Here is a 124,423-nt window from a genome sequence, read left to right as displayed (position 1 = left end):
CACACTACCACTACTTCAATTTTTTTTAAAACAATAATAACGGTGTTTACTGTGTAGTTTAAGACAGCTTTACCTCCTCTTCCTCCAAGAATGCACATTAATGCATAGAAATAACAGAAGGTTCAAACAACACAGGCTAACAGGTAATACTCTACCTTTCCTTAATAACATAAAATACACAATAAGTAAGAAATGTAAAACAAGGATAAAATAGGTTTTATCTTTGAAGGATTTATTACAAGAAAGCAAGAGACAAAAAATATAAATCATTATATTTTTCTCTCATATATTCTTAACTTGTGCACATTAGATTTTTTGACGGGATTTGTATATGCAATAGCAAAGACCTATGTTACTAAAAGAATAGGGAAATTCGACAGCATGATTGTTTGATCATAGCTTACACAGATATCTTTGAAACTGAAACTCAACTTAGCAAAAAAGGAAAAGGAAAAGCAATTATAAATTGGATAAATAAGTAAATAGCAATTAACAAAATTTCATCATGATCCACAGAAAGAACAACGTATTTTAAACTATGAAAGGCTGATCACATGGTACGAACAAGTTTGCAATAAACTTACCTGCACCTTAATGAAGAGCAATGCGTCGATTTTTATGGCCAGCATCGAATGCGTTTACCACATCCTCTACAGCAATATTCATTACAAGATTACTTTCTACTGAGAGGAAACAAAGATCGCTTAGACGACCGTTTGCCAGTCGATTTCTTAGATATGTTTTAACCCGTCAAAGACACGAGAAAGAACGCTCACATGGTGAACTACATGCAGGAATGTGACAACAATTACGGATAATTTGTGAATTTCATGAAAGCAATTTTGAAATGATCCATTACTTTAGTAAACTGAGAAACGGAGGTAATTTTGCATTGCTTTTCCTCCTCATAACGTTTCAAAACTTTCGGGAGAAGTTTCATTTCCACCTCTACCCTATCGATATCACATCCATAATGACGTGCAAGTGGTTCAATTTTCTCAAATGAGAGGAAGTGTTCACTTTTAGGGTGAAGACTGTTTATCCCATATAGAATACCTGTATTTTCTGTAAAACACCTATTCATTTCTGCAAGTATTCTGTCAAGTACAGAAAGAAATGTCCTAAGCCTGTAGTCTTCTTGGGATTGGATATCTTTTTCCTCAACCGATATTTGCTCAGTCATAATATACTGACGGAAAAGATGGGGCAGTGATCATGTTCTGGATATTGGACCCGTGAGATTTACCGTTATTTTCAGCAAGACTCAAAGAGTCATTCCAAATTTTTTTCGAACTCCTCGACTGTGTTTCGAATTTCATTAAAATAATCCACTACACCCTTCGTAACTAAAACAGCATCAGCCAGTGTTCTCTCCTTATTTTGTAGATAATCTGACAATCTTTTCAACTTTCCAAGAAAAAGTGTGAACAAGTTGAGTTGGAACACAAACTGAAAATTCATTTCATTTAATAGACATCTTGCTTCAGAAGAGCGACTGCGATTTTCATTACTTATCTCGGCAAATGTTAGAATAACTGCCCTAAACGTTCTCTCATAGCCACACAAGCTGCAACCTAAGATAAACGGGTAAAAAATATTTCGTTAGTGGTTCAGAAGATACTTAATGCCATAAATAATACTATATCAAGGAATGGATTCCAAAAGAGCCTAAGTCAATTTTTGTCAATTTTAAGATATTGGTTTTATTAAGATCCATTTTAGCATCTCCGTATATTGAACTAGGTTTTATGCCAAAACTCCATAAATCAAATTAATTGTATGCAAAAGAAAACAGTGGTGTTTTCCAAAATGTTCTTAGTCAACAGTATTCGTTAGAGTTATTTTCTGCCTCATGCCTAAAAACGCTTATAAAATTCTTGCTATAGATGATAATTTCACCGTTATCTTACGAAAAGTAGACAATTACAATTTTCTTTTATACAGATTACTTTCCTTTCAGAAAGATTGAATGATGGAAAGACACACAAAAAAATCGTCTCCTGAAAAACTTACTTTTTTGACTTAGGTTCTTTTGAAATTGAGCCATTCATATATTGAATACCATAAGAAGATAGTTCATTAGAAACCGTCATTTTCTGTGTAGTATCACTGATGACACCTCAGCAATATACAAAGGGCGCGATGACCGATTAGTGGAAGGTTATTATGATGATGCATTGTCCTGCCCGAAGGTCCCTGGGCAAAGTGAACCCATGATGGCTTGCCATAGCCTTCCATGGAACGATAATAATGTCCTAAGAACGGGACCTAGAGTAGGATCCAAATCATTTATGTTCCCACTGGGAATCGAATCCGGAACACAGCGGGGCACTGGAAGGTCAATAGGAGTAACATTATTTCGCATCTGTCTATTTTCATGGTAACAGTGCGGACAAAATGTGGACCAGTAATAATCTTCGATAACTACAGCAGAAAGCGCGCGTTAATCCGAATAATTTGCTTGAGCTGTTAGGGTTATTAAATTATTTGGCGTAAAAAGGGAATGCTCAAAAGCCACAAATCCAGTTACAAACTAATATGTGTCAAGGTTTACTATTTGTAATCTAAAACATGTACAGTATCGTATATGTAGTTAAGCATTCAAAAGTCATTTGAAACAGTCTTGCATTCAAGAAAAGTGACCTGATCCAGTCCAATAATTAACAACAACTGTTTCTGTTTGAGCAACCAGTGTAAAAATATTAACCCCGCCGGCTAAATGTCATTCGGACAAGCGCAGGGTTCGAATTACGGTGGGTTTGGATTAACGCAAGCAGCCTGTACTGCTAATGGAGAAACAAAATACGGAAATATGTAATTAAATGAGCTCGAATAAAAGCAAGTCAACTATACTCATATCCAATAGAACAAGCTACCAATCCATGTTTACACCATGCAAGGGGAAACAATATTAACAATTCTAGCCATGCTAACTTTATTGGTCCACAGCAATTTGCGAATTATCTGGGAATGATGGGGAAATCCCCCTTTAAAACTAGATACACCATGTAAGTTTTATTTTTTCGTGTTATTTTCTCCTGGAGTAAAGAAAAAAAAATGAAATTAGAAAGGAAGGTTTACATGGATTGTGATGTCAAATAATGGACTTCAAAGAATAACAAACACATATTCCTCCTATATACATATAGTATATTTGAGGAGGGGTGGGGATGAAATTTTAGTTTTCTTTCCTAAAAAGAAATTTACAGTAACAATAAAACTAATAGGGCTAATGCAGAAAACAACAAAAGTCACGTATATGTCAGTGACTGAAATTCAAGTAGAGATATTAACTAATCAAGTTTTTTTTTTTTTTTTTTTTTTTTGTTTTGTTTTGTTTTGTTTCATGGATCAGCGGCAATTACAAGTGACTATTTTTACATTTTTTTCAACCCTACGAAATCGGTTTAAATCGCTTCGTAGTTCATGAGGTGCTGGAATTTAAAGCCCACGTAGTGTAAAGGTTAATCACGACTTTTGGCATTATATTACTACAAGTATCTGTCTTAAAATCATTGTTCATTGCAGAGTTAAACGAAGTCCTTGAACCTTTTACATTACAATCCAAAGTAATACCTATTGTTTTTGAAGTACAGGATATCACCTTCATTAGGCGGGCTACACACTACGAGATCAATCCTAGGAAATACAGCTAGCAGTTTTGCCGCCTCGGGCGGTACTTTCAAATGCCGCCTCTTTAATTCGCAAACCTTATTTTGACAGAGAACGTTCAGGTATTAAGAAAAAGTAAGATAGCATATTTAAAAACATGTTTGAAAAGGAAAAGTAAAGAAAAAATTGAACTACCTCTCTCGAATGCTTACGTAATATTTAAATGACTCCATACATGACACCACAATATTCAATATGATCGATTTCGCTGTACGTGATATACAGCAGGGCATACAGAAAATTAAAAAAATATATATATGCTTTAGTCCGACTAAGAATTTTAATTTTTAAGCTTAGTTTATATCAAAAGGTGTTTCCAATAATGTGGAGCATGAAGATAATATAGTGAATCAGATATTACGGCAAAAGTAAGTGATTAGCCTAAGCCTTACAGCGTACTAAAACACAATACACAAATTTTTACATACTTTAATTGAAAAAAGAACTTTTCTTGCTTTGATATGAGCAAATTCCTTTATCACATTTGCGTAGTCCAATGTTTCAGCCAATTCGTGATCCATTGATATCATTACTAGACCACCTAAGCGTGTTTCAGATATGGAAGAACGTAGACAGTTTTTAATAAGTTTACAGTAAGTTTCGAAAAACTTCTTTCTCTACTTGCCACTGTTACTGGTAAGGTATACAAAATCATAAGTGCAACACTGACATTGGAAGCGAAGTCATATTCCTTAATTAATTTCAGTCTCTTTTGTTGTACTTTTAGGCTTAATTATAGTCGATAATAGTTTTAGTTCGTCTTTCAAATCACTGATGTTAATATCTTTCGATTCTTCGCATATTAAAATGCAGGCACTTTTCAGACAAAAGTTCAGGTGGCATATCTTTAAGATTACTTATATCGTAAATAAAATCGAAATACTCGCTGTGATGTTTAAGTTGCCCAAACCTTTCTCTTAAAGCTAACACAATCACGCCTAGAAGTTTGTAATAAAAATCGATCTTGTATCTTATTTGTGGATCTTCAATAGCTTCATCCTCTGCCTCGTACTGACGCTGTGTCTTCTTTCGACTTCGAGCTTGCACTGTATTACCTATCCGTGGAACATCCATATCTGATGCTGATGCCAACTCCATCGCATCAACTAAGTTAGGTTGAAACTTTGCATAATTTCTGCTCCTCTCAAAGTATTTAGATATATTTTGAAGAAACCCGACTGCATCCGAAACATGAGAATCAATGCTTTGGAGACTTTTGCTTACTATGTTTATGTGGAGTGAAAAGTCATACCAGATAACGAGTGAGCAAAGAAAATAAACCCACGCAGCTGGTTTGCTATACATATAGAATCGCAGGCGACCATTCTATCTGTTCTAATGTCGCTACTTATTTGAAGTAAGGCATCATAAACCTCTCCTACCTAAGTGGAGTTAGGGCATCAATTCGGCTCTGCCACCGTGTGGTGCTGAATAGTTTTAAAGTGAGGCTGCTAATATGTTCCTTTAGTGTAGCCCAACGTTGAACTGACGCAGAAAAGAAGTTACAAACTTTTTTTACTATACAAAAATATGAAACGGTGGACTGAGATGTTCTGGTTGCATCGTTAACGACAAAGTTTAGTAAAGGAACATAAAAGGCTTGAGAATTTATTTCTCTGAATGTTTGTTTTTCATATTGGAACCAAGGTCATATCTTTGGCCCTTCTTGTCTTCGATAGGAAGTTCATTTCCTTTAGCTGTTTATTACTTCTGTCAGTCCTAGACCAGTGGTGTCTGTTACTAATACGAAACCAAGAAAGTGTTCGCAAATTTTTACAAGGCATTCTTCATTACTGTAAACGATTGTTGTCATTTGCTCTGTACCAGAAATATATCGTGTACAGTTTAGTATTATACTATAATATGTTGCAGCTCTCAACAAAGACAGTATTTTACTTTCAATTTACTCACTAAGAATTGGAATAATTTAATTTTGAACATCTCTTCCTTAGTAATGGTGGTATTTATTTTGTCCTCTCATGATTCTTTTAATGTGTTCGGCCATGACGCTGTCAAATTTATATTGCTTAAATAAATATAAAAACAATTATATGTAACGTGTTCTCTAAAATATAATTGTTGATAAGATATGAAGAATTTGTAAATTGGTTAAAAACTCGCTGCTAGAACCTAAATATCTCTAGATGTTGTAGGCTAGAATCGCTTGTCTCAATATAAATTGTACCTTTTGTATACTTGGAGTGGAGCGTTAGAACATTACTGAATAGAAAAAAATATATCAAAGACACTTGATAATCTTATCCGCTCTAGTTGAAAATCTTATCTACGCCGCTGCAAGGGAAATCTTGAACGAGATACCTGTGGCTAGTAGTTTGATCATTGAAAATGAGGGGGAATGATTTGAATGTCCTGAGTGAGTATTTTCCTGAATGTGAGTGAATTAAGTTTAATTACATTCTCAGGTGAACACAATTTTATTTTTTACGAACCATTATATTTTGATACTATTCTTTTCCTTTCCAAATTTTGCCGCCCACTAGACGTGCCGCCCTGGGCGGTAGCACGGCTCGACCCCCCTCGCGCCGGCCCTGGGAAATATCTTAGGATTTATCTTCGAAAAAATGTTATGACATATCTTGTAGGAAATCCTACTCTTTTTGTGCCACACACGTGAAGTTTTCCTGTCTGACCGAATGACGTTTATCAACATTGTGAAATAGTTCTATTTAATAAAAGTACAAAGTTGAAGAATTACTATGCTATAAATATACCACATTGACTTGATCTCTAGTCTTTCGTTGCAAGCGCTGCTATCGGCTGAAGGAATTCCACTCGCTTTCTCTCGCTTAGCAACAGCTGAACCCTTATTGGCTCAACGCGTGGGTGTGTGATGGTGTGAGCTTCAGTTCGCATTTTTGCCACGGCTCAAGACATTTTGGCAGCACAATAACCACACTGCACATCCCATTGATATTAATACCAGGCGCTATATTGTTAAATTGGATTCCTCTTAAAAAAAAAAAAAAAGCATAAAACTCAGAAGGGTGCTGGTATACTTTTGGCGCACCACATTTTAGAAGATTTACAAGTAAAATTTAATACTTTGCATGAAAAGGCATATTTATAAGGAACAAATATCTGCAAGCAACAGAATTAAATACAAAGTAATGCCCCTGTATTTTATGTTTACACCAGTGGCGTATTTAGGGGGGTGGCTTCCGGGCTTAAGCCCTCCCCCGAAATCTTACTTAGTATAGTAAAGTAAATGAAATATCTTGCAGAATTTTCATATTTCCAGGCAAAGCCCCCCCGAAAGATAGCAAAGCCCCTCCCGAAACAAAATCGTAAATACGCCACTGTTTACAACTATAGGGTTACTAGTGTAAAATCATTATAAATATATATACAGGATGATTCAATAAGAACGTACCAGGCCTATATCGCAGCTAATATTGCACGTAGAGCCTTCAAACAAACAATTGAACTACCAAATCGTATGTGTAGACGTCAATAAAAATAGTAGCGACACCAGTGGCGTATCGTGAATATCTCCAACGGGAGTCATCTGCAAAATTTGACATGGAAACAGGGGTTGGTTGTGCCTCCATTGAAACAAGCGCACAATGGGAGAAACGTCGAGAGGAAACACGTTGTCATATTTCTTCCTCTATGGCAGTAATACGATCGCATTACGAGGTCAAAGTCAGATGATGCGAGGGTTTCTGCATGCGGAACCAAAGCGAAGAGTAAATACTGGTCTCAGTAGCGTAGCTAGAATTTTTTCAGGGGGGACAATGAAGGTCCCAAGAAAATTATATATATATACATGTGTGTGTGTGTGTGTTCAAGATGATGAATGTTTTCATCTTTGTTGTTCATGGTTTTAATTTTTTACGGTGAAAATTTAATAATTTACTACTTCAAATAACTAGGATACTTTAATACAATTGGTTTCTAATATAAGTAGTAATTTAATCGCTGCCTTTAAAATATGTGTGGCTGGTTGATTTAAGTGGAAGCAGGGAAATACACTTTTACAGATCAAGAAAATAACTTTTAATTATAACTTTTAATTATAAGTCTTGCTCTTGAAGCTTAAGTTCATGCCTCTACTTTCTATTCTTGTGGGCAGCAGCAAACTTACCAACAACTTCTTCAAGATCTAACGATTTAGCAATTTTCTTCAATATAAAGTAATCCTAAGTTTTTCAACCTATCATCAGTCATTGAATTGCCTATATGTCTTCAATGTTTACAAGCATGAGAATGGCCTTTCACATGTAGCATTAGAAATTGATATAGTGACAGAGATAACATGTAGCTTGTAGGTTTCTAGGAATGTGTTTTTGTAGACCTCAAAGATCAACGAAATTCATCAAGAAATCAACTTTGGTTTTCTATTGTCTTCATATAACTTACTTGTGTTTGGGAGGATTTTGAGTTCACATTTGAATATTTACAGATCACTTCCATAATGCTGAGACATATGCTCCACACTGTTGTAATTTAGAAAGTTTTCACCTTTTGGATGTAGAGTGGTGATTGATCTAATGATTTTGCTACATGATCCAAAGCGTTTTTCCGTCTCAGTGATTGCCGTATCAATAGTAGGCAGAAAAATGACTCTTAGTATATTATCTTTAGAAAATTCGTTTTCTGCCTCCAATGAAAGAAGAGATTTTTCCAAAATGAATTTGTGATATTTCGATGGCGAATGTCTAGTTCGTTTCCAGGAGGAACCCGTATATTCTATCTGTTTCCGGCTCTGGAATTTAAAGGCCATTTTCTTTGCATATCCACAAATATTCTTGATAAATTTGTTCGAATGTTGTTTGTTGAGATGAGAGTCATATTCTCCAGACCTTATCTCCGACAGCGTTTGAACTAGTGAATCTACAAGAATCAAACTTTCCTACATGTCTGCATCTACCTGAGATAAGGCGAAGCTCAAAGTTACAGCCTGGCAGCAGTCATCTCAAATTTTACCAGCCCGAAAACATTCCCTCTCGTACAGATCACACTTATTTGCCGGATAGAATGATCGAAGTAAATAAATATCACAAGTTCCAAATTTGGTTTAATACCGCATAATAATATAAATAGTTGTTTGGTAGATAAACTGTATTAATAATAATAATAATAATAAAGTAAAAAGTGATGTACAAAGACAAACGTGCTTACGAGACAAACGTCGCACAGAAACAGGAACTGAACTCTTAACAGGAAACTGATTTGTCGTTCCAGCCCACTTTTAATTATAAGTCTTGCTCTTGAGGCTTAAGTTTCACTTAAGATACAGCCAATAATTATCATGTATTCTTAACATTTCAGACAAACGTCGCGATTTCATGCTGCAAAAATATGGTAGCCTTATCAGTGACGAATCTAGACATATGGTGCGCAGGGCAAACTTTGTAATTAGTATCCCTTTCATCTACATCTACACCAATAAACACACATATTGGTTTGCTGGCACCCGGGGCAACTGCCCGGTTGCAGCACCTTGTTTTGATCTGTCCGTAGTTCAATTATTTTTGGTTACTTTTACCCTTGATCTCTAAAACTGAGTAATATGTGTGCCTTTACTTTATTAAAATGATGAAGTGAGCACTCTTTGAAGCAAAAAGAGGAAATGTGTTTTTCTTTCCCTAATATCAAAGTGTTAGAACAGACATTTCAATCGGGACTCCTTACAACAAAAGAAGTAGACGTGGCCTTGGGCCTTTTTCTTTCGTTTGTTTGTTTACCTTCACTAGTTTTTAGAATTTGACATAAATTCAAATGCACAAACACTTCACACAAACACCGAATGGCCAAAGCTCAGCAGTAGGACATCAGCTTAAGATGATGTGATTGATCCCTCGTGGATAAATATTTCGACTGAAGAGATTTACCAAGAATCTTCCTCGGTATCACAAGGGAAATTTTTATGACCCTATTGACTTATTTCCTTTATTTCTATTCACTGAGTCTCGGGTGTTCCAAAGCCTTAAAATAAATTCAAATATAGTTGAAATAACGCTACTATCCTGTAGCCGATGCTAAATTAATATTGTAAGTTTTAAGATTAGATTTAAAGGAGGGGCATTAAATAGTATATCCTGTTGAAAATTCACGTCACCACTGATTTTACTGAAAATTCCTACAATGTAATTTTCTCAAAAATGCGTATTTTGACGAAGAACAAATATAAATTTGCGACAAAATTTGGTACTATTCACTGACTGAACTTACTGAATAGAATATCTGTGGGCCAGTCACACAAACTTCTGATATCTCTCTGATTACTGAACATCATGTAACAGGATTATACAACCTGGTCATGAGAATAACTACCACTTTTACTGCCGCGACCAAGTTGTATCATCTTGGTATCTTGCCTGATGGTTGTAATCAAGAGATTGTAGCACTGGCTCTGTGATAAATTTCGGAATTTCTCTAGTAGTAGCAGTTTTGGGATTAAGCTACAGTTAAAATCGTTTAAAAGAAAATACCTCTGAACGATTTATTTATAAAGAATCAGTGATTTTTGTTAGCCTCATTTCCCCAGGCTTTAGTTAGTAGTATAGGTTCACCAAGCGCTGACTTCGTTTTCCTTGGAGATCGCTAGTATCGCTTATTAACATCGCAGCAGAAGGTTTGTACTTAGTTGCCACGGCCAAGAGCGTTAGGAACATAGACGTACTGGAGACAAGACCAGAAGATAGTCGAAAAGGAGAACCAGTATCAGTAGCATATAGTAGGTGTTGATGGTATTTATTTTCTTAATTTTCTCGAACCGCAGAGAGAATGGCAGAAATAATAAAAACTTCTGCTCTCTTCTTTTACTGTAGATTAAACAAGACAGCTCGATATTATTTAATAATAATAATAATAATAATAATAATAATAATAATAATAATAATAATAATAATAATAATAATAATAATAATAATAATAATAATACCAAATTATTTAATGGATACTATGCATATGTTCTATGTTGAAAGAATCGATGGAAATTAATTACTTAGTGTACGAAGACTTCTTTTGTCCAACACGAGTGTAATGTTTTTCTGCAGTGCATGCTATTTGTAAGTAAGCATCTCTTATTTTAGTATGACTTTCAACATCGAAACGAATGAGAATGCCGACTGGTTTTGCCTGTTTTCTGGTTCTTTGTCGATAACAAAGAAGATAGCCAGATAAGGAGCAGAGGTTAAAAGAAACGTTCAGATGGTGAGGTCAATGCATGCACCTTACAGATTTCAAGGAATTAGATCTTGCTGTACTACAAACAAAAACGAGCCTGGAGATTTTTTCTGGGAACGAAAACTATTGCAACATACGGTATTCTGCAGTTGGTAACTCTTGTCGAGAGATGTTTTGCTAGTAGTTTCACTTGTTGCTACTATCAACTCACCGTTTATCGACCTATAGCAGTATCATCCTGTGTGTGGGGGGCCACAGGGGGCCAAGATTTTAAGGTGGATCACCACCCGGAAGTCAGTACATATTTTAGCTTATTTCCTTAACTACTGCGCGATGAAACGTTACATATTATAAATATTGTGCTATAAGATAGAGTTATGTTTCAGCTACAACACAGGATACTGACTTATTTGGTTGTGTCTTCTGATATCGAAAAAGATAACAAGTAAAAGAAAATATTAGACTCGTTTTACAATAAGCACACAAGATGGCACATGCTGTTAGATCTTACTAGAAGTGTTCATTTTTATGAAATGTTTATTTGTATATGTAAAGTATGTTAAAGTAACAATCTTATTATGAAATAGATATATTGTTTGACCGTTTCTCGTGTTATGTTTCACATTTTATTTAAATACTAATTTACATTTAAGGAAAGAGATTTTGAGGAGAAATTTGCGCAGAACGCCATAATGCGTTGTTGCCAAATTTGTACGTTTAATCCCTGGATTCTAGCGTTCTGGTTCGAGAAGCGACACTTAGCTGTGAATTCCGGTGAGGGTCTAAAATTAATCTATCCAGTAAGTATCCAAGCAGAATTCCATGATAACTTCCTTTATTATCTGGCATAAATAAACACTGGACACTATCTGGCAACGTCACACTATACAAGCAGCATTTAGTATAGCACCAAAAACATCTGGTGACCTACCTTAAGCAAGGGGGCCTGGCCCCCCAGGCCCTCCCTTGGCTCCGCCACTGACTGGTCTGGAACGAACGGAACGTACAATTGTACATACGCGGAATCACACCGTGTAAGTGGCGACAACAATGGCGTCGGCAAGAGACCACGACGGGAGGAGGGTACATACTGTAACAGTAAGTAGAGGTACATTTGCTGCTGTTGAATGAAGCTCTAAATGGGGAACCAATAACATACGCAATATTTGAAGAGAGTGGTTTCCTTATGGCTGCGACAGAAGCGCAGTGGATGGGGAGAACTATGATGAGGGACAATGTACGATGCTATAACAAAACGGAAGAAGAAACTATTGGTTGCAACGAAAAAAGACGAACTCAATGTGCTACTGCCAAAGCACGGAACAAAACATGGGGACAGGAAGCTGAGGCGTTGCAATCAAGCCATTGGAGAAAGATGAGTAAAGAGCTAAAGAATCAGCTTACCTTCTGCGGAGTATAGTCGATGCCCCCTGGCTTTCACAAATGTTCAAAGTGATGTCCCAGAACAGCAATACAGCGATTTATTCGCTGTACGTATTTGTGAGAAACAGCCTCCAACTCGGTCACGTTGATGGTCCGGAATGCGGTTGTAATGCGGTCTTGCATGTTGCAAATTGTAGTTGGTCGATTGACATACACAAGATCCTTAATTCGACCCCAGAAAAAATAGTCCATACCAGTAAGGTCGAGCGACCGCAGAGGAAACTGTGGATTGGAACCTCTTCCGATCGAGCGTTGCGGAAATAGAACATTTAGCTCTTCCCTACACATGGCAGCACTATGGGCTGGACAGCCATCTAATTGACACCACAGCGTCTGACGTATATGGAGCGGTACGTTTTCCAATAGCGGCTGTACATGGTGTCGCAAGAAATCACGAAACATTGCACTTGTTAAATGACCAGCAAAAAACCATGGCCCAATGACCTCAGTTCGGACAATGCCACCCCATACATTAATGCGCCATCGGTGTTGCCGATTGACTTCTCTCATCCAGTGAGGATTCTCCGCTGCCCAGTAATATGCATTGTGAGATTCACGTTGCCATCACTGCAGAATGTCGCTTCATCAGTTCATAAAATGAAGTGAATAAAATTCGGATGTTCTCTCACGCGATTGACCACCCAGTTGTAGAACAGAAGCCGTAAATTACAGTCCGCATCGCTTAGTTCTTGATGCAGAGAGAGGTGGTATGGGTGAAAATGTGATTTCCAGAAAATGCGAAAGACACTACCTTGACTGATACCATGATCTCGTGCGATCTGCCGCGAAGACACATGAGGATTTACTGCAATCGCGGCAAATATATCAATGGCAACGTGTTCATTTTGTACGACTCTTCTACGGACACCATAGCGTCCACGCATGTTGCCTGTCTGCCGCAATCATGCTGCTAATCCTCGATCATATTGTGGGAAATAGCTTGTCGCTGTGGATAGCGTTCAGCGTATAATCGAGCTGCAGCCCTATAATTTTCCCGGCATTCCCCTAAAATCATGAGTATTTGGAATGCCTCCAAATTCGTATACCGCATGAATGTTATTTACTACCGACACTTCCTACTACAATCTCTCAAACATCAACACAATCAAAGAAGTTTCACTGCTTGTGGAAGTTTCGTATTCGTCCCGTCACGAGCTTGTAATGCACAGGGGTAACTCAATGCACGACACCTTGTCCAGTACACGGAACACTTTAACTCACTGCAGAGGTTAATCACTCTCGGACTCTACACGCTTGTGTTACCTGTTTTGGCTACGGCATCGTTCCTTCTGCCCTCTGTCTGACATAGCAGCAATCGCCTGTTTGAGGGCGCATAGACTGTATCTTGAGCAAGGCCATGTACGTGTTAGCTACTGGATCTACAAGAGTACCACCACACAATCACTGGCAACGATAAATGAGTGTGCTGTTCGAAACAACGACAAACAATCCCACAACACATGCTCCCCGATTTGGGAGATATTTCATATTGTACGTACGCATACAAGATACATCGCGCGTCTACGTCATTGTGGGTCTGGGCTATCCTTGGCTTAGGCCCCGAGTTAATCCTGCAAAGGCGTCGGCGGTTGTTTGCCAGGGCATGGTTTGCATGTACCCTCCCGGCATTCGCCTGGTGTGATTGAGGACACCCTCGCACCATCTGACTTTCACTTAGTAATGCGACCGTGTTGCTGCCACAGCAGAGGAAGAAATATGACAACGTGTTTCCTCTCGATGTTTCTCCAAATGTGCGCTTGTTTCAATGGAGGCACAACCAACCCCTGTTTCCATGTCAAATTTTGCAGATGACCCCCATTGGAGATATTCACGATACGCCACTGGTGTCGCTACTATTTTTATTGACGTCTATACATACGATTTGGTAGTTCAATTGTTTGTTTGACGGCTCTATGTGCATTATTAGCTGAGAGAAAGACCTGCGCTACAGAGATGGAGTGGGTCAGTGGGTCAAGTTTTCTGAGTGGGTCAGTGGGTCGTGGGCCAACATCATGTGAGTCACTGTGACCCACCACCCACAGTGACCCACTGCAACCCACCGACTCAGTATGATCTACCGACCCTCTCTGCTCACTGCATTGTAGACAGTATCTTTTTAAGACTGGTAAATTTGTCTTCGTTTTACTTTCAAGACCATTTCCCTTGCTTTTCCATTTGTTTCTGTCTACCTGAGGTAAGTATTTCTAACAAAGTAAAAAAAATAAAATAAAATAAAATAAAATAAAATAAAATAAAATAAAATAAAATAAAAACTTCAGGCACTTTTGGATATTGATATGTGTAATTGTAATAATAGCAATAGAACTTACACTACTACTTGGCTTTCGAGGCCTGTGAATTTTCAGAGGAGCTAACTGCTGGAAAAAATACATTTTTGAATCACTGTAATATATAAATTATTATATAAAAAATTGAATGTAACTATGTGTGCCTGATTATCACGGTCAAATTGCAAAGTCAAATGAAATTACTTTTGATATATAGTTAGGCCTTAATCCAAACGGGGATGTTATATTGCGTTTATTATAATACATAATATTCTGAGGAGGTAGTGAGAATCCGAATTTTTGAAATTCAGTGTATTAACTCTTTATTGAAAATAAACGTAATGCGTTCTAGCATTTTTAAAAATTCTCCTTTATGTGGGAGGGGGGGCACTTTCTATATATGGAAAATTGGTAGTGAGTTCGTTTGTAAAAATGATCGAAAACGATCGATGTTATATAAGAAAAAAAATCAGAAACAAAAAAGACAGTGCTTGGCTTCATATATCCATTGCTTTCTACTATAATAATTCCTGAAGCTTATGTTTATTATATGGAGCGCTTACAGCACAGGGCAATCAACCCATAAAGTTGTGAGAAAAATAGACATAAAATTTGTACTGTAGGCTTAATTACACGGAAATTTTAAGTTTGGATTGTACGCATAATTATATGGAAGATTTTACACCTTTTTTCTCCTTTACGTTGATCTACTTACCTTGATTTGGAACTTTCAAATTTCATCCTTTTTTCCACTGAAAAGTATTGATAATTCAACAGGGAAATAATTATACTATGATAATTTAATTGCAATTCATCGTAATTTGGCACATGGCAAACAGCAGTGTGGTAATTGAAGTTGAAGAAGGAGGGAAATTCCCATTCACCTCTGAACACTTTCCAGGAACCTCGTTCCCTTTTGCTTTCTAGACGGGGGAGGGAACTTGGTAATGGCATCAAACCTTCATGTGTAATTACAAAAATTAAATTTATAAACAAATAAGAAATCATCAGTTCATCAGGCTTTAATTAATAATTTATTCACAAGATTCCCTATCGACGGCATGGTAGATGAAGTTTCTGTTCTCCATGAGTTGATATTGCCAATTGACATGGTAGATATGGAAAAGATGTTGTATGGTGATAGAGAGATGATACTTCTCGCTGAATATTTCAAAACTGGCCAAGAAAAATCGTTATCAGACTTAAGTCTAACAAGTTGATTGTCGATGAGAAGTTGCAGAAATCGGGTAGAAGTATTATCAATTTTCACGATAGAGTGCGAACGGGGATTTCCACTTATGAATTTACAGATGACTGATATTAGAAATAGACTAAGTGCTCAAACATTGTCTAACTTTTTGTTCATCAATGTTAATGGCCCACCGCTAGACAAGGTCAAAGTAGACGAGCTAGTTATTTCTTGGCTTAAGGATGGACATCATTCCGCTGCGGATGATTTACTACGAAAAAGTTACCAACAGCAAATAAACCCGATTTCAAATTTGTTTTAAGGTGGAAAATTACAAGTTACTAATGGCTTATTTATGTTATTCAACTTTGTACCTAATTTTTAGTAAGTCTCTTCTTTGCTTTAGGTAAACTACTTTGAATAAATATTCATAATAATTGTAATTATGCATATTTGTAACTTAAATTTAACGTGGTGTTTTAGTGATTACAAAATTACAATTATGAGCATACTTTGTGGAGATGCTCTCACTTAGGGTACCCGAGCACCTTTATACACTATGAAAAACTGATTTTTCAAGTCTTTTGTAAGAAAAATACAGTGAACTGAGAAACCATAACCTTTTCCATATTGTTCCGGGGTATTTTCCTGCGAATAGAAGTTTCTTTTGGAATGTGTTCAGAAATTAATACTTGCAAGAATACTCTCTTAGTACATTTTAGGCACACACTAATTTCCCCCCACCTCGAACTGTTTCAATTTCCTCACTGACAAACACTTTACCATTTTATATCGTAAAGGTCAGATCCACCGTTATTGTAACGGAGTGGTGCTTGAGCGATTGACTAGAAATTCAAACTCCGATTACTGACAATTTCACAATCTTGTTTTATTACAAGTGTAAACTCTTTAGTCACTACAGAAGAGGCCGTGGGTCGTGTTCAGAGTTGATGAGGATGGATTTTGGTGAGTCAGAATAGGTCATAGTTGATGAGAGTGGTTCATGGTGGGTGGTGGGTCACGGTGGGTGATGGTCAGAGTGGGTCATGGTGAGTGGTGGATCATGGTGGGTCGTGGGTCAGAGTGGATCACGGTGGGTCAGTGGGTCGTGGGTCAAGTTTTCATTGACCCACGCCAACTCTGCGCGCTACGGGTAGTCAGATACAAGTCTGCAACAACGCCTTTAGCGGCTAAATGGGAAAGGATATGACAAAGTTTGTCCTCTGAAAGTTGCATGACATTTAATGTCCTTTCGAACGATTCCAACAGTTATACCACTTTCCATTTCAAATTTTGAAGTTGGCCCCCGTTGGAGGTATCACGAGATGCCACTAGTCTCGCTAATATTTTTATTGCATTCTACACATACGATTTGGTAATGCAATTTTTTGTTTGAAGGCTCTACGTGCAATATTAGCTGCGATATAGGCCTGGTACGTTCTTATTGAATCACCCTATCTTTTATATATATATATATATATATATATATATATATATATATATATATATATATATATATATATATGCAGAAATTATTTGAGACATACGTATACGTATTTTCCGCTTAAAAAAACCTGTTTTGTTTAGCATTAATTGACCTATAATCGGAATGGGTTGTATTTTAAATGTTTAGCTTATATTTGACTAATATCGTAAAGTTGGACCTCGTCGTATATGCTTAGTTCAGTGTTCTAACAATAGGTAAAACATGAACGTGAATGACAAACATAGTGTAATCAAAACATCAACAAGCAGAAACCTATAGATATTAACCTGAACTCCGTAGATAGCCTACGAAGGGGTTTGGTTGGCCAGATGACGCACGTTCAAGTGGGTGATACATGGTCAGCGTATCGGGTCAGAAGCATCATTATTTTTTGCTTTCTAAACAAGAGTCTGCTGCGTTTTTATTCAGGTAGTTGCTTAATTAATTCATGATAATAGATAAATACAAGAAGTTGTGATTCCGCTGGAAATGGAACCAGTCTTGGGAAGTAACGTAACGCAAGTAACGCGTTACTTGTAACGCGTTACTTTTTAAGTAACGTTTCCTAGTAACGCGTTACATATTTTCCAAAGTAATTGTAACGGTAACGCGTTACAAATTTTTAAGTAACGTACCTAGTTTGCGTTACTTTTTTCGCGTTACATTTCGGATGAGTAACTATAATATGTGTATCTTTTTTCCGGAAACAAATGTTTCTTTCATGTAAGTGAATTTCTCAGAATGAAACAATAGAGCATGAACTACGTATGTCAGTGACCGACTGTCACCGACACACAGAGAAACAGATAAGTTCGTAGTGCCACTTGCTATATTTGGAAGATGTGGACACAGCCTCAGGGAAATCACGTGTACTGATTGCAAGCACCTGGAAGATTTTGTCGTAGACTTTGACAACACCAAATCAATGCATTCAGTGAATGAACTAGGAGTGAATGTTAACGGTAGTCTACGCGTATTTTACTTTGGTGTTGTTTTTATAAAGATGGGAATGAAAATATATTACCATTCGAACATACTTTTTTCTTAAGAGCTGATAATGATGGTGGACAGAATTTAAAGGTAAAGTGTCTGAAGTGCCCCGGCGGAAAATATTTATCAACTAGCGTGCCATAATCAACGATTTACTGTAAGGGGTTAATATGAATAAACTGTGTTCTGATGAGCAGGCCTACTTTATTACTAGAAAATAGTTTGTTGATGGTATGTAATATTGGAGTTCTTTCAGATCAGTTTGCTTATCCCGGAGTCCCGTTGATTATAGAGTTTGAAATTAGCTTTAAAAAGCATATATCGATTTTAGTTACTGGCAAGTTTTGATTCACCTCCAGTTCATGTGTTCTCACTTTATTAGTCGTAGTGTAATGTTTCTCTATATTCTGTATTTTTAATTTTACATAACAAAATTGTTATTATTATATAATTACTTCAGCAGAATAATAATAAGCAACGATTTTTCTAATGCATAGAGATGAGCACGAGTCAAGCTAAAACTCGACTCGACTCGAATTCAAGTCGAGTTTCGAGTCAAGTCAAAGGTAATATTCTCGAGTCGAGTTCCGAGCCGATTCAGTTTTTCGCGTCGAGTTTCGAGTCCAGTCGAGTTTGATAAATGGCTCGTTCGTTTTAACTCGTTTTGAAATCATGGCCTGATTACACTGGAAAGCGAAAGCCATGAAAAATGTAAGCTAAGCAGTAATATGGAATACTTTTAGTGTTGCTCACGAGAGGGAACACTGCTCGTATCTCGTCTCGTCTCGACAGCAAGACCACAAGAGATTTCTTATAACAAGCTCAGCTCGTCTCGGCTCAACTGAGAAAATGGCTCGAGCGAGCTTCGCTTGGGGTGAACTATCGGCTCGAGCTGGCTTGGTTGAGATGAGCGAACTGCTCGGTTGGGCTTAACTGAGCTGAGGGCTCTAACCGAGTCGGTTGGGTGAGCTGTTGGCTCAGCTCACTTCTCGGTTCGGGTCGATAGTGAATGAGCTGCGGGCCGAGCTGCTCGAGTCATTGGCAATTCTAAACCCGGGCCGAGCAGTTCTGAAGATGTTTGGCCAGTGCCTATAAGTTTTAACAGTATTTGGCTCGAACTCGAATACTCAACGTAGACCCTCAACCGAAATTCAGAAGCTCGGGAACGATGTCCTTGACTCCTAGACTTCACGACTATCGAGGTTGGCAATCAACTAGTTTTTTAGTATTGAAATACAAACCTCCTATCTTTCATGTTTATATGCAGTGTTGTTATAATAATAATAATAATAATAATAATAATAATAATAATAATAATAATAATAATAATAATAATAATAATAATAATAATAATAAAAGTTGTAGCAGTAGTAGTGTCATTGATAATAATTATATTGTCTATGTAATAAACTTGAAGAGAGTACTCGAAACTACACACCGGATTTGGCTCGACTCGACTCGAAACTCGACCCTAATTCGAGTCGAGTTAGAGGAATTTTTCGAGCCGAGTTCTCGGGTCAAACTCAAAGATGTCTGTTTCTAGTCGAATCGAGTTTCAAAGAAAACTCGCTTGAATTCGCTAGTGCCCATCCCTACGAATAACGCAGTATGGCATTTTATCAATGTTACAACATATGAAAATGTTCATATATCAAGTAACAATTTGTCCTTGCATTTATATAAAGTGATTCAGAACGTGCATTATTATTATTATTATTATTATTATTATTATTATTATTATTATTATTATTATTATTATTATTATTATTATTATTATTATTATTATTATTATTATTATAGCTGTAGTAATAGTTGTATGGAAAATTGAAGTAATATATTTTTCACATATTTAAAGTTTTGGAACTAAAAGTAAAGCAACAGTTACTTTTTGGGGGCAAGTAACGCGTTACTAACGCGTTACATTTTAAGAAAAAGTAAAGTAACTTGTAACGCGTTACATTTTTACAAGAAACTTACCCAACACTGAATGGAACCTAAACCCTAGAGTCCGAAATCACGGAGAAATAATTGGATTTCCCTTAAATAAACATATTGAGAAATAAATTCCCCTAATATCCGTAAGCATGGAAGATTGTTTAAAAAGTTCTAGTTTAATCTTCTGCAATTAAAAATGCATATAACTTCAGTTGGGGACTAGGAATTAAATAATGAATAGTTAAAAATTACAAATACGTTTAGTGTTGCCACGAGACGAGACGAGACTTCAGACTGTCTCGTCTCGTCTAGTGCAAAGCATGTCTTGTCTCGTGTCTCGTCTCGAGAGGTTCTCTCCCCTGTCGTCTCGTCTCGTTTGTCTCGTAAAAAATAGCTTCATACCATGGAATGAAAGTAAGACTGCACCATGCTAATCAAGATACAACTAAGTTATTACCCGGAACACACAAGATAGGGATGGTACCGAGACCGAGACGGACTTTTACATTCCGAGACAAGACCAAGACCGAGACGGACTTCTACATACCGAGACGAGACCGAAACAGACCTCTATAATTGTTGTCAAGTTTTAAATTAGAATGGAAAATAAGCTTAAACTAATGATTTACCACTGGGGAAAACCAGTGATCGAGTTTTCTTCTGTGTGAGGAGATCAGTAATCACAGAGAAAAAATACCACTGTATTTTATATTTACAAATAATAATAATAATATCTATATGAGTGTGCCGCAAGAATTCAAGTTACACCTGTAGTGTGCCGCAAGTTGAAAAAGGTTGAGAAACGCTGATGTAAGGTATTACCTATTTCTAACTTAGATATTAAATAAAACCACAATACCACATACATTATTCAGTGTAGCAAAGGGCAATACAGTATCACCAACATCAACATTTTGGTGATCTCTAATAATTCAAATGGCATAGACGGTGCAACGAGCATCATTTGTATCTTAGCGTTTCTACTATGATCAGGGTATAATGTATTTCGAATGAATGTTTAAAGTTAAAAGAAATGAAAAATTTTACTTTTTCTAAACACTTTACTTCGAAAACGTGCTGACATATCACGTCTCAACATGTAGATGCTTCCAAAAGACTTAAGTGAGCATAATGTCATTTACAACAATTGTTATTTAAAACCGTTTCAGAGATATCAAACACATGTTGTTATAGTGCTTAAAATAACGTATTTGTGTTAAATTTTTATAATGATTGTTGCTTTAGTTTGCTTCTATAATATTACAACAATAGCTTTTGGTGATTTTAATTACAAGTCGCAGTTCCGTTATTTTAAGTAGTGTTGCCAAATTAAATAAATTGCTAAATATTATTCTAAATATAGTGCAAATGTAACGTAGCTAAACTGCACAATATTTTAAAATTACTCGTAATTTGCTTTATGATGCAAGAATGTTTTCAAAAGGCGATGTTTTTCGTAGTCTTTATAATGTTAATGTTAATGTCAAAGTTTTGATTCAAGCAATATATGTAAATGCAAATTGTAACTGAAATTAAATGTAACTGATAACTTTTCAGTAACCTTAGTTGCTCCCTAAGCCTTAATCCTGATGTACACAAAATCATGGTCAATTAAAAGTTCTAATTACACCCTAGTTACATTTCACTTGTTTTAGTTTGACCACCGACCACCTCAAACTCGATCCATACAATATAACTGTATGCAATTATTCAAGGACTTACAGTTAGTAATACACATTGTGTTGATTTTTGGTTTGTTTTGTTTTAGTTTAGTGTCCCACAATTATGATAGGGTGTCTAAAGGGGACGTGCAGCTAATGATTATAATGGAATCCGAACCACTTCGGTCGTTCAACTGTACTCCTACCGGAAATCGAATTCGGAACCACGCGAACCGAAGTCAAGCGTGCTAGCCACTAGACCAAATGGATTCCTCACATTGTGTTGATTTAAATCATTGAGTCAGTGTTGTCAGATTCAAAGATCAAAAACTGGCGTGTCTGTGCTTAGTTGTAGAGGAGACTTGGAAAGACCTTCATCCAGCAGTGGGTTGATAATGATTGATTATGATTTTAAATCTGGACCTCAAAGATAAACTAAACCAAGTCATACTTTCGTAATTTTGCAGGAGAAGCGAATAACCGGTTCCTTAAGTAAGACCTATAGTGCTGTTTTTCAAACTATACTAAGTAGTTGCAAAGTAATTGTTAAGGTATTGATAAATCAATTTCGACCAAAAAGTGACTTGCATAGTCTACTTCTAAAGTTCATATATACAGTATATATATATATATATATATATATATATATATATATATATATATATATATATATATATAAACTTTTACTAGGTGAGGTAGGGTAAAAACGGATCCAAAATTTAACGAAATTCGTACGCGAAAAAAAATTGATTCTTCATATTGCAGCAAAACTACGAAAATTAATAGAAAAGAAAACCAGAAAGTTAAGAACCACTTGTGTTGCCGGGACAGAGAAAATAGATACATATAGTCCGAATTCCGAATTACCTATGCACTTATACGTATAATATGTATGTCCATGCTTCGCAAGTAATTTTCAATTAATATAAAATTTCAAAATAATGAACGCACGATTAGTTTTCTCGAATAAAGATCACATGCACCGCTTAGAGCTCAGGAATAAGTTTAATCTATGTTACGGCACAGTATGTTTATGTAATACATTACGACCTTATGAACTTGTATAAGAAACAGAATGTACTTAAAGTGAGACGCGAACTATACGACACATCGGACTTTGAATCTACTGTATCTTGTTTGGTGATCCAACTCGAGACCACAGATAGCAAAGATGAGTACCGTAGCTCCCACCACAAGGTTAAGGAAGTTCCTGTTTTAAAGTGTCAATTAAAGCCTGAGATGTGAAACGGTAATAAAGCATTTGATCAATTTGAAACAAAATATATTGTAGTAATAATTTACTCTATTCGTTAAGATAATGAAAATTATTTTCTGTTTTTAAAATGACAGACAAACAGAATGTATTGGATAATAACTGAGAAATTGTAAAATTTCAATTTCGTTACGATTAAATACATTCATGTTCCTATGTATTACGTTATCCGTCAGGAGGTATTAAACAATTCTGATTCTAAGGAAGGAAATATACTACTGTATAGTACTGGAGTTAATTTAATAGAGTTTGTGTAGGCAGTACTGAGGGTATGTGAGATAAAGTCTATTGCTGAAAGTGAAATATGGATTACTATTAGGGTTTTATTCCAGGTATGGTATACCCAATGTTGATTGAACATGGAACACAGCATTAGCGCTAGCAAATTAGCTACGAAGAGATACATCATACCATAATTCTAAGTCAAGAATGAAGGCACAAAATAAGAAGCGGAAACGACAGACTGTAAGATAATAATAATTTCACAATTTTAATTTCTCACTATTTATTTCTAGACTTTCGAGACGAGACCCGAGACGAGACTGAGACTTGGCCTTCGAGACCGAGACCGAGATCGAGACAAGTATCTGTTGACCGAGAAGAGACCGAGACGGCGATTTTTGACTCGATACGAGATCGAGACCGCTACTTCTCAACCGAGACGAGACCGAGACTGTATAAAGTCTCGTCTCGATACCATCCCTAACACAAGACAAGAAATGTCACGGTAGCTACACCGTGAAGCATTTACCTCTGGTGTGTGTGGTAGTCGGTTCGATCTCGATTAGTGCCATGTGAGCTTTGTGGTGGACAAACATCGAGTGTCAGTGTGTTTTCTCGAAGTTGTCTTGTATCCTATCACTTTCTTCATTCCACTAATTTTCCCATCATCATCTATTCGGAGTGGGCCAAAGTGAGACCCGAGACGAGACTGAGACTTGGCCTTTGAGTTCGAGACCGAGATCGAGACAAGTATCTGTTGACCGAGACGAGACCGAGACGGCGATTTTTTACTCGAGACGAGATCGAGACCGCTACTTCTCAACCGAGACGAGACCGAGACTGTATAAAGTCTCGTCTTGTCTCGTCTCGATACCATCCCTAACACAAGACAAGAAATGTCACGGTAGCTACATCGTGAAGCATTTACCTCTGGTGTGTGTGGTAGTCGGTTCCATCATCTTGATTAGTGTCATGTGAGCTTTGTGGTGGACAAACATCGAGTGTGTGTGTGTGTTTTCTCGAAGTTGTCTTGTATCCTATCACTTTCTTCATTCCACTAATTTTCCCATCATCATCTATTCGGAGTGGGCCAAAGTTGCCTTAGGGTCTTAAAAATAAGTTCAAATAAGCTCACAAGGTAAGGACAAATAGTTTACAATATAACATATCTCTGCTGTTAGTTGTCTGAGGCTTCTCGACCCTGGCCCTTTTTTTTTTTTTTTTTTTTTTTTTTTTTTACATTTTGAAATATTGAAATTTGTTTCACCAGTTTCAATACACGAATATATAGTAAATTGCTCATAGGTACTTGGAAGATGAAGACACTAATGTCAAATAATATTTTCACGACAAACAAAGTTCGATGTAAAGGTGTCACCATCCCCGACACTACCGTATACTATCAGCTCACTTGCTTTATAGTGTCCGTATATATATATATATATATATATATATATATATATATATATATATATATATATATATATATATATATATATTAGATAAATAGATAGATAGATGTGTGTGTACACTTTGATTTCATATGTTCCAGCCTTTAGGTTTCACAGTGTTAACCCATACCAATCCAAAAACTACTTTCTTTTTTAGCATGTTTAGATTTGTTGCAATTATTATATATTTTTTTTAAAAAAATAAAAGGCTTGGAACCAAATAATTTTATTGAGTAATGGGAAGTATTTCATTGAAATTTTATACGTTACTGCACAGTAAGCTCTACTTGACACATCGGAGGAAAGAATGCTTTGGGCCAGTCTACACAAATCTCTTCCCATACCCGCGGGGTGTGTGCCCCTATATGGTGGTTGTCCCGTTTGTGTAACAAACTCATGACAGTACACCCAGATTAGCTAGTGGTCTAAAAAATGATTTTTGGGTGGCCATTTTTAATTAAAGTTTCTTATATTGTCGTGATCTATTCGTAATCATACAACGTACACCTTCATACCAAACCGAGCGGTCTGCGGCGATAGACCATCGGCTTGAAGGCCCCGGGTTGAGTCCCGGAAGGGTCATGGTATGGATTTTAACAGCATTTGCTTTTCCGTATTGTGTCAGGGGGCGAAATCGTACGGAATAAAAGGATTTCAGTCTGAAAAATTTGGAGAGAATATCCTGGCCAGGTTACTTTCATGGGAGTAAGGAATTAGTAAAAATATAGGATATACATTTTATAGCAGGGTTAAAAATATGGTTTGGCTATCCTATTTCTTTTCTGTTAATTATGTTCTTCAATGTTCAAATTTTGATCATTCTCATGATATTTTCTGCTTTCAACGGAGTTCCATGAATATTATACCAAATGTTCTTTACATTTATTAAGTTCGAAAGGTTTTATGCGCCTGTAAGAAACCATTTTTGAAGATAATTCAGGTCCTAATGAATATTATTCACTAGGAAAGTGAAGTATTCCCCTCCTCTCAACATGGAGGCAGAGGGCAATTTCGCACTCTGGTCAGATCAAACATTTCCGCGTAACAAAAAGAAGCCCCCCCCCCCTTGTAAAACCTCTTTAGCTCCAGGGTTATTGTTACTATAGGAGTACCAGAAATTTGCTGAAAGCAAACAATTTGAAGGGTTCGTCGACAATATCTTTGCTTTCTTTGTCCTTCGCCCGCCTTCCAAACGAAGATGAGAATTTTTCAACATGACTGCTGTAAGCGGGTGATTGGTAAAACGGTAAAAGTGTGTTTTTATGTGTGTGTGTGTGTGTGTGAGTGAGGGAGAGAGAGAGAGAGAGAGAGAGAAGACAAAATTTTAGTTGCAAGATGATGTACTTCAATTACCCTTTTCGGTTCATTTAGTAAAAAAATACCGCCGCGCCACCAGAGAATAAAGACAAGTGTAGTCTGTTCTTCTTTGCCACCTCAGCCAGAACTTTCAACTACAGCCTGTGATGAGTCTAGACCTTACCCACTTTTCAAATTGAATAGCTGCTGGTGGTAGTTCGGTTTCTTGACCTTGTAAAAATCTTCCATGTCTTTGTTTTGTTTGTCATCATTCCAGCCAGAAAAAAATGAGAATTCCTCAGTTTACAGCAAGGGGAATTTGGGACAAGAGATTAAGGATGATATTCCTGGAAGCTCACGTATCACGATTGTTTCATTCAATAGACAGAGGACACTTTTCTATGAAGGCTTTTCAACATGTTTTCTCACAAAGGGGATTTTCCTTTTACAATCTATAGGACCACTAGCAATTTCAATCTTGGCCATTCCCGCCAGCGTTTTCATTTTCGAGACACGAGACGAGACGAGACATTTCACGAGACGTCTCGTCTCGTCTCGTGTTTCGTCTCGGTTTCGAGACGAGACAAGTAGCCTGTTTCGTCTCGTGTCTCGTCTAAAAGGGTTCTGTCTCGTCTCGTGGCAACACTAAATACGTTGTATTGCACCGGGAATGAACATGTGTTAGGTATTAGACCTAACTATTTAAAACTATTTAAAAAGGGAGATAATGTGTTTTGAAAACTGGTCTGCGATAATTGATTATGCAAAATGCCTGCATTTGTACCGAAAATGATTTTAATCTAACAAGCCGTTTTAGATAATAATGCTTTAAACTTTGCTTTCCCTCTGTCACACCTCTTTTATCCATTGCACAAAAATCATTATATAAAAACTTTCCCAGGAAGAAGGCGTACACTTGTGAAGAAAATGGTTTAAATTAATCAAACTGATGAATTCAAAACAAACGCCAATTCACTTGTTTTTTTAAATAAAGAAATTTTCAAAAATGATTTAAAAATGTCCAAAAATTATCGCACCCCCTTTCACAAGATTATTATAAAATTCAAATAGGCTCTATTTGTAGGTAGGTAACATTGATTTCTGGTAGCAACCAGTCTTCTCTCTGAAATCTTTTCTCTTCCGTACCCTATATTTCCCCTCTTTTTGGCTCAGCTGGACGAAGATGAAAGGAAAGTTACATATTTGTCAATATCTGCATTTATGTTGTATTTCTATATTTCTTTATCAAAATTAATATTAATGGCCTATGAAATCTAATTTTATTTTTTTTTAAAAAAGTGAATATGCTGTATTGAAACAGGTTAACATCTGGAGAAATTTTGAACTGCATTCGACAAATAGTTTTTGTAGTATTTCGCGTAGAAATTTATAATGTTATTGTATATGGAGAAATGATATCGGCTGGAAATGTTAAACATCGGCTTAACTTCCAACGATTATGCTGCGAGGCTAAAGGAGACGGAAATTGTGAAAATGAACAGAATTGTGGAATGAAGGAAGTGGAGAGACTTCCTCGTAACTAAGTGGTTAGCGTACTCGCCATTCGAAAGACCCGACTTCGATTAACGGCGGGAGCTCATATGCTTCGGATCCCACGTTAAAAATGAAATATTTGAGTTTTACGTCCCGCTTTTATGCCGGCTAGGCTAAAGGAGACGGTGATGATGACAAATGAATAAAATGGAATGAAGAAGGTGGTAGGAAACGTGAGAACCCCGAGGAAACCCACGCACACGGTGTTTGCATGGGTTCACATGGTGCGAGCTGGGATCGAACCAGGGACCCCTTGCACCAGAGGTGAACGCTCTACCATTGAACCACCGCGGCCCCTAGGATCCCACTTTAAGCTGTAGGTCCATGTCTCATATAGCCTCGCTGCTGAAAGGGACGCTAAATCCAAAATCAAGTCAAAAGTGGGAGAAACGGGAGTACCCCGAGAAAACCCATGTACCGGGTGTTTATCCACTACAAACTCACTTTTCGCGAACTTAGATTGAACCAGGGTTTCACACAGCAGAGGTGAGTGTTGTATCACGGAGAAACTACGATCCATACTATTGAATTGTATATAAAACTCAGGAACAATTGTCCCCTAAATGAAGCCTGTTCTCTTAACTTTCTTATTCTACTAGTCTCCATACATGTTACAGTAAAAACGGGAAATTCGTTAAAATTAGTTTTTACTGGGTGAAACCAGAAACTCGATTCGGCAGTGGAAATACTTGCATTTGGTAGTAAAAAATAGAAGATATTTCTTTTATCAGGAAGAACGAGATCACAAACTCACGACTTCTAGTATATACTGCATTCTTCTGTAAAACTAGCTATTTTGTTCTCTTGTTAGCTACCTACAGTTCTTGTAAAAAAAAAAAAAAAAAAAAGCAAGGGAGCAAGGTTGGTCGGTGGTAAAGTGCTTCCTCTGGTGCGCGTGTTCCCTTCTTCGATTCCCGGCCAAGTAAGCTTGTGGTGGACAACATCGCCCTCGTGGGTTTTCTTGGGGTGCTCCCGTTTCCTCCAACTTTCTGATTCCACCAATTCTTCCAATATCATTCACAGAAATTCGAAAATCAGAATATATTTTTCAACTTTAGTACTGAGAACAACCTGGCAGGCAAAAGCTATAGAGGCGATATTGTATAAAACTCGTTTACAGCACAAAAGTAGCACATTTCATTTTCCAATTTTAGGATTTAAATAAAACTTGACATCGTTTGATACTTGCAGAATTGAACGCTTCTGTGTAAATGTTGTCCAATGCTTCTATTCCGCTTGTTTTGCACGTTCCGATTTTGGAAAACACCCACTTTTCATCGCATATGACAATCCGTTTCAGGAAAAGTACATCTTGGTGACTTTGCAGCAGTTGTCGGGACAGGACCATTCTTCCCTGAGAACGAGCACATTGATGTGGCACAATGCAGCACCTTCTGACGTTTTTTTTTTTTTCAATCCGTGAAGATGACGCAATACAGTGGACTGGAATATGCAGAGTTGGTTTGATAATCGTCATGCGCTGGTGGATAAATTTTCCTCAATGGCGTGTCGTTGACCACAAAGTCTGTTACCCTGGGACAGCCGGATCTTGGCTGATCTTCGACATTTTACAAATTGCTCCGTTGTGGTTACTCTACCTTCCCCTTTTGCATGACAAATGTTTTGCTTGCTGCCGCAGCGTTATGCCAGAGTTCGAACTCATTACAGTTGAGCACTAATAATCAATGCCACTAAAACTAATTGGAGATACTGATGAGTGGCGGCTTCAGTGTTAAATAGTCCACTTGTCATATTACCTTTTTTGGACAGGTTGACAGTGTACTCATGGTCAATACACCCACCTGCTGTTTGGGTTGTGGAAATATTGGAAGACTTATGACTCCGCTTTGTATACATTGTCGCTAGCGCAACTAGAGACCTCTGTTAACATCGTCGCAAGTGATAGCACAGATAGCGACATCTATTAGTGTGACTTTATTACGGTGCTTCCCTGAAAATTAGATCAGGACTCATATTTGTTAATATCTAGCTCAAAAGACGGATCACGGTTCATTTTCAGGAGACATCGTGCCTGGCGATTCGGGAACAAACCATTACTAGTGTGCTCTTGGATGTTTACGAAAAACGCGCAAATTAAGATTTTGTTGAGAGGTTTGGAATAAGGCGTATTCTGAGTTGTCTTATTTTCAGGGAAGGATGGTATTACGAAATAGCATGACGCATAGGCTGTCTATTATTAGGATGGAATTAATATACATTTAGAGCTTTCAAATTTAATCATTCTCCAATATTTGTAGAGCGTACACCTTGGAAAATAGATCATTTATAACGATGAGCTCATGCTGTGTCATACTTACATCTGCTATTTTGTGATAGCTTTGAAAAAGGCACTTTAACGGTGATGCTCTTGTTATCTTTGAGTGCCATGGAATTCTTATCACACCATCTGTGAACTGATTAGCCACGTGTGGAAGATAATACATAAGAGCATTTCCTATTAAAATAGATCACATGTAGAGGCAATATTGACGAAGTCAGTTTTACCGTAATAGTACGTTGTTTGAGGCATTTTTCCACTTATTAAGATAAGTTTATTTTTGCATTTACATAGAGAAGTTCTTGTTCTTTATTTGCTTTCATGGAACAATGAAGGATTATTTTGCTTTGAACATATTTCGGTATATATTATGGAGGAGTGGAAGCTTCATCATAACATATGGCACAGAGAACTTTGTTAATTACCTTTCACAGATGGTGATTTAACGTATCTTCTGTGTTTAGCAAGTTGTAGACAAATACGTTGACTTACTGTAACATGTGATGTATGTTATCTTTCTCTGAAAAAGAATAAACTGGTCTTGGATCCCGTGACAGTTCCTTAGTGCAATGAGATAACCTCAAAAAAACAAGTGAGCAACGAACTATCAGGAACAAACGCTATGGCAGGTTTAGTGCATTTGGATCTGGATTCAATATTTGTGAAAGTCGTTCTAGTGATTTTAGCAGTGCATAGCTGTCAGGTATGTGTAATATACAATGAAATTCTTCACAATTCCCAATAACTTCGGTTGAAACAAATGGAAGTTGCGCAACAAAGGTCAATTATATGTTTTATAAGTACAATGTTGCGATGAAACATTCTTACCTGCTGAGAGATGCCAAACGAATTTATTACAGCATACAGAGGCTTGATAACGTACAAGTAGGTGAGAGAATTTAATTCAGCTTCTTTCCTAAAAATGGCCATCACAGTAAGAAATAAAATTCTTAGTGATTCATTTCTAATAATTCTTTAAAACAAATCAAAATTGTTAAAATTTATCAAAATTTGATTACAATTTCAGTCATTAGAAACAAGAGAGAGAGAGAGAGAGAAAAGAGAGAATAGTTTACTTTTAAATTGTATGCATAAAAAAAACATTCTTACCTAAAACGATTGAGAGTTTTTATTCTGTTTATGAAAAGCTATCTTATGAGAATCCTGATGGTTAAAATACTTAAGCTTAGTAAACGTGCTTTTGGAGTTCAATTATCAGTAGAAATGTAATGGTTGGGACGTGTACAGGAGTAGGCCCGTATCCACGGGGGTCTAGAGGGTCCGGACTCCTAAATTTTTACTGCCTGCCTAAAATATTCACGGTAGGCTTGCAAATGAACTATAATACGGTTCGATCGCACCCCCCCCCTTACATTTTTGGGTTGGCTACAGGCCTGTACCGTAGTAGGCCTATATGGTGAATACCCATCTAATATTTTTATAGTTTCACGTTTTCTCACCTTAAATTTACGGAAGAATGAGCTATAGGGGTGGGTTTACGCTATATGTTTAAAAACGATCTCGTGTACCCTCCAAAAGTTCTAGTATCATATTATTGATTACTAGGGCTCGGAAGTTGAAGACCAAAAAATTGCCTAAAAAGGACATAGAAAATATAAAAGACCTAAAAATATCTTTAAAAAAAGGACCTAAAATTGAAAAAATAAATGTAAAAATAAAACCCAATTTAATTAGAATTACATATTTAATGAATATAATGCTTAAGAAATACAAGCTTCTGATAGACTTAGGATCTGTTCTTCTTCCACAAACTGAAATGCAAACTCAAAAAAAAAAAAAAAAAAAAAACTTCCCCCATCACCCCCCTTGCTGGAGAACATTGTTACGCCTCCGTATCTGACTTGTGATTGTTGCAGATCTGGTCTTATTAGTCCTGTCGTTGAAGAATGTCTTATCATTGGAATTTTCTGTACTAAAGAAAAGATGTTTAAGAGGTGGTGATGATTCGAGTTAATGGCCAGTCCAGTAAGTAAATTTATTGTCGAAAGATGTACAAAAAAAGACGTTAAAACCTATGAAAAGCTTTTAAAAGAAAGACCAATAAGCAGAAAACGCCGAAAAAGAAAAAAAAGGACAAATAAATACCACCATTTTCTGGCCTACAATGACCCCAAATGAACATATATTATGTTAAGCCTTGTCTTCGAGCACTCGTAAAAAAGAGGATTTTTCTTCAACTTCCGGGCCTAATCCGTAATCAGGAAACATTAAACCAAACAATACATATTAATACTTAAGAAGCTTAGTTTACCCAATAATCCTTTATAGACTATATACTCTGTCTGTGCGGGCACCGGGGTACAAAAATTATGCGTCCTTCTGTCCGGGAGACAAAAATAAAAAAAGAATTACTTTATGGATCACGATAAATTTTGTCCCGGATGTGGAAAGTCAACAGTTAGGAATCGCGTTCATTCATGGGAGTAATAGTCAAACCCGAACTGGTAGAAAATATCCATTTCCGGTTTTAACGTTGATCAGTATGAAGAGCAACATATATATATATATATATATATATATATATATATATATATATATATATATATATATATATATATATATATATATATATATATAGAAAGAGAGAGAGAGAGAGAGAGAGAGAGAGAGAGAGAGAGAATTGATTTCCTGCATCTCAATCCATTAAGCATCCCAAAATACATTTAATCTCCGTCCTCAGCTCTCTATTAAATCGGAAGTAATAGAAATCCATTACAACTACCGGTTTCAATATTGATCTAGCCCTATATAGATAAAAGAGTGTAAGAGATAGCGATAAGTATATTTTTAAAAATCGATTTAGCATTCTAAGAATAGGTAATATCTTTTCTCTTAACTGCATATTCAAACCGAAAGTAACAGAAATCAAACACTTCCGGTTTTAACGTTGATTGTTGGCAGACTTGAACCTCAAGTTAGGGTGTGTTCACAATGCTAAAGAAAATATAGGCTAACTTTTGTCATAATAGAATTTATTTTACGTGGTTTATATTGAGATATTGCATTTCATGTACATTTGTAAACTTACAACATGGGGTTGATTTTTACCCCTTTGTACTTGATAGATTGCAATCCCAAATAACAGGGTTAATTCTGCAACTGGAAGAAAGGCACATACCGGTACCAAGTAACATCCAAATCGAATACGTTTTATGAGTGTTATCATGGAACTGACGGACAGACACACAAACGACCAAATCGAGTCGAATAGTAGAAACTTCGCTAACTCTTGCTTCAATTATTTCACAAAATTTTATATCCGTACAACCTAAATACGAACTCTTCAACGACAGCTTTCCATCCACAACAAATATGATCACAACGTATTAGTAATTGCTATATCGTGCAACATTTGCATGCAATGTGTGCTAACGATGTTTTGAGATGTTCCAATTTACCATGTTAATTATATGCAATGTAGCTCGAAAAACAGTAAAAATTATAAATTCTTTTAAAATAAACAATTGCATGCAATTTCAGAATTCCAAGTCCTTCAACTCAGAACTTAAGAATGTCAAATTTTAAATTAGGTCTACTCATACGAAGGTATATTACGACATAAGTACTTAAGATTGACCTTTTCTGTTTTATCGTTTGACCAGAGTGTGGCGAATAGAGATAACATTGAATAACATTTTTGAGTTCTTGTTAACAAGAATTACTGAAAGAAAAGATTATCTTATCTATAGTTATAGATTAGATGTAACGTTCTGACTATGAGAAGTGGACTTCCTTAAATTTTTACAATAGGAGAAAAGTTACGAGGATCAAGGGATTTTGATATTACAATCACACGCGAAAGACTTCCGATTGATGGATTTGAAGTTTAGCGTCTCGTTCAGCACCGAGGATATATAAGACGGGGATCTATACATTTACTTGAGGGATTATACAAATCTGCAAATTGCTTCCAAGCTAGCTTCATATATTAGGGTCAGATAGCGCAGTAGCGACAGTAGTAAAAACAGTGTGACTGTTCACTATTAGTATTAGCGTTACATACAAGCTGCAATGTTTTGATTTATAACCAGGACTATTATCATTATTATTAGTATGGGAAAGTTGCCATATATCGGGAAGTGGGATTTCTCAACAATAGGGAAAATTTGTCTGAAAGACATTCTATGAATGGACACTTTGTGTTTAGGTCTGAAAATACAGAAGGGTGTCATTTTTTCTGATTTAAAGTAGTGTGATCTGTGAGTTCTAGAGTGTTTTCAGTGCCTGTAAAAAAACTCACTGTAGGGTAAGGGTGGAACAGATGGAGCACTTTTTAAAACAAAGGGAGAAAAGTAAATATTTATGTTTTTATGTAGTTAAAAACAGATTACATGTAATTTCAATCATTAATAAACAATGGAAATGCACGTTAACTAGATTATCACTTAACATCATTATGCATCTAAAAAAAGTGAAGATTTTAGCCATCTGTCCCACCCAGGTGGGACGGCGGATGGCGCATCTAGATGGGTAAAATGGCGCTGAGAGAATGTCAAACAAAGAAAAAGTTTATTACTTTACATTTTTCCTGGTAAACCGTAGTTTGTTGTTTAGTATTCGTTCACAAGCAGAAAACTTATCTGAGTACACTGAGCATGTTTCTTGTAACGACTTTGCGCACATAGCACATTGTATCCAGTTTGCGGTGGATGTTGTTTCTGCATACAGTTCTAGGCACTCAAAACATTCATTTTCGTTGTCACAAATAAAACTGTCATTGTTATACATGACAAGCGAAGATGAGACGAAGGCAGATATTATTCGGCGTCTTGTGCTGGTCGTCTGCTTAGAACGTTGTAGATTCTTCTTCAGAGCATTATACTTCAACTTCTTCTTCGCAATGAAATCTTCTTGGGTGAGAACAATAGCTGTTTGTTTTCTTTTCTCTCTAGGAAAACTAGGTATTGGAGAAATTAATTTAATCACTTTGTTCGGAATCATGGGAGCGATGCTGTCTTACCCTGCGGTATCTTTGGAAGTGCCATGTTGTGTTGAAGGATCATTAGGAGCTTCGGTTGTAACACGAGATGTACTCGGTTGTGGTGTTGCAGAGTGACCTGTGGATTCTGTAGTAACTGGAGATGCGTTAGCATGTGATGTTGAAGCGTGGCTTGCATGTTGTATCTGTTGAGTCTCGACTTGTGATATGTCGGAATTTGAAAACGCATGGTCGGAAATAGTGGACCTATTTAGAGGAATATCCCAGTAGCTTTAAAACCGGCAAGTCCATTGGCTGTAGTTGATGCGCGTTCCCATTCAGAGCAAAGTAGTCCAACAAACTGGAGACGTGTGAACTTTACGGTTAGTATTCGTTAACAGGAACTCATGTGACTACTCTTTTTGACAGAAAATGTTATTTCTATAATAATATCTCTCTTACATTAGTTATCTTTTGAATGCATTTTTTCATTTATTTGTTTACTTCCCGCATGTATACTTCCCTCATTTTACAAAAGAAAGTGGCTACGGGTATTTCTTTTATTGATCAATATACATCAAGTACGAAAACAAACATTTACAAATAAACACCACCAGTCCAGAAATTCAATTTAAAACATTGCCAATGTTAGACAGTTCCAGAAAAACAGCAATGTTGGAACCGACTTTCAACCCAAACTGACCTGACCTGACCTTGTAAACTATTCATTATGATAGAAAAACAATTATTCGGCTTGTCATTGACACTTGAGACGCTTACCATATCTAGAGACAGAATATCGAATCCATATAGGAGGCACATGAAAACGCAGGAAGGAAATGGTCCAAGCAGTTCTTTAATCGCCATCCCTAGTTGTCGATTAAACCATTATAGGAACTTTCTCAAGCCTGAAACAAGACATTCTCTCTTGAAGCTTCAGAAACAGTTTTTCTTATTTATTTATTTATTTATTTATTTGAACCGAGTATAAGGAAAATCACCTAATTGCGATGTCTTCTTTTCTGTACCTAATGTGTCATGTTTATTACGAATGTTATTGTGGAATGAGAGGATCATATTTTAAAGCTTTAATCTTTGTTATCTTAAGATGCAAGATGCTAGTGTTGTATCTCCTTATTAGAAACTCCGGCACCCCAATATGGATAAAAGGGCGCCTTTATTTTAGTATTTCAACGTTATTGTTGTAGTTTTTATTTTGATGTTACGTTTCGAAGAACAAAGTTCCAATACATAATTTTTATTGCTCTAAATACCTGCTATGAACGGCTTTCAAACAAGATTTTAAAAAAATCCCCATATTTCCATCTTTCCCCTAGTTTGTAACTAGAAAGTTTATCTACAAGAAATGAAAGCCCACTGCTGGATCTTATTATGTTCCAGTTCAAGTTAAGATTCCTCTTACCCGCCTCCTTAATGCATTTTTTTGCCTATGCAATGAGCTGCCATAAAAACTATATGCACTTCATACCCACAACTCTATCCATTTTAGATTTAATTATTATCATCAACGTATTCAGTAGTGTTAGTAATCGAAGATGATGGTGGTATTTTCCTTCTTGTTATGAAAAAGTAGATAATGACGAGGACATTTCGTAATAATTGTATATTGACACACAATCATAGTCATACATCTTGCAAATAAAATCAGAAAAATAAACACACTGCCGAACAAGACTGCACTTATTTAATATAAAAACACATTTACACGTGACGTTTCGATCTTCTAGCCAAGATCCTCATCAGACGTACACTGATACAAAAAAACTATTTAAGTGTATATACACAATTTCTCTCCCTATCTGCTCTCTCATTGGCCCGTTCAAACAGCCAATCAGAAGCGTCGAAATCTATCTGAACTCACCAATGGGAAAACATAACATTCTACCAGATAGAAACAACAAGGAGCAACAGCCATTGAATCACATACATAGAATCACACACATAACATAACATTAATTCACATACATTTTTCTGTATTTATCAATAATATTTCTCCATTCTTTATTAATGCTGATACCTTTGGTCCAATTCATTAAGTTTACATCCCCTTCCTTTTCTATCCACCAGGCCTCTTTCCACTTTCTCGGCCACAACCTTTTTCCCTTTCCAGTACAATAACTTCTTCCCAGTTCACATCATGTCCTTTCTCTTTTACGTGTTTAAAGATTGCGTTAGTTTCTCTGCCATATTTCACATCACTTTTATGTTGTTTAATTCTTTCTTTCAATAATTTCCCCGTCTCCCCAATATATTTCGTATCACAATCTTTACAATTTATACAATAAATGACACCTTTCTGATCTCTTTTTTCTTTTTTCCTCCCTTTGCTTTTGACCATGTCCAACAACGTTCTGCTACCTTTTCTATACACTTTGACTTCTTGTTTTCTTAACATCTTTTTTAAAATCTCGGTATCTTCTCCTAGCCCTACAATGCCTTTCCATACCCCCTGGTTTTCCTCCTCACTTTTACCTTTCCCAGAGACCACAGATGCTTTAACGATATCCCTTTTACTATAACCATTCTCATACAGCTGTTCTTTAAAGATTTCTACATTCTCTTCTACATTCTTGTTACAAATGTTGGTAATTCTTTCTAACATATTTCTTATGAAGTTAACTTTTGTGCTTCTATCTACATTACTTTTCTTATTACAATAAATACCAGCATTACATTCTTTTTGATACCATTGAGTCTTAATACTCTTCCCTTCCTTACTCATTAAAATGTCAAGATAACATAAAACACCTCCCTGCTCTGTCTCCAGTTCTAATTCTATTCCCTTTTCCTTATCTTCAATACTACCAACAAACTCTATAAACTCTTCTTTTGATTCTTCCCATTTTCATTTGATTCTTCTATTGTTACATGATGAGAGATATGATCCCGGAAGTCCGTCGTTCGATTCTTGTGGATGTCACTTACAATTTTTTTTTCCTAAGAAGATTTGAACTCATGTAGCCTCAAGCTTCTTTGAAGCATTTGGTAAAACTTTTTTGGTTCATTAAAGTAGATGCAATGGCAGAAGTCCTTTACCCTGCACATGTCTACGTCTTATTCCTTGTCCTGCCTTTTTTCCCCTTACTTGCTACTTTTACTCATTACACATCCTGCCGTATGTCAGCTATACTTTGTTTCGTTACTTTCTTGAGTCAATATTTTGATATTGATTAACATGACAGATAATGCTCTTTCTACAGAGTGAAGTGATTTATATCCGCAAAACATAAACATTATTTTATTGTGGAAATATTTATTTTCTACTATATCAGCTATATTGGTAAGTTCACGTTGGACGATGTCACCTCCTGTGAGGTCGAGTGAGGGTAACGCTTGTGGTACTGAACTTTGGAGGTTTATGTCCTAAACCTTCTAGAATTTTCGATTTACGTCAAAACAACGTGATTGTGGGTATTTCCGAACCGCGAACACCGAGTTTGTCGAGGAGTGTGAATAAGATTATGACGGAGAAACTTCGTTGGATGACAGGTCATGGAGCTACCTCAATACTTGAAGGTATTGTAATCAGCTACATATTGAAGGGACTTTACATTACAAACCACTACACTTTTCAGACCTGAGATTTTATTTTACTACCAAATTCTGCTGCATCTTTTAATTATGTATTTTGTGTATTTAATTTATCATTGCAATACTAGCTCTGTTAAAGCTACATCCCAAATTTAGTATTCTTGCATCTTCATGAAAGAACTATACAATTTATTATTCATGTTTCCAGCTTTTCATAAAGCTGGTGGTGGAGACAACATCCCCAATTTGTTGGGCAACGATTTTCTTATATTTTTTAGGTTGCCTTCAGTGCTATGCCGACACTATTCTCTGTGACGGAACACTATGTTTCTTGGATATTAGTTGCAACGGCAAAGGATTTTGCACAGAGCAGTAACACACACTTGGCGTTTTGCACATGAGATAATGTTAATGTTCCAAATGTAAGGATATGAGTCGCAGCGAATTAAGCCTAACGTCGTTCGACAGCTCACAGTTGAAGGTAGTAGATATGTAAAAAGCGGTACAATTCTTATAATCAGAGGTAAAATGTTGCGCTATGAAGATGACTGAACTTTCCGGAAGCCTGCCTTATATTTTGTAATTTTATTTCGATAAAGGCGCAAATGTTGCTCAGGCCTGTGAAGAAAGTTTTGTTTCTTAGATACGTTATCAAAAGCAACTACCAAGAATGGTTCAATCGCCTTCGTTCTGGAAGTTTCGATGTCCAAGATGCTTCTCGCAGTGGGCGACCAATCAGAGAAAAAGTGGATGATATTCTGCCAAAAGTCGAACAAGACCAGCATGTATTGCCAATGTATTGCATCCATTATCAAACAGTGTTAAATCATTTGGAGAGAACTTGTTACAAAAACAGGTTCAACGATTGTGTACCACATAATCTGACTTGAAAATATGTATCCGATCGAATTCTCATCTGCAAATCTATACTGAAGTGGAACTAACTTTAACCATATCTAAAACAGTTGATCACAAGTGGGTAACCTACGTCAACAATGTGCGAAAAAATCGTGGTCGGAGCGACAAGCTTCTGGGAAACCACACATTGACGTTCAGGAAGATTATGTTATTCGTGTTGTGGGATTGGAAAGGCATCCTGCATCACGAACTGTTGCCGCCGAGCAGAACGATAGAATCGAATCTGTACTGTCGACAAATATCGCTAATGCGCCTAACGATTCAAAAGAAACGGTCAGGACTCGTCAACAGAAAGCGTATTGTATACCATGCTGACTACTGCAACATACATAGTTAACTGAGGACAATGCAATATATCTTCTCAAGGGAGCAATAAAACCAAAAGGATTTAAAGTTAACACAAAATTTAAAGGGGAAAATCCCTCTCAGAAACAGAGGTATTCCGTACTACATTGAAGTACTTTGGAAGCCGGTAAATGCAGCTTAGAATTTCTTCTGTGTAACTTTTATGTTGGTAAAATATTTTCAACGTAACAAATTACGAAATTCGAAATTTCAATACTAAAGACTTATTGCAAAAGTAACGAAGTACATATTTCAACAACAATGTGCAAAACTTGTAATACGAACAGATAATATAAGCAAAATTTTATTACCGTCAAACGGGGCAATGTTGATACACGTTTTGGGTAAAAAGATATGTAATTTCAAAATGATTACAGCTGGAATTACAAAGAAAATTATTTCATATACGTCCTTCCTAGATCTTCACATTAATACAAAATTCGGATTAATTCATGTTAACATATTACAGAAATAATACTTTGTATCAGCATTGCCCCGAGGTCGGGGCAATACTGATACAGTCAATTGAATTACCATTATCTTGACATAGGGGTAATGTTGATACAGTAGTAATGTGTTCTTTTAGCCGATTCTGTAGATATGTAACATGACATACCTCTGGCAGATTTCGTCCGTTTACATACAGGTCACATGGGAAATGGAAGTTGTGCAAGATAGAAATTCTATTAGGCCAACAAGGTAACAAAATAGTGCCACTGAACCAAAATACTTTCAGCAGAAGACCTTAATGTAGCAAGGAGCATGACAAATCTCCAAAAAATAAAATCTGATATTCCAAAAACATTAAAAATGAACACTGAAAAACAAGTAAAATGAAATACAGCTATTCTGCTTCTGTGAATGCAGAATACATTTAATGAACTTTTCCTGCTGATCCGTTGTGTATATACAATACGGTACCATATTAAAAAATATGCAGTTCTCACAGTAAGTGAAAGAAGCAGCATATTACTCGTGCTTTTAAAAAGTACCAATGCTTTAACAGAAGTATAAATGAAACAAAATAAACAGATTTGCCACAAAACATTGGGCTATCTATCAAAATAATCTATTTACTGTATGAACATCTATTTACTACATGAACATATAGAATATTTACTGTATATTCAAGCAGGGGCGTCATTTAGGGGGGGGCAGGGAGGGGCAATTGTCCCACCTGAGTTTGAGATTTCTATAGATTTTATCAATTAAATAGTAGTAAATCAGTTAAATACCCGAAATTTTACTTATATCAAAGGGTCCTGCCCTCCCCCCAAGTAAAATCTGAAATGACTCTCCTGTATTCAGGCCTTCAAATGAAACTGAAAAAGACATATTAGTGCCCCTTCTGTCTAGCACATGCGGGGGCAACAGCAGGACATCATCAGCGGATACAGTATCCACGTCCTCTTGTTCTGGCCAGTAAAACATAGTCCATTCATTTTTGCGAACAAATCTGACATCATAAAAAGAATTAACTGCTTGAATTACTTGGCCAACAAAATGCTTCACTGATATCTTTATCTTCATCATTACAAAAATATCAATAAATACCATTATTTATGTACATTGTTTTGTTATTGATCATTATCAGGCAAACAATGGGGCAAGTAAATTTACTAATAATGAATACATTATTTTGTTCAACATTGTCCCATTCCGAAAACAATTTGCCTCTCTTTGAATAAGGTCATTTTTAGGCAACACAATTTGGATGACCACTACAGTAATAGTGCATTTCCTAGAATAATCTGTCTGGAAAATATTTCTAAATTTCATTTGTGAAAAAGACCTCTTAAATTAACCCACGAAAAATGGTGAAAATAAGCCCTGTACAAAACGTTTTCTTTTGGCAAAGTGGGGTTAAAAATACACAATGTAAGACCTGTATTAGCTTGTTATATATCTGCAGAACTGATGTTTATTTTTAATTTACCGATTTATTGCATATTTTACACTCAGAATAAAAACGAAAACTTTCCCCCTTTTTGTTCAGGTTTACCCCTTGTATTCAGCATTGCCCCGGTTAACGGTATAAGATTCAACCTTTAAACATGATTTTTATTCAAATGTCTATTATTTTGTTTCAAATTAGTTTGTTTTTTCGAAAATATTTTTGCAAAAAAGCTTCTGCTCAAGGAATTCCTTAATATATGTGTATTAATATCTTCTCTCGACGAAGCCAAATACATACGAAACACTTAGTGAAATGACCAACCAACCAATACAAACTACGTTCAAATGGACCATAAATGTAGACATTCGTGTTGTATATACCTGTCTAAACCAGCTACTATTCCTATTTTTCAGATGAAGAAAAGGGCAGCTAATTAAAGCAGTAGAAAATTTCAAATCTCGTTCCCTTCACCTAAACTCAGATTAACACTACCACTCATTAAACAAATCAACATTCCGTCAAAACGTTCCGTGCGAATGGCAGACAGGGGTAATGTAGCCAAATGGCATATATCAAACTACTTGCAGAAACCACCTACCAGAATATTTCAAATGCAACCATTCATTTAAATAATGTGTCTTCAAGGTCAAACATCTATTACGTCTATTATAGTTAAGTCGGAAATTTTAGATTCATTACACACATTTTCAAACTTACAGAAGTTCAACTCTTTCCAATTTGTCATTCGTACCTTACAGTTAGAATGGCTACCTAATCCAATCATAAAATTTACATACGGTACGAAACTCAGCTGACGTAACAGCTAAAGCTTACTCTCTCAAAACTATAGCCGAAACGGAGAGAGAGGATTGTCACTTTCAACGTTTCTCGAACTTTATTTCGAAAGAAAATTACAAGCATAGCTTCTCATGTATCATTGCATTTACAATCTTTTTTCTTTTTTTCATTAATCTGTAGTTCCATTACACAACGCTTGACTATATAGATGTTTAACTACCCGTTAGAAATTACTGGAAGGCATTAATGTGTCCAATGTATAGCCTGGACCTGGCACCGTCAGACTACCATTTGTTTCGGTCTCTGAAGAACTACCTAACTAATGTTAAGTTAGTTGTTTCAAAAGAGGGCTGTGACAACCACATGTGATGTTTTAAAACTAGAAATCGTAGATGTTCTACAACGACGGTATTATGGTATTGCTGAAAAATGAGATGTTATCGAACAAAATTATGCATATGTGGTTTCATAATGCTTTTTTCTAACCATGATAATTGTATTCTCAACTTTGACCATCAACGCCTCAATAGTTTTTAGATAACCTGACATTTGTTTCCTCGTTAACTTTGTTTCTTATTTGGTTTCTTTAGTACTACGCTTCAATGTTTAAATTTATTATTATTAAATTATTTTACAAGTAGTATAGGCGTAAAGAGTATGTGTTTCACCGCTTGGAAAAGCAAATAACAATTTCACATAAAGTAACAGGCCTAACATTTTTTTCTAGTATAGTAAAAACTGTTAATTAGGTTTAATATTTGGCAAGAAACGAAACACGTGTGCGCCATAGAAGTTCATTTTCTTTTATTTTCTCGGAAACTGCACATGAGAATTTACGTTATTTTGTTCAGCTCGAATCTGATTTATCGACTGATTCATTTTGTATTTGAACAATATTTTGGTCAAAGAGAGTTAATGGTAAGTTTAGGCTATAATATAATTAATTATATTATATACTATTACCTTGCTAGTCTCATAATTAAGAACTTAATGAGAGTATATTTCAATAATAGTTTTATCTCAATAACTGACATGGCACTCGAATAGCATCAATTTTTAGGTTTACAAATTTAATTTTTAAACCTATTTGAAAAAAAAGGAGGAGGTTCTCAATTCAACCCGTATATATAGAATGTTAATGTGCACGATTAACAACGCTTTGGTTTTTATCTACCCACAGAAGCAAATAAATAAATAAATAAATAAATAAATAAATAAATAAAATAAAAATAAAAAATAAAAAATCGATTAAACATTTCCTCGGAATTGCTTAATTTCAGAGTTACAGACTGCCGAACACGTGGAAAAATGAATTTTAGAAGTATGATAAATATCTCCAAAACTACTAGACAATGTGCTGAGGGGGCATATTATTCATTTAGACTTGTGATTAGCTCTACAGAAAAATGGATGATTCAGATTCTTTCAGAGACGGCGCAAGCGAGTCCACCACCGGAATTGAAGAGTCCCTAGATATTTCATTAGAATAGGTAAGTCCTATTCATGACATATAGAAAGACATTCCAGTAAATAACAAAAATTCGTTGACAGAACTTGATCTGAATCAAGAAGGAAAAGGGTTTTTGGTGTGTTGTGCGTGGTTACATAACTACAGGGAAATAATTGTATTTGATAAAGGAAATTAAATAAAATCTTCAGCTTAATGTCTCACGATCATATTATGTGGATTAAACTAGAGAAATATTTATGACATTTAATTATTTTGAAAGAATTAGTGCAATGGTGATGTGCAAGAAAATGAGAGTATCCTCAAAAATAACACGGGTACGATATTCTTTCACCACAAACTCATTTAATCTGGAATTGAAACTGCGAAACTTGCAATAGAAATTTTGGAATTTTGAAGTCTACGCCGGTAGTTTTATGAAACATTAATTTGTTAACTTGGTACAGACTTCAAAAATTTTATAGATGATTATAATGAATTATTTTCTCGTTTAAAATGTTTTATTATTATTATTATTATTATTATTATTATTATTATTATTATTATTATTATTATTATTATTATTATTATTATTATTATTATTATCATTAATTTTTAGCATTTTTATTTTCTACTTTCGAATTCGGTTAATATTGCTTTCCTTTTAAGTTTTTGTTCTCCATTTTTTTGACAGTTTGCATTCACGCATATTACTTTGTTCAGACCAATACAATCTATCAATTGATGTCTATCTCATGGTTGGACATTTTTTTTTCGTTAAACACTAATAATATTGTTAAGTTTGCCTTCTTTATTTTGCTCTTATTGGTTACTGGTACTTACTTGTATATGTAGTCATTGGTTCCGCAAGTATGGTTGTGACTTCTCATGGTATATTGAATGCTTTATCTTCTCTCGTATCCATGCTTAGGCGAATTTCAAGATTTTTTTCGTTTTTTTCTCCTTGCACGAGAAGCTCTTCGAGATTATTCAATGTTAGTTCTCCACTGCTTCAATCTCATTTCCTTTTTTAAAGAAAAGATAAGGCCTCTATTTCAGTGTAATAATTTCGAATGAATCAGACAGATCTCTTTCTATTCAAACTTACTATGCATTTAAACCTGATCTCATTAAGCCGTTACCGCTTGTCTAGTGGGTAAAGTGCGTGCCTTCGATGCACGGAGTCCCAGGTTCGATTCTCGAAAAGAAAACCTTAAGATTTAAACGCATTACGATGGTATAGAATCCAGGTTTACGTTTCATATAGGCGTAGTACTGATAAATGACATAAAACTCCAACCAACTAACTTACTTCATCAATATTAAAAATTCCTGGGAATTCCGCATTCTTACATTATAGCCTACGTACAGTATAGTTTATCTTTAGACCGAATTAGAGACTTTCTTAAAATGATGGACACCCCGCTATATTTATTTATTTCCTTTAATAAGCTAATTGTGTATGTAGAACATCTGGCTCGGTGGTATTCTATATTTCGTTTGAAGGGACATTAATAATCTCTTATTATTTAACACTAGAAACACGGAGGGGTCAATTTGACCCAAAACATTTTTCTCTTTTAATTACGGCGTTATGAATGAAAGGAATCTTTTTTTAAAAATATGACTTTTCATCATTGTTTTAGATGTATATATATATATATATATATATATATATATATATATATATATATATATATATATATATATATATATATATATATATATATATATATAGAAATTTTCAACAATGTACGGTAGATAACTTTCGAGAATTTTAGTCTTATACCTTTAAGTACGGCTGGGTCGTTATGACCTAGCTTCTTCTTTGTGTGAATTTCTTACACTTTTATCTTTTTCTTACTAAACCAACAATGAATGTCGTACTACAACAATGAAATATCTATCTGCAGTCTTATCTGCATTTTAAGTTACGGTATACAGGGTGTCCGAGAAGTCCTTCCCTGATTACAGAAATTGATAACTCAGGCTAGAAATAAGATAGAAATATGAAACTGGTGTTGAATTGTTTACAAACTATAAAAGTTTTTGTCTGTGTTAGGTTTGTTCTGTTTTACCAAGTCTCATTTTTTTTTTTTTTGTTTTAGGTTTGTAGTACGTAAGTAAGAAGCCATGCCAACCAACCAGGAGAAGGCACAGTGTGTCCTGTGGTACCATGAGACACGATCACCAACCACGGTGCAGAGACAGTTCCAGACAACATTTGGGAGGACTCCACCTGATGTCAAGAGCATTAAAGCCTGGTATGAGAAGTTCAAGAACACAGGGTCGGTTGCTGACCTTCCGAGGTCTGGTCGACCAAGAACCTCAGCAGACACGGTGGAGGCTGTGCGGCAGTCTTTTCTGAGAAGTCCTAAGAAATCGGTGCGCAGGGCCTCACGTGAATTACAGATGCCAAAAAGCTCTATCCATTACATTTTACACAAACGTTTATTGTTTCGTGCTTACAAAGTGCAACTCGTTCAGGCCTTGTTGCCCGACGACGGTACACGTCGATATGACTTTGCGGTCGAAATGCTATCACGTATTGAGGACGATAATGGTTATCTCAGACGAATTGCCTTTTCCGATTCCGATTCCGATTAGACTTCTTTTTATGGGGTTATGTCAAGGATGAGGTCTACCGAACACGTGTACCAGATCTTGAAACCCTGCAGCAACGAATAACTACAGTCGTTGCATCGATCCCTCCAATGATGTTGACTAATGTGTGGATGGAAATTGAATATCGCCTAGATGTGCTACGTGCTACCAAGGGTGCTCATGTGGAAGTGTACTGATGTGACCAAAACTTTTATAGTTTGTAAACAATTGAACACCATTTTCATATTTCTATCTTATTTCTAACCTGAGTTATCAATTTCTGTAATCAGGGAGGACTTCTCGGACACCCTGTAATTTGGTGTGCAGTTTATTTCGTTTCAGTTAGATTGCAGTAAACTCGTCCTTATTATTGTCATTGTGATATTCAGTGAATTTATATTCATTTTAGTTGTGTCTTTTGATGTGTTCAGATTGTGCTGTAGTCTTCATAACATGAGACAGTGACCAGGTAAAGAATATGTCAAGACTCTGGAAGATGCATTGGAATATTATTAAATTTCTATTGAAAACTCTGGCAATGAGGATTTATCTGATATTTCGGATGAAAAGTATGTACTGAGTGAGTAAATAAGTAAAAACGTAAATTTTGAATCAAGTGATGGCGAAAGTAGTGAAACAAATTCAGCGGATTCAAGTGAAAGACCCTCTACTTCTACCGCTACTGTTGCTGTTCGAGGGCACGGATTTACTCGTGTTTGTGGTCGAGGAGGTGGTCATCCAAGACCTGCAAAAGAAAATGCAGATCAAGATATTCATATTGGGTGAGAGCAAGCTCCCAGATTTCCCATACGCTTTGAAGAACGTGCTACTGATGAAACACTTTGGAGAGACGTCTTTCTATTGAAAACTCTGGCATGTCATGATCCACTGACTGACTATCGACTGACATGATCCACATACCGTGAACGTCCAGCATATTCTACGACTTGCAAACGGACCAATTTCTCTTGATATCTGAAGGTAGTTTGTGTAGCGCTTTGCGCCTCGTGATAAATGAGAACATTCTTAGACATATAAAACGATTCACAGAAGAGGAAGCCCATTTGAAGTTCGGTGATCCTACATGGTCGATCATACTAGAGGAAATAGATGCATTTTGCTCTATCTTGTACGCTAGAGGAGCATACGTTACCAAATCGAATTCAAAAAGAAGTCTTTGGAACAAGACCAGTGGTCCACCATTCTTCAGAGAAACTATGTCAAGAGATAGATTTTCAGAAAATTATGATTTATCTCAGATTGACATCAAAGCAAGAGATTTCATCCTAGAGCTAACCATGGAACTTCGTGCTCGATATATGGATATTATAAATTGACTACTATCAATAGCACAAAAAAAACACTCATGGTAAAAGAGGATAAGAACCCAAGAGTAATGGAGAAACGAGTGTGATGCAGAGTTGGTAAGTGTACCAGGAACAAAACTCGTGACATCTGCATGGCATGCCAGAAGCCTGTATGTGGAAAGTGTACAATGGTGACGAAGGTGTGGTGTTTAAAATGTGTTGATGTCCAATCCAAGTAACTGTACGCGAAATATCAACGATATGTTTACGAAGATAGTTCAGGATATGCTTCTTCGATGATTCTAGAAATAAGCGAAATGGGTAAGACCATACTGCTATTTGTATATATATATTAGACCTGCTGATTGTGTATTTTAATTTTTCTTTCAATACAAGTGACAAAAATGTAAATGTTTTACTTAGTGTTAATCACACCTGCTCTGTTATGATACGATTATGTAAATATTGTTAATTTATTATTATTATTGGTGTTGGTGGTGGTAGCAGTATTTATTATTATCAGTGTAGGTATCGAAGTCTGTATTACGAGGCAACGTTGTCCATTTATCAACCAGACACACTATTATTATTATATTAGAGGCAGATAACCACAATAATATTCCCACATATCAATAAAACATATTTTTGTTTTGTAATATGGTGTATGAATCATAATTATTTAGCAAATTAAAATCCCGCATGGGTCAAAATGACCCATCAGTGCTTAAAGGTAGGCAGACTAGGCCAGTGCTTCTAGTGTTAATCTATATAGGAGTTAATCATATGGAAAGTACACTAAAATCTTGTGGACAGCTGAATAGGGATACTTCTTAATTATAATTGAAAATTATTTTGTCCATTTTTTAAAAAAAATGATAGACACTGTTATTTGATAGGAGCCCCTTCGTTTCAACCCTTCTTATGAGTTATATTTTCAACCGGTTAAATGAAATGAAATGAAATCTTTGAGTTTTACGTCCCTCGGTTATGCCGGTTAGGCTAAAGGAGACGGTGATGATGAGTAATGAATGAAATGGTGGAATGAAGAAAATGGGAGGAAACGGGAGAACCCCGAGAAAACCCATGCATTCAACCAGTTAAAAATCTTCGAAGAGCATTGCCAGATAGAACTTGAAAAGAATTAATTTTTTCAATACCAATACTGGTTATTGATTCAATAATTCATGACGCACAATTATTGAATCAGTAACTGGTATTAAACAGAGTGTCAAATTAGCCAAGAGCATAAGATAGGATGACTCCTCTAGAAAGTCGGGCAGAGTGACGGCAAGGATTCACCAGGAATCAAGCTGGGAGCTCTGGGTCCTAAGTCTCCGTTTAGATAGTACGACCGTGAGGGCATGCCCGTATCCAGGGGCTGTCTAGGGGGACCGGGCTCCACTAAATTTTCGCTGTTCCCTAAAATTTTCACAGTAGGCTTCCAAATGAACTATAATATGGTTGGTTCGGGTCCCCCTAACTTCGGCCGGGCCCACCGGCCTGCTTGAGGGATCCAAGAGCAGGAAATGAATGTCCAATTGAGTCAGTCTAGTGTTGCCAGGAGACGAGACGAGACGAGATTTCAGACTGTCTCGTCTCGTCTCGTGCAAAGTATGTCTCGTCTCGAAAAAATGTGCTCATCCCGTCTCGTCTCGTCTCGTTTGTCTCGTTTTGTCTCGTAAAAAATATAGCAGCATACCATGGGAACGAAAGTAAAATGTAGCAGGCTGCACCATGCTAATCATGATACAACTAAGTTACAAGTATTGTCTAAGTAGTGTCAACTAAGTAACACACAAGACAAGAAATGTCACGGTAGCTACACCGTGAAGCCTTCACCTCTGGTGTATGTGGTACTCGGTTCGATCTCGATTAGTGCCATGTGAGCTTTGTGGTGGACAAACATTGAATGTGTGTGGGGACCGCGGTGGTTTAGTGGTAGAGCGTTCACCTCTGGTGCTTGGGGTCTCGAGTTTGATCCCAGCCCCGCCAAGTGAACTTTGTGGTGGACAAACACCGTGTGCGTGGGTTTTCTCGGGGTTCTCCCGTTTCCTCCCACTTTCTTCATTCCACCATTTCATTCATTACTCATCATCACTGTCTCCTTTAGCATAACCGGCATAAACGTGGGACGTAAAACTCAAAGATTTCATTTCATTTCATTTCATTTTTCGAATGTGTGTGTTTTCTTGAAGTTGTCTAGTATCCTACCACTTTCTTCATTCCACTAATTTTCCCATCATCATCCATTCGGCCAAAGTTGCCTAAAGGTCTTAAAAATAAATTCAAATAAGCTCACAAGGCAAGGACAAATAGTTTACAAGATAATATATCTCTGCTGTTAGTTGTCTGAGGCTTCTCGGCCCTGGTTTCTGTTTTTTTTACATTTTGAAACATTGAAATTTGTTTCATCAGTTTCAATACATGAATATACAGTAAATTGCTTATAGGTACGTCGAAGATAAAGACACTAATGTCAAATAATGTTTACACGACAAGGAAAGTTCGATGTAAAGGTGTCACCATCACCGACACTATCATATACATCAGCCCACTTGCTTTATAGTGTCTATATATATATATATATATATATATATATATATATATATATATATATATATATATATATATATATATATATATAGAGAGAGAGAGAGAGAGAGAGAGAGAGAGAAAGATATATAGATAAATAGAGAGATAGATATGTGTGTACACTTTGATTTCATATGTTCCAGCCTTTAGGTTTCACAGTGTTAACCCATACCAATCCAAAAACTACTTTTCATTTTAGCATGTTTAGATTTGTTGCAATTATTTTTTTTTAAAAAAGCTCGGAACCAAATAATTTTATTGAGTAATGGAAAGTATTGGGTTGAAATTTTATATGTTACTGCAAAGTAAGCTCTACTTAAAGTGTCATAGTAATGGTAGCTGAACGACACATTGGACGAAAGAATGCTTTGGGCCAGCCTTCACCTCCATGGCACTGTGCCCATGGTTCAAATCTGTTCCCATAACCGCGGGGTGTGTGCTACTATGTGGTGGTTGTCCCGTTTGTGTAACAAACTCATGACAGTACACCCAGATTAGCTAGTGGTCTAAAAAAAAGTTGATTTTTGGGTGGCCATTTTGGATTAAAGTTTCTTATATTGTCGTTATCTATTCGCAATCATACAACGTACATCTTCATACCAAGCCGAGCGGTCTGTGGCGATAGACCATCGGCTTGAAGGCTCCGGGTTGAGTCCCGGAAGGGTCATATGTATGGATTTTAACAGCATTTGTTTATTCGTATTGTGTAAGGGGGGGGAATAGTACGGGATAAAAGGATTTCAGTCTGAAAAAATTGGAGAGAATAGCCTCCCCAGGATACTTTCATGGGAGTAAGGAAATAATAAAAAAGTAGGATATACATTTTATAGCAGGTTTTAAAATATGGTTTGGATATCCTATTTCTTTTCTGTAAATTATGTTCTTCAATGTTCGAATTTTGATCATTCTCATGGTATTTTCTGCTTTCAACTGAGTTCCATGAATATTATACCAAATGTTCTTTACACTCTGCAAGAAACCATTTCTGAAGATAATTCAGGTCCTAATGAATATTATTCACTAGGAAAGGGAAGTATTCCCCTCCTCTCAACATGGAAGCAGAGGGCAATTTCGCACTCTGGTCAGATCAAACATTTCCGCGTAACAAAACGAAGGTCCCCCTGTAAAACCTCTTCACCTAAAGTGTTATTATTAGTATCATAAATTTGCTGAAAGCAAACAATTTGAAAGGTTCGTCGATAATATCTTTGCTTTCTTTGTCCTTCGCCCGCCTTCCAAACGAAAAGGTGAATTTTACAACATGACTGCAGTATAATAAGCGAGCGATTGGTAAAATGGTAAAAGTGTGTTTTTATGTGTGTGTGTGTGTGTGTGTGTGAGAGAGAGAGAGAGAAGACAAAATTTTAATATTCTTTATTTGGGACGTTGCCACATAGTGCAATTTGTGTCTCCAGGCGAAGGCTCGAAAGGTATATACGAGGGTCACTACGAAAGTTTTGAGATGTGAGATAACTTACATACTTAAAATCAATTTAACACTTACATGTTCTCAAAGTATTCACCATTATACTGTACACACTTTTGCATCCTCGAAAACCACTTTTGGAAGCAGTGTTGCCAGTCTTTTTCTTCAAGTGTTGAAAGTTCATTCTCGTAAGCCACTACAGCTTCTTCAGGGCTGCAAAATCTCTTTCCACGCATGCGATCTTTGATCCTGGGAAACAGAAAAAATCGCACGGGGCCAGGTCAGGGTTATACGGCGGATGAGTCATAAGTTTGACCTCCTTAGATTCTAGAATCAGAATTGTGATGTTGGCCGTGTGTGCGGATGTGTTGTCATGATGAAGCAGGATCCCACACAATCCAGTTCTTGGACGCCGTTTCCGAAGCTTCTGGAATACTTTTGTTAGGCAAACAGTGGTGTACCACTGAGCAGTAACAGTCCTATGTTCTTCAAGTGGAGCAGTTGCAACATGGCCAGATTTAGAGAAGAAAGCTGCGACCATCTTCTTCCCCACACTTCGCGGTCGCTTCACTTTCGTGGGTGGATTTTCGTCTGGAAAGATCCAAACTGTAGATCAGTTGGTCAAATTGATAGATCCAAGTCTCATCACCAGTAACAATGTCAGAGACGCGTCGAGAATTGCCTCCATCAAATCTTGCAAGCATTCCTTCACACCATTCCACACGCATGCTGTTCAGTCAAAGTCTGAGGCACCCAACGAGATGAAACCTTCCTGAGCCGAAGATGATCATGAAGAATTTTTGTTACTGCTGGCGATCCAATATTCACTGTAGATTCAATGTCCTTGAAAGTTGTTCGAGGATTTTCTCGAATCATTTTGTTCTACAGCGGCGATGTTTTCATCTGACACAGCTGTTGCCGGATGTCCAGCTCTCTCTTCATCTTTAAGCGATGTCCGGCCTCTTCTGAATTCACCAAACCACCGAAAAATTGTAGCACGGGAAGGAGCAAGGTCCCCAAATGCCCCCTGCAAACGGTCAATGCTTTGTGTCTCGTTCAAACCACTTTTGAAATCGTAAAGGATCATTGCCCGAAAATATTCCCTTTCGAGCTCCATTCTAGACAGCCGAATACTGCTCACATCAATAAGCAAGTGAAGGCGATACGGCCACGCCGATAAGCGAGGCGAGTTGAAACTTACTTCGCTTCTTTGCTCTGGATACCACTACCGAACGCAATTGTTGGAATTCAGATACTGTACCACAACAATGCTTATCTCAAAACTTTCGTAGTGACCGTCGTATATATATCAAAGGCAAAAATAAAACAGAAAATTTTTAGGTTTTTGTTTGCTTTTTAAGTAAAAAATGCTCTAAAATGCAATGTACGAATACTATTTTTTTAAAAAAATTTTCCGGGGAGGACTTCCAAACCCCGCTCTCCCGATGGTATTCCATACAGCCCAGTAGTCTATTTCCCCTAAAGCTTATGTGCTGCTGACGCCAATGCAGAAGTGTACTGAATGGCTGTGAAGCAAATAACAAGTATTCCGAAATATATATAGTGCATTTAAAAGGTTGCAAATAGTGTGTAATTAATATATACTTATACTAGTGAATATCAGACATATTTATATATGAGTTACACTACAAAATGAAACTGAACTCAGGTAAAATAAAACGTTCGTTAAACTGTAAAATGAGCATTCTTCCAGTATTGATCAATTTATAGAATGAATCTACATTGTTCAATATCCTCTTTCCCGTTTTTTCTTATAATTTATCGCTAAGATTATGCTGCAGCTTCTAACTCTAACACGACTGCTATTTTGGTATCATGATCTTTTGAGTAGCTCACAGTATTCTATGTCTTCACATTACAGGTTCACATGAGTGGCTCACGTGAACGGCTCAACATCTAGTGTGAAAGCGCACTTACAGAGTGTCTATTTGAGAAAGCGTTTTTGATGCGTTATCCCCTGTAGCGAACGCGGCCAAGGTGGCTATTCAGTAATTTTACTTTTGACAGAGTTGTAAATCATACTGTGAGCCAGTCAGGGTTTCCGGGTCTTTTTGCCAGGTCCAGGTCTATACTAGCAGAGTTCCAATACTCTGCACAAACCATCTTCCAAACAGCTGTTTCTTGTTACAATCCCCTTGCCTGGCAACACGTCTTTCCTTTTTGTCCTTCTTTTTGAAATCTTTTAAACAGCAGGCGGTCTATTGTTCCGAAACGTTTAGAATATCTGGGGAATGGTCGCCAGTTGGCTAGTAGCCACCGGTTACTATTTGGTACTAAAATGTTCATCATCCAACCCAATATGATCGATAAATCTTCCGAAATTTGAACTTTATTGGCCTTTATCCCGGGAACGGTAAGAATGACGCGAAAAATACCTCACTTTCTTAGATAGTTTTTGATGCTCTATCGAATGGAGGGCTCAAAATATTTTTAAAAAATAACAGACAAACAGATACACACACACAGACATAAAGAATTCGGTAACGAACTTTTTAAGTTCGTTGAAAATCCTTTCTTCATGATCATTTGGGAGTTTACCATAACAATTCTACCAAATTTTATTTCATTCGGGTAAGGGGTTCCGAAGATACAACGATAAGTCAATAGTACGAGCGTCATCCAGAAAATACAGACTATTTATTTATACAAAATGAAAAACACAATATTTATTTTTAAAAATTCTTTTACATGAAGCTTTCCTCACTTCTCTACATAATTACCACATTCATTTAAACATTTGTCGTATCTGTTCACGAGCTTCAGAATTCCCATGTAATACTCTTCTGTCGCCAGTCCATTATGCCGGTGGTCACTGCATTCTCCAACTATTCACCATTTCCAAACGTTTACTGCCCAGAAACTCTTTTAACTTAGTAAAAAGCTAGACATTCTAAGAGCAAGGTCCGGACTATAGGGTAAATGATCAAAGATTTCCAATCCGAATTAATCCAGCAATTCTTGAGTTGCAGCAGCAGTATGTGGGCTGTCATTGTCGTGAAGAAGCATAATTCCTCCAGAAAGCATTCCTCGCCTCCTCTTTTGGGTAGCTCGCCGTAGTTTACTTACAGCCTTACAATAACGATTTACATTGATGATGGTGCTTTTTGGCATGAAATCCACCAAAAGAACACCTTTACGACCCCAAAATATGATTGCTATGACCTTCCGTGTTGAGAGAGTCTGTTTGAATGTTCTGTTTTTGGGTGATGAGGAATGATGGCACTCAAATGATTGGCATTTGTTCTCTGGTGTAAGAATCTCAACACCAGTCTCAGTTTGATCAAGAAAGGGGTCTCTATCTGAATGATATGGTTTTAAGAATATAATACTGAGTCCATTCTTTGAATTTTCTGTTGGTTACTCAGTTGCCGTGGAACTTACCGTGCTCAAATTTTGTTGTAGCCGAGATGTTGCAACACAATTTCACGAAACAAAGAACGAGAAATGTATGGAAACACAATGTGCAATTCGTCGAGAGTTACGCGCCTGTTTTGCAAGAGTAGTCTTCAGATTTCCTGTGATAAGTGATGGGTGTCCAAGTCGAGTTTCATCGTGCATATTTGTTCGTCCATTGTTGAACGTTTCACATCAATTTCTCGCATTTCTTTCGTTCGTTACTTTATCACCATACACTGCATTCAGTTGCCGGTAACTTTCTGCCAGTTTCACCTTTTGAGCGTTCAGAAATCGAAAACACTCCTTGCCTCACAGTCGGTGAGATTATCGTTCATGCAGTTCATTTTGACCACCTCAACCGCACAAGGGCGACTTCTTGCAACCTCCACTCACGGCGTTATAAGCACAGCTGTTACGGAAGCCAGTTGACCCTGAAAAGAGGAAGAGATGTAGTCACAGTGTGGGTGTAATGCGGAAATGAGCGAGCTGTCTTTTGTTTGAATGACTGCCCACCTGTCTTAATGAACTGAGAGCAGAAGAGTATACCATTGAATTCTAAAGCTCGTGAACATATAGACAAGTGTTTAAATGAAGGTGTGATTATGTAGAGGAGTGAGGGAAGGTTCAAGCATGTAACAGAGATTTTTAAATAAATATTGTGTTTTCATTTTGTATAACTGAACGGACTTCATTTTCTTGATGACTCTCGTACTTCACTGTAGACTATAGATATTCTACCCCATCTTCTATTATAACATTTCCAGTGTATGGTTTGGAAGCTATATCTGGGTCTCTTTATACTTGGGTTGCCATATGTCTGTATTTTGTACGGACTGTTCGTATTTTTAGGTCCGTGTTCGTGTCCATATCGTACAAAGCATGAAATAGGAAAATGTCCGTATTTGACAGATTTTGGAACTGCCCGAAAATTTCCGAGTCGGGAATCGCTAAAATCTCGGGGTAAAAGAATTGCGTTTTCATCATATAACTTATATTTTAGTTACTATTAATAAAGTAGGTTACGTTTTTAAAGAGTGCCTCATTTTTCCATTCCAGGGTTCTTTTGGTTAGATTTAATATACGTAATTTAATGGCATGATTTATTATATTTGTGTTAACGATAAAATATTATAAAACGTGTTAGTTTCCAATAGTATTTTAAGTATTATAGTAAACAATTGTGTGATAACCTAAAAAGGTGATTTTTAGGTAAGAAATTTCAAAATAGTAGGTTTGGGCACCGTATCTTTGATGGGTCGTCATCTTAAGGCTTGTCCCTATTTTGAATAAAAAAAAAAAATATGGCAACCCTACTTTATGCATATGAACAACCTCCATTTTCAAGTAAAAGTTTTGGATATCAGAAATTGTTCAAGTAACGATCTATCGTTTAATTATGAAATATGAAGTTCAGTAACAGTGAATGGGCTGTGTAGATATCCGAAGTTCGACAACAAAAATAATGGCATATGTTTTCACGTTACACATTGAATGGAAATCAACACTTCGAGCCAATCTAATTTTAGTATAGTTATGTTACTTTGGTCACTCTTTTGTTAGACGTTTGTTGGGCTTAGATACCTATTCCATGAAACCTTAAATTTAAAACAGGAAATAAGGTAAAATATTTAACCTCATAGTTAAATGTCCCAGCTTCGTCACGACAGCAAACAAGAGATTTATTATTCATTACATGTAAGCACAATATCTTTCATCATATTATTGTGGTATTGTGTATAGTGATGTGAGGTGCAAAATTTTCTGGAAAATGTTCCCCTATATTTTCTGGAAAATTTTCCGTTCCAAAAACAAAAAATATCAGTAATCAAGTAAGAATTCCTCAGTAATCATAAAATTGACTGAATTCATGTATAGATATGTTGAAAAGTGAAAGACCGTTTAAAGAATCTAAAAATCTTCATGGCTCAGACAATTGTCAGTGCTATGTAGAAACAAATAAAACAATTTTTCATCAATCGAAATATTTTCGATCGACATCATCAATCGACAATTTTGGATATTAGGTGTAGTGTTATTAGGTGGAAAATTTCCCACTATATTTAACTGCACATTGAGCTACAAAATTGAATTCCTATAGAGGAAAATTAGACAGCAACAAATTACGATTTTCCAATTAGCTTTCGTGAACCGGAAAGTTTTTTAATATTTCAAGATGGAAAGTAAAAATTTACATAGTGTTTCTCTCTCTCTCTCTCTCTGTGAGCTCCTTCGTTGCTAAGCGATTAGCATACGCGCCTTTGGTATGGGAGACCTGGCTTCGATTCCCGACGGGAGCTCATGTGGTTCGGATTCCACGTTAATCAGTAGATCCCGTCTAACATAGCCTCGTTGCTGAAAGGGACGTTAAACTCAAAATCAACTCTCACTCACTCTCACCCTCTCTCTCTCTCTCTCTCTCTCACTCACTCTCACCCTCTCTCTCTCTCTCTCTCTGTGTGTGTGTGTATGCGTGAGTGTGTGTGTAAAGTGCAGGGAACATACATCGAGTTCTTAGAGTACAAGTATCCCACTCTATTATTTAAAACTTAAATTTATTACAAGTGATAAATATTTTCCGATTCATAAAAACATACCCCACTTGTTCCTAAATCGTTGTTTAGCCGTAAAATTTATTGGTAATAAAATATTGTGTAAAAAAGTTTCATGAAGTGAAAATTAACGATTCTTCATTTCTTCAAAAAATGTTTCTAAAACTTCAATGCGTTCTTCCCTTAGAATCCACCTTTGATCTCACAAAATCATATTTCGTCAGTTTAATACGAGTAAGACGAAGTTTTCTCATATCTTTATTAGTTTTCTAAATTTACATACTTGCAACATTTATAAATAAGTAGAGATAATATAAAGTGCCTACTGTAATTTTTTGACTATCCAAAATTCGAGTTTAAGTAACTCATGAAAGCAAATGTTGACCATTTTCTGAAAATAAACATTTATTTATTCATATATCCATTCAGAAGAGAATGTAATAAGGAAGTAATAACTAATAAGGAAGCTGATTTGTGTAGTTGTTCTTCGAATAAAATAATAAAAGAAACGTAAAAACTGCACTGTTAGCGCTGCGTTCTAAAAGCAACATGTAGATTTATTTTAGTTTACAAAATAAAAGAATATATTTCTTGTTTGTTACCTATGTACTTGTTTTATGAAATCGTTATTATTTCTAATACATTTTTATACATAATAAAAAGGCTTTTACAATACAAATATCTGCTCTAAGATGTTGATTATACAAAATTTCAATATTGAAATTATGATTTACGAGTGTTAAACACAATAAAATCAATGCATTTCTTCTTATTTTCTGTTACAAAAATAATCTTCATAAGGAACTTTTATGTAGTTATTTCATTACATAGGCGGGCCTATACGTAAAGAAATAGTGGAATTTTCTGTTTTTGAAATAATTGATAAATTCATAAAGGTTCATTTCGATTTCGTGTTACACTTTAAACACTAGAATGGGATATTTGTTCTCTACGAACTCGATGTATTTTCCCTGCACTTTAAACACACACACACACACACACACACACACACACACAGAGAGAGAGAGAGAGAGAGAGAGAGAGAGAGAGAGACTTTATAAATTTATACTTGTCAACTTGAAATATTTAAAAAGATTCCGATTCCCGAAAGCTGATTGCAAAATTATAATTTGTTGTTGTCTTACTTTCCTCTACAGGAATTCAATGTTATAGCTCAATGTGCAGTTAAATATAGTGGAAAATTTTCCACCTAACATCACTATACATAATATCCAAAATTGTCCAATTATGAAAAGTTTTTCCACTTGTTTCTACATCACAATGAAAATTTTTCAATCCATGAAAATTCCTTTTACTTGTTTCTACAGAGCAATTAAACTTTCCGAGTCACAAAAATTTGATTTACTTGATGCTTCAAAATTATGAAAATTTTCCGATTCATAAGAAGTTTTTCAATTTTTCCATACAGGAGAGACAATTTTTCGATTCATGACAAATGGTTTCACTTGTTTCTACATAGTACTGAAAATTGTCTGAGCCATGAAAATTTTGAGATTTTTTTAAAACGATCTTTCAATTTTATGATTACTGAGGAATTGTTACTTGATATCACATATTTGTTTAGAACGAAAAATTTTCCGAAAAAATTTAGCAGAAAATTTTCCACCTCACATCACGGCTAAACAACGATGTAGGAATAAGTGGAGTATGTTTCTATGAATCGGAAAATTTTCATTACTGATTGCGTATCATGAATGTGCTCTAGGGAATGCTTAATAAAATAAAGTTTACAACAAATACATTCACTTGCAGATTGCAAGAATACGTCAAGCTCGAATGACACATGAAGTGGATTCCCCCGCCCTGACAACGCTCCAGGTGATACTTCAACTGCAGTTTCATTTTATAGTTGAAGTTTTATGTTTCGTTTTATGTTGAAAGATCATCGAGTGAAGATACGCCAGATAGCTAAGATAATATACATGTTAATTAAAAGCGCTTTTAATGTTCTTGATGAATATTTGAGTATGAGGAAGCTCTCGGCAAGATGAATACCGCGATTGCTCATTGTTGAATTAAAGCGGAGTCACGTGTATTTTTCAAGATAACATTTAGACATGTGAGAGCACAAACCAAGTGTTTTTGGTAAGTTGTGTCACTGTAGATAAAATTTAGATAATTGCTATTAAACAGAAAGCAGAGAACAATCAAAGTAGTGAATTTCAGCAGAAGAACATGCTTGTAAACAAGCAAGAACTGTTCCAATGGTTGTGAAAATTATGGCAACGATTTGGGAGGGGGCGCACTATGCATTCGCACGGCACTACGCCTCTTTATAAGATCGTTATTACAAAGAATATATGAAAAAGGTCTCATTTAGCGAAGAAAAGATCCTTCTCCTGCTCAATGACTCGGTCCACACCCCTACGGTTGCCATGGATAAAATTGTAGAATTAGACTACGAACTGCAACCTCTACCACCCATCTACCGTATTCTTTAGATGTGCTCCTCCACAAGTTTTCTTTTTTTCTTTTTTTCGTCAGAAACCTGAAGACTTGCGTTTTATGCTAGACAAACCCTGTTTTACAGTACTTGATAAATGTAATTTTTGTAAGGCATAAAAATTTCAGAAAAACTTTGGACAAAGTGTATGGAGCTAGAAAGAGACTGTCAAAAAATATTTTTTTCTGTACGAAACACAATTCTTTCTTTTGAAGGTCACGAACTTATCGAATGCCGTCACATATTATCAGTTATCAATTAGAGGGCAAAATTGCAAATTGTAAGCTTTCCTTTCCCTACCCTCCTGTTTTGTTTTAAATCGGCATTTGCTTTTAAAGGGAAGAGTTTGGTGTCATGGAAGAAAGCAAAAAAAAAAAAAAATCTCAGGGAAAAAAATTCGAATAAATTTAATAACTTTAACATACATTAATTTCAAGTATACTTTGTATTTATTATTTTAAAGTAATGGTTCCCTCCTTGAGATTATAATTGTATGCAGAAGTCTTCCTCAAATTGATAAGAAAAGGGTTGTTACTATTATTACTATTATTATTGAAGATTTGAGAATTCAAGGCTGCATCTGAAATCGTAAGAGTTTGGCAAAAGGGATATATAACTAATGAGAGTGATGGAAGGAGGTGAATAGAGTTCCCAACTGTCCCAGTTTAAGAGGAATTAACAAGGTGTTATTTTATTTTTTATTTTTATTATTTATTTATTTAAATTTTTGTTCACAGTTACAACCAAGGAATTCAATCTTCTGTCTCTTGAATAATGAATAAACGGTACATTGATTACAAAAGTCTATATCTCTTAATCCCTTAAGATTAGAGACATGAAATTTGGTATTTGGACTTCTTATTTAAAATAATAAGACACGTGTTTTAATTTTTTTATATTTTATCTAAAAGGGAAGAAAAAGGGTGGAATGATAAAAAGATAGAATTACAATTATGAAATCAAGTCTTTGAGTTTAAACGTCCCACGTTATGTCTGTTAAGCTCAGGGAGACGATGGTGAAAGCAAGTGAACATGGAAGAATTGGTGGAATGAAAAAGTGGGAGGAAACGGGAGCACCCCTAAGAAAATCAACAAGCACATGTTGTCCATCTCAAACTTACTTGGCCTGGGATCTAACCAGGGTTCCCAGGCATCAGAGGTAAGCGCTCTGCCACTGATCCGCCGTGCACCCCCCTAGGAATTACAATTATTATAATAAGATGATCATATCTTAGAACCCTACAAATATGAAGTTTCTTAATCGATCTAGAGTTTCTTAAGGTTGTAGTCATGAGGTTTGGTGTTTGATGATGATGATGGTTGGCTTGTAAAATAATTAAATATGTGTTTCAATGTTTTTAGATATTCGACCGAGAATGGAATAGAAAAGGGTGGGAATGCTTCCTTAAGGTGCCCATACAAGGTGTTCGAATTTAGAGACTTCGAGCTCAAGCAAATTGTATATGAAAGGTGCAGAAGAAAGATCGCAAAAGATTGCCTAAAATAACACTGCAGCATTGGCTTGTAATTAAGGAATAAATAAAATGCAAGTTTGCAGCTATTGCAGTCAGGGAAAATACAGATTTAAAAATTCAGCTGAAGTGACGATGACTCATCTTCCCTGCAGTAGTGGTTGTAGTAAGAGAAAGAACTGCTGTTCCTGTCTTTTCAGTGTATGTTCAATAAATTTATTTTCCTCTTTGCACTGAAAAGCCCGAAAAAATAGGATAAAGCAAGACATTCTAAAAAAAAAAAAAAGAAAAAAAAAGGTTTGTTCTTTCCAGCAGGAATAAAATTTATTTATTTATTTATTTTATGCCAGTAAGGACGACCCTACATATTTTCTTCAGTGGAATATGTCATAACTAATAGTATCTTTTTATGTGTGTGTGATGATGTTGATGATATTTGCGGGAAATATATTTCTTTTTTTATGAAAATACTTGTCTCAGTTATGCCTAAAAAATAGAAATCACAGTCCAGGAAGTTACAAAAAAAGAAAGAAAATAAATAAATAAAAGAAAAGAAAAAAAAGCAATAAAATTAACTCAGTTCAGAAACTTAGCTTTATAATTTAAGTTGTAATATAAAGCCTTTCTTGTTACAAAGCTGTCTAGTAACAAGTGTTTCTAGACTCTTAAGTCGCTCCTAGATAATGAAGTAAGGTGATTGTGAGTTTAACATCCCTTTCAGCAGCGAGGCTATATAAGATGAGAACTACAAATTAACGTGGATTACGAACCACATGAGCTCCCGCTGGGAATCGAGCCCGGGTTTCTCACGTCAAAGGCGTGTACGCTAACCGCTTAGCCACGAATGAGCTCTATAGAGATAGTTGAGTATGCAAAGGCTTATCGTCAATGAGTTCCCTCATGGCTGAACAGTAAGCATACGCACCTTTGCAGTGGGAGACTCGGGTTTGATTCTCGGTGTTAGCTCATGTGGTTCTGATCCCATGTTAAGCTGTAAGTGTGCTTCTGATATAGCCTCGCTGCTCAAAGGGATAATGTTTTGGTTTGGTTCTAAATGACAGAAGTCATTATATAAAAAATGTGGACTGTATTTAACTGATGTTACACATTAGCTTCAATTTTTACACAAAAATTGGTTCAGTGCCACCACAAGTCCGCTTTCATGGCCTTGCACACCGCCATCGACATACACACACTCTCTCTCCTTTCTTTTCAGTGTTACCAGATCTTATGTTCTAATAATAGCTAACTTAAACTAAAATTACTAAAATATATAAAACCAAACAGATACTAAACTGAAAAGGAAATCAAAAATCGTCAAATGTTTGTTCTGGAGTGGGTTAATCCATAGTTGAAAACCCTAGGTGTCAATAAGATTGGGAACTAGTGCTTTAAAGCAATAATCCAGCTTGAATTGTAATTCCTGAAACAACTAAAGACAGTTTGTAAAGGACACTTTTCAAAGTGGAAGTAAATATGGTTACTAAACACACGCAAATGCAATGTATCCTGTAAGCAGATAAAACTGGTAATATAAAATAAATGTATCATTCCCTTTCGTAGGGTGCCTGTTGTGAGGATGTGGAATGCGGAGAGGGTGACTTCGTTTGTTGTGGCAAACATAATAATATTTGTTGTGGACCAGGTCCAGGATTCTACTGTTGTGAGACTCGCCAACATCATAGTACATGCTGTTACAGACATATTCCACATCCGTTACCACATTCGCGTGACCACAATTGGTCACTCTGGTCCAGCTGTAAGTAGTTGTTATGTTTGATACTTCTTTTCATAACTTTTAACTTATTTGAGCATGATATTTATCTTTCGTTTAACGTTCCAGGTTTTTGTTTCGAGGCTAAAACGAACGAAAATAATATGATAAATCATAATGGTGAAATGAAGATCGTGGGAAGATACCAAAGAATCCACGCAAATAGTGTTTGTCCACCACAATGCGAGAGCTGGGATTGAAACAGAAACCTCACTCACCAAAGGTGAGCGCTCTACGACTGAGCTACTGGGGCCGCAAATATTCATGCAGCATTGAGCACAAAACATACAGTAGTATGTGCATCACTGTTAAAATTATGGGCGTCACTGTTGTTTGTATGTGTCACTGTTAAGATGAATCAAATAACGATAGATACAATCTGCTACTAAGCACTGTATTTTTTATATATGCAATACATAAATAATAATAATAAAACTATTGCTGCAGAATAAAAAACTATCAACTTCTTAAGACTGGCTAAAAACGACATACTTTCTTAACACCATAAAAATTCTCGATTCTATCAAAAACTATGAGAATGTACCCCCAAGCATGTCATTATGTTCACCTCGATGTCATCTATCGATTGATATGAATCTTATCTTTGGACAATACGAGGAGCAGTCAAAACGTTCCCAGAATTGTGTTGTAGCTCTTTATTACCACAATATAAGTATGTACATTAAATTTATGCTGACCTTTCTCAGCCCTTAACTATAGTCATTGAACCGAAGTATTATGCGAGGACACTGTTTATGACAGGGCAGAGAACCCCTGAAGACATTTTTTTAATGATAATGTCGCCCAATCCATAAGCAACACGCACAGTTGACTTCCTTTTCTTGTTGATCCATTCCCATTTCAGACATATTTTGGCAATGGCATCCTCTAGCGAGGTCGCAGAAGGGCTGTTGGGAGAGGAAAGGAGAGTCTGTTACATTTGTATTTTTCACCTGGCGCCTCCTGTGAATGGCACCGTTCTTGCGTTAGAAGCAAGGGCGACACGATTAAAAATGTTGGTTGGATTTGAGTTTAGAGCCCCTTCAGCAGCAAGGCCATGAGATGTGGACCTACAACTTAATGTAGGATACAAACCAAATGAGCTTCCTCCGGGAATCGAACCCGGGTCCCCCATGCCAAATGTACGTATGAAATCCACGTAAAAACTAGGGAGTTCTATTAACAGATGCAATTTCGGGAAATGTATTCTAAAATTGATGGTGTTCTTGGCGTCACTTCTGCTTTTTAAAAATAATTTTTTGTAAAATTGATTAGGGATATCAAATAGTTTTGACTGCACTTCAGTTAAATTTTCAGTAATAAATAAAAGCTCTTATACTGTTTGTATTTTATCATTTAAAACTATTGCTTTGTTTGATTTCCTTCGAAATATTGATTTCTAGCGTTATATTTGTTGAAAATTCTCTCTATATAGTTCATCACGAATGTGTTTCTAACAAACGTTAGTCAGACTCTTAGTATGACGCTGATAATACATGAGAACATCTCTGAATATGTTCCTGTGTGTCTATAGGTTAACTATATCATCATCTGATAGACATGTTCAATATGTATGCCCCTTGTGATAGTTCGTAGAAAATGTTCTTAGTTTTACTGTTATGAATAATAATAGTAGCAGCTCCGCTTCACGTTAAACATTGACTGCCTTATGCAGAGTCGTTTTGACATATGATTAGCGTCATACTAAAGGCCTGACTACTGCAGGAAACATACGTCAGTCGAAATCTTTAGTATGGCACTAATCACGCATCAGACTGCATAAAGCCCTGAAAGTTGTTTGCTGTACATGTCTGCAAATTGCTATTAGCTCTTAAGATTTAGAGTTTTCTGTGTGATAAAAGATCAGCGTCCGAAGCCCTTACCAATTGAGTTGAGTTGATTTTGAGTTTAACGTCCCGTTCAGCAGCGAGGCTATATGAGACGTGGACCTACTGATTAACGTGGAATCCGAACCACACGAGCTCCCGCCGGGAATCGAACCAGGGCCTCCCACGCCAAAGGCGCGTACGCTAACCGCTTAGCCACCGAGAAGCTCTCCCTTACCAATTGAGTGAAGAACAGCATTATTATTATTATTATTATTATTATTATTATTATTATTATTATTATTATTATTTGTCTATATTTTGAAGACACCTGATTGCGGAACTCCGAAAATTACATTTGTCTTCACATCGTTTGTGCTTGAAAGCCGCATATCCAGGCATAGCCACATCGCCAGCTTCCACGACACCGAGGAAGGACCAAGAACCAACATTTACTAAAGGGGCACTGTGCTCGTATCCTGTCCTTTAAGTAATTAATTCCCTTTATTGTCTCCCTTTTCACCTTTCACCTAATCTAGTCTGATTTCCACATTTTGTAATTGTTGAATTTATTTACGCATTTCTAAGCATAATCTAGCATAAATTGAATTTCATAGGAGATCTGCCAGCTTCATCACCTTGATTTTAGAGTCTTTGTTGAGCTATAAAAGCCCCCTACGCACAATATTTCCTTCCGGTCTTTTATTGTTAATATTTCCAATGTAAAAGTCTTTAGCAGCAATGTTTATGAACAATTTTGTTGGTACATGAGCAAATACAATTAACACATGTGTTCTTCTCTTGTAGGGTTTAACGTGACGCTGATACTAATCATGTGTCTTCTCGTTTCCTCTATGATCTTCACTTGCTGTTGTAAAAAGCGTCGACAGAGGTTGAGAGATCTGCTCAGCTCGGACATCGCACGAAGACCTGATTATGGGACAATAAGAGTTCCTGTTGTACTCACGCCTTCAGGTAGGCATTGCTTGAGCCCATTAAAGCCCAAGTACTGTAACTGACATTATTCTTGTTTTGAGATATTTAACGTTTTACTAGAGTTGCTATAGAAATTTCAGAAATACATTGTTGAAATAATTTTCTTTATAACGTGTTTAGAAAGGTTTGTTTTAACCTATATCGATACCTGTGATAAAGTTTGGTCATTTCTGGACCTGGTAGAAGATGTTAAATGGAGTTAAACACTACTTGCAATATAAACGAATAAAGGACTTGATTGACAAAGAAAATATGCACGGCAGGAACATTATATTTTCATAATTTGAGTTACATGTCAACGTTGTCACCAGACAACAGTTCAGTGGTCCAATGTCCGTACCATAGTCAGAGGTAAGAAGACTCGTAAAGTAATGGTAAAAATTAGGCGGAATGAAAGGCAGAAGGTCTTCCAACTGCTTTTTCTTCTCTTTTGTAACAGCCAGTGGTCCTCTGTACAGATTTCTTTGACACATGTCAGCAAGAAAACTGGATGTAATGTAGTCTGAAATCCAGCTTTGAAAATGTTACGTCCTCCTTAAAAGTTTATTTAAAAAGGATTGTGAATGGTTCACCCTTGTGGTGCCGAATCCACTGTACTTTCAACTATGACACTGGATGCTTTTCAGCATCAGTCTTCTTTTCAGTGATTGACTGCAACAAGTAGTCCACACGCAAGCAAGAAGTCATTGTTTGACATTACAGTGACGCAGTGACGTGTGGTGCTGTTTCCTATTGGGGAACAGGTGAGAAAGCAAAACACCTTCAGCATTGATAAACCCAGAAGTAATATTAGCACGCGATAAAAACATGATACATCATCAACTCCATTGCATAGGTTATCTCGAGATTCTCTCGTTTTTTCCTACATTATCATTTCGCGTATTATTTCATGATCATCAGTCTTCTTTAGCCTAATGACATAATCATGGGAAGTTGAAGAGGTTTCATTTTTACATGTGCTTGACCAATACTACAGCTGACCCAGTAATATCTGTTAATCAGAGGAATTATTTTTCCATCTTGCCACCGTGGACTCGATCTTGAAGTGCCGAGGGGATTCTGCATCCTCCCGAAAGCTACACAGAAATCGACACCCTTGCTGTAACAGTACTCAAAGTTGCTACGCCTGTTATTTTTTCAAGTTACATCAGAACAAGGGAATGACTGAAAATTTCATGCAACTTCGTTAGATATTTCCTCTGCTACAAAGCTGCTTAGATTTTTCTGAATCCTATTGGAAGTTCCACCAAACGTAGTTGCATTCATTAAAGGTTTTACAAGTTTCATATATTTTGCAAATTCAACTGTTCAATGTTCATTGACTCGCTACTCTCTTAATATTTTTGCAGTTCCAATTCCAGCTTTGCTAAAGAAACCCTTTGGCACTAATTAGACATTCTCTTTGTTTTTCCATTTTCATTGTGTCTAGCTAAGTCATGTTGATGTTGCTAAGTCACTTAGTGTCAATCCTTGTGTAATCGAATATCTGTAACGCAGTTGTTGGATGGAGATAGTCTTGAGACTATTATCACTCAATTCTGAGACATTGCAAACTCATTTTCAGTAACAAAATAAACAGGACTAGTGAAGCAGTAGAAGTTACACCATGCACATTTGTTAATTATTCAGGCAAGTCTTGTCGTTTAAGCAGCAGACTGTATACCTTCAGATTCTTCTGTCCCTCAACAGGGCTGCACTTCCCTTAAGCTAGGGGGAAAACGACGACGCACACCGTGCGTGTGCAAATGGCTGTGGTCTAACATTTTCTCGGGACTCTGGTCATGAGAGGCACAAAGTATTTGGAAACCACAACAGTCATCAGTCAACACATTTCCGCATTGGTTCAGCAGTCCCTCCAACGGGCAGCCGCCACCGGCCATTCCTTGGTCAGTGACCCTTGCCCAGCCAGTCGACGCGTCCCGTTGCCAGAAGCACATGAACACCCATTACTCCTGGTCCTGAAAAAGCTGGAGTTGTAAACCAGCAAGGGTGGGGAACCACAGTACTAGAGAACATGTTTAGAGAACCATGTAGACTCTATAGGCTCCCCGAGTAGATGGCATGAAAGCCGTCATGAATTGTGCTTTCAATCGCCTTCAACTACTTCCATTCACAGTCTCACTTCCGCTGCTGCGGACTGCCTCGTCCTCAAGTCTGTCTGTTTCTGGCTACTTGAATAATTAACCTGCTAATTACAAAATAATAATAATAATAATAATAATAATAAATGGGAAATTTGTGCCCCTTGTTAAATGATAAGTAAAATTAGGAGATCTCTGCTACAGCACACTTAGAATTTCCCACTGTTTTCGTTGCGGACCTTATTTGCTATCAGAAAACAATTCGCACATATCCTGTTTGTGAGTGGAACACAATTTTGTATAACTTATCTCGTGAGAAGAGGATCCACATCCTTTCTCAACACGGGCTTGAGACGGGCTATACGGGCTATAAGGAATTATGGTGTGTGAACTGAATGCTGAAAGTTTAATCATTTTTATCCCGTTACCTAGCAACCTTAGAAGTGACCTTGGATTGCACCTGATTAACCGAAAGAGCATTCTGCTATATAATGCCTGGAATAGTTCCATCGAGGGATTTTGAGACTTAATTTCCCAGATTTTCAAGGAGGAAAGTTTTGGAAAGGGGAGTTTGCAAGGACACGTTCAGTATACTTTTTATTGTCTTGAACTGTCTGTGGCAGTGCTGGAAAATGTGTTGTGAGATCGCCATTCTAAGCTGATTCACCTACAACTATAGTTTGCATTCAAAAGTTTTCACATAATCATAGAAGTAGGTTACCAAATTGTTCTTCCCTTGGAATTCGATATTCAAATCGTTGAGGTGCATTGTAATGCCCATGAAATACACAAAATCAGTCATCCACTTCAGATCATTGAATTGTTCAATTCCGTCATCTTTACTTGCTATGAATTCACTTTCCTAACCTTTAAAGTCAAAAACTCTTTTATGCACTTTACCTGCAATAAACCAACAAACTTTCATAAACTAGAACACGTCACCGTATTCTACCTCCATATTACTAAAAAGTGCATGGAACTGTCCGTGATTCAGTTCTCGGGAACTTATGAAGTTAATATATTTAAATCTGTGAAATCCACACCCTTGGCAGATAAATTTTCCTGGTGAAGAATGCAGTGATAGGATGTCATCGGTTTGCTCCCAATGGAGCCATGTTCGGAATTACCCCTTATAAATGTGAGTTGTTGGCCTCGTATTTTTTCTTCAAGTTTGCAAATTTATCCAGACGAAATTGTCCTTGTATTTCTGCAAATTGGGACGTGTGTTTCATTTCATAATATCTCTTCAGATTGAATTCCTTCATAGAAAACAACGATCTATTACAAATTAAACACAGGTTTATCTTTTACGTTCACAAAAAAGTTCGTCCATTAAAAAAAAATAACTATGTTCGTCTATAATTGCATGTGCTAGCAGTGTGGCCACGTCTAATCAGGATTCCGTTCTTTCCGTTTTTCTAATTAGTATTTCATTGTTTCATTACATGTTCAGCGAGTTGCAAGTTAAATACCACTTGTTTACGGTTTCCTGCGCATACAGCTGCTCTGGTTGGATAGGTTGTCCTGCTATCAATTAGCGGCCTTCCTTAGTAGGGGCTGCAGTATTTCAAGGGAAGGGCAATCACCTCTGTTGCGAAAAGTTTCTCGTTTGATCTTAGCTCTCACTGAATGGTCATTAGTTGAACCATCATCTGATTTCGAACATTCACTGCGAATTTTGAAAACTCAATACAGTTTCAGACGCAGTGGTATACTTCCCAACTACAGCACTTTCGCTGCCAGTAGATCGATGGCTCCACTGACAGGAACAATTTTTACTATCACCTACGCGGTTGCTATGAGCATAACAAGCAGTGAATAGTTCTGCCCTTGATGGACAAATTTTTCGCTAGACCCCATTACCTGCCAATATATTAGAATCAGTGCTACTGGGTTCAGTGCTGCCTACGAGATGAAAAATTTCTTGTCTGGGCTTGAAAACTGAACGAGAGTGGAGAAAAGTCAAACATTTTTAACTTCGAGACGAGATGAGAAATTTCTCGAGTCTCACGGGCAATACTAGTTCACTCAAGTCTAGACCTTAAACATTGTTTTAGTATTACATTATTCATAGCATAAAATCTATAAATTGATAAAGTGTTTGTAAACACAATGAAGAGCATTTATCAACGTTACAGTTATGGAAGACACTACACTGTACTCCAATAATAACTAGCTCTAAAATGTTGCTAGGCCTACATCACAGTCTTCTTGGATCTCTCGTGACGCGGAAGAATTCTAGATGAAATCAAGTAAAAAATCATGGCATAAAGTTACAAAATGAGACGAAATGAGAAAAGGTTTCTAGGAATCGTGACTTCTAAAAAAAATTACGATAAGACGACGAAATCTTATTTCTCTCTTAGACAACACTAACTATCTTCCATTACTAAAACTCACTGAACACAAGTTAATCAATTCAACAAATCAAATATTATTTGAAATGTTACGCATGATTTTAACATTTACTGCAAATTTCGAAGACTTCATACATATAGTTGCAGGAACAGTGGTGTCACTCTAAATTACACCCTTTGGCTGTCACCAGAACGATGTCTCCACTGACAGGGTAAACTTGTATTGTCATCTACACTGTTGCCATTCGTTTCTCGATTTACACCCTTTGTGTTATTAATCGACTGTCACTTGCTGAACACAATGCTATCCCTAAATAAGCAGAAAATTGGAGTTACACCACCTTCTCTTTAACCAGCTCTTTTAGCTGGCTGACAAAAGGAAAAGTTTGAGTTGAAACCGTGCGTTTTTTTATAAATTACACATCTAAGATTAAAATATTTTCCGTTGATGAACAGGGAGGTTTTTTACAACTCTTTAGCAATTCTACAAGTAGGCTATTTCTTTATAAAAAGTCGATTATGAATGTTATGAAGTAGGAACACTAGACAATAATACAGTTATTTGTAAATACAGTATTATGCATAATGTTCTTACTTTTGTCAAAATGTTATAATATATATTTGTACGGTATATTGGTATTTGTTTTTACATTTTATTAGCTGTATATTAGTAATACAAGACTAGTAGTTTTATGAAATAGTATCATAACGCGTTGAAAATTTATAGCAAGCTATAAAAAATCATCCAAAAGATTAAATTTTGCTAAGGAATAGATCAAGTCTACTCTAAAGTTTTGATATAAAAATTCTGTTGTCTTGACTTGCCATTGCTGGACGCGCAACAACCTTAGCATCTGGACAAATAAGTCGTTGGTGACGCTATTGTTCGGAAGGGTCGCCATGTTATAAAGAAATTATGTCATCTTCCTCTTTAACCTTAATCATTAAATCACATCAGGATAAGGTAAGATGTTACGCAATTGAGTAATGTTGTTAGATCGCAACAGAAGTTCAGAACCTGAGTGAATAAGATGACGGCTTATAGGGAGTGCTTCTTAACAAAGCTTGAGCCTACTACCAAAATTAGATGTTATCTACTTTTGTCTTAAATTATTGGGCAATGTAAGAAAGTAAATGAAAGACTATAGAATGTTTCTTTAAAATGTCTGAGGTTTTCAAATTACAATTCCCAAATTTACTTCATTTCCCGTTCTTGACTCATATTCCAATTATTGCCAATGCTTAAGATATAATTACATTAAGATTAAAAAAAAGTCCAAGACTGACAGGAAAGTACCCAGGTATAGGTTTGTGTTGTTCTAACGTATTAAATGGATACTAATTGCTTTTCCCGCCTATTTCATTATTGCATTCACAATGCGACTACTGCGAGTACTCGTATACTGACTACTGCTATTAATTAGATCTTTACCTATTATCCTGAAGCTATTTATTTTGACTTTGAAGTAAATTACGACACATTTACTGTAAGTACCAGCAGTAGAAGAGAAGAAAAAGCACTGGATTTACTTTAGCATCTGAACGACACAGCCAGCTTGATTCTCAAAGTTGAAAGAATTGATCAGAGCAACAGATGTTTACCGGTGTTGTATGATCTGTCAGGAAAGTAAATGTACACCTATTTTTCGAGTCTGGCATTCCTGCGCTCCATCCGTGGAGAGTATGAGAATTAAATCAATCAAATGTTTACTGAGGGGCAAAAAGAAAAGCTTAATCTGAATAAGACATTGCAGAGGGGCACAAGCTGTGAATACGAATAGTGCATTGTGTAAATAAAGGACGACACCGAAAGAGAAAGCCAGAAACAGCTGTTAAACTTACAAAAAAAGAGAAAAATTGTCGAAGTGGGAACATAAAACACAAATACAACAAATACGCCGACAACTAAACGGTCACCATGCCATGATCTTGGTGTAGTGGTTAAGGTGCTGGCTTACAAATGCAAAGGACGCAAGTTCGAATCCTCGGGAAGGACATTTTTAAAAATTTTTGTTAATAATACATACAACTCATGAGAGATGGTAAAAGAGGTCGTATTTAGTTTTTCGTAGCAATTATTATTGGTAATGTTTAGTACTGATAATACTTTTTGTCTTTGCGTATTGCTTTTGTTCTTGTCTTCATTTCGAAAGAAAAGAATATCCGAACAAATGCCACCAAAATTCCTCATATTTTGAATGTAAACGCCATTTGCAATTAGTAAAGAATAAAAATTGAACGTTCCGAAGTAGCTGCAAAAAGTAAAAAGAAAAACATGGAAGTCGACCATACTCATGGTTACTAAAAATACCATTTCTACATGCCTTACACCTCCCGACCACGTTTCTACGTTAGCAAGTAAGAGGCTTGTGTTTAGGTTAGGCTCGTCAATACGTTTTGCAAAGGGGCCCGGTTTAGCTCTGACGCACCACAGGTGCGAGAAGGGAGAAAAAAACTTTTTCTCTCTCCCTCTGTGTGTCTATTTATCTATCTATTTGTATATATATAACGCTATTTGTGAATGCCATAACCACCCTAATTTTCAGCGGATTGAGACGAAACTTGGCACAAACATTAATTGTTGAAATATCTTGATGAGTTCGTTAACCAGAATAATCAGATGAAAATGTTCAAAATGGTGGCCCTTCAAACTCTTAAAAAGTTCCAAGGGAACCAAATTTCGCCCATAAATAGGTATTCAGAAAGTTTGAATAAATTTTCCTCTTTTACTGAAATATTTGTGTGCAGAAACTTATTGAAATATTGGACCCGATTAATCGCCTAAAGAAGGTTCACGCCCTTTCGCTACGGTCAGTTTTTTTTTTTTTTTTTTTTTTTTTTTTTTGCAGGAGGGGTTATCTTCCTATTGGAACAAGATGATTGTTACTGATGATATAAAATTACACATTGAAAGTGAAGTAACTTGTGTAACGTGTTATTTGAAAGAATAATATAATAAATGTGCATTCCTCTAACACAGAGAGCTCATGTATTTCGAGTTCGTGAGCCTGAATGGCGAGGAGTGTTATTTGATTTGCTTTTTAGTAACACATTGCATTGCAAATAAAGGTAGGCAACATTAGTGGTAAGTAAAACAACAATAATAATAATAATAATAATAATAATAATAATAATAATAATAATAATAATAATAATAATAATAATAATAATAATAATAATAATAATAATAATAATAGGTGTTGTTTGTGGCAAGGCAATATCTTCCTCAGTTCTTCTTCAAACGTAATGATTGTAACGCCATATCTCCCTTACAAACAAAATATTAGCAATTTATATCGAGAGAACGGGAAACTGTAGAGCGATGGGACCAACGTTGGACAGTATGCACTCATAGTACTCAGAAAAGTAAGCGATTTCAATGCAAAATGAACGAAGAGTCATTGTCATGGGTACTCATGGGGCCACGGCAGAGCCCTCTTTAGGCAAAATGTCGATAGCTTATATCGAGAAAACAGGAGGTGATACTGGGATGGGACCAACGTTGGACACCGTGGACCCATAAGGCGCATCGAAAAAATTAGGGAGGCGGGCGCCAGCCAGCCTTACTTATTTCCACATAATAATATAAAATTATATTGTCGAAATACACACACGAGTTAGCTACTAATATTTCATATTATTATTATTATTATTATTATTATTATTATTATTATTATATTATTATTATTATTATTATTATTATTATTATTATTATTATTATCATCATCATCATCATCATCGACAGCGTCTTTTCATTACGTGAGCATGTTTGACATGAAACCAAAGAGAAAATCCATCCTGTAGCGAAAAGAAACAATACTTTCTCTCAAATGGATAATATATCAAGCCGAGATTGATTCGAACTCGCATGGACGGCGCGAAAAGCCAGTGCTTTGTCCACTATTTTTTTAACTGACTCACCGATCGCGTTTCAGTAACTTACTTATTGCTAATTTTACTTGCTTCACTCGTTTAACTTGCTTTTTCTAATAACTTACAACGACAGGGACACGAACACAGAAACATCGAGAACAGTTAAAAATGATAGATGCTCTCCCGCCGAGAATCGAACCCGAGACTTCATACACCCAAGGCTCACGTGCTAGCCTCTAGACCAACGCTCACTTCCTGTGTCGGTAGGGATTACGACCACTGTCTTGCCAGCTATCACTTCTGTGGGTTGTATACTATGATCACATGTTTCTTCTTTGCTGGAAGAGTAAAACCTACATTATATGTAATACATGAGGTATTAAGACCTACATGCTCTTCATATAATGTAATAAAAGGGTCATGGTGTCGGATTTTAATACATGACATATTGCAGTATACAACATGCTTTGCATTACTTGTTTGTTTGTAGACAGCTACTAGCTTAGAGTTCTGAAAGGTTGTGTATAAACTAGGGATAGCCCGTTCCGGAATTATTAGTTTTCGGACTCCCGAAAGTAAAGCCGGATAAATTCCGGAATTCGGAAAATTCCAATTTTGTAATAATTTCGGAATTCGAAAAAATCCGGAATTTAGAAATTTCTGATTTCGTTAACATTCCGGAATTCGGAAAATCCGGATTTTTTCGAAATCCGGAGTTTTTCTCAATTCCGGAATTTTCTAAATTCCGGATTCTTTCCGAGTTCCGAAATTCTTCTGAATTCCGGAGTATAACTGAATTCCATAATTTTGCGAAATCCGGAAAGTGAAAGTTCCGCTTCCGAAAAATGAATTTATTTTGGTTAATATGAATCGTGGCGGAAATAAGTCTTTGACCAGGTAATGGCGACTGCTTTGAAAGAAATGGGGAGTATGAGAATTCAATCTGTCATATTTGTAGTTTCGTGTGGAGAAAGAACGAACTTGTGAACCAGTGGTTTAAGAAAAACTCAAGTTATTAATATAAACTTTGCCGACTTCATAAAAGAAATACGAAAGACATTTTGAATCGAAAAATATAACATACAAGTTTGCAAGCGGAGACAAAGAAACCTAACGTAACCAGACTAAAGACGGATCGTTTACCGCGTAGCGATCGCGGTTCAGTGGTCAAGGTGCTTCTGCGAATGCACGTTGCAATTTTTTTTCTTACTTTAGAATTTTTGATGGCGATTGATCAGCGATAAAATACGTTTTATTATATTCAGATATTTGAATACTCGGATGTTTCAATACTTGAACTATCAAATCTTCAGGAATAATAATAGTAATAATAATAATAATAATTATCTCGTAGAAGATTAAAAGCTAGAAGCTAAATTATCGCTCAGGTCATACCATTACAAGGAGAAACGTGACATTTCGAAAGAATATTTCGGTTTGGTTTAATGTTGCTCACGAGAAGAGGAGTTTCTCATCTCGTTTCTAAAACAAATAAAATAACATGAGAATTAACATTTTACATTCGAGACGGGTCAGGGCTAAATCAAAATTTTCGTCTCTGTTTGGAGATGAGAATCGAGACGAGACGAAAAGTATCGTAAACATTTCCCGTCTTGTCTCGATTCTCGAAATAGTGTATGTCCATTCTTTAAGTAACAATTGCTCTGTAGACTGAATCTCATAGGCTATTTCGTTACATTGTATTTCAGAGCTCATTGAATTAAGCTCTGTGTAGGTATTTTTGTAGCAAAGCTTTTATATTTACCTCTGCATATTCTAAAAATTAGTTTATTATATGCCTTACTGTCGCGTGATATTCAGTTATATTTATTACAGTTATTTTCCTCAAAACATACTTTCTACATGAAACTTCAATAAAAGGTTCTAGTTTAAAATGTTGGTAGTTGCAGAGGTGTGTCTTGAAGGTACGGAACCCTTTCCCCGAAATCTCTACTTTTAAGTAAGTTTTGCCAAATTTCAGGGCAAGTTTAAAACTATTATTATTATTATTATTATTATTATTATTATTATTATTATTATTATTATTATTATTATTATTATTATTATTATTATATCAACTCCATGTATAATCTTTAAAAGATATACGGTTTGTATCTGAATAGTAAAAGCTAATTGACTGTCGATCTCGGTCGTCTGGAAGTCTTCAGGAGGCAAGGACATCGGTCACGTTCTGGGTTTGAGTTCCGAAGGGGCAAGTATTCGGGCTCGAGCAAAAAATTGTTAAAAGTTATAGGCTTCATCCAAACATATTCAAAACAGCTGGGACCGGGTTTGGGCTTCTCAACGGCTCGAGCGGTTCGGCTTACAGCTCATTCAATATCGAACCGAATCGAGAAGTGAGCCGAGCCAACAGCTCACCACACCGAGCCGATTTGAGCCATCGGCTTAGTTGAGCTGAGTCGAAACGTGCTGATGAACTAGTTTCAACTAAGCTGGCTCGAACCGGTTCACATGAGCCGAGTAGGTGACCCATCCCAACCGAGAAAGCTCGAGCCATCGGCTCAATTGAGCTGAGTCGATGGCTTGTTCCAACTAAGCCGGCTCGGGTCATCGGCTCATCCCAACCGAGCCGACTCGAGCTGTTCGCTCAGTTGATACGAGCCGAGCCGGTTGATATCACTACCCGAGTTGGTCTTCTGCTTGGGCTCAAGAATTCGACCGTGCAGATCTCAGCCTTGATTTTAAGAACTACAGTATATACTTATATTGGTGATTACGATATTTGAGGCTGTTTCGTAATAATAATAATAATAATAATAATAATAATAAACTCTTGTCTTCTCGTTATCTAGACGAGACGAGATACACTAAAATTGCCCCACGAGATGCACTAAAATTACGAGATGAGACGCACCTCTGTCGTGAGCAACACTAAAAGTATTCCACATTACTGCTTACATTTCTCATGGCTTTTGCTTTCCAGTCTGATCAGGCCAATATTTCAAAACGAGTTAAAACGAGCTGAACGAGCGAGCGAGCCATTATCAAACTCAACTCAACTCGAAACTAGACCTCGAAAACAGCGACTTGGCTCGGAACTCAATTCAAGAAAATTACCTTTGACTCGACTCAAGTTGTACTCGAGTTGAATTGAATTTTGGCTCGACTTGTGCTCATCCCTATTCGTGTTTGTATTTTATGTTTCCACTTCAACAATGTCTACTCTTTTTTCTCCTTTTACCTGCTGTTTCTGGATTTCTCTTTCGGTGTCGTCCTTTATTTACACCGTGCACTATTCTTATTCCCAGCTTGTGACCCGCTTCAATGTCTTATTCAGTTTAGGCTTTTCTTCTTACATTGACTTCACATGTGATTGATTTAATTCTCACTTTCCGCGCACGACCGATGGAAATGTTTTATTATTATTATTATTATTATTATTATTATTATTATTATTATACTATTGAACTTGCACGGCGAAATTACTGTATAATACGATATCATTTCTGTAATTTTACTCCATTGTATGTTATTTAGTTTATTAATGGGCACTAAATTGTCTCCAGATCAACGAATAAATTAACTACGGCATGCACTTTGGTGGAAATATCATTACAATAAGATTATTGGTTCGTTCCAAACATGTTCATGTAATGATATTTCCACCAAAGTGCATGCCGTAGTTAATTTATTCGTTGATCTGGAGACAATTTAGTGCCCATTAATAAATTAAATAACATACAATGGAATAAAATTACTGAAATGATATCGTATTATACAGTAATTTCGCCGTGCAAGTTCAATAGTATAATAATAATAATAATAATAATAATAATAATAATAATAATAATAAAACATTTTCATCGGTCATGCGCGGAAAGTGAGAATTAAATCAATCACATGTCAAGTCAATGTAAGGAGAAAAGCCTAAACTGAATAAGACATTGAAGCGGGTCACAAGCTGGGAATAAGAATAGTGCATGGTGTTAATAAAGGACGACACCGACCGAGAAATCCAGAAACAATAGGTAAACGAAGAAAAAAAAGAGTAGAAATTGTTGAAGTGGAAACAAAATACAAATACGAATAGGGATGAGCAGGAGTCGAGCCAAAATTCGACTCGACTCGAGTTCAATCCGAGTCGAGTCAAAGGTATTTTTCTTGTAGTTCTTAAAATTATACTGTAGTTCTTAAAATTATACTGTAGTTCTTAAAATTAAGGCTGAGACCTGCACGGTCGAATTCTTGAGCCCAAGCAGAAGACCAACTCGGGTAGTGATATCAACCGGATCGGCTAGTATCAACTGAGCGAAGTTGTTGTATTACTATACATCTGCTTCCGCCCCTGTCAAATCTGGTCGATCTCGTTGACGCGACATATTTGCTTTTTTATACCCCTTTCTTCGTTTACTGAACAAAACAGTAACTATTCTGAAATATACTACTGCGCATGGATCGTAGATAAATATTTCTGATGCCAATAGTTTCCGTTTTGTCCAAGGAATGTTCTTTTTCTTATTCCCAGCATGACCCTTTTATTACATTATATGAAGAGCATGTAGGTCTAAATACCTCATGTATTACATATAATGTAGGTTTTACTCTTGCAGCAGAGAAGAAAAATGTGATCATAGTATACAACCCACAGAAGTGATAGCTGGCAAGACAGTGGTCGTAATCCCTAACGACACAGGGAGAGAGTGGTGCCCTTCCCGCTGGTCTAGTCGCTAGCACGTGCGCCTTTGGTGTATGGAGTTCCGGGTTCGATTCCCGGCGGGAGAGCATCTATGTTTTTTAACTGTTCCTTATGTTTCTGTGTTCGTGTCTCTGTCGTTATAAGTTATTAGAAAAAGCAAGTTAAACGAGTGAAGCAAGTAAAATTAGCAATAAGTAAGTTACTGAAACACGTTCAGTGAGTCAGTTAAAAAAAAAAGTGGACAAAGCACTGGCTTTTCGCGCCGTCCATGCGAGTTCGAATTAATCTCGGCTTGATTTTTTATCCATTTGAGAGAAAATATTGCTTCTTTACGCTACAGGTAGTCCACTCTTTTCGTATTTTTCGCTGTCATTCACAGTTAAAGTAACTGACTATTATTCTCTCTACGAATGATGGATCTTCTCTTTGGCTTCATGTCAAACACGCACACGTAATGAAAAGACGCTGTCGATAATAATAATAATAATATTATGAAATATTAGTAGCTAACTCGTGTGTGTATTTCGACAACATAATTTTATATTATGTGGAAATAAGTAAGGCTGGCTGGCGCCCCTCCCCCCTATTTTTTTCGATGCGCTTTATGGGTCCACGGTGTCCAAAGTTGGTCCCATCCCAGTATCACCTCTCGATATAAGTTATTGACACTTTGCCTAAAGAGGGCTCTGCCGTGGCCCCATGAGTACCCATGACAATGACTCTTCGTTCATTTTGCATTGAAATCGCTTACTTTTCTGAGTACTATGAGTGCATACTGTCCAACGTTGGTCCCATCGCTCTACAGTTTCCCGTTCTCTCGATATAAATTGCTAATATTTTGTTTGTAAGGGAGATATGGCGTTACAATCATTACGTTTGAAGAAGAACTGAATAATAATAATAATAATAATAATAATAATAATAATAATAATAATAATAATAATAATAATAATAATAATAATAATAATAATAATAATAACATAATAATAATAATAATAATAATAATAATAATAATAATAATAATAATAATAATAATATGAAATATTAGTAGCTAACTCGTGTGTGTATTTCGACAATATAATTTTATATTGTTATGTGGAAATAAGTAAGGCTGGCTGGCGCCCGCCTCCCTAATTTTTTCGATGCGCCTTATGGGTCCACGGTGTCCAACGTTGGTCCCATCCCAGTATCACCTCCTGTTTTCTCGATATAAGCTATCGACATTTTGCCTAAAGAGGGCTCTGCCGTGGCCCCATGAGTACCCATGACAATGACTCTTCGTTCATTTTGCATTGAAATCGCTTACTTTTCTGAGTACTATGAGTGCATACTGTCCAACGTTGGTCCCATCGCTCTACAGTTTCCCGTTCTCTCGATATAAATTGCTAATATTTTGTTTGTAAGGGAGATATGGCGTTACAATCATTACGTTTGAAGAAGAACTGAGGAAGGTATTGCCTTGCCACAAACAACACCTATTATTATTATTATTATTATTATTATTATTATTATTATTATTATTATTATTATTATTGTTTTACTTACCACTAATGTTGCCTACCTTTATTTGCAATGCAATGTGTTACTAAAAAGCAAATCAAATAACACTCCTCGCCATTCAGGCTCACGAACTCGTAATACATGAGCTCTCTGTGTTAGAGGAATGCACATTTATTATATTATTCTTTCAAATAACACGTTACACAAGTTACTTCACTTTCAATGTGTAATTTCATATCATCAGTAACAATCATCTTGTTCCAATAGGAAGATAACCCCCTCCTGCAAAAAAAAAAAAAAAAAAAAAAAACTGACCGTAGCGAAAGGGCGTGAACCTTCTTTAGGCGATTAATCGGGTCCAATATTTCAATAAGTTTCTGCACACAAATATTTTAGTAAAAGAGGAAAATTTATTCAAACTTTCTGAATACCTATTTATGGGCGAAATTTGGTTCCCTTGGAACTTTTTAAGAGTTTGAAGGGCCACCATTTTGAACATTTTCATCTGATTATTCTGGTTAACGAACTCATCAAGATATTTCAACAATTAATGTTTGTGCCAAGTTTCATCTCAATCCGCTGAAAATTAGGGTGGTTATGGCATTCACAAATAGCGTTTTATATATATACAAATAGATAGATAAGTAGACACACAGAGGGAGAGAGAAAAAGTTTTTTTCTCCCTTCTCGCACCTGTGGTGCGTCAGAGCTAAACCGGGCCCCTTTGCAAAACGTATTGACGAGCCTAACCTAAACACAAGCCTCTTACTTGCTAACGTAGAAACGTGGTCGGGAGGTGTAAGGCATGTAGAAATTGTATTTTTAATAACCATGAGTATGGTCGACTTCCATGTTTTTCTTTTTACTTTTTGCAGCTACATCGGAACGTTCAATTTTTATTCTTCACTAATTGCAAATGGCGTTTACATTCAAAATATGAGGAATTTTGGTGGCATTTGTTCGAATATTCTTTTCTTTGGAAATGAAGAAAATAATAAAAGCAATACGCAAAGACAAAAAGTATTATCAGTACTAAACATTACCAATAATAATTGCTACGAAAAACTAAATACGACCTCTTTTACCATCTCTCATGAGTTGTACGTATTATTAACAAAAATTTTTTAAATGTCCTCGCTTAAGATTCGAACTTGCGTCCTTTGCATTTGTAAGCCAGCACCTTAACCACTACACCAAGATCATGGCATGGTGAATGTTTAGTTGTCGGCGTATTTGTTGTATTTGTGTTTTATGTTCCCACTTCGACAATTTTTACTCTTTTTTTGTAAGTTTAACAGCTGTTTCTGGCTTTCTCTTTCGGTGTCGTCCTTTATTTACACAATGCACTATTCGTATTCACAGCTTGTGCCCCTCTGCAATGTCTTATTCAGATTAAGCTTTTCCTTTTTGCCCCTCAGTAAACATTTGATTGATTTAATTCTCATACTCTCCACGGATGGAGCGCAGGAATGCCAGACTCGAAAAATAGGTGTACATTTACTTTCCTGACAGATCATACATTGGCTGCCATGTATATGGATTTCCATACACACGGCTCCTTCATGCAGCGCCTCGTGTATGGTTTTCCATACACACAAATATATATTTCACTTTTCACGTTCGCTCTATAGGTATGTATGGCGTAGAAGTCAAAATTTAATATCCACACCGCGTGTATGCAAAATCATACACAAAGAAAATTATACATTTTTGGGGTTAAAACAAAGCCGAAAACAAAGTATTAGTGGCGGATTGTTGCCCGTGGCGCACAGATAAGAAAGGTCAAAATATACATATAATGGCGGTCAACGTGTTAGAGCTATTTTTGACACTAAAAAATACAAATTATAATTGAAAGTTTAATTTGTAAGTTAGCGAAGTTTGTGTTACAAAAATAAAGAAATCAATTGCGCGAAAATTAACCGGAGATTCGCTTTATTTCCTCGAATATCATATAGAACTATTTCAAATTCCTTCTGCTCTGGTTTTCTTGGATATTACAGAATAGTATTAGAATATATACAAAGTATTCCAAGAGAAAGGAATTAATACACATTATATCTATTTCTGAAAAGTATTCATAATATCAAATAATTGCCGAGGGAGTGTTAAAAAATGGTCTCATGTAATCAAAAGTTGATAATACTTGACCATATACATGCGTTGATTTGCCATCTACGAAAAAATTATTGCCAACAAAACTAAACCCTGTTCAGCGTAAGCTCTAAACTGCGATAAACAAAGCCACGTGAAACTACATCTTGCTGATTTGCTGTTGTCCTACCGACGCTTTTACTCCTCCGCAAAATAGTTCATATGATTTGATCATTACTTTCACTATGAAGCTCCATATAAAACTGCTACATTATTATAAATGATGAAAATATAATACGGATTATCTAATAATGCTGCAATCAAGTGTGGCTAATGAAATAATAGAAATAAACACTAAGTATGCGCAGTAATAATTATGGCGCCAATTCAACTGTGGACGCGTGTTCTGCTCTCAAGCCTGAAGACGGCTGGCATGAATCCGGTTCCGCGAGTGTTGTGGTGAAACACCAACAACATAAACTTTTACTCACTAAGCAACAATTGTTTACCAGTGAAATTCAAATATTTTTTTGATCTTTCCAGTTTTTTCTTTCTTGTCTGCTGCTGGAAGTATCTGGACAACACGAGACAGTATTGTAAAAATGCACGTGTATAATTTGCTCCTACCCGTGGGGAGTGGGAGTGATACATCACTAGCCAATCGTATTTGTGACAAGCGGAAGGATACAAATATTTTGTTTATCGGAGTTTAGAGCTTACGCTGAACAGAGAATAGGAAGAAAGAAACTACCATCTTTGTCAGATGGCTATCGTCATCAAACGTTTGTTATCGAACTAGTTGTATGGGTTTTATGTGCTGTTAAAAAAGATGGATAGTTTAAAACAAATTCTATAAAATTCTCTATTTTGCAACATCATTGTGTAGTGTCCTTTCTTTCGTACCTTCGAAGAAATTAAATTATAATTAAATAATTATGATTTTTAAGCAAAATCAGCTGTGGTCTGTTGTGGTAGCCTCATCCTCATTTATACGCACGTTTCTTACATTCTCTTTCTTCATGTGCGTGGGTGTACGCTATGTCGTACGTTTCATCCACTCACCGTCGTCATAAGGTATTTAACCTTCTACCAGGTAGCACGTTACAGATGTTAACTGACGTTGTTCTTTAACTGGTACCCTTATTCTTGTAAACCATACCACGAGGTATAATCCTGTACGACGTCCAATGAACAAAGGTCAATACGACAGTTGCAGCGAGGAATTGCTTGTTACGCATCGGTAACGCAATGTCCGGGATCTTGAATGAACAGGAATCGTAAGGTGTTAATAGACTGGAATAGTGATGTCGTCATTTCCTTCCCGTTACCATGGTGATAGCCATGTTTTTTTCTATACAAACGCGTGAAGCTAATGGAGCTAAAGAGCTTATTTCTTAAAGCTCCACATCCCTAAGTAATAAGGTAGAAATCGAATAGTTAATGTAAGCACAATTATCATGTAATCCACCATAGGAAGCAATTATAAGCAATATAAACTCCCTAACGTGTAGATTGACAAACTGTCGGCACAGAGAAAGCTGTAAAAATATATGATTTTTAAAAAAGAAAAAAGTCTTTTAGAATAATGTTAATTCTATTGGGGCATTTACACCTCTAATGTCTACTGTTTATAATGGGAGTGCACAATATTATTTCTAACTATAAATTACAAAAGAAAGAAAAGGCTAGCCTTTAGAAATATTCAATCAAGACCATCAGTGGATATAGGTAACATCTTTTCTTATATTCTCTATCAACTTTTTTTTTTAAGCATTTAGAAAATATACAATAATTACACATTCAATTATGAATGGTTCAGTATATATTTTAAACAACTGTTAAACAATAATCCTGTTCAAATTTGCAATAGTATATCGTACTCATATTATTGAATGAAAAATTTTTCGGAATTATTTAAAGTTAACAGGGTGAGTACACTTTCAGGTTTAATTTAACCTGAAAAATATAGAAACTCTCAAAATATACGATATCAGAGGGAAATTTTCACAAGACATGTGAACTCGCTGATTTCAGTGTCAATGCTTGTCATGGACGTAACATTATTTAACATATTTATTTTCTAATTACTTTTTCTAGCCTTTTTTTCAGGTTCAATCATTAGAAATATTTAAAAAGAAACATAAGTATTTGTTCTACTCTAATGTTTGCAGTTCCGAAATATTTCATCACTGTTTTCGTTTTGCACATAGGTTCTTTAGGTATTTAGGCTACATGTTGTTTGGAAAATAAAATGGCGATCACCATGGCAACGAAAAGGATGTGACGTCACACTGTTTCAGTCTATTGTGACATCGCACGGACCGTGACGAACACCGTGACGAACTTAGTAATAACAGATACCGTGACGAACTTAGTAATAACTAAGAGAGTAAAGATGTTGTGGAAACCATGAAACAATTTGATGATCAAATTTATAATACTGTCCAATCTTACATTCTCGAGATTTGATTAAATACAGTATCTATTAGCCTACATATACAAATTCAAATAACATTTACAACTTCTACTGAAGTAACTGAAGACAGATAACATAATTGCATTATGGCGTCAACCATCTCTTCATGTGTATAGATACTTCAACCACAAGGTAAATATCTAAGAACTTGGACATTATAGACGTATCATGTAGAATGGATGATAGGTTAGTTTCTTGTCCTTCTTTTACCAGATATTTGTCGAACTACGTGGACATACGGATTTTTCTTCAGGGTATCAGGTAAGTATCTATGTTTGACTAAATGTCTCTTCTTTCATTCATCATTTCTTTTGTAGCTTAAATACTTATATTCATAATTCGTAAGCATTTATTATTTTTAAATTAAGACTATTTAACTTTTCGTCCTTTCATACACATATTACACATTCTTTCTGTATATATTTAAAATATTCGTATTACGTACCTCGCCATGACTGATCCCTACTTTCTATTATTCTTTCTAGATAATTGATCCATCGTAGCTTCAACATCGAGAGTAGCTACATCTATTAGATACTTTAAATGTAAAGTATGAATGACTACGCAAATATCATTTACTAATAGCTTAACAAGCGTATTCCAGAATTTGCTCCTTGACTTATCAATCTATAGTCTTGTACCCTTGGTTAAACTTCATAATCTTGTTAACACATAAGAAGAGAGTTAGCTGTATTGAAAAGCGATTATGCCAGACTACGTTGGTTAACATCTCAATTTTGATACTTCACAGTTTAAGTTTTCTACAGGGAATTTTGATGAACATCCTAGTAAGTGTTAGATAGAGTAATTCAAGTTTGCGTGGCAATACGGGTTCGGAGCAGAATAGTCCCCAAAACGGTAACTTCGTAGCAGTTAAACATACTTAATTCTGGTAGGCCTACCTCGAAAAACAACACTATTCTTCCTTAATTTTATCTTATAAGATAATTTTACCTCTTAGATCGAATTATTTCTTCCTTTACTAATGTTATGACACTTCAAGCTAATTCACTGTGAATATAGCCTAAGTGTTTTTTGAAGACTATCTATCTATGTATCTCCCTTGCGGGAGATTTTAAAATTAAAGTCACAGCACTAAGGCCAAGTTGACTGTTTCACTAAAATTGTCTTAAATCTTCTTGTTAGTATTATAATTGTAAAAAGATGGCCCGTTCCACAATGGACGAATTGGCCTGTTTCAGATAGTTCTGTTTCCACACTAGTTTGTTATTGAAAAAGGAAGGCAGAAGCGTAGAACATACAAAAAATATGTAAAACACTATAAAAATTGTAAAGCACTATATTATGTCCAGAATGGAAGTTGTTGTTAATAATTAAATTGAAATAATTAAAGAGCATGACGCTCTATGATGTAAAACATTCTACGCCATCTTGCCAACCTTTTTGAAGACTAGCTCAGAAGAGTAATGCTCCCGGAAGTAGGAACGAAAAACACAGTTATGATTGGTTGGCGTTATCCAATTCTTGCCACGTTCCCTTCAAATAGCAGAAATCAAACATTTGTTGTTGTCGGTCTTCGTGGCAGAATGTGCTAGCGCTACATGCTAATAACAAAAATCTGTTTTGGCGTGAGTTCAAACCCGGCCCGAGGAAAGTTTTTTTTTTTTTTTTACATTTTTATAACACTTTTTAAATTAAAATAATACGAAAATAATACTCAAAAAAGTGATTTACTTACTTTTGTGCAGATAAATAGTAGTAGTAGTAGGAACTGGTTAGAAGCCCCGCAGGGCTAGTTTTGTTCCCCATGTACTCCATGATATAAATTTTGTGACCAACTTAAAACAAGTGGTTAGGATAGCGCGTAAAAGAGCTGGCTAGAGTAACGCGCGAAAAAACGTTGTTCCGGGAGCATTACTCTCCCGAGCGGGTCGTGTTTTTTTATCGTAAATTAAAATTGTTGCTCTGAAACTTTTCGTTGATAAAATTATTGTGTGTATTCTTACCTTTTTTTTTTTTAGTTTTCTTTCTTTTCTTATTGTTCAGGTGCCAGAATTAGGCCTTTTCGACAGCGCTTTGTTATGCTCCATGTAATGAAATAAGTTCCTGTGCTCAGATTTACAATACGGGTGCGATTATACACATTAATTATAGCATGCAATACGAAAATAAAATTACATAACGTGTAATTATGAATTAATGTCTGTAATGTGGAGTGCAGACCTGGAGCACTACAGGTCAAATGAGTAAATAAATAAACATGATTTGTAATCTTAAATTGATAATTATTCATTTCACAGGCCCCATTATATACTTATTTATACATTAAGAAACGCACTGAAATGTTCGTACTGAGAAATATGTTTCTATTAGTTATACTGAGTGTCATATATATCCAGGTGTTTGACAAGGAATACTATTCCCCTGTGTTTTCATTCCTCTCACACACTGTTGAAATCTATCTGGAAAGGGAAATTATATAAAGAAAAAATAACACTTTAGAAAACCAACATTCTTAGATAAACGGACTAGAGCTGCGTTCTCAACTAAGCCCTTAAAAGTTTAATAATAGGTGTATAGCCCTATCATTGACTATGCTCGTAGTAAAACGTATTTTCTTGTGTCTTTCAGCTCCTTTGAGCAACAAGGGAAGAAGTGAAGATTCAGGACCAGCACTACCCATGTCTGAATATCCACCTAGATACTCGCAATTACCAGATCCTCATGTAAGTATTAACTACCATATAAATTCAACCAAAATGTAATATTATAGTAATTAATCGTAATTAATCTATTATGTTCATTAATGTCGCAATAGTTCTATTGTTTAATTTGTTATAAGCTAACATTCCAAAAGTTTCGGAAGTTAATTTTTACAACATGCTAATGGATATTTCCACTGACTTTATAAATATAAAACTTCAGAACTAATTAATTACAGAGAAGACTTCCTTTTGCTCATGCGATGATTCTAACTAGTCGAAATTTGGGGTTGAATTACGGTCTTCTACTCATGCGCTTTAAACAATGACCACCATGTTTGTACGTCATTTATCGGTTTAGGGCAAACTATCTGCCTTACTCAGTAGGGAAACGGCTTAGCGAAAGATACAATGCATTTTTCAAATGTGTACGACGCTGCTAATAAAACAAAGAACAATAAAATAGCAAAATTTAAGGCTTCTTTAAAAAGTAAACAATTTGTCTATTTATTTATTACCAATTATTTGAATATACTTGAATATCTAAGGACAAAGTTGTAGTATACTGATTTGCAATATTATTTACATTATTTGCAGCATGAATTAATAAACTAATTAATGTTCTTGTGTTTGAATCACCGACCGACCTTACGAAGCGAATTTATTCATTTGTAAGAAAAAAAAATATAAAAGCACGGTAATTTGATAGTAGAGTGCTAATTTCTGGTGTGCAGGATCGTTGTGGATTCAATAGTTATGCGTTCAGAAAAGAGCCCGAGGAAATTAACACATGGGAAATTATTTCCCCAAATAAAATTAACCTAAATTATTTATTGGGTTCAACAAATTAATTGAAATCTTTCATTTTTAACGTCCCATTTAGGCAAAGGAAGACGGATGATTAAAGCAAGTGAGTGATAATGGAAGAATTGGTGGAATGAGAAAGTGGGGGAAACGGGAATACTCCGAGAAAACCCACTGACAAGATGTTGTTCACCACGCACTTACTTGGGCAGTGATCGAATCAAGTTTTGTATGATGAGAGCTGCGTTCCAGAGTGGTTCACCGTTGATTTCCGTCACTATCATTTAAGATTTTTCTCAAGAGATTTTTTTAGTAAGTCAATCTTATGTTTCCTAAAGCTTCTTAGAAGCATTATGTATAAACTTTCGTTGAATTAACGATTCAGGAATCATATAAAGCGTCCTATTTATAGGACAGGGCATAAATCATATCTCATGCACAAGATAAATCAAAATGTTATATTTTCGTGATATTTACACAATAATAAACTAAGTTAACTTCTCAAAGCGAAAGAAATCAGAAGAAGTAATTTGGTTTCAAACGGGTTAATACGATTGATAGAATAAATAGGCTTTTCTATTTTCCTCATATCCGTATTTTAAGCGTTTTAAATTTCTTCCGTTGGTGGTACGTTTCAAAAAAAAAGTTTATAGTGTCAAGATGGGGCAATCATCTTTTTTTACCTTCTTTTATTATGGATATTCCTGGCAGCACCCGTGGTGATATTTATATGCAATTGCGCAAATCCCGGAGGGGATGAGGGGGACATGCCCCCTCCAATCTTGGAACTGGGCTACTGTCTCCCCAATAATCCGATTTGAAATATCCTTTTTTTTGGGGGGGGGGAGAAATGTGATGATTTGTATCCGATCACCACAAAGGAAAGTGAGTTGAAATTGATGTCCCCCCAGAACAAGCCTCAAATCTGCCAACTTCCCAACGTTGAAGACAATTCTGCTCCTTTGATCCTCCACAGCATTATTTTTCAACTTCATAAAGATTTTGAACATCGCTTTAAAAAAAACTACGGGAAAGATCATACCCCTTCCCCCAATGTTGAAGACAGATTTGCGCCGCTGTCTATATGATTTCACAAATATGCTAGTCACCTGAAACATATTTTCATTCTATAAAGTCAAAGGAAAATTTTCTAAAAGTGAGATCAACAGCTCGAATTGCATACATACTTGCTTCAACTATATACTCCTGTTTATTACTGAAGTTACAAAAGAGCCCATGATGTGGCTTGTGTGACAAAATAACTCATGCAGAGCCTGTTGAGTATTGCATGTTCTCCGTAAACTTCAATTAAATGACGTAATCACATCATGATGTGCATGTTAAAAAGCACTTCCTTTTTTTTAAATTTTTCTTTCTTTCTTTCTTCTATGATAAAATTACATACCTATCTGAAGGTGTTTTGCTGACTTTTAAAGTGTTTGTATCACGTCCATGTAAGTCTTTCGAAAGCTCATATTAGCAATTGTATTATTCAAATTGATTGTTCTGTAGGCGGACGGAGGATGAATTAAAGGGAGCAAAATCTTTGAAAGGAAGGATACTACAAATCTCTCTTTTTCTCTCTCTTTTTCTCCAGCATTTGACCTTGAGACTGCGCATGTCCAATATTATCGTACACACGATTGACGAATGGCAACTCTATCCTTGACCTCCCAGCTATATGTATATAAGTGGATCTATGAACGGCTGTAATTAATCAAATAAGCATTGTTAATCAAATGAACAAATTGTATCAAGTTTTTTTTTAAATTATCATGATTACTTCATTATATGATAACTATGGTTAATGGACTCTAAATGATAAGCCTGATATAACCGAGACATTATTTCAGGGATTTGAAAGAAAAAAAGAATAAAAACGCTTAACATAAAATTATCATTATTATCATTATAGCATTATATTATATCATTATATTAAAATTATCATTATATTATTAGGTTGCTGTGCCTTTAAAGAGCATTCATCATCAGTTGTATTATTGATTAAATGTTTACCATAAATAATACATGCATACTCTAATTTAGCACATGTATAAAACTTTCATTCGACAGTTGCTCATGTATTGTTTGTAATGTAAGAAGATATTTTCATTTAATTTCTTGCCATGAATAATGTCATTCATTTCAATGCAAGTAGAACTTTAAAAAAATGCCCTTCAGTAGAATGATTTTCATCGGTAGATTCTACAGTTGTATTTATTTGTTTAGTTAATTATATATTCAACTGCCAATTATTTTATGTTCAAGGATAGACGTTGAAGTCCTGTGTTTCGTTTCGTAATATAGCAAACAAATTCTACAACTTTGAGGCAGGCTTCTGTTGTTTTCTGCTATTTGAGTATCTTGCTAGAACATAATAATATGTCACATTTTCTAACTTTCGTGTAAACTGAAAAATAAGCTTGAACATTCCCATGCAATTCAATCTAATGACATATCAAATAAGCTTCCCTTTCCTCCTGGAGGCACATTTCCAAAATAAAACTATCTACATAATCTTCTTTGATTCTAACACAACCCTGAGTTCCTTCATAGCTAAGCGGTTAGAGTACGCGCCTTTGGTGTGGGAGACCTAGGTTCGATTCCAGTCGGTACCTCATTTGGTTCGGATTCCTTGTTAATCAGTAGGTCCCGTCTCGTATAGGCTCCATGCTGAAAGGGACATTAAACTCAAAATCAACTCAACTCAACTCGAACACAACCCATTTCATCTAGTAACTCAATTTCACCAAATCCCATGCCATAATCGTCGCCAACACCTAGTGGCCCACTTGTCGGTAAATGTCGATAGTTGATATAGCGACACGTACAAGGATTGCCGCTAGTGTGCCAGTGACGGCAGGGTTTCATCGAGTCGAAACAGATATGTAGAGTCGGGATGTTGAAGTTACCACCGCGTAGCAGCTAGGACTTAATTTTGGTTCACACTCCTTCGATTTGTCGCTAAGAATCGCGAAGGGGCCAACACGAACTATCGCCAGTCATATGTATGCGGTTATTATTATATATTATTTTATACTCACCAATTGTTTCTAAAATGAGCTCCGGGGGTCAAGAATAACCCCTGCCTGTATATCATGAAGTGAAAAATACTGAGATGAGTACGTATAATTGGATGATTTGGAATGGCAATTGTCGCTTATTATTAGAAAGTGAGTATGGGAGAACTATGAAATAAAGTAAATAGACGCTCGTCCTTTTGTTGTAAAATTACATGTCAAACGCATTTTATCTGATCCCAAACGGTTATCGACGAATATACACAGTTAGAGGAGCACTCTGGTTGGCCAAATTAAAAATACCTCAACGAGTTATCCCTCTACATGCGGTGTTTCCTTTGTCGCCTCCATTGTGAAGTCGGAAGAACACGCGCCTATAGCACGGCCAACAAGAGATGGTCTCTGACGTTTCTTACCACATGCGGTGGGACATTGCAGCCCCTACTTTGATACCAGTGTTACCAACCACGATCACTCTGTCTTATACCATTAATTAAATTGCCACTACAATTGCACCGAAAAAAACCTTGAGACGCGAGTAGTGGCAATGTCACTGCGAGCTGTCAGAGACGTTCTCTTACTGGACGCACTATAGTAATCATAAGGTTGGTGGTTCGCGCCCATCGAGGTTTTTTTCTTTTTTTAAGTGTTTTTTAGACTCACTTTAATGTAAACAAATTACACATATAGGTGATTTAACATATTTCGGGGGCGTAATTTTGTAGTTCGTTGGCGTTTTGCCGCGTCTCTGCCGCTGGTGGTATAATTTGCAAACCGGGAACGGGGCCACCGCGGATCGTCGCTGCGGGGCATCTAATTTTTGCCGAGAGGTCGCTAATTGGTCATCGCTGGTCTACCGACGCTTTCGGCGTGATGGAGCTAGTGCTTACCATTATGTTCCTCCGAGCCATTCATTTCTCAAGTACTTGCTACTCCGCTCTTGATTCTACTAACGTAAGTGTTAACTTTATTGTTTATTAATTCCAAGATATAATTGTCTGTATGTCTATTTGTGATTGTATTAAGGATTCCTTTCGGGAAAGAATATTCGGAGATGCTAAGAGTGAACAGCGATTCAGTATTTGAATTGCTTATGAAGCCGCAATATAAGAAACTCGATTTTGTCATATTAATGAGGGCACTAACACCATCAGAAATACATTATTATTATTATTATTATTATTATTATTATTATTATTATTATTATTATTATTATTATTATTATTATTATTATTATTATTATTGATTTGGAGTTTAGCATCCCGTTTTGCGTCGAGAGTATATATATATGACGCTCACGCATAAATCTGCAGCTTAAAATTGAAAATGAAATTGATTATTCTTTTAAGTGCTCATTAGGCTAAAGGAGACGGGTAATTAATGGAAGTGAAATTAACATTTTGTGCTCTCTCACCGGAAATAGAATTCATGGTCATGTGCACCAAAGACACACGCACTAGGTACTAGACCAGTTGGGTGGCATACGTACAGCTTAACGTGCGATCCGAGCTACATCAGTTCTCACCGGGAATCGAACATCCCTCACCGAAGGCGCTAACGGTACCCATATAGCCACGACGGAGTCCCATCTAAGATTATGAAGTGGGACTTGTAAGATTGTGCTGTTAGTACATTCGTCCGTCCGTCCGTTATTTCACACAATAACTCTTGAATGAAAGACAATTTTTGGACTCTGTTTTTGGCAATAGACCGCTAGAGCAATTATTTCGGCAGAGTGCATCAACGTAATCAATCATTAAGATCTTCATGAGTAACGTGTCTTCAACATTGGCTATCCATATACCATATTTCATATATAGGTAACGTAAGTATTCTATGATCCTTTAGTGTCTTTACCAGGGTTAATTACTTCTGTGTTTGTCGTGTCTAAATAGAAACATATATTTAATGCATTTGTCCTGAGCTAAAAAAATATATTTGCCAACAAAATTCTATGCATTTTACGATAACGCGTAAATGAGAATGGGAAATTGAATTTTACCAAGATATAAGTTATTCGTTTAATTCTTGATATTTGCAAATAGTGTATTTTTTTTACTACAATGATAATAACGATTTTTATTGTATGAGGAGAACTAGGTTTATAATGTTTTTCTTTCTGCATTAACTTTAGATTTTAATTACACGTTACTGATTTACTTTTTCTTTTCTAAAACAAGATTAGTTTACAAAATATTCGTCTCTATTTATGACATCGAGATCATGATTTCTTTTCTTTAAGAGACTATGTTTAATTGGATATAATGACTTTTACAATTTTTAATGAAACGTGTAGGCCTAAAAAATAATTCATAGCTGATCATCTTACAACTCCTATGTCACAAACTCACCAGAAAGAAAGAAAAACGAAAAGAAGTTTGTTGTTAAAGTGGTAAAGATATTTTTCTGATAGCAGACAATTCTGCCAATTAAAATTAGTTTATGATTTTACACCCTGGAAACAATGCTTTAAAAAATAAAGCAAAAAAATTATAATAATAAAATAAAAAATAAAATAAATTGTAATAAGTGTAAACCAGAACTAAACTAAACTGAACTAACACTGGCGAGACAAATCGTGACTCACTGTCAGCATGCTAAAACCAAATCTTTGGTATTTAACCATTAAAATAAAATTTAAAATTCAAGGTAAACTTAAGGTTAAGATAAACTTTTGAAATAAATAAGATGGGTGGAAGCATAGGGATAATTTATTCATTTATTTAATCATCTATCTCAGACATCTTGCCAAACGTACAACAAATTTGAACATATTTCAGTAGCAGTTCTCCTTTAAAAGAGAGGGGGGAAAATACTCTCCGTAAGTTGTCTCCTAATTCCATCTTTTCTGCACAATATATTCTCAAGCTGTGGATAGGGCAGCAAAATTGGTATCACGTGGGGGAATATTTTTAAAAACTATACAATTTCTTAAATCTTTGTACAATAGAAATCTGTTACCTATTAATAAACTTTTCTGTTCAAGTTAAACTTAGAAAACTAATTTTGTAATTCGACAAGCAAACTTTATTTTCCTTGTTGTTTTCTTAAATTTTAAAACACAAAACATTTAAAACATTAAAACATGCTTCCCGGCGGGAAATCAAACCCCGGTCTCTCGTGTGACTTACCACTATACTACCGAGGCTATACTTTACAGATAATGTACGATTATTACTTCTTGCCTCTTTTGAAAACAGGATATTTTCCCATTGAGAAGAAACACAAAAACATCGGGACCATTTTTAGGTCTTCTCCAAATAGAACATATTCATACAGAAGAGGATGTTTCGTAAGCCTATCTTAAAACAGAAGCGTAGCTAGAAGGTTGGGCAATAGGCTGAGCCCCCCTGCGAGCAATTTCAGCCTCCTGAAACGTAACGTTTTTTGTTGATATGTATATAAAATGTAAAAATTAATTTAAGTTAGCTTCCGACACAATAATTTCGGCTTCTTTCTTGTCATAATGTTCTTGCTACTTACTCTCTTGATGCCATGGTTATGGTTAATAATGCATGGATTTCTTTTTTCTTCTGGTGGGTCCCTCACGGAATACCAATTTTGCTACCCTATCCAGAACTCGATCATATATCGTGTGGAAAATATAGAATTGGGAAACAACTTACAGAGAGAGCACCACTTTTAATTTTCTTTTCTCTTTTATTTACTACTACTACTATTACTACTACTACTACTACTACTACTACTACTACTACTACTACTACTACTACTACTACTACTACTACTACTATTATTATTATTATTATTATTATTATTATTATTATTATTATTATTATTATTATTATTATTATTATTATTATTATTATTATTATTATTATTTATGAGGACTGCTGCTGTAATATGTTCAGATGTGTCCTACTTTTGGCAAGATGTTCGAGGTTGGCGATTGAATAAATGAATAAATGATTCCGATGCTTCTACCCACATTATCTATTTCAAAAACTTATCTTAACTATAAACTTTTTCAATTTTAAAGTTTATTTTAATGGTTGAATACCGAAGATTAGCTGTTAGCATGCTGGATCATGATTTGTCTCGCCAGTATTAATTAAGTTTAGTTTAGTTCTGGTTTACACATATTACAATTTAATGCTTTCTTTAAGTATATATAGTTTCCAAGGTGTTAAATCATAAACTCATTTTAATTGGCACCTTCTGCTATCAGAAAAATGTTTTTATCACTTCTTTTTGTTGTTCTTTCTTTCTGGTGAGTTTGTGACACATGTTACTAGATTTAAACATAAGGTATTAAAAGTAAGTTTTTGGTGATTTTTTACAAAAATTTTAACCTGAGAAAATCTTAACTAACGTGGACGTGTTCAGAGATTCGGGTTGAGGTGGGAGTCTCACTATAAATTGTTAAGTCATGTCTCCATCACCGTGTAGGACAAGAACTGAGGAAGTATTCAATACCATTCAATACTATTTTCACCCATTATTTCAATTTCGTTCACTTGCATTGACGAACTATCTACTTTAAATTAAACGAAACATCGAGCGTCTTCTGTTTAGTTCAGATTACTTTCTTGCATTCCTCTACCAATATTCTAAACTTATGAAAACGAAAGTATGTTTTTAATATGTAAGAACCTATTGAAATTACTTTTTCTTAAGATGACATGATCTCTAAGTCACTCATCTTTGTTTCATAGAGTTACAGATTACAACTCAAGCAAGATGTATTTTGTGAGTTCGTTTTCATGATTTTTCTCCAAACAGTTCCATTTTCATATATAGTATAACAATATGCAGTCTTAGTTGTAGTTGTCAGCTCCTTCATTAACCTCTAAAACATATTAGTGGAACATTACATTGAAGATTCCTTATAATTCCAAAATGAGAGCTTATTACTCTCTACTAATTTCTGCTACCTGTTTTAATAACTGAGAGTTGTTAAACACCTATCATGTAATTGGTTGAAATCCCTCGTGGTTAAATGGTTAAACAACTTGTTACGATGCACTTGATCTAGCTTCATATTATCCAAATTGATAAGAAAATCATGGGCGCCGAAGGGGGTCCTGCACCTGGCTTACGAAAATGTATTAATTTTTTAAAAGATTTTCTTAATACAAATAAAAAAAATACCAAAAGTGATATAATAACCAGGGAGATGCCCCCCGCTAGAAAATTTTCTTCGGGCGCCCATGAAGAAAACCCTTCATCATTTATCTCATTTTTACTTTTGTGATAAATTAACGTTTTTCTTTTCTTTTTCAGGTTCAACCGCCGCCTCCTTCTTACAGTGAAGCTATTATGAGTGCTCCTGTGACTCAACGTGCAACTTCTTAGAATCAGAACTTGTTCACGAAAAGGATGGAAATCATTCAGAATCATATTCTGTGAACGTGCTCTCTTCAAAGAAAAGCAATTGCGTAAAAGCATGAAGCTAAAAATCAAACATCATCTTAAACTATAAATAATGTCATTATGCTTTTCTTGAACTGCGTTCTTAAACATTTTTTAAAAAAATACCTTTTCTATGTTTTAAAGTGCATTCCTACTCATACACAAGTTCTTGATATTAACTATTGTTACTCTACGTCAATAGTATCCTGAAATTTTATTTGTGCAATGCAATTAAGAAATACAGAGGAACTGTAAAACAGAAGTCTTCAGTAGGAAAATAATACTCGGTTATATGTTTAAATTGAGTTGTATGAGGGGACGACATTGATATGTAACATTGTAACTTGAACGAATATTTTTTCTCAGTATAATTATTTATATTTATTACATCTATTTTCCAGACAAATATAAGACTTTTTTTTTAAAGCCACACTGAAGTTTTCTTTAACCATTCAAAATAAGTGAGGGAACACTGGTGCAAATCCCGGGGGGATGAGGGGGGCATGTTCCTTCCAATCTTGGAACTGGGGGGACTGTCCCCCCAATAATCCGCTTTGAAATGTGTTTTTTGGAGAGAAATGTGTGTTCAACTGCTACAAAGGAAATTGATATTCCCCAGAACAAGCCTCAAATCTGCCCGCTTCCCAATATTGAAGACAACCCTGCTTCCCTGATCCTCCACAGCATTGTTTTTCTACTTCATAAATATTTTGATCGTCGCTAAAAAAATTTTAAAAAAAAAGTCTTACCCGTCCCCCGCTCCCTAATGTTGAAGACAAATTTGCGTTGCTGTCAGACAATGAAAATTAGAAATGACAACTGTGTCTAATACGAAATTTAAATTATATTTGATTAGATTTAGAGAGTGATTTTATTGTACTTATATACTCCCATGGTCCCATCATCGACAGTTTTATTAATGTCATAATGAGTTGAGAGTGAATTTAAGATTAGAGAAGATATTTTACGTTCTGCGAAGGTAAAGAAATAATTATAAGGAAGGTTAACACTCGCTAGAAACAAGGTGTTTCAGATATGTTGAGTTGGATGAATTCATAGAGGATTGAATCAAAGAGAAATATTGTATAAGATTTTACATGTGCTAGTTAAACTCCAAATTTAAAATTCAATTAAAATTGTATAAAATTTTATTTCAAAAATTCAATAGATAAATAAAAATAATATCGAAAAGATTCTCAAATTAGTTCGAACTAACTTGGGGTTCAAAAGACGAGAACAAACATTTACGTTTCATAGAGAGGGTGAATACATATATCTTATTTAAATTCTGTAATATGTGACAGAGTATATGGAAAGTACATATTATGAAAATATTCTTATTAATCAAGCTAACGGTAAGTATTAATGTGTCATTGTAATACAATTTAACGCTTTACATGAATATTGCTATATTATACTGCAAGCCAGAAGGACTTCCTGATACCTTAAGCCGATTAATTCTGAGCTTATTGCAGCCCTTGGTAATTTGTACCATTAATACCATATACCACGGAAGCACCTAGTGTCTATAACTGCCCATTTTCTAAAGTAGTAATGACCAAATAGCACTCCGAGAGTACATTTCATTCGATTAGCAAATAAAAATTAAAAATATATGATTTGTTCTTTTCAAACTCGAGAATTAAACTATAAGAAATGAATCTACAGTTTACACGGAAATCCGAAACGCCATAATGAATTCAAATATCAATGGTCTCCCTGCAAATCGAACCCGGAACTCTGCGCATTCATTCTCTAGCAAGTAGAACAGCACGGATAGCTAAATGGAGTTTAGGGGTGATAGGTATGTTGACTAAATACTTTTCTCAACGATTTGCATGGATTGGAGTTTATCCACTGTTCAGGGTGAAAGAAAGTAATTTTACTCGGTCTTGACGCTGTGAAAATGTATTTAGTAACGTTGAATAGTTATTTAATTAACTCCGGTACAATCGAACTTGTATCAAGAAATATTTTGAAACCAGAAAAAACTTCGGTATTTCTTTGAAATATTTTTCACAAATTTTATTTACTCGTGCGAAGAATGGGAATTCTAGTAGTAATACGAATATAGTACTGTATTGAGTTGAGTTGATTTGGAGTTTAACATCTCTTTCAGCAGCGAGGCTATATGAGACGGGCCCTACTGATTAACGTAGAATCCGAACCGGGAATCGAACCCGGGTCTCCCACGGCAAAGGCGCGTATGTAGTAACTGTATTATCCATTTTATAAGAAAATTCAGAAAGGATCGTTTACAGGAAGGCTTGTCCAGATAATTTTCTCGGAGACAACTCTGGTTCTTATTCCAGAAATATTTAAATAGCTTTTCTACAATATGGCATGACTTAATTTTTTTTTTTTTTTTACACAAAATCAGTGCGAGATCTTGAATCCTGCGAACTACGCGTTCGCAGGAGGCGCAAGGTGAAGTGGGCGCCAAACTGGAAAATGAATTTTGTGTTTTAAATGTGAATATTTATTAGAAATGGTCTCGTAAAGGGATGGCCATTTCCGGAAAAAGAGTTTTCCGGTTTCCGGAAACCACTTTTTCCGTTTTTCCGGAAAATTTTTCATCTTCCGTTTTCCCGGAAAATTTTCCGTTTCCGTTTTTCCGGAAAATTTTCCGTCTTCCGTTTTCCGGAAAAATTTCCGTCTTCCGCTTTCAATTTTCCGGTTTCCGGAAAAATATTTTCAATTTTCCGTTTTTCCGGAAAATGTGGCCATCTCTAGTCTCGTACATCAATGGGCGCCAATGCCACATTAAGCAAGTTTGAGAAAAAATTTCCTGTGGCGCAGGGAGATTTAGAAAATATTTTTTAAAGAAGGAAAAAATGAAGATTTTAAGAATATAAGATAAATGAGAGTTACGAATATTTACGAATATGAATATTTAGCTTTTCAGTAGATGTTATGATAAGCACTACGGCAGTACGACTAAAGGCAGCGGCATTCTTTCTATAATTCCCATCATATGCTCAAAAAACAATTATAATAGACTCTTCATGCCTCTCCCAAGAATCCTTCTGCAATCTTGCCACATAATATCATTGCCAAATTTGTCCTTGAAATGGAAATGGATCAACAAACAAAAGGAAGTCAATCCACATGTTACTTATGGATTGTAGGGCATTATCAGAGTAGAAAGGAATGTCTTCAAGGGTTCTTCATCCTGTCTTTTAGTTCATTTGTCATTCGTCAACTTTTCGTTTCTACCCTGAGTCGTTTCGTTTTTTTTAATGTTATTTTTAATAATGTGAGTTTTCACTTTAAAATATTACTTTGTTTTTCAATGGGCAACGATAAAATTCCAAATGAGCGTTTTGTCGGAAAAGAAAGTTACGAAACTTGAAAGTTGCGAGGCAATCAAAGGCTCTAAAAGAAAGTTTCTTTCGACTTCTGGACAAAATTTCGAAAATGATGATCGTACGAAATTGTCAGGGGTGAAGGTGTCGTCAATACCAATTACTGTTAACTAAGCATTTGGAAGTTTAATTTACTTGATTGCAGTAATTTAATTGTTAAATTAAAATGAAGTGGATACGGCCTCTCCGGTTACGGGTCTGGAAGTAACACTTCCGAAGTGTAACACTCCGATTTTGATAAAATTTGGCAAGTAGATACTACACATAAAATAATCGAATACGTGTTTTTTATTTTCTGCGGGAAAACGGTTTTAGGTGACATAAGGCCCACCCAAAATTTTGAAAGTTGACACCCGAACAAGTTTACCGAAGTGAATGAAATTGTGCACAGATATTGCAGACGTAAAATAAGGGAACACGGGTTTCGTATTTTCCTGGAAAAGACTGTTGGGTGGGGCACAGACCCCTCCAAAACTTTGATCACTAAATATCAAAATTTCTAGTAACACTATTTCAGATGTGTGTAAAGTACATGGAGAATTGCAACGAAACTTTATGTATGAACAATAGGCAAGAAACAAACGAATACGTTTTTTTTTTAATTTTCGGGGGAAAAACTCTTTTAGGAGGGCAAAAGCCCCCATCTAAAATTTTGGAATTTGACAACGAAAGGCAAGAAGAAGTGGACCGAAGTGAATGAAATGTGCACAAATATTGTAGAGATAAGATGAGGGAATACGTATTAACGTATTTTACTGAAAAAGAAAAAAAAAAAAACTTTTGAGTGGACCGAGGCGTTGAGTGGTGGAAGGAGTGGACCGAAGCGAATGAAATTGTTTGTAGATATTGAATATGTAAAATATGGCCTTTCGTGTTTCACAAGTGTCTCCATCCGATTTCTTCAAATTTGGTACATCAACTACAAGCACGAACAGTATAGCGTATTTACCGGTAATAGTATTTCAGGAGACACCTTTAACCCTTACAATGTTTTTTCCGCATAAACAAAAAACATGTATCGATTTATTTCCAGTTTGCTGTTGATATGCCAAATTTGAAGCAAAACAGATAGGGACACTTGAGAAACACGAAAGGCCTTATTTTACATAGGGTCTATATAATATTTACACAATTTTATTTGCTTCAGGTATCATTGGATTCCGAAGGTAACTTAGCTATAACGTTAAAGATAGGCAACTCCGTGTTGCTTGAGCAAACCTACCAGGGCAGTCGCCTCCACTCCCAAACGAATATGTCTGCTGGAGACAGGTAACATTAGCCATTGGCTCTGGTAATGTACGGTGTGTACATCTACTGTAATTAGAGGCCCGTATCACTTGGACTATCCTACCAGGAGGGGAATGTCAACTTATTGCCTACAGGGTGACTGAACGGTGACTAGAGGAAAAGTGTCTATCCCAGGTATTTGAGAAACAGTTTCTTATCCCAGTAGAAGGGAAGAAGCTCTGCAGAATAAGGGACTGGCATCAAACTCAAATGGTGACTTAACACGTACCATTGAATCTGAGATGAGATACGGGAGTATCTCGACTTGTGCGCGTTACCTCTAAGCGAAAGGTGGCAGAGAATGAACGTATAAAGGGCCGGGGTTGAACAAACCTCCATCGGCATACGGTCCCCGGATTGAATTGGACTCTGCCGGACTGAGAATATACCCTGGGATTCGGTAGCTTACTTGAGTTTATTCCAGGAATCTTGGTATCGGCGAGCATGGACGGGAGGTGAGATTGCCTTATAGCGCTCATTCTCCCTGTCTGCAGAACATGGAGAGACCTGGCTGGTAGATCAACTGGTAGGCAGTCAGAACTTCGATCTGACAGCACAGTGAGCGTATCTCACTCCCTTAGAGAATAGGAGTTAGATCGCAACTTGTGAATCAAGGTAAAGGAACACGCTTTGACGGTGCACTGCGTGCACGAGGAAATATTGCCCACACTTGAGGAATTACAGACCGGATGTATCTAGCGGTGCCGGTCCAAAACTTAGGCCGAATGGCCACAGTATGTCTTCCCTGCCTGTGAAGCGTGGAAATAGACCACTTGATCTAATGTTAATACATATTATATCTATTGTTGTTTTGTTCTAACGATGACACCATCACTATTTGACAATACCATATTTTACCTTGTATACGCATTATGATTTCACAATATTTCTCCCGAGGAATTTTTCAATGCACAGAGGTTGAAAGTAGTACTGTGAAAACAGGTCGGGTATAACCTTTGTTGGTCACGATCGAAGATTTTCCCGGGGGAAGGAAATTTCGCAGCTCCGGGGGTGGAAAATTCCTCCCAGGGCTCACTCCTGAAATCATCACTGTGATACCGTATTTTACACGCAAGTTTTAAGGACAAATATTAGGTTTTTAAAAATCAATTTCTTACTTCCCTCTTGAAATATGAAGTTTTTCCTTCTGTTGCTCCCTTACAGTATGATGGCACAAGCAGTGGGAGGAGGAGGAAAATACTTCTCAGTAGCTCTACTATCATATTATTTAGCATATTTTAAAACGCATTGATCGCCTTGTGTATCACACGTATGTTCCACCTACGCTTCGTGTATCATTTATGATACACAATGAACGTTCTTTTTATCACCACATGTATATAATCTGATACATAGGCTAGTATATATAATATATCTTACCTGTAGTCAGGGCGCCGGAAAATCATATTGCAGCAGTAATTACGGCACCAGTTGAATACTTTCCTTTCAGTAGGTATTCCACCTACGTTTCGTGTATCATTTCTGATAAATATCAACTTGGCGCTGACAGTAAATTCTACAAAAAAAAGTACTATGGCGATCAATGTGTTTTAATAGTTTCTTTTTTTTTGCTTAAAACTCTTTACTAAATGCACAAACAGAAATTACGTGCTGTTCACGAAATTCTATCTTTATATTTAACCAACAACAGTTGCTCTCATTGCAATAGTAAGCTTAACAAATTCGATTACATAGTATTTTGCATGATATACTATTACCAGTAATTTGAACGTAGAAGGATCAGTAATAACACTTTTAAAGCATACATAATATGAGGAATTTAGACACGGAATTAGTACCATTTGTGTATAATACATATCCTATTTTTTCTTTATAATGTTGGTAGAAAGGTGCGTGTTAAACACAAGCAAAATATGATACTTCAAAAATAAATCTACAATATATTAATAGTATAATTCATTTCTCTCGAAGAAGACTAGCTAAGCAGGAGTGGTGCATTTCCTTTGGAAGACGGGTTTCGAAAACATCTTAACAATTTTGTTCATATACAGGGTGGTAGGTAACTCCACAGACAACGAAATGAAAGAAAAAAGTTCTAATAAACATGGACCGAAAAACGCCTCCTTTCAGAGTTATGATCCATTGAAAATTCGAAAAATTATTTTTCAAAACTACCTAACATAGAAACTATAGTGCCTATCCCAAGCGGTTTAAGGAATTACACAGGAACTGGTGTACGCTCTATCTAAATATCCATGTTTCAGAATTCACCGGTACCAGCGAACCGAACGCGCCATTAGTATTTAAAGGAGTAGCCCTATACTTCAACTTCCTTTTCACAGTTCCTTTCACCGATAACGGAAGATGACAAAACAGGGATATTTAGATAGAGAACATACTAGTTTATGTGTAATTCCTTAAACCGCTTGGAATAGGTCCTATAGTTTCTAAGTTTGGAGTTTTGAAAAATGATTTTTTGGAATATTCAATGGATCATAACTCTGAAAGGAGGCATTTTTCGGCCCATGTTTATTAGAACTTTTTTCTTTCATTTCGTATAAGGAAGCGCATCCCAAAGTTTGTCGGTAGAGTTACCTACCACCCTGTATATACAATGAGGTATCAAAAGTCTCATGCCATCACCTAGAAGGCGACGAACTACGAATCACCTCAGATATGCATTTTACAGTTAGCTCGTTGTATATTAACCGTGCAAATTTGCAACGTTGGAACAAATCCTTTCTTTCATCATCATCACGCCCAAATTGCAACATCAAAAAATAGCTTTTGGTATATAGTTAGGCCATAATCCCAACTGGGAAGTTATCAGATCACTTTCATTATAAGAATATCCTAAGGGGTAGTGAGGATCCGAATTTTTGCGGAAAACAAATGAGCATCTCACAAGCCGTTAAACATATGGAGCTGAAATTCAGTATATTAACTCTTTATTGAAAATGAATAGAACACCTTATAGCATTTTTTTTAAATTCTTCTTCATAAGGGGCAGCACCTTCTATATACGCAAAACTGGTAGTGGGTAGGTTTGTAAAAATAATCCAAAACGATCAATATTAGCTGAGAAAGAAATTCACAAACAAATTGAGAAACAGAAACCATGCGCCTTCTAATACAATAATTGCTGAATCTTATGTTTATTATATGGAGTGCTTAGAGCACACCGCAATCAAGCAATAAAATTGTGAGAAAAATAGACATAAAATTTGTAATGTACGCTTAATTACACGGAAGTTTTAAGTTTGGACTGTACGTTGGTCTACTTAAATTGATTTGGGACTTTCAAATTTCATGCGTTTTTCCACTGAAAAGTATCGATAATTCAACAAGGAAATAATTATACCATTATACTTTAATTGAAATTAATCGAAATTTGGCCCATGACAAACACTACCATTTTATATCGTAAAGGTCAGATTCACCGTTATCTGCCGGTGCTTGAGCGAATGATTAAAAATTCAAACTCCGATTAGTTAGAATTTCACAACTTGGTTTTGTTACAAGTATAAACTCTTTAGTCAGTACAGAAGAGGCTGTGAATAATATGTCAGAGTTGATAACGATGTGCTTTGGTAGGTGGTGGGTCATAGTGTGTCGTGGTTTGGTCGTGGATCACGATGGGTGATTCGTCAAGTTTTGATTGACCCATGTCATCACTGTCTCAGATAGTTCAGTGCTTACGGTTCCGTGTTCAATTCCCGGTGGAAGATCCTTTGATATTGTATATGTCCTCGATGTATCTGTGTTCGTGTAACTGTCGTTCAAGGTTACTGGAAATAACTGTAAAACGAGTATCACTAAGTATAATAGAGACAAGTTACGGAGATACTTTCGGTGAATCAGAAAAGAAAGTGGTCTGACATACCGGGTTTCAGTTAAAAATTCGAATTACTCTTAAAACCAGTTTCTCCTTCATGTCCTTGTGTGTTTGTATGTCTATTTTTGTTTTCTAATCTAAATTTGAAATCTCTCGACTGTACTATTTAATCATGACCGGATCCAATGTCTTTCGTTGTTATCGTAAACGTGTGCAATTTTCCACATACACGAGTGTTTTTTGACTGTTACTAACAGAACAGTCTTAGCTTAGTGGCGTGAGCATTCATTTCGCAAATCAGGGATCCCGAGTTCGATTCCCGCTGCGGTAAGTTGTTTTATCAAGTATAATATTCGTAAATCTGGTGTGTAATAAAATGAAAAATACTCAATTTCTTTCGGTTTTACAAGTTAGAGGGGAAACGGTTTTCTCCACAGGGGAAATACTAACAATATGACCACAGATGTCTGTCTACAACCTTGATTTGTACTGTATGAAAACGTAACGTGTTTAGAAAATAATTGATGAATACGACCCCTAAGGGCCATGCTTAGGGCCTAGTATGAGTGATAAAAGTTTGAAATGATGTTGTTTCCTAGCAATTATTCCTGGACGTCTTCCACTATTACTCCTACTGCTAGAAATAATAATATTTTCGTTACCCACTTCTAATATGTTACATATATCCGTTGAACCAAATTTGTAAATTAGAATTATTCTTTATAATATTGGTATGTATAATTTTTAAAAATATCAATATAACGCATACATAATCCAGTGTTTTTTTTTTTCAAAGAAAGCATTTACTATGTATCGCGAGGAAGACAAATCCTACTTAGTTTCTGTTTATTCATGAGAAGTTTCGATATTAATATTGTCCAGGATCTGACACCTTTCTCCTCCCTCGTTTCCTTTCGTACACTGATCCCTCAAAAGTATCTCTTATGCTTTCTTTTTCTTCTCCTATCAACTTCAGTATGCTTATTTACGTTGCAATAGGACGTAATATTGAGGTCTTAAATTTTCAGTAATAATAATAATAATAATAATAATAATAATAATAATAATAATAATAATAATAATAATAATAATAATAATAATAATAATAATAATAATGGTATTAAAAATTTTAAAATTGCACCAAAATTAATCAAAACTTACAGATAAGTCAGGATTTCGGGAGGGTGTCTGGGCCTGCAGGATACACCTCTACAACTACCAAAATTTTAAACGAAAGCTTTCCACGAAAGTTTCATGTAGAAAGTACGTTTTGAGGAAAATAACTCTAATAATAACTCCTGAAAATCACTGAACAGTAAGGCATATAATAAACTAACTTTTAGGATATGAAGAAGTAATTATAAAAGCTTTGCTACAAAAATACCTACACAGACAATAATAAATTCACTGAGCTCCGAAATACAAACTAACAAAATACTGTATATGATTCAGTCTACAACGCAATTGCTACTTAAAGAATGGACATACACCGTTTCGAGAATTGAGGTTAAACGAGAAATGTTTACGTTACTTTTCGCCTCTTCTCGATTCCCAACTCCAAAGCAAGACGATAACTTGAGTTAGATTTGTCCCGTCTTGAATGTAAAATGTTAATTCTCGTCTCAATTTTGTTTGTTTTGATTTAGAAAGGAGATAAGAAATTCCTCTTTTCTTGAGCCACACTAATCAAAACCGTAATATTCTTGCCAAATGTTACATTTCCGGTTGTAATGTTATGTCCTAAGCGATAATAAGCTCCTAACTTTTAATCTTCTATAAAGTAATAATTATTATTATGGTTCATTAGTATTATTATTATTCCTGAAGATTTGATAGTTCAAGTATAGAAACATCTGAGTACTCTAATATCGGAAGATAATAAAACGTGTGTCATCGCTATTCAATCGCCACCAAAAATTCTAAAGTAAAAAAATGTGCTGGTCGTTCGTGGATCCGATTAGATTCGATTACCTTCAGATTACTGGTCGAGCACTTTGATCACTAAACTACGCTTACTACGCAGTAATTGATTCGTCTTTAGTTTGTTTATAAGTATAATATACACGCCGTATTTGATTCAAAATAAAGGAGTTTTGTATTTTGTTTTTAAAAAATCTCTAATATTGATAACTTAGTTATTACAGTGATATAATGCCCTCCGAGTTCTCAATTACATATTCCTGTGTTTTATCCATCAATTTGACTATTAACAAGCTACTGTTTTGAGCGAACAGAAAAGGCTCTTTATTTAGGCGAGCCGGAAGAAGCAAAGGTTTAGTTGTGGTTAGCGTTGTGGTTTCGTAATCCGGCAATCCGTGTTCTATTCCCCCCTTCGCCGTTTACACTTTCTAAAATGTTTCATTTACAAGGCTGAGCTCCAGTTTGATGCTGCTAAATGAAAGATAATCTCCAGTGGAGAAATTCAGTGATGGTGTAATCCTGAAAATAAAGGAAGGAAGATGAATGAAGAAAACGGGTTAGAGGTTTGATTTTTCTAATGGTCCTATATTTGATATTAACCGTGAATTTCGTGCATTTTTAAATTGTTGTTTATTGACACTACATTCTCCTCTTTTCTCCTTGTGTCTCAATGTGTAAATTCGCACAAATATTAAACAAATCAGGAACCCTCAGTTATATTTGGAACCTAAGCGGAAATACGCTTAGTACAGATAAGTTCTCCAACTCGTTTAAGTGTTATCGAATCTTGCATTTTTAATATTTACAAATAAATTACTGCATACCAATATATAGCATTTTCAGAAGTCATTTAACGAATAATGAAATCAGACAAGTTCTTCTTTCGAAATAACACTACGTATCAATCAGTGGCGCCGGAACCTGGGAGCTCAGGCCCTGTTAGGCCCCCAAAATTTTCGTTAGGGGCTCGGTTCTTTCCCTGAATGATTCATCCATCCTTTAATTGATTTGCAGGTAGGACTACTGTTAAGAGTTTCAAAACCCAGAGCAAGACTTTGTGTTTACTTAAAAAGTAACCTAATACACATAGCGCATAATCTATCCGTATATTATGCGATACACATATACTGTATGTATAGTGATTTGAAGTATGTTAACTTGTTTATAATCCCTCATTTGAGTTAATTATAATATTACTTATGTCTCATCGGCGCCTCTGGTGTCCGTATATATATATAAGTAATGGTCATAAATTAAACCGTAGATAGTACATGCCAAAACTAACAAAAAAGTCTTTGTAAACATGTGACCGCAAACGCTTCGTAACGGAGATAGGGGCTGTCGAAAGTGTGGGAAAATGAAATTTAGAGACGAATATCTCAAAAAGTATGAATCGGACAGAGGGCGGTCCAATGAGGTCAGACATGCGCTATGCAGAAATGCATGGTTGATAATTCCGCAATGCGCGCAAGGGATTCCCCAAAGAAACGGAGGGATTCCCGGAAAATTGTCCAAGGAAAGGGGGCTCGAGATGAACATCAAGGGCGAGTCTATCCACCAGTAATTCATAAGTCGTGGTACCAGGTCGAAAGCTCGAAAAGATACAAAATGGCGGACAATGTTTACGTGCCGTGCGTGGTTGCATAACCAACAGGAAATGAGAGAGGCAATCGAAGAAAGGTGGTGGTGCATGTTCTGAACTACTTCAGAGCACATTCCTAAGACGAATGCACATGTACAGAGTAGTCCTTTACTGTACCAACACCAAGGTAAAACAAACGATGCGCGAAAATGAATGGAATGGCCGAAAGGAACACTGGTAGAACATGTAAGCCAGCTGGAAATACTGAATTGGGGTTGCAACAGACGTTGAGCTCACCTTGGGTGCATGATGTTACGGGTTCAAATCCGTTGAAGCGCCCACTGAATGCAGTGGTTCGGATCTCAGATTTTCCAAATCGTAGGTCCCGTCCTTCGAAGCTCCTAAGCTCGTTTAAAACAACAATAACTCAATCAATCGAGCGCCTGTAGGTTGTTCATTATTTGGTTCATCCCTTGTACGTATACGTAAAAAAAAAAAAAAAAAAAAAAAAAAAAAAAAAAAAAAAACTGTGCACGCAGTTCTGTCAATCAGCTGGTAAACCAGGAAATATGGAATGGAAGAACACTACATTTTTTCGATTACAGACGTGAATTGGAAACACGCTTGCCTTTCCACGTTTGTTTGTTATGTTGCCTGAAGAGTTCTGTTGCAGGTCTACATGCTTTCGTCGTACCGGAGTAGTCGCTTGGGAGAATGATTCAGAGTGTAGAGGTTCGTTGTCTTCACTTGTCTTTCTCGCCTACAGTGAATGTAGTAGTTCTGTGTGTTAAGATGTGTCAAACGCACGTGCCTTTACAGTGTTGTGGATGTACTTACTTAATCGTATTGCGGGGAACAATGCAATACTTTCAGTAGTGTTGCAAAGCCACGAGGATACTATTGTGCAGTGTTAATTAGTGCTATTAGTGTGTTGCTAAATTATTGTTTACCTTGCCATTGATACAATGCACAGTAATATTGAGTATACTGACATGCACTTTATGTACGGCAAAGCAAACGGGAATGTGGTAGAGGCCGCTAAGTTATATCGCGAAACTTTCCCTACGAGACAGCAACCAGACCGAAGAACGTTCATCAGAATACATCAGCGGCTACGGGAACGTGGGAGCTTTACACATTGTTTCAGGCCGGGAAGGCCAAGGGCAGTACGTACCTCTGAATTAGAACGCGTGCTACAGGCAGTGGGCGAAAACCCAGGAACGAGCACAAGACGTGTGGGACTTGCCGAACGCGTATCCAATGCTCTCGTATGGCACACTCTCCATGAACAGCAGTTGTACTTATAACATCTGCAACGTGTCCAACCTTTGCCCTCCCACAGACTTTCCGACGAGAATGCAGTTTTGTCAGTGGCTTCGCAGATAAATGACTGGCAATCCTCATTTCAGTGATGACGTCCTATTTACTGATGAAGCACAATTCACCCGGAATGGCATTGTTAATTTTCACAATTCTCATGTATGGGCCCCTAAGAATCCACATGCAATAGTGGAGTTAGGACATCAGTGTAGGTTTTCCTTAAATGTGTGGATAGGACTCTTAGGTGATCAGCTCGTAAGACCATTCTTTTTTCCTAATGCATTAACTGCAGTCTCATATTTGGATTTTTTCTCCAACACGGTTTGCCGCTTCTACTCGAAGATATACCTCTCGATAGGCGTCAGCGACTGTGGTTTATGCATGATGGAGCGTCAGCACATCTCTTTAATCGTGTCAGAGAACATTTACATGCTCAATTCGGACGAAAGTGGATAGGACGTGGGGTTCCTATTGCTATGCCACAGCGGTCCCCGGAATTAAATCCTTTAGATTTCTTTCTCTGGGGCCATGTGAAATCGCAAGTTTATTTTACCCCTGTTGCAACATTAGAAGACCTTCGAGAAAGGGTGGAACAATGGTGCGGACATATTTAGCAGGATGCCGACATGTTATCACGAGTACGTGGATCTTTTGCGAAAACGGGTACGAGCATGCATTCGCATGAATAGGCGACACTTCCAAAATTTACTTTAATGATATAGATACGTTAATTTCTCATGCATCTCTTCTGTAGTTACACATCTGGGTATTTACTGTTTACCTTATGATTAATGCTGTACACATTACCAACATGACGATTTCTGTTTGTTGATATGGAGAAACACCACATGTCCATCATTTTTTGCTTGTTGTAATACACTTACGCGTTCAACATGCGGAATGTTTCAGATTCGCCTCCCACATACTCGAATGTTGTCATGCTTTTCCCATTGCAATCCAGTTTGCGGATATTCGTTACGTTAACTGCTTAGCACATAATGCTTCATCAGTGCCTTGCATACCGTTTGATTTATCTAAGTGCTGCCACACTTGTACGTATGCATTAGTTGTCGGAATTCTTCCTGGAGCAATTTTGAACGTACATCACCACACTTCGATTACATCTCTCATTTCCTGCTGGTTATGCAACCACGCACGGCACGTAAACATTGTCCGCCATTTTGTATTTTTTCGAGCTTTCGACCTGGTACCACGACTTATGAATTACTGGTGGATATACTCGCCCTCGATGTTCATCTCGAGCCCCCTTTCCTTAGACAATTTTCCGGGAATCCTTCTGTTTCTTTGGGGAATCCCTTGCGCGCGGATTGCAGAATTATCAACCATGCATTTCTGCATAGCGCATGTCTGACTTCGATAGTCATTCATTGGACCGCCCTCTGTCCGATTCATACTTTTTGAGATATTCGTCTCTAAACTTCATTTTCCCACACTTTCGACAGCCCCTATCTCCGTTACGAAGCGTTTGCGGACACATGTTTACTAAGACTTTTTTGTTAGTTTTAGCATGTACTATCTACGGTTTAATATATGACCATATGACCATTACTTATTAAACACCCTGATATATATATATATATATATATATATATATATATATATATATATATATATATATATATACATGGTGGGAAACACCTGTAGTTGGCAACATGTCAGATGTATGGGTTGGCAGTGGTATCGTGGCGCCCGCAACGCCTGGCCGCTGGTGGAGGTGTGTTAGGTCGGTCTCCATACTATGTCAGGCGCAGTGGAACAGCAGTGTCCAGTGGCTGCAGCAGACGGAGGTAGTGTAAAATGGTAGAACTCTCAGATTTTCAAAGAGGGCAAATTGTTGGTGCGCTCTTATTTGGGGTGAGTGTGACGGCAGTGGCTACTGTGTTAGGTGTGTCGCGTGGGAGAGTGTCGAAGGTGATGACGGCCTACACAACACACGGGAAAACCACATCGGGGAAGCGGAACATTGGGCGGAAAAAAATCATGAGTGACAGGTCACGCCGGGTATTAAACGCATTGTCACGGAGACCCGTCGTGTCACTGCGGAGCAAGTGACGGAGGAACTCAATCAGCACCTCCCCCACCCTGTTTCGACAATCACAGTCCGCCGCGAATTACATGACATGAACTTACGAGGTCGTGTTGCACGGGCCAATCCGCTCATCAGGGACCATAACGCTTTCGCACGCCGCAAATGGTGCCGCGACCATGCAGCTTGGACCGTTGAGAACTGGAAATGTGTGATATGGTCGGATGAGTCATCCTTCACCCTATTCCCAACCACGGGCCGTGTTTATGTGTGGAGAACGCCCAAAGAAGCTTATGATCTGCAGTGTCTCCGCCCAACCGTGAAACATGGCGGCGGCTCGGTGATGCTGTGGGCCACCATATCATGGTTTTCATTGGGTCCTGTGGTCACACTTAGCGGACGAATCACTGCCAATGATTATGTCGCAATTTTAGGAGACCACTTGCATCCTATGGCCCGAATGTCGTTCCCGGAAAATGACGCAATCTTCCAGGATGATAATGCACTTATTCACACAGCTGCACAGTGGTCCAGAAACCCTCAAAACCTGGCCAAAATTACCTTTTCGTGCGAAAAGTTGAAATCTTGTGTTTTTCGATGCAGAAATGTTATGTTGTGCTAAAAATAAGACAAAATGATGGAAGAACATTTATAATAATGTATTTGCACATATTTGTACAACAAGAATAATATTTTTCCACATAAAATACTGCATAACATGTTAATAACAGCTTATGATTTTTACACATAAAGGCTATTCTGATTCATCCTCAGATGACAGCTGCTCTGGAGCCTCCATCTCTTGCAAAAGGTTCAATACGGCTGAAGATAAGGTTCTTTTCTTGTGCTTCTGTGCCATGGGATTCCGAAGCGTGGATATCTTTGGGTTGCTTGTTACGAGGACCAGCTACAACACATCCTTCATTGTTTCTTTGCGTGAGCACTTTCTTGAATGATGCTCCCGATAATGTTTAATATGCTTATGTCGGTCTTCTTGGGCCTCCTCCGTCACCTGTGCAATGGGTAATACGTCGTGCGAGATTATTGAGAACCCATGAGCAAGAATTTTGTGAATGGAGGTGGGCATGTAGAACCACGAATAATGCTTGGTGTAGAGATCCCTGATATCGTTTGCCCAAGCTTCAAATTTGTTTGGATCGATAGCCAGTCCACAAGACTATGATTGCAGCAAGACGCCACACTGCTCAATAAGCTTTTTATTCAGACCTGTTATTCCTGCAACTTGTTGATAGTTTCCGAAAAATCGTCTGGCTGTATTGCCGTCGTTGGAAGTACAGGCGTCTTGCCTCAGTTCGTCAATATTGAGGCCTAAGTCAGCTTTCATGGCCTCTTGGATCTCTTTTTTCTTCATCATCATGGTCGGTTGGTCGCCTTTCCGCACTTGCTATTTCTTAATTCCAAACGGTATGGCACATGCAGCAACCACTCCATAAATCTAATCCAGGCGTATAGCGTGGACAATCCGAATCGGAAAATTTCCGGTTTTTCAGCTCTGTATCCCTTCTGGAAGGAATTTATTTCTTTTGGATTAGCGCCGCATAAGTAGCAAGTTTGTGCCGATCTTGTTTGTCACAGCGTTACATATTTCGCCATCCACCATTGTGAACTGCAGATTGTGTATAACCTCGAATTCAGTTGTTTCTATACTGCGATCTCCTTACAGTTGAATACTGATGCAACTTTGAGTCAGGCACCTAATTTGCTCTTCCATTAGGCTAGCTTCTTGCCTTGCAAGTTCTTCAGTTTCTTTCCTGAGTTGTAACTTTATCGGCCGACAATATCTTGTCGATGAGGGACGTTGATTTTGCCACACTACAACTCTAACCCCTTTTTTCTCATAATAAAGTTGCAGAGGCACAGCTGACGTGAAAAAAATTGTCGCTGTCTTGAAAGCCCACCTCCAGAGCTGTCTGTTTGTATTGGGCTTGACCGGAGGTTCAGTCACATTCAGATTTGGTAACCAGCTGCAGAGATTTCTGATACTTTTCTGGGATGGTTTCGAGCACAGGTTCCTGTATTTGCAGAACTCTTGCAGTTGTATGGTCGAGGAGAGATTGTAGAGCTACTTCAGCTACAGATTCTGTGACGTTAATGACTTCAGGATAGCAGTCTTTCTTTGCGTCCAGAATATGGTTGTAAGCAAAATATATATTGTGATCCAAGTCCTTTGCCCCGTTTCTTAGCAGCTGGTACTGGTGACGTGTCAGATCCCCTTCGAGTGTCAATGCAAAAGCCTCCTCTGGGTTGTAAAATTTGGGATTCTGTTTTTGGGTATGTGCCCATGACTTTCGAATCTTGCCAGCCCTGGTAGGCGATTCTTCCATTTCTTGAAGAAGTTTTTTTTTTTTTTTTTTTTTTTTTTGCAATTCTCTCTCCTCTCTATATTTCATTTGAGTAGCATAAGCAAGAGTAGTGCTGCTGAATGAGGAGCGCAATGTTCCTGTTTTTCTCCTCTTCGAGCGCTCCCTGCTCACAGTGAAAGCCACCTCTGGTCGTCCAGGTCCAGCTACACCTGCTAAAGTCGATGGCCCCCAGTCTTCTTCACTGACAGGTTCAGTCATCATTAATAAGTCACCGTTTAGCCAATCCACATTCTCCACTTCCTATTTTTGGTAATTACTGTTGAACTTGTCAAGCATGTGAAACAATTTCGAGCAAAACACGTGCACACTCTGCCTGGCTTCCTTTGACAATTCAGCAGATGCTTTATCTTTGAGGTACGTGAACAGGTGCTTCTTTTTCACAGCTCTGTCTCCTTTTGCCCTCCGAAGGAATTCCAATAGCTGTCATCTTGATGTTTGATAGGACATGGGTGAAAAATAGAAGAAACAAATACAGTACAAAATAATTTTGCACTTTGTACAATGAGTCTTATCTACAACAAAAATATTTCACAGACGAGCAAAAGTGAGCAAGTTTGGTTTACGGTTCTTGAAAGAGGGAGTGTTGAACTACTTCCAGAGTGCGATACCAAAGTGGAAGTACGTGGAAGTCAAAAGATAACTCTACGAGAACAAAAAAATACACATGACATTTCTTGCTCCAATTTACTTGCATTTCATCCCCTGTAAATCGATAAATTTAATAGCTACACACTAATCTAATGTCATCATCATAAATAATAATCTTTATAGATGTGACAAAAGTACTTCATTCCACTTGGCTACATGAAGACTAGGTAGAAAACATTCTCACACTTTGTTGGCGCTAACTTAGAAATCTTCAGTAATTAATGCACAAGGTCAACCTCTCACTTCGGAAGTCAATTTCTGACTAAGGGGTAACAATTTCTTTAAGACCCAGGTAGGTTTGAATACCCCAGGTCATTGACTTTCAAATACATTTGGTTGTTTGTTATTTTTAAGGAGTTGGTTTTTGGCCAGGTTTTGGGGGTTTCTGGACCACTGTGAGCTGGCGTTGTTGCAGCGTGGTTTGAGGAACATTGGGATGAAGTTCAACACCTCCTCTGGCCCGCCCAATCCCCAGATCTCAACATAATTGAACATCTGTGGTCCGTCTTGGAAACACGGCTCCGGCGACGATTTCCACCCCACCCTCTCTCACAGAACTGGCCGATGCCCTGCACGAGAAATGGTGTAAAATTCCACTTGCTACCATTCACGACCTCTATGCCTCCATCCCACGTCGCATCAAGGCTGTTCTAAAGGCAAAAGGTGGCCCGACACCATATTAATCTGGTAAGTTGCAATTTCGTTCAGGTGTTTCCATTTTTCTGATCACCATCTGTATATATATATATATATATTGGTATTGTGCTGTTTATTGTGAGTACGAGTATCCAAAGACTCCCTTTTGTCGTTTCGCCTCACTCCTGCACAAAAGCACACTTTATGATTTGTTCTTTTAACAGGTGGGGGCAACTTCATGATGTTGTTCTAGCTACTCTACCAGGCGTAATTAATCTTGGAGCGGGCGTTAGTTGGGATGCCTAACTCACGACTTTGTACCTCAAGAATTTATGTGGCCGACTATAGACATGACCATCGCGGATATCTCTAGATCTGGAAGACCATCTTTCACTGATGATGCCACCTTGACGGAGAACGATAAGAAGATCATAATAAAAGATAGGAGGATACACTGAGAAAAATCCGTTCTCCGGACAGCCGTATATTGTACAAATATACGGTACGTTATCTTATTGCTTACTACAGAAATCATTACGTAGCTTACGTTATCCGTATGCAACATAGGCACTGTCCCTTGGATGTTACATCATGCCGTTGCAGGATGTCTGACATCTAACAGTTTTCCATATATCACATGTATATACTAATGTTACATTCCTCAGCTGTATGTTATATACATCCATTTGTATGTGAGATCCTGACCGCCTATATTGTTTCATACGGAAAGTACGTACAGATGGAACACTTATACAGAAAGTATTATAAAACTTGCGTTTTCAGTTTTACGTCTGCTGTACGTTAAGTCCAAAAACTAGAGGAATTACTCATGTAACCTATCTTTTTAATTACACCAGCTACATTTTTTCCCCCTCAGTGTAACCGTTGAAAGTGTTATGTGTGCAATAGATATGAGTTATGAGTCTGCCTGGAATATCATTCACAATGAGTTTCAACTTCAGAAGTCAGCACGGTGAGTGTCAGTATTGCTCACCCTTTCCAGAAGAGAAATCGCGAGGACGCTGCAAGAGAAATGTTACATCGTTCTGAGGTGGATAAAGATGACTTTTTCGGAAGACTAGTGACAATTGATGAAAGTTAGGTTTATCTTTATGACCCAGAAACAAAGGAAATGAGCAAACAATGGAAACAACTCTCCTTCGTCGGCCCTAGAAAGACATGAGTAGAGAAGTCTGCTGCCTAGGTGGTGATGCTTTCCGTTTTCTGGAACTGTGAAGGGGTCATCACGATAGATTAATTACCAAAGGGGCAAACTATTACTGGCACCTATTATGTTCCTTCTCCTGACTAAGTTACGAGAAGAACTGAAAAAGAAATGTTGTGGATTGATTACAAAAGGGGTGCTTACACAAGCTCATTCCACCTATGCATACATGATGAAGGAATAGGAACTAGGATACGAAATATTGCCCCATATTCACCGGACCTAGCATCAAGAGACTTTTTCTCTTCCCAGAAATGAAGCGTTCACTCAAAGGATGCCATTTTGAAAGTAGTGTTTGACGTCATTTCTAAGCTTGAACTGTGGTTTCAAAGCCAAACTGCAGACTTTTGCGAAAGGAGCTTACGGAAAGTGAAGAACCGCTGTCAAAAATGTGTCACTAGACATCGTGACTACCACTGGCGTCTCTGGCACGTAAAATTTGGAAGGGGAGGCATCAAAGGAAGAGATTTAAATGCTAGTGCCTCAGCGGAATTTTAGATTATATCACGTCGATTTGTTATTTATTTATTAAACAGATGACTGTGATAGACTGAACAAAATTAAATTATCTAGCAGCTATTCAATAATGTATTCAACAATAAAATTTTAAAAATAATTCAACACGAAAATGCAAATTCACACATACAATGACGTAAGGAATACAAAATCATCGTAATGTCCTTTAGTTACCTATTTTTTTTTTTTAATGGCGATTAGACGAAAGATCGTCATGCGGCGGTCACTGCTTGCAGTAGATCTGTCTGCTAACTCGTCTAGGTTGAGGTCTAGTAAGTCATGATATGTGGGACAGATGATAACATGATTCAATCTCTCCTGTGTCATTGTGTTTCTAGTCTTCGAATAGATCTAAAGCTCTGTTCAGTTTCACATGAAGAAACTAGTAGCACAATCAAAAGACGCAATAAGTTTTCAACGTTTTTAAACATTGCTCGAACTTCTGGTTCCACTTCTTGTAGTACAGTATTTTGCAAGCATGACTGACACAAGACTCACCAGTTTTGTGCTGAAACATTTTCATCTCAAGAGAAAATGACACTGCATCTATTTCTGGACAATTTTCAAGTATGTCAACTTGTTCGACCACACCTGATAAAAGCCGTATCTTTTAGTTGCCGAAGACGCAGGATATCCGACTGACTAAATCTTGATTCTAGGTATTTCAGAGCTACATCAATGATGGCATACATTTTTTCCCTTTAATACGCACTGACATCTTCAGGAACGAAATCTTCTACCGGTCCTGTGTACTTACTTGGTACTCTCTTCATTCTTGGCAATCAGTGGTGCCCCCCCTTATATCCATGACGCACCCCCCAATTGTTTATCCGTAGGTGTTCTTCCATGAAAAAATCTTCTTTTCTATTAATTTTTACACCTCCTCAAAAATATTTATATAGATTTTTAACCCCCCAAATATTTCAATGAAGCAATTTGTGTCATAGCTCCCCTCTGTGGACTCACCTGTTGGCAATGAAGAGGGGTTCAAATTATATTTTTCTATTTTCTCACTAGCTTTTTGCATTATCTTGTCAAACCTTTCTTCGTTGTGTAGGCTCTGAATATTTCCTGAAACAAGTTCAACACCTTTAATCAAGCCTGTTACAGTTTATTTCCGACTTTGAAATGACTTCAGAAGTACCAGCATGCCAATTATTTTCTGTGTAAGTAATAAATCCAACAGCTTTATACCAGTTTCAAAATGGGATAGAAGAACTGGAGCTCTTGTAAGCTCTTTTTCGGTTTCAGAAATACCATGCAGAGTTTCTAGTATAACATCATATTTATCTAGAATTTCTCGAATCTGGTCACCTCTGTATAACCATCTTGTAGGACAAAGCGGTTTTATTCTAGTGATATTGCCTATAGATCCTTCAGATTAGATTCAAGTATAGCAACAAAATTTCCTCTTACTATAACTGATTGAGAAAACAAGACACCTAACTCATGAGCTCATTGCATTGCATTCATGAGTTTCCAAACATTACCCTGAAGGACTGTTACTCGACTAATAAAGGAAGATAAAAATATTACGCCTATATTAACATAATGTTATAATCCAATGGTTCTTAATCTTCTTCTAGTCACGGTCCCCTCTGAGATTATGATTGGAGCTTTGAAACTCTTTCCAAGAAACATGGACTTAAATATAAATTTCCGTATACTTTATTTTACAGAAACTTGATCATGTCATACACAATAAATTACTACTCTGTTATCTAATACTAATAATACTCAACCAACACTGTAATCTAGCCCAACCTGTGTATTATCTTCGATTCAATTTGTTACCTTTCATTTTGTCTTCACGGACCCCCTGAGACATATCAAGAGCTCTGTTATAATTGTTTCACAGCCTGAATATTATATTCCAAATAAATATAATTATTATTATTTAAATGCTATTCTGTCGTTAGTAAATAAATTAAATTAGAATAAAATATTAAATATTTCGTACTTCAAAATTTTGGGGGGGACGTGTCCCCCTCGTCCCCCCGCCAGAAACGCCCGTTGGTGACTACATAGAAAAGGACTAATACCATTATAGTAGCAGAGTTTACTACAGAACATATCTTCTAGGTTTAAACTAGAAACTTGAAATTTGGACTGGTTATGTAGTTATAGTAGGAAAGGATTTTTTTTTTTTTTTTTGGAAATTCGACAGGGAAGGAGAGAAGGAGAAGTGACAATTATTATTTTAAAATATCGATATCTCGGAATCTCTTAAGGTTAGAGACATGGAATTCGAGATTAGGACTTCTCATTAAAATTAAAGGCGTGTTTAAGCGTTTTTTGGTGTCTTCCTTAGAAGGGAAGAAAAAGGCGGTAAGAAAAAGAGGTGGAGGTTGTAGTTGTTAAAATAACATGACTATATTACGAAATTTCATAAAGATTAGAGACATTTTAATTAAATACATATTTCAGCGTTTTTATGTGCCTTTAGAAGGAAAGAAGTAGGAGCTGCAATTGTTATAATAAAATGGCAATATCTTGAAACCCCTTAAAATTAGAGACATGTTAGGGATGTAAGAAGTGCGAAGTTGTAGGACGTGCAAATTAGGGATGCGCACGAGACAGAATTTTCCTCACAAAATTTGAATTGAGACACAGTTCTCCCAACAGAGAAATATAATTTTTTCGAGTCGAGACATCACTTTTACAACACATTTTTGAGACGAGACAGTTTTAAATCTTGTCTCGTGTGCATCCCTAGTGCAAATGCAAGGATTTGAGAGCGAAGTCCAAAGCTAATCGAAGGCAAGTTTCATAAATACATATTTTAGTAATATTTATTGTTAGGATTTTTATTTAAGTGCTCACCTTTTCCTTTTAGATCAAGCAAGAGTTCTCATAAAGTATCAAATGATACCTACAGATACTATTAGATACTAATGATGAACTACAGAGCAAGCAGATGCTATTAGGTTCGAGCGTAACTAGTGAATTGCTAGTAATTCTAGAGTGATAGGAAAAAAACTAATGCCGGATTCTGAATGAGCGACCTCAAAAACATGTAACCCACGTGAAATTTTCAAAACAACAATACCCATGCGGACCAGTGCTATTATTAAACGGCATCCGAACTGTCATTGTTCATGTCAGCCACTCCGAAAACTATGGATTCGTCACTAATATCGGTCATATATATCCCTTCCTCTTCTCTAAGATGCACCGTCACAGTGAAATGATAAAAACCATCCCAGGCCCAAGCCTCACCTATGTTGGAAATTTGATCGAGATTGGCCAGGTGGTTTAAGAGTTATTAAGTCACAAACATAGGCACTTTTATTTTTATTTATATAGATTTAATAAGGTAAAGATTATACTGTTGTGTTGTTTAATATAAATTTGATAATTATATTTGAGTATAATTAAAACTTTTTAAAAACTCATTTTAAATGTAAAGGCAATAGCAACACTCTTTAGAAAACAAGATATTTCATCAGACGGACAAATCATTGTAAACAACTTCTGGTGAAAGGGAAAGTGTTCTGCCACAATCATATAAAAGGACTCACTTTTAACAACAAGTGATGATTTGGAAGATTTGAAGATTCGACACACTCTCCTGGCCAGTAAGTTGTCCTTTCTCTCCTAACTGCTTATTTGTTATGATGACATTAGCTATGCCAGATTGTCGGTAGGTCTTCCAACAACAGGCTTCACTTATACTACTGAGCATTCAGATTTATAATTTGTGTAATTATCATGATTGAATAGTACATTTGCTTTGAGAATGCAAATCTCAAGTTGGTTCCCATTTATTAATGTGTTTGTTTAAAAGATATCTGCTAATGCTAATGGCACATATATATAAATAATTAAGTAGTCTCTATAACTGTGCCTATAATAGCGAAAAGGCAGAATGTGACTTTGTATATTATCTGTCTAATAAATCTGTTAACAGACATCAACCATTTCATTCACACATAATACCATATTTTTTAAGAGACAATACATGGCTCCCCGGCGGGGAATCGAACCCCGGTCTCCCGCGTGACAGGCGGGGATACTAACCACTAATAGCATTCGAATTATTAAAAGGAAACCCCTTTTATTTATTTTCTTCTATTACTGTAATACCAAAGTAAAACCAAGGGAATTTTAATTAATACTATTATCCAAACATAGGTATACAGGTATGTACTCAAAACATTAGGAAAATCATAATATTGCATTCGAAGGGGACAAAAGTAGCCTGGGCCGAGCCGTACAACATTTAATAAAAGTTGTCTCCATTTGGGAAAAAGTGAGAAAATCTGCTTTACATTTAAATAGATAAATAAGTGTATAGCAAGTCATGCATTGAAATAGACCTAGAAATCCTAAACATCAACATGCATAAAATTGTTTTGAAAAGAAATTAGATTGACTCTTAGGTACACTCATGTCCAAAATCATTGTCGCATGTCTATAACTGTTTTCTTGTAAGAATATAATTTGATAATGATTTTGCAGGATACTTTTAATATTGATACTATGTATATAATTGGGAAATGTATATTTCTGGTAAATTTCCTAGAAAAAAAGAGTTATAAATACGAAAATTAGAAAGAGTAAAACAAAATGTTGCTAAATGGAGAAGAAATTTTTATTTTAGTTTTATTATTCTTATTTACTGCTCTTTTGACATGAAATTTGCCACACAGTGTTTTTGCCGATTATACACATACTAACATTATAAGAAATACCGGCGAATTCGTTATCAAATTATATTCTTATGGCAATAATTTTGGACATGAGTGTACGTAAGTATTTACATTACTTTTTTTTTCAAAAAAACGAAAAATAAAGTAAAATGTGTGAATGTGTGTATATGGGAGAGAGCTCTTTGACTAACTTAAGATCATTCATCATACTTGTGTTATGTCCTGAGATTTTTAAATGAAAACAAATGAAAAATATAAAGTAAAATAGTATATGAACAATTCACTTTCGCCATTACACATATTATAGTTGTGCAATTGTTTAGCAATTCCGTGAAAAATTAAAATTTATGACTTTCTATAAAGGAAGGAAACAATGAAAGAAACAAACGTCAAGTGTCCACATTTGCAAAATGTAAAACATTCTTTGATGGCTCTGTCGGAAAATGACTCTTGGTGGTGCTGTCATTTACTTCTGTATATGACTTCATTTTATAACCTACTGCACAGACGTTACTGCAACATCAACATGAATGGAATCACCTATGTGTAAATGGCGTTGCATATGTAGTGGTGACACTTTTATTCGTATTCCATATATTTTTTTTTTCAATTTACGTTCACGCATTCAAAGTTTTACCCATTATATTTACATTCTCTTTCTATTTTATAGTTTTGTATGTGAATTAATCCAATCTCTGTAAAGGAAGAAGGAGGATATTGTAACATTAAAAAAATGCATAGTTATGAAAAAATTTAATGCACACCATTAAATGGTAAAAGTAGACATAGTTTTATTGTCTTTTTTATGCAACTAGAGACAATTCTGAAATGGAATATGGTTTGCTAGTATGAATCAAAGAGCTAAGTTCTTTGAAACAAAAGATATTATTCGTTACTCTCAGGGGAAACTTATGAAGATTGTCCAAAAATGAAATATTATATATTGGCTAAATTCTTTTTCTTCAAAGCTTTTCCATTTTCGTTTTGGAGTTAAAAGTCTAGGTACTTTTGTCAACGGAAAATTGCGTTCTTTTGGTTCATGAATATAACGACGTTTATTTTCAACTCATGCTTCTTTAACGTAATTTACCGTTAGTTACTTAAGCACTCCCTGCCCTCCACAAGTTACGGCCCTGTACCCCGCCCGAATTTGAAGAGAGGAGCACAAATGTACTTATGTTTATAGAAGATAGTGGACCCCTCTGTCCTGGACCATCGTACTCAATTATATAATGATATAAGGTAATAAGACCTCATCAAGGATGATAACAGTTCAAAAACCTCTGAAATTTATTTTTTGAATATTTTATGCCCATAAAAGGGAACGACCTACTTCCCCAAATTTAAAAAGTATGCATTACTGTACCTATGTCATGGACCATTGTACTCAATTATATGATATAAAATAATAAGACCTCATCAATTGATAACAGTTCAAAAACCTCCGAATCTTTTCCCATTGTATTTTTTTAGTAACCGGGGGACGCCATAAATATTTTTTGGAAGTTGGGGACGACGTCACCACGCTTTCCCCCTCACTTTTACCCCTGCGTACAACTGGAAATGAATACATTAGTACGGAGTCATGTTGTATTTTCTTTTGAGAACCATTTGAATGTGCTTGACTATAGAAATACTAAGACTTCAGAACTCATCTAAGTCCATGGTATTACACCACATTTTCTGGTTGGAGGATCTGTAAGTTCTGAAGCTTCATGTGTTCCAAAAATACCTTCATACGATGCCAACAATTTTCAATTGGATTTAGAATGGGATTATTCTCAGGCCATTCTAACATCTTGATGTGTTCTTCCTCAAGAAAGTTCGTTAACTTTCTAGCCTTGTGACAAAGAGCGTTATCATGCATGAAAAAAAAATGACACTCGTGGATGTGGAGCATATTACTAAATGGTCCTTCAGAACGTTGATATACCGGT

At 36.3% G+C, this 124,423-nt stretch overlaps 1 protein-coding gene across 1 annotated transcript; it reads left to right on the top strand.

Annotated features, from left to right (window-relative positions):
* The first annotated feature begins 30,163 nt into the window (after nt 1-30,163).
* On the top strand, nt 30,164-97,538 carry LOC145686383 (uncharacterized). Its single transcript, XM_081759653.1, has 5 exons — nt 30,164-30,593; nt 63,181-63,376; nt 66,025-66,192; nt 87,844-87,938; nt 96,980-97,538. The coding sequence occupies exons 1-5, from the start codon at nt 30,513-30,515 to the stop codon at nt 97,049-97,051; spliced, it is 612 nt and encodes a 203-aa protein (XP_081615779.1). The 5' UTR covers nt 30,164-30,512; the 3' UTR covers nt 97,052-97,538.
* The last annotated feature ends 26,885 nt before the right edge of the window (nt 97,539-124,423 follow it).

The sequence above is a fragment of the Thermobia domestica genome, chromosome 5, assembly GCF_964235325.1.
Source record: "Thermobia domestica chromosome 5, izTheDome1.hap1.1, whole genome shotgun sequence".
In the NCBI taxonomy this organism is placed as follows: Eukaryota; Metazoa; Arthropoda; class Insecta; order Zygentoma; family Lepismatidae; genus Thermobia; species Thermobia domestica.
The sequence above is the reverse complement of the archived record's forward strand: the minus strand, read 5'-3'. Positions and strand labels throughout refer to the sequence as shown.

Coding starts and splice junctions, on each gene's coding strand:
- LOC145686383 (XM_081759653.1), top strand. CDS start 30,513: ATGGCAGGTTTAGTGCATTTGGATCTGGATTCAATATTTGTGAAAGTC. Junction 30,594..63,180: donor TAGCAGTGCATAGCTGTCAG/GTATGTGTAATA, acceptor TCCCTTTCGTAG/GGTGCCTGTTGTGAGGATGT. Junction 66,193..87,843: donor TGTTGTACTCACGCCTTCAG/GTAGGCATTGCT, acceptor TGTGTCTTTCAG/CTCCTTTGAGCAACAAGGGA.